This window comes from Vanessa cardui, chromosome 15, assembly GCF_905220365.1.
Source record: "Vanessa cardui chromosome 15, ilVanCard2.1, whole genome shotgun sequence".
Taxonomy (NCBI): domain Eukaryota; kingdom Metazoa; phylum Arthropoda; class Insecta; order Lepidoptera; family Nymphalidae; genus Vanessa; species Vanessa cardui.
Window position 1 is genome coordinate 3,908,481 of NC_061137.1, and position 144,179 is coordinate 4,052,659.

A 144,179-nucleotide genomic window follows, 5' to 3' on the forward strand; every position below is an offset into this window, starting at 1 on the left:
TGGAATATTCACTAAGAAATCAGCGATACCGACTTTGTCTCTTTGTAGAACGTCTCTTCGGAACAGCGAAAAAATTATATAATAATAACAAACACAACTTGCATAGTTATCGATACTCTGTAGATCCCTCCTTAACAAAGCACTGCAAACCTCGGTTTCTGCCACTCCTCGAAAAGTATAATGTTTCTGTTTTCAACTCCATTTTGATGGTATGATCCCCTGTCATATTGTAAGAATAGACTCGGTCTTCCAAATAAAATGAGTTCGGTTTTTTATATGCATGTAACAAAGATTATCATTTATGATATTGAGCAATAAAATTGTTTAAAATAAACCACCAATATGCTTGTAATATATACGTGTTTTATTTTAATGACTTGTGCTCGAATCAAAACAAACTAAATAACTCTCGAATTTCAATGGAACTATTTCAAACATTTAGATGAATTAACCAGTATTAGGTAATTATTATCGAGACGTATAATCTACGTTCAATGTTAGGATTCACGGATCACATCACTAATTATTGATTTAATTGTTTACATGCGACGGTGCTACAGTACGCTACGATCAGGAGAGACAGCTACGAAATGCTACGATAAGCTACGGTATTTGGCCATGACAAGCAGACCGCAGTTCAGGATTCATACATAAATTGTTACCTTGATGAGTATCTGATACAGGTAACTGCAACCTATTTTTGGTCGCCATTTTATATCATAAAATAATGAAGAACGTACATATTATTATAATGATAGTTATGATTAATTGTTCACCAAAATTAAAAAGAATATACGAATCTAAACGATAACTTCATCATCGATGTGTTATATTAGGTTATAAAACCTATTATTTTTTTTGTATAAAACCTACATGATGTGTCTATTATGTAATGTCTTAAGATTTGAGTTGATAAATACACACAAACAATTAATCGTATATAAAAATAAACAAACTCACATAAGAGGTAATTTATCAATATTTTATCAAATAATTCTAGTGGGAAAACTTTCAAAGGTTTGGTTAGTCGGTTTCATTTAAATTTTCAAAAATAGGACATCTTCTAAATACTACAAAATAGAAAGTTAAGGCATAAGTAAGAGTTATTGATTTTACGGCGTATGTTATCAACAATTTCAAAGATTTGATATAGGGTGACCTATAAAGTTGTCCTATATACTATATAACCTTTTGTCGTATATAACATACGTTTACACATCTTGAAGTCAACCTATATTCTCTTTACCTTCCTTCTGATGAAGTGACAAATCTCTAAATTGACTGCGCTGTAGCAACACATGTGTGAAACATGCTTTACGTGAATAGTTTATCAAAACACTTTAGTTTGATGTTTGAGGGAGATTCTTAATACCACGAAATACACAGAAAGATTTTTCTTGAAAAAATGTTTAAGTAAACGTTTACTAAAAAGAATTAATATTAACGTGATATTAACACGTGATATTTTGAATATGAAGTTTCAAAATTCATTATTAATATATTTTGATAAAAATTTGCGTATTCTTTATTGCTCATACAACAACAACAACAACAGCCTGTAAATTCCCACTGCTGGGCTAAAGGCCTCCTCTCCCTTTGAGGAGAAGGTTTGGAACATATTCCACCACACTGTTCCAATGCGGTTTACAACGGTTGGTGGAATACACATGTGGCAGAATTTCTATGAAATTTGTCACATGCAGGTTTCCTCACGATGTTTTCCTCCACCGCTGAGCACGAGATGAATTATAAAGACAAATTAAGCACATGAATCAGTGGTGCTTGTCTGGGTTTGAACCCGCAATCATCGGTTAAGATGCACGCGTTCTAACCACTGGGCCATCTCGACTCTATTCCTCATAGAAAAAGTAATATTTTTCGAATATTATTGAGATCACCAATGAACAAGATTATCGTGACAAATATTTAGCTGAATAATGGATTAAGATTTTCTGTAAATTGACTGCAATGTGACGACGAGTACGAGCAGTATTGGATCGTTATAGTTGTTTAAATTGATTCTTATTCTAGCCATGCAAAAGCCAGTACTGATGGTTCGTGATTACTAGAGAAAAAATATATAAATACTTATTGCTTTTATAAAGATGTAATGTTATTTGAGAACAAGATTATCTACTGAGTTTCTTGCCAGTTTCATTAATATAAACAACTCTATTTGAATTTCGAATATTTTCTAAATCTGTCTTACAAGATTCATTGAGAATATATCATTCAAAAATATTATTAAACAATACTCAGGCACATAAAGTCCTTCTCGTCTTATTGACTACATATTTCTACTGGCTGGTTCACTTTTTGCCTATAGAACAGGAATCGCGGTTTGACGGAGAATTTTTGCTAACATCCTTGTCTCTTTCAACTTTGTCGTTGAACAGTATGTATTTAAAATTTTGATTTGATTTATAAAATATAAAGTGGGGCAGACATTTAGGCTATCTATAAATGCCTCTTAAAATACTAGAATAAAGCAAAAAATATCAAGAGACAATATTATTATTATTTATGTACGCTGCTGGCATTTACGCAACCATTCCGTGGTCATGATTTGTACATTTTAATTATTGTTATATAAATAAAGACTTTATATTATTATTGGTAATTGTTTAATATTTCTAACAGTACTAATGTCTATGGGTAGGTAACCCCTTACCTTCGGGTGACTCGTAACCTACCGGCCCGTCCATTTTTCTACATAAAATAAATAAATTATACAAATTTATATTCTTATACAAAGAACTCAACGATTGCTGGAATCGTTTAGGGCTATTTGAAATATAAACAAAAAAGGTCATATTAAATAGAAATTGATCAAAATATATTCTGAATATAACAAAAGGAACATGAACAGATAAGAATAAATTTATACTTCTCAATAAAAAATGCCGCCGGCTAACACAATTAATGTTCATTTTAAAACCGAGTAAATAAATAAAAATAACGACAAGCCATTTCGCTAGAAGCGAAAGCAAAGACGGGTCTATTTATAACATAACCTACATTCGAAGCCAAGAGGAAGGGAATTTGATAACATCCGAGCGAATCAAACGTTTAAAAACGACCCCTGTCACTTTGTTAAAAACAAGCAAATCGATTTTTAAAAGCTTTTAAACGATTTTCTTTAACAGCTATGAATTAATGGAAAAAGATGCAACAACAACATAAGCCTGTAATTTTCTTATTGCTGGGCTAAGGTCTCCCCTTGAGGTGTAGGTTTTGGAGCATATTTCATCACGCTGTCCCAGTGCGGGTTGGGGAATTCGAATTTGGCAGAATTTCTTTGAAATTAGACATATGCAGATTTCTTCACGATGTTTTCCTAAACATCATCATTATAAACATAAATTAAGCACATATATATAGTGGTGCTTACCTGGGTTTGAACCCAAAATCATTGGTTAAGATGCACGCTTTCTAACCACAGGGAAATCTCCGCTCTTAACAGCTTTTAATATTAAGGCCAAGAGCGCCAATCGATACAAGAATTATTTTCAACAGAAGATTTTAACAGAAGCCAATGAGCGGTCGTGCGTTTGATTTGTTCTGCCAAGCAGTGGCATCTCTTGGCTACCTACTAAATATTTGCGTTAACAGAAATATTAACGACGATAAAATATAAATACCAAATTCAAAAACGTGACAAGACTTAATTCGGGTTATTTTAATGGTAAAAGGAATTTTATAATATTATTTTGATTGGAATAACATACCGTTAAAGATGTAATTAATGGTCATTTTAGAAGCCCGGATTATAATCATTACAATTAATTACGATAAAAAATGTGATTAATGTAACATAAAACACTTTTCATGGAAAATTTAAATTTATTTTATAGAATAACTAATATTAGCTTTTAAAATAGCGAAAAATGTTTTATATAAAAAAATCAAAAAATAATGTTTTTTTGAATAATTTTTGAAAATTATTTTCTATTAACATAAGTTCATAGAGTTAGAAATGTATTAATTAACACATAAAGTAGGTATTCTTGTTTGGTTCCCATTTCCATTTCGGCTTAATTTCTATTTAGAACTTATTTGGAGTACGATGTACGAAGTTCTGCTCGGTAATTGATAATATTGAAATATCTGAGAAACACTTTGTGCAATCAATAAAGGACACAACTTATATTATTTTGTCAAGAATCAACTGTCTCTTTTGTAATAGATTTCCATCATAAAATTATTCATTTTATTAAGCACTTGTTGACTGTGGCTTCGCATGCCTTTTAAGGGTCATGTGTCAGGCAAAAAAAGTAGCCTACGTTCTTCTCAAGAGTTCAAGTTAGCCTTTAACAAATTTCATCAAATTTGGTTGACTAGCTTGGAAGTGAAAGAGTGACAGACAGACAAAGTTATTTTCACATATATAATATTAGTATAGATAGTATAGACAGTATAGATATCAACAAAAGTACAATGACCCCGTAGATAGATTCAGACATTGAAGTATTTACCAAACAATAGCTACCTGGATATGTTATAGTATCGGACGGCAATTTAATCGGCCCTTGGAAGATCGCGTAGCATCAATGACTACTTTCCGAGACTCAGGATTAAAGCACGGGTAGAATTTTATGGCTAAACTTATAACGAAGTGTTGGCTGAAACGGAAAATTTGATATCGGTTCGAATCAACAGCCTCGTAAAAAAACCACTAGACCAATGACCAATGAGTATTACACTAATATTATAAACAGGAAAATGTTTGATATGTAAGTAGTGAAATGTGTTTTTATTGGTAGAAAACTATTACATTTACAGTATTGTGCGTGGTATAGGTTATAAATTATACGCATATCTTTTATATTTTTTTATTTATAAATGACACCTGAAACTGGCTCGGGTAGTTAGGATGAGATGAAATAAAATAAATATATTTTAAATAAAATGTATCTGTAATATCAAGTTTACCAATTCAAATGTCATATCAGATTTCGTTAAGCCCTTGTGATAAAACTACAATATACAAGGGCAAGTTGAAGTAGGAAAGTCTTAAGTACTTTAGTGACTACGAGTGCTGGAGTTAAATTACGAATATGCCTTCAACGGCTTGCGTCTTGTACTTGGAAACGATGATAGCCCTAAGGGGTTTCCCCGAAAATTCGCTATACCGAAACTGTTTTTATTTTTGTTACTAAGATTATATACACAATAAAAATGTACATATATATAGGATAATACGTATGATATGTTTATTAAATGAAATTTTCGTGGGAGATATTATTTCAGAAGTTAGTGAGAATAATTTCGGTAGTAGTATGGCTTTGTGCAAATTTCTGCAAGAGTCGTTATTATATCTTTGTATTGCTGTATCTGGTTTTGTAAGGTCAATGAATTTTTATAATTACAGGCTTACGAAACATCTTAGATTGTCACCTCATTCTCACCTCACCTCACTGTCTGGTGTGTAAATAAAGAAAAAAAAAACAATCATTTATTTATGTCTTTTTAAGTGCTGTATTCGAAAATGTGATATGTAGCGTACGTCTCAATTAAGCATTCCTTAATCTGGGATATTATGGCTATTGCAGCAACATGTATATGTTGATCTACAAATATAACGTCCATCTCAAATCGTTTTTAAAGTTATATATGTTATAGATGGTGTGACAAATTAACTTCTTTATCCCGAAATAACACATATTAATGTTTCAATAATAAGATGAATTCAAACCACAAGGATATCCTTTTCATGTAATTAATAGGACCGTGTTCTATAAAATGTACTGACCCACGGAAACGGCACTTAGAATAGTTGCTAAGATTTAATACAAGAAAAGCAAAGTTATTATTGTTAATGTTACGAAATGTCTCTAAAATTCTTTGCATTACATTGCTGTTATAGACACATATGTATAATTAAACAGTTCAATCATAAAAGTTGTTTTCTCTATTAAACTTTAACCACTTTAATTCGTGCTTTGGTACATTTGAGCATAACTCGGCGTAATTTATGATTATAATACTTTATATTTCCAATAAACTTCTATCTGAATGTATGTATCGACATCCAATATGACTTAGGTAGAACATCTATGCTTTTCATAAGGGTATGCTTGTATAAAATTATTTTCGTCGTTGTAGTAACATTTATTTTATATAAAATTGATATAACGAGCAAGATCACTCATATATTATGTTAATACACGAAAACTTTACTGCAAAAACGTATCGACTAAATAATATCAAATTTAAAATATCTCAAAAGAACTGAGCATATTGAAATTTAAAATTTGGAAACAGAATAGAGTTCAAGGTACAAAAAAAATTACACCGTTCTTATTGAAATAAGAAGATTTCACATTGACGTAACTTGTAAGGCTGTTTACGTACTAAAACAAAATTAACATTCATCCCTTTAAATATAACATCGCTTGTATTAAAACTGTATGGTATGTCACTTGAATATGAAAAAGTAGCTCTGAAAAATTTATACTTGCAAATGTGAGCAAGTATTTTTAAGCACATTTAATAATTAAATACACCCGTCTCACACCTCAGCTCCGGAATACTTTAATCGTAATACGTTTTTTATGCTGCTCGCAAACACGAATGAAAATAAACTCAACATAATGTTGTTATGTTCAAAAAATCCTTTTTTTAATTTAAAACGTAACCTTTATTGAAATAGAGTTACAAGAAGAGATCGTAATGAAGATTATTTTGTAATTGGAATTCAAATAAAAAAAAAAAACAATTTTTTTTTCAGAATGCTTGAATAATGTGAAATTAAATAAGTCTTGTCACGCAAGGCACGTGTCTATTTTGATTGCTAACATATTTTAGTTTTTATAAAACTTCTAATATTGTGATCTTATTTATAAATGAACCCAATAATTTCAATAAGCTGAGTACATATAAGCTTACGACGTATAAATATTGTCGATATAAACTGTGTATTTAATTTATTTATATTGAAACATACGTTATAAATGAAAATAGACTTTTTAAACTCATTTTCCGATATAAAAAAATCTATAAGCTAACACAGAGGGGATTTTTTTTATATGTTGGAAACATATTAAATTATGATGATGGAACCGGCATTGTAATTGTGCAATATAACAATTATCTTCCTGCAATGTTTCTTAATAATTCTCAAATAGCAAGCTTAATATGCACTAGAGAGAGAGAGAGAGCAAGCTATTCAACGCAAAAATGATTTTTTTAACCAGATATACTAAATTGGACGTACTTAAACAAACAAAATCTACATCAGTATTAGTTTTTATATAGGCGTAATCTATACTTATATTATAAGTGGGAAATTCTATCGATTAAGATGTCACGGCTACACCAAAAAATTAAGTTTGATAATTTTGCTTTAAAAAGACTGGACTTTTTATAATTAAACCCTACATGCGTCATAAGTTGAGTATATAAATAAATACGGGACAACATCACATACATTACTCTGATACCAATGTAAGTAGCTAAAGTACTTGTGTTATGGAAAATCAGAAGTAACGATGGTACCACAAACACCCAGACCCAAGACAACATAGAAAACTAATTATATTCTACATAGACTCGGCCGAGAATCCGGGACCTCGGAATGGCGTATCGATGAAAACCGGTGTGCTCACCACTCTGGTTGAGTGAGGTCATCGAATTATTCTCTTCATAAGGAATATGATTAAAATAATGATCCAAATCTAAAAATTATTTCACTGATAGTAAGCTACATTAAAAGTTCTGAGTGCTATAATGTTTGAAAATATATTTGCAAAGCCGAAGTGAGACATGAGTTAATCATATTACTAGAGATGTGAAAAAAATGCATATGTATTATTTGTGTTTATTCAAATACAATGTAAATGGATACATGGTTTATATTGAATAGATTTTTTTGTCACTTCCAGTAAGTAATATATATGTTTGCTGTTCGTGTTTATATATCACATTACACGGTGTTGAAAAATTAAATTAGAATAATGATAATTAAACAGTTGGTCCTGTTGGTTTCGACTTCCGAAATTACTGTTCTAGAGGAATTAATGCCGCTTAATGTTACGACCTATAAAAATATTTTTTGTACACATGCGTATTAATATAAAGATAATTAATGGGATTACTTTACAAAAAAGGTTTTATTCTATTAAAAAAAACAATAATCACTGTTGATATGAATAGTTACGTGAAGTGGTTTTAAATTATGTAACAGTATTAAGGTATTAAGCTATGATTAATAAATAGCATGGTTTTTCAAGTACACTTGTCAAATATAAGTAACTTTTTTTAACTTTCCGTTAAAAACAAATGATGTTTCCGTATAAATCTCCGTTTTGTTCCGTGTGTTCCAAGGGAAGACAGTACAACTCCTACATAAGAGTAGTAGTAAAGCTGGGAGTTTCTTGTTGTACAAAAAACTTTAAGTGCCCTGATCTGGAAATCTAGAAATTTGGAATTATTTTAAAATTCATAAACCAAAAATTCAATTAAAATTTTATAATATCCTATTTTAATTTTGCTTTACATTCTATGTTTTCTGTGTCTTTCTTTATTTTTGGTGTACACTAAAGTATAATTCATTTATTCAATCATATTAATATATACATTATGTATCAATGGTATTATTACCTTGCATCTCGGTAAAAATATAATACTATGAGAAGTAGTCGAGAAAAGCGACACGATATGAGTCCTATGGGCGTCTAGTAGACGGCAACCTTAAAAACGAAGAAACGTTTACCCTGAGATTAAGAGATTACGGTAACAAATTGCTGGGTTTGCTATTATTATGACACACAAAAAAATTACGCCAGACATGACACAAGGACTTTTTTTTAAGTTTTTTTTATTCCTTGTTACTAATCTCCACAGGCGTGTTATCCTTAGTTTGGTGAGTCTGTATGTTTTTATTTCTACCTAGCGTACAATCGAGAGTCGAGATGGCCCGAGAGTCGAGATGGCCCAGTGGTTAGAACGCGTGCATCTTAACCGATGATTGCGGGTTCAAACCCAGGCAGGCACCGATGATTCATGTAAAGCTGCATGTGACAAATTTCATAGAAATTCTGCTACATGTGTATTCCACCAACCCGCAATGGAACAGCGTGGTGGAATATGTTCCAAACCTTCTCCTCAAAGGGAGAGGAGGCCTTTAGCCCAGCAGTGGGAATTTACGGGCTGTTGTTGTTGTTGTTGTTGTACAATCAAAATTTTTGAAATACAATTCCTCTTTATATTAATTTTGATTAGACTATTAATGCCATAATATTCATTTTATTAAGTATTGGGGCTAATTTAGTTTTATAAAATGTAATGTAAAAAAACTTTTTATCGTCTTAGCCTGGGTTCGAACCTAGAACCTCAGGATTTAATCGGGATGTATCCCCTAGTATATCTAGCCACTAAGCCAGCGATGCAATCACACCAAAATTAATAGTAAATTAAGCTGGACAAAGGCCATCTGATAATGACAGACTTGGAGCTTATTCCTCGTCACTGCGGATAGATTGTTATTTAAGAGAGATGAATCCTACTCGCAAATAGCACGTGAAAGTAAAGCAATGATTCAATAACAAAATACACTTGATTCATAGAAGGTCTTAAGAGCAATTTTGAATCATACTTTTACATGAAAGCGGATGTAGATTGCGGGAGCAAGAAACTCGGTTGTCGCTTTGACAAATTTAATGACATATGCGAATATGTTAATAAAATACAATTACATTTATATATTCTACAACTACTAACAGTACTACGTACGTAGTTATACGTTAATGGTATAATTGAGTCCGTTGGATTAACATATTCAACGAGATATGGTGCAGCACCCGTTTACAATCTAAGCAGCTATAGACGAACAGTCAATACTCTATCTAAGATTATATATAAGCTTATAACGAGGAAATGTACCAATAATCGTAGTATTAGAGAGCCGAGATGACTCAGTGGTTACAACGCGTGCATCTTAACCGATGATTGCGGGTTCAAACCCAGGGAAACACCACTGAATATTCATGTGCTTAATTTGTGTTTATAATAATTTATCTCGTGCTTGGTGATGAAGGAAAACATACCTATGTGAGGAAACCTGCGTGTGTCTAATTTCATAGAAATTCTGCCACATGTGAATCCCACCATTGAAACAACGTGGTGGAGTATAATCCAATCCTTCTCCTCGAAGGGAGAGAAGGCCTTAGCCCAACAGTGGGAAATTTGCAGGCTGTTGTTGTATATTTAGTAATAGGTTCCGCCAATGGTTTCGTTCGCATGATACGTCCGTCGCAGGTTAGGTTAACACGTGCAATTTTCGCATTTATAGAATGTAACCTCATTTCTAGTTTATATATTTTTTAATTTAGATTTTCGAACACGAATTTTAAAAATAGAATTGTGTTAAATGTCAATTGTTTTGATGTAAATATTAGAAGAGTTATTTTTATTTTTTTATTCATATTTATACGCAACGCATTTTGAATAATTCAGTTTTTGCTCGCCGCTTAAACTCTCTTTCTCTTATTTAACCAGAGACGTAAGAACGTAAACATTTTTTGTAGTAAAAATATTACTTTTGGTTTTGTAAATAAATATGCTTTTATATGCCGTTGTTTTTTATTTGACTTATGCGTTAAAGATATGTATTAATAAGTAAATGTGAGTTTATTAATTAAAAATTGTAGTTGAATTTTGTTTTACTATTAATAATGTTTGATTAGTAAATAAAAATAAATATTAATCTATGAATTAGTCATTGTAAACCGGTCAAAAGCACTTCAGACTAACGCCTTTAGAATATACATTATGAAGTTCCAATTTAGAATTTTGGCAATCGAAATTTTAACAAGTCTTGACACTTTTAGATCCCTAGGGTTCGATAATGATTTTTTAGAAGTACGTGGGTATGATACTTGATAAATTATAGTGTGGGCTGATAAAATCAAAACTAAAAGTTGTTAATTACATAAGGTTTATTTATGTTATGATGACCTTCGTGGTTAAGAAGTATATACACCGGTTTTCATGGGTACGCCACTCTGAGGCGCGGGCTTAAATCGGGGCCGAGTCGATGTAGAAAAAAGTTCATTAATTTTCTATGTTGTCTTGGGTCTGGGTGTTTGTGGTACCGTAGTTAATTCTGATTTTCCATAACACAAGTGCTTTGGCTACTGACATTGGGATCAGAGTAATATATGTACAAATAAAAATAGTTACTGTACTAATCATAGCCGCGTAGGATGTAGACAATAATGCTTGTAACTTGGTTGAATCTCAATTACTATACTTTGGACTGAAAGTGAACTTGCTCATAGAGGCAAAAAATTAGTAGTTATACTTCTAATAATTGCAGTTTTGGTCCAATGTCTAAATGTTTTAACGACTAATGGAAGCATAGAATAATTTAAAATAAAAGATGAATATTTGCATATATACGCTTTAGCTTTTAGACTTTAAAAATATAAAATCAATGATACAGTACAGGTGTTCCATTTCTGCAATACGTTTTATTTTATGGAAATACGAGTATATAAATTTAAAAATAAATATTTGAATCCATAACTTTTTACTCCAGACAGAGAGTTTGACAGTTTCCTGTGAAAAAAAGCGGCGACATATTTATCCCGAACTCCATTTAAGATATTCGAATTGTTAATTTGAATTTATTTCTTGTTTAACATCAATCTTTATTCGATATTCGAAGCTTAATTAATGCAAATTTATCGCAAGCCGAGAATCTCCTTTATTAACGTACTGTTTAATTTGAAACGTCCGTGGGAAAGATAATATTTTTAGAGATTTATGGGACCTTTTCATTTGATTTCACATTCAAAAACGATAATACTTTTCTTTAAAAAAAAAGCATACAAACACTAACGTATGAAAACCATATAGCCTGGTTTTTTGACATCAAATTATAATCAGCAGTGCTATTAATGATATACCCAAAATGTTACAAATAGAGTACTTAAGCCGTAGTATTGTTCAAACAGCACCAGTCATTATGCTTTCGAAAAGGCTTTGACGCCTTTATAAAATGGCAATGGTCCCATAAATATGCTATACAGCTTAATAAATTCCAGCCAGTAATGTATTGCGAAATTTTCACTGCGCATGTTTAGAACTGAATGCATGCGGCGTTCCAAGTTTGAATCCAGTAGCTTACGGACCGTCGTGCTAGGTGGACGTGTGCACTCCGATTTATAATATCAAGTTTCAGTTATACGGTGTACTTGACTGTGCGTGTTTTTGAACTATCATGTGGTTTTGTTGATTTGGAATAATTTAGGTGAGTTTTTCTATGATAAATTATTAATTTGTATTTTTTTTTTATAAATATTTATTATTATTATAATTATGGAAATAATTTTAAAAGGCTTAAAGTTTAATTGTTATATATTAATTAGAGACTGAAACATATGTTAATTATTTTTTAACATTGCCTTATCAGGCAAATATAACATTTTTAAATTGTAATCTATCATAAAAAAAATACGCCATTTTTCTTAAACTAGATGTTATGTGCCAGTATTTCGCAAGCTATTATTATATAATATATTTTACCAAGTACATATTTAACATTTAAAATATTTAAATTGTCATGTGAAGTCAATATTATTTTAAATCAGTATTTCTATAGATTTAAATATTGATGATAACAATTAAATTTAATATACTATAATGATGACTAAATATTATCAGTACAGACGTTCATAACGGTCTCTTTAACATATATAAGCCAAATATACAGACACCCTTAAAAAGTACAGATCGATGTCAAGATACCCATAAAAATATTTTATAGGATTCTTGACATTCCTTGACCGTTCGTCTACGGAAATATATTGATTTCGTTTTTCCTTAATATCAAGAATCATTACTATAACGCAAAAAAACACAGTAGATTTATTACTTTATAAGAACTTTTAATATAGGTTTTTATTTTTTGAAGATAATAGCCTTTTAGTATAAAGATTTAAAAATCAGCGTTATTGGCAGAACACATTACGGTTGTTGCTCCATACATTCGTATAAAAAACTTAAATCGATATAAACACACACAATGACATTACAGTAATTCAAAAATAATAAGTTATTTATTATAAGTTATTATTTTTGAATTACTTTTAAAAATCGAATCGATCGAATTATTTTAGTAACAATATTCATGTAAAGATTTTATAAATTTACTTTAGCGCAGTCAGATTGTTAATTAAAAATGTACCTGACTCAAGTAAGCTGTACGAGCACTTTTATAATAATCGTTCCACAAAGTCTGCCAGTTTTACGCGATGGTTCAGAAATTAATTTCTATTTAATATTAGAGCTGATAAATTTGTTTTAAATTTTATGAAAAATTTTCAATAAAATTATGAATGGATTTAACAATATTTTAGCACTAGCTTCGTTCATTTTGAAGAGAAAAAAATGTGGTTCTAGGATTATCTTCACGTTCTTTTAAATACACAATGAATATATTACTTACTTACTCAGTATAAAATTTTTACAATTACAATACAATTAATTAACATTATATTTTTGCATTTTTTTTAATTCTTTGATATTTATTTGTCTTAGCTTTAAAGTGACAAAATTTTAATAAGTGTGAATTTACCTAACATTTTCACATTTGAGAACTTTTTTGGGGAAATTATATTAACAGTAATGACAATCACGTGGAATTTTTTGCGAAGTTTAGAAGATGCTATCACACAAATGCATAGAAGTAAAATAAGACAGTTTTTATGCGATTTTAAGAAAATAGCAGTGGCTTTATTTAATCAAAACTCTCTTGGTCTATATCCACATATAATTCTAATTATAACACATTTTTGATCATAGTTTTCAAGTGGTCAATTTTTCAGATGAAAGAAAATGAAATATATCTATGATGTGAAATTTATTGCGTTCAATAAATATTATATTTTATTTGCTTCCACCCATAGCTTCGCAAGCGTGTATAGGAAACACGAAAGAGTAATTGATTATATATTAAGTCAATATCGGATTAAAAAGTAACCTATGCGTTATTCTTAGGCTATAATTTATTCTTGTGCCAATTGTCATTGATAAACGTTCAGCCGTTCTGACGTGATTCAGTAATAAATATCCATCAATTCAAACTTGCATTTATAATATTATTAAGATAAGGAATCTTGACCTTACTGACTTAAACGATTACCACATCACACTCAGTCAAATATAATGACATTATATTAACAACATAATAACAGTTTTATGTTTTGTCATATCGCGACATCATACATTTTTAATTAACTCTAAAGTGCGAATGTCATATTCAAACGGGGCGACATATAAATAGAAATAAAAATATAAATATTTCTAAAATCACCATTATACTCGTACAAACGACAGCCTGTAAATTTCCCACTGCTGGGCTAATTCCTTCTCTCTTTGAGGAGAAGGCTCGGAACATATTACACCACGCTGTTGTTGGTGGAATACACATGTGGCAGAATTTCTTTGAAATTAAAGACATGCAGGTTTCCTCACGATGTTTTCCTTCACCGACGAGCTCGAGATGAATTATAAACACAAAAATGAAGCACATGCATATTCAACATAATGATTTTATATTTACAATATAATAACAGTTTTATGTTTTGTTTGAAATTAAATTGAAAATGCGAATTTCACACTCAAACGGGGCCACATAATTAGAAATAAAGATAAAAAAATTAATATTACTAAGATCACAATTATATTCGTACAAACGCAATGTTTTTATGAAAGCGACAACTATCGTATTTGCAAGAGCATTCATAACTCTTATGCGCATTTTGTAAGCATTCGCCCACTGACAGTCATTCATAAAGATTATTATGTTTTTCATATGTTTAGTAGCTGGAAATGAAAAATTATTTTCTAAAAATCAGACCATACGAATACTTACGTAATACATATATGTTTATAAGAATAATGAGTGCTTCAGTATAACTGTAGCGTACAAAAATAAAGCGATTTGTTACTTTAACTTCTTAATCTTCTAAGCCAGTAATTTATATAAGGGTTTTATAAACATTTAAAGGCATCTTAAGCTGTCAATGTAAGTAGTAATATATTATTTGCGATAAGAAGCATAAATAAGCATTGTTTAATAGCTTATGATCGGTTTTCAAAGTGAAATTTATTACTAATATTGGAAAATTAATACTTGTAGACTTCCAGGCAGGATAATTTACATACATATAATTGTAATTAACTAACATGACTGTATTTTTAAATGTTGAAAAGTAGTAACTACTGAGTTTCTTGTCGGTTCTTCTACGTAGAATCTACTTTCCAAACTGGTGGTAGCTTTATTTAAAATAGTTGTTAAATGAAGATTCAAAGGTGCTTGTAAAAGCCTACTTGAATAAAGTATGATTGTTAATAAAAATGTCGACATTAATTGTCTCTCGATGTTGAAAAAAAATTGTCTTTGACGGCACGCTGCACAGATATAAAACATCGTAGTTAAAGGTCATTGAAAGAATTTATAATTAAAGAAAACGAATAAATAAATGCGAAGCTAAATAAATATTTTCCAGGTTGGTTGCTTGGAAGATCGCTACGTAGCGATAAGGTCGCCAAAATTGTACTCCTCTTTTGTTTAGGTGGTATCCATGTTGTATTTATTTAATTCTTTTACTTTATTGTACACCATACAATAAAGTAAATGTAATGATGGACTTTTTTCACTTTTAGAAAGAACAAGTCTATTTCTTAAATAAAATAAACATTTTATACTAACGTTGAGTAGAGAGAGACAGTGTGGCGACATAGAGCGATATGGACTGATCTTATCCCCAAAACACACCAAAATTTGTTTTACATCATATGTAGTTATTAAGGTTATCATATTTTTCTTTTGATTAAATACTTGTATAATGTCAAGAGTTGCTGCGATATTTAACGTTTTTTTATCAAATATACCTGACTCTATCTGGCAAAGTTTTATTACGGAATTATAAGTTATTATATACGGGAAGTTCTATGTTCAATACTGATACAGAATGATTATGATAATAATGATGAATATATCCATAGCAACAGATCTTATTGACAGCGGTGTTTAAAGTGATTTGTGATTCTGAACGATTGTGATCGTACATATTCGATAACTACGTCGATAACTATATTTAAGATCAATACGTGGGCTTTGTGCAAGCCCGTCTGGGTAGATACCACCCACTAATCAGTTATTCTACCGCTAAATAACAGTACTCAGTATTGTTGTGTTCCGGTTTGAGTCAGTGTAACTACAGGCACAAGGGACATAACATCTTAGTTCCCAAAGTTGGTGGCACATTGACGATGTTAGGAATTGTTAATATTTCTTACAGCTTCATTGTCTATTAGTGATGGTGAACACTTACCATCAGGTGGCCCATATGCTCGTCCGCCAACCTATACCGTAAAAAACGAAATTCTAAAGTACAACGATAATGGTCATAATTTAAAAATTTTATTGATGTACGATATTGATTCGATTGAAATATAAATACATTAGTAACACATTTGTTGACCTGCCCTGAAATAAATGATAGAATATGTATCGTACAAATAATCAACATTTGAATTCCAATTAAAAATTTGTTTTATGATGAGAATGAATTTTGCCTTTATTCACTTCGCGATAAATTTGTTTTAAATATTTTGTAGTCGTGGTTTTTTTTGTGGTTGGTCGAGTTATTTTTTAATATTATTAAAATTTTCGAATATATATATATTTTTAAATTTATTAAAATTAATTAATATTCCATACAAAGAAATAAAAATAATCATTAATTTGACTTCAATTATTTTATTAATAGTCACGTGTAATTTTTTGTGGCGTATAATCATTATTTCCTAGCGTACAATAAGCCTCTATATTCCGAGGATTGTTTTTTATTATTCTTGATTAAAAATTGAAAATAAAAATAAAATTATTGAGTAGAAAATCTCTGAATTTTTCTACTATGATATGCATTTATTATAGATATAAACTTCTTGAATCACTCTATTTATTACTACTCACGATAACCGCAATAAAAGCTGTTACGTTCTTTAAAAGATCTAAGCGTTCAGATGTCTGGAAGCGACATTGTTTTAACTCTACGTAGAGAACAGCTCGGAAATCCATTAGTTATATTTTTAACAAAGTATAAAAACTTCAATTTGAGCCATCTCAAAAAAAACTAAACTACAGACACATCTCTTATTTTGAGTTCTAGGTTTAAAATTTAACCGAAACATTACGGATTTGAGTCTGAGTTTTTCTGAGTTCATGATATCGAAGAAAAATACTCTATGTAAATACATGCTTCTGATGAAATTTTACACGCAGTTCCACCAATCTGTAGTGTAGCGTGACGCGTGACTGACACTCTTTAGGGTATCATGTACTTTTTGGAGTCGTTTATATTTACATAAAAACATCTTGATATTAATATCACGCCTTATTATTACTTTGTATACTTGCTTATGTAAGAAGTAGGTGGTAAGTTATGTCTACTAGGTAAATACTACTATATAATTACTAATACATGACTAGGTAGACGCTAAATGAGCCACATGCTTAGTAACCAAGATCAATAGGTATTAGCACTGTCAGAATTATTAACCATTCCTTACATCGCCAATGCGCCACCGATCTTTGCAATTAATATGTTTGTTTAAACTGTAACTACAGGCAAAACTAATATGTTCTGCCTGTAGTTAACTTACCTACTAATATTATTACATTATCAGTATATTTTTCATTCTATACGCATTTGCCAAGTCAAGAATTGTTCATATTTATTGAAGTTGATTGATGTAGTTGCATAGATCGTCAACTAGAGAAATGATTCCTATTATGAACTCAATTTTCTAAGTCAAGTGTTCCAACTTATAAAACTTACAGTTCAATTTCAATAAAGTTGACCCATAAATCGGAATAGATAGTCGTCTATTGGAAAAGATAAGACAGGCACTTACGGAAGAGAGTCGAGCATTTTTAAAGGCAGTAAATACAGGCTAGAATTCCAGCTGTCCTATAGACGTTTGTCAGAGATTACTCGAGCCAGTCCCGTTTTAAATAAGCGTAAAAGCGTCGTAATAGTCTAAATGTTACGAATTAAAGAGATAGAAATTACTCGGAGTTACCGAAATGTTTTTTGAAATTGTTTAAATAGGCTGAGGAAATTTATAAACACCGTATGCAGTCTATGGTTTGGAAAACGTGTACAGTCTTTGTAGCTAGCCGTTTTAAACCTACACATTATGAATATTGGATTATAAAATGATTAAATAAGAAAATGAGTTTTCTCTAGTGAGGGTACCATATTTCAATAAACACCAGTAGTATATCATTAAAAAAAATATGCATGGTAATGCGATATCAATATCGATACAATATCCTTATAAAATTAAAGATATATTTTTTTAATTATACGAGCATATAAAACAGAATTGTAGAAGTACCTATAATAATAAATGACTTGAGAACTGAGAAATTGACTTTTCACTTAATACCAACTACTTTTCGACAGTTTCATGTTAAATAAAAATTATTACTATTACTATTAGTACTACTATTTGTAATATTATTTTGTTAATATTATTTTATTACTATTAGTAAATGTAGTATATTACGATCAAAACTATTTAGTATTGTACACAACAAGCTATCTCTCAAATTATCAGAGGAACCCGATATCACACTGAGCTCTTCAACAAAAACAAACATTCCCTTTAAATTAAAATAACTACTTGGGTTATGTAATACACGGTATAAAATAAACTTTTAGATTACGACGAAGGTGAAAGGGCCACTTAAGCTTTGATCGAAAATCAGAATAGATATGGTCGTATTTGCTCAAACCAATCAACTTATAAATAGCTAATAATATTATTTTATAAATAAAATATTATTTCACTTTCATAACTTCTTTGAATTATATTAAATTGATAATATTCTATTAAGAGTATTGTTTATTCTAGATGAATAAAAAAATTGTAGTACTGCCAATTTAAAAGCGGGAAACAGTCTGTACTTTTCTGTTGTTTTGCAGTCTTTAATTAAACAATTCGAGAAGGACACTTATGCACTGTTAAGTTAAAAAAAGCTACAAAATTCCGAGTTAGTTGACTTCGATTTATTTTTAAAAAGGAATCTAGTCTCAAAGACGGGGAGTAAATCATATGGTATCACTTTTGTTAAGCAAATTCAACGTACTGTCTCTAACAGGAAACTCTAAGTTACCAAGTTACTATGAGGGCATAATGTTCGCTATCTGCCTCATGAGTAAATCATACAAATAATGTAGTCTGCTCCCTAACCACTATTTTTTTATAAACACAAACTCAAATTACTTTATTCAACGTAGAAGCATTACACTTTCTCATTGATGGTCAAATTAAACACTACCACCACTACCTATTGTTACCTTTGGTCAGGAAGCTACGTCATTATGGAATCAGGGACACTGCACTCGGTGTTTTGATTTCGTATCTAAGCAATCGGATTCAGAGGGTTGATGTAAATGGAAAGAGATCTCCCGGGGCTCAGGTTACTGTGGGGTCCCTCAAGGATCAATTCTTGGTCCATTTCTCTTCCTCGTTTATATAAATGACCTGCCACATCTCTTAGGTGATAAACTCGAGATAGTATTGTTTGCTGACGATACTTCTTTAATTTTTAAAATAAAAAGACGTCTTTTTATTTGACGATTTGAAAAATGCTCTCTCAGAAATAATACATTGGTTTAGTTTGAATAACTTAATATTAAATAGTAAAAAGACAGAATGTATTAAATTGACTACTCTCAATGTAAGATGTGTCAAAACGAATGTACTTTTAAACGGGGAAGTATTAGATGTATTAGAATCAACAGAGTTCCTTGGTGTGGCCACAGACTCTAAGCTCTAATGGGGCCCCCATATAAGTAAATTGGCGAATAGACTTAGCTTTGCAGCCTATGCGATAAAAAAGATTAGACTTTTGTCTGATGTGGATACGGCTCACCTTGTGTATTTTAGCTATTTCCACAGTATTATGTCGTATGGCATCCTACTCTGAGGTAATGCAACTGACATTGATACTATTTTTGTGCTGCAGAAGAGGGCTTCGTGCAATTTATAACCTGGGCCCAAAAGATTCGTGAAGATGTAAATTTAAAGAAATTAAAATAATGACTGTCGCTTCTCAATTTGTTTTTGACAATATTATGTATATACGCAAAAAATTAAATGATTTTCCCAACAATTGTGACGTACATTTCATTAATAATAGGAACAAGAATAAACTAGTTACGCCTAGTACCCGATTACACAGGGTTAGTAACTTTTTTTTTGGGCAATGTATACGTTTTTAAAACAGGATCCCAGAAAATATTCAACAATGTTCAATTATAAAATTCAAAAGTATCGTTAAAGAGCGTGTGTGCGTGTGCGAATGTGCTAAAGGATATTACAACACTAATGACTTCCTAGTTGACTGCACACCTTGGGAATGAGATGATCGCCTCCAGGCTGTTTCAAATAACAAAAATATGTTTATTATTATATATTGTAAATTGATAATATAAAAATAAAATATAAAATAGATCCCGCTGAGTTTCTTTCGCCGGTTCTTCTCAGGTCTGAGGTATTATATTCTGTAACGGTGGTAGGTTTTCGACTATCAATAAGATAGTGTAAACACTTCCATTTTGAATGAAGGTTTTTGACTTTGACTTTGACTTTGACTTTATACTACTACCAAATACAAATCAATTTGGAAATCAATTGACAAATCATTGTCATGTCCCCATGACTGTATAATTGTTTATTAAATTTTATTTAAAAAATAAAAAACCGGTTGCGTAATATGTATACCATAATTATTTTTAACTGGTTATTATATAACTGGTTATAATAATTTTATATATGATATGGTTCTATTTTATAGTTAAATTATTTATTAGGAACCTTATTTATATATTTAATAACTACTCTGAGGAGTATACTTAAAATATCTTCTTATAGTATTTTATATGGATGTCTTAATCTAAAATATCGTAGTATCTTATACGGGTACACTTTAGACACGATTATGTAGGAACCCCACTCATACTCTTGAGAGTCTTCTGTTAATCGTATCCGTGTCTTCAATATCATGATATAATATTCCATATCACTTATACATTATCTTACATATAAATATGTGTATAATATGTATATGTATGTTTATGTTCAAAAGTGAAACGACGTCAGCTGAGTTGTACAGGTGTATAATAAATAAAATAATAAAAGTAAAAAAACGTTTTAATTCCATGCAGAAATATACAGTTTTAAATTATTGTTTTTTTTTACAAGTTATATAAAAACAAATTATTTCAAATTAAATATAAAAACTAAGATGATTGAATAGGCATATGAAATTAAATTCGATTTCTAGGTAAAAAAAATATTTCCGAATTATGTGTTTGCACGGACCTCTCTCAGGTGAAGGCCTCCTCCTAGGCTTTCCATTGTCTATATTCTTTGCCGTTATTAGCCACTTTGTTCCTGCGATGTATGTCACATTAAATTATAATTCTGTCAGATTATAATCTATCTGACAAGATTGTACATTTTTGGAGCTCCAGGCTTCGTTCGGATATTTTAAAGAAATAACTATACTATATTAGTTGCTTTACAATATGTCTAGAATAACATAGATATTTTCGAAGGAAACAGTGACAATCATTGTATATACACGGGGAGGAAAGGTAAACTAATAAAACATAGTTTCCGACTTCGCAAAGTTAATACATCCTTCCTGGGGCACAGTATTCGTTTCTAAAATAAGATTCCACGGCTATTTTTAGCTTGACCTATTAAAAATTTCAGGTTAAAAAAACATTGACAAATAAGACCTATTACTCAATCAAAGATTATAAATTAAAAATAACAAAGTGTGGACTCACTATTTTTAGATATACTACGTAATCGAAATGGTGGAAAAGAGCGACCACTGAGCTCCTTAAGCACATGAAAATTCAGTGCTGCTTACCTGGCTTTGAACCCGCAGTCATCGGTTATGATGTACGTGTTCTGACCAATGGGCTATATCGGCTTTGGTATGTCTATTTGAGATTAATAGACTTTGACGCCGTTTGACCGATCACCATGAAAATTGGCACATTTACTCGTATGTATTTTTATGGAGTAGGTTTTTATGCCTTTGATGTAACTCGCCACTAGATAACGTCAACACATCAACTTATTTTCCGTTCAATCAATTGACATGATAATTGATACATACATATGCATATATACAGGCAGGACAAACATCTACTGTTCTACTTTTTCAATATACATGTAAATGATAAAAAGCTACACCTTCGTATAAGTCGTAATTTTACTGTTACATTATTTTATGGCAACATTCGAATTCGAATACAGATTCCAACTCAATATTCGATGTGTCTTCATACATGAAAATCTCTTCCGTTTATCACAATTATCACACTTCTCTCTCTCAATCTCTCTTGAGCGTTGTATCATAATTTACCAATTACACTACAATGCCGAACATAAATTCTCCAAAGGTTCGCCGAAAGTCCCAGTAATTTTTCATCTAGTTGAATTCTATAGCCTTCTTTGAACGCTGGGTTTGTTAATTCGACATTTTAGGATATTTCTACACCAAAAGTTAGTCGCCTCCAGCTGGGGTAACGCCGATTCTTCATCATAATAATAATATACGAATTCAATGATATAGCGAACAATGTTTTATACATATTAATGTATGCACATCGAGTCACGCTTCATTGAACACTAAAATAAACACAGATAATCATTTAAATAGAAACATGTCACTAATTAACTCCGTGTAAATTTCTCCTCTTACGAAACATCAACATCTAATCAAGATTAAATTGAATTTAATTTGCATAAGAAAAGGGCTTGTTTTATTATGACTTCCAATCTAACGTATAAACGTTGTTTGTGGATGTTTAAATTGACAATATTTTTATTCTTTCTGTGATGTTTGATTTGATATGTGTAAGAAGAAGACAGAAGATTATTTATCAAGTCACCCCATCAAGAGCATTTGCAAATAAAGGCTAGCTAGACGAATTGTTAGTTTTGATATTTGATTGCAATTTTGTCAGCGAATTCTGTTCACCAGTTCTTTTCAGTGCTGGTCATTTCCTTTTCCGAACGGACAGTATTTTTCACTTTTACTATCAATTACTTAGTGCAATGCTTCAATGTTTATAAGGTAATATGAGTTAGAACACATTGATTGGTGTAAAGAGTAATTCTTCTCGGTGAATTTGGCATTCTTAGCTAAAGGTAGCTAAGAATAAATTCAATATTATTAATTTTTCTTGCAAAAGTTCATACGAGGATTCTGTGTTGAAATAAAAAGGTTTTTGTTTTAATATTTTGAAAAACATTATTTGTATCTGGATTTTTAGTGGTCTTATCAAACCTTTCAAATTATAAAGAACTTTATATGTGATTGACAATGAATGGGTTAGTTATACTCTCACACTTGTGATGTTTTAAAAACTGCCTTATTGTTTAAGACTTTTAAAATCAATATCGCGTATCATATTCTGACCTTCCGTAATCGTATTTTCATTATTGTGTTCGTGAAGTGAGTTTCGAGTTTGTTCTTACAGAATAGCTCTACTAAACCGATTCGAATACGAAAATCGATTTTCTGTAAACTGATAAACTTTGCTTAATAATCACTAGCTTTTAATTACTTCGTAAACTTATTTAATTACTTCAAAAGGTCGGTGATTTCTGTTATTAAAATTGACGTTGGGGTTAATAATTAAATTTCGATTTTAATAGTTATGGTATGGTATGGTTATTATGGTATGGTATGGTTATACACTTAGATAATTAGTTTTTCTTTTAATTAATAATATTAAAACTTACATAATATCGGGATTCAATCTCATCGACACATATGACTTTTGATTTAATGGTAATTTGCATTTCTTAATAATAAATAAAACTGAGGCTTAAAAAAATAAGTAAAATGAGGTTAAACTGATTAAATTTATTTTATGATTTACCATACAATTTACAGGATAAAAATTTAAGTATATCTGCCGTCTAAAAGCTATCTCTTCTGGAAAATATGAAGTCTTCTAAGCGAAGGTTATCTCTACTCTGTTTATCTTTACATAGTATATAACAAAGTCACTTTTTCTGTCCCTATGTCCCTTTGTACGCTTTAATCTTTAAAACTACGCAACGGATTTTGATGCGGTTTCTTTTAGTAGATAGAGTGATTCGAGAGGAAGGTTTTTATATATAATACATAGACAATATAGTTAAGTAACACTGATAATTCGAAAGTTTCTCATGTAATGTCGTAATTTTTTTAATTTTTTTGCGCTTACATTGTAAACGCTGGCTGAACCCTACTAGATAGATCCAAATAATGTACTACAGAATTAAACACCTCAAAAATGTCTACAAAAAAGTCTGCGATGGTATATGTCTATCTCTTAAAGATAACTCACAATAAACATTTTTTTATCTTTTATTTTTACGAGAAAAAATGGCTTATTTTCGAAGCGATTTTAAGCAATATAGCATTAATCCTTATCCAATTAGGCCTTAAATAAATTGTGCATTCAATATAGATCAATATTGTCCTTTACAGCATGTAATTTAAATGAATATTTTCGAAGATATTACAGTTTTAAAACGCAGGGACATAGCGGACCTAAGTAGGTAAGAGATATACCATCTGATGTAAACTGGTCAACACTGCTATATAATAAGTCAAATTAAGAGACGTCCTGTAAAAGTAAGTATATGTAAAATAAATTTCGAACAGAAGATTTAGAACTAGTTCAACGCCGAGCACAACTTATTAAGCACATAGAAATTCAGTGTTGTTTGCCTTAGTTTGAGTACCTTATCATTGGATAAGATATGTGAGTCACCACCGAGCTTGGTTTTTCAAATTTTGTTTTTTTTTTTAATAAAAATTTAGCATTATTCAATTTAGTAAGTTTCACAAACAAACGTACAAATACTGTTTAATAATATAAAACGTAACCTTCGTAATAATCTTCTTATAAAAAGACCTAGCAAGCTTAGCATTTTTTTTGCTTATTCTATTTATAGTCTATTTATAGTATTAGCGATTTCTTACTGAATCATCAAATTCTATATGTCCATTGTAATTGATGAATGGATCGAGAACCTGAATCTTTATATTATTCTCTGTATTTATAGTTATTATTTATTATTGATTGAAATTTCAGTAGTGTTTGACTCGATGATGGATGAATGGTTCCCGCGGGTACCAGATTCGATAACAGATTAAAAATTACTCTCCGTTGAAACGAGGCGTGTAATTGATCTTCGAAACGATTTTAATAAAATCATGAACATTTTCGGTAATTATTTTTGTATTTTTAACATAAATTTACTCTTGAATTGAATTGAATAAATATTTGGGGGACGTATTATGAAAGCTATGTTTAGTTTTTGTACCAATTATAGTTCACTAAATATTACAATAGGTGGCGCTGCCACGCTGTTTTTTTTAAACATTGTATCTTATGTAGGAGCAAAATTACGGATTAATTGACGCATATTTACTTTAGTTTACAAACAAAAATGTTGTTTCTCAATAACGCACAATAAAACTGTCAGGGTTTTTCTTAAAGTTATTTCCTAACCCCAAAACTTACTAGTTTAACTTCTTTCCTGTTTTATTCGCCACTTGACATCTGCGATACTAACGAAACTTTGCTATTTTAATGTTCCCCGCGAGATACCAAGTTGAAGACGCTTTATAGCCTTAGTTCTTCGGTCCTATGCGGTACGTCGGTTACCAGATATGTGAACCCAATGTATTTTACATTATTAAACAATTTTATTGTGATAAGTTTTACTTTGAAAAAACGCTGTTGAAATGGTCTTGAAGTAAGTATGACCATGGCAACATTTTCACTTTAAAAACACTTCTAAACTGAGCAATTTGGAACTATTACAGGTCTTACATAAATAATTTAATAATATTTTGAAAATACGGACTAATTACATTTTTGATTTCTCGCTCTTACTTGACCCCTTGACAAGTAAAATAAAGTAACAGCCTGTAAATTTCCCACTGCTGAGATAAGGCCTCCTCTTCCATTAAGGAGAGGGTTTGGAACGTATTCCACCACGCTGTTCCAATGCGGGTTGGTGGAATGCACATGTGGCAGAATTTCGATGAAATTAGACACATGCAGGTTTCCTCACGATGTTTTCCTTCACCGCCGAGCACGAGATGAATTAAAAACACAATTAAGCACTTATATATAGTGGTGCTTGCCTTGGTTTGAACCCGCAATCATCGGTTAAGATGCACGCTTTCTAACCACTGGGCCATCTCAGCTTGACTGTTTAAAATAAACTATACATGTTCTCGATACAGTTTTGTTTGAATAAATAAATTGTATTAATTACAATGAACTGAACGGAAGATAGGCTTTCATATTTGAGACGGTAATATATTTAAAAAAGAAGTTTTTTAGTCACTTATTCCATGAAATAATTTGTTTAAATTAAACTGACTTATACCTATATTGTTATCAGCTTCGTTGAACTCCTTTGCGAACTTCGTAAAAAAGGCTGAAGGCCCAAAGGACCTTAAACTTAAAATCCCAAATGATTAGCAGTTCGAAGTTGAGAAATTTTAAGTACGTTAGCTTAGTGAAGCGTTTACACAAAGTCTTGTCAAATGATTTCACTTGGACTGGTGACAAGACTAAAATTAACATGGTGATAACTTTAGGTAATCCGCTCTGCATAGCTACTACCGACCATCAACAACAACAGCCCATTAATTTCTCACTGCTGGGGTTAGGCCTCCTCTCCCTTTGAGGAGAAGGTTAGGAGCATATTCCTCCACGATGTTCCAATGCGGGTAGGTGGAATACACATGTGGCAGAATTTCTATGCAATTAGACACATGCAGGTTTCCTTACGATATTTTCCTTCAATTATAAACACTAATTAAGCACATGAATATTTGGGGATGCTTGCCTGGGTTTAAACCCGCAATCATCAGTTAAGATGCACGCGTTCTAACCACTGGGTCATCTCGACACCATCATAAATGTTCTATCGCTTCTGTTACAGTTTGAAGGGTAAATGAGCAAGTGTTATAACAGCCACAAGGGTCATAATATTGTAGCCAAGGTGGGTTATGAATTGGCTATGAATAGTTAAAATGACTAAAGACTGTAATTTCTAACAGCGATTATACCTGTGGATGATGGTGATCTCTTACTATTTGTTGATACATATGATCGTTCACTAAAAAATGACTATAGTGACTAAAAATCAGTCAATAGTCAGAAGTTTATCATCATCATTATTAAGAAGAATTAATGAAAAGTAAATGATTTATCTTGGTGATGTGTAGATGAAGCATAACTTTGGGTTGGAAATGTATTTGTCGTTCTTTAACACAATATTATAGCTAACAATTTAAACATAAGCAATAGAATTTTCAAATTCATATATTTAAAAATGAAAATAGTAAGAATTTGACACAAATAATAAGAAACAAGTATAGTAGTCATGTATGCTAGATTATAGAATGATGTCTTGGAACTTTTAAGATATAGCTCCAATAATTCGCAATAGTACTCCGCCAAATCTTCTACAGAAAAGGCCTTTCAAGCCGTTAGACGTTTAAGGCGGTTTTAAAAAAACGTTCGTAAAAAGCAAATCGACCAATTAATCGTTAATTAAACATTCAATCCTTTACGGTAGTTTAGGTTTTTATCCAACTGAAAAAACTTTTACAGGCAATTATTTAACTAAATGCGACTTTTCGAAAAGCTGTTCAATGTAAAAATTAACGAATCGAACAATTTTATTGCTGATTAAATCAAAATTAGTTTCGAAAACAGTTCGTTAATTACAAATTGTTACCGTGTTCAACAAAATTTAGTTTCTGAAAAGTTGATTTACGTTAATTGATGTGTATGGTTGGGTGGTCAAATTAAAAAGGAGATTTAAAATATTTTGTATACTTTTATTCTACTTATATATATACCGAGCGTTGTTTTGTTAATCTTTGCTTGGATGAATATTAACTATGAAAGATTTCGTATTTTACCACTGTGTGAAAAAAAAAAAACTGATTTTAGCTTATTGTGTGACTGTCAACAAATAAAATTGTTTGTTTTAAAAACATAAATTAGATTTCGAAAAAAGTATTAAATCATATATCAATCATACAAATTAAAATAATTCCAAAATGTCTAGTGTGTCCTAAATGTCGCCCGAATTTGTAGGTTGTACTATTCGGTGTGGAATGGAAAACACTTTAATATGGTATACGGTAAAAATAAATTCAACCTAATATGCAGATTTCTTTATAATATTTTCCGCTAATTTAAATGCCGATTTTGATTGATTGAAATAAAGTGAATTCGCGATTACGAATACAATTCGCGAAGAGAGACTATTACCAACAAAAATAAATCCCTTGCCAAAGGGAGAGCGTGACAATGTCGTTGATTTTATTGATGTCTAGGTAGACTGTCAAAGCGAAGAACACTTCGAAAAATTAGTGGCTAACGGTCTGTCCAAGTAAACGCACACGAGTAAATTAGAATTACATTTGGCGAGGTACAAACGTAGCTGTCACGCACACCAAGTTAATAAAGTTACGTCGTTATAGTTATTTTGTAGTGTACTATAATTTAAGCATGATGTTTTTAATACAAACAAGCCGAAATCGCTTTGTAAATCTCTTCACTGGCCTTACAAATACGTTCGATTTTCAAATCTCTTTAGAAGGTCAAGTAAAAAATAAGATTTGTTTTAAGAAAAGCGTTAATATTCATACTTCCAAATAACAATAAAGATTTTTATAAGCGTAAAAAGGTAAATTTCATTTTTGCTTCAGTAATTAAGATTAAAGGGAGGTATTAATATTTATTAATTAATATAAAAAAATGTATTACTTTTTAGATGGATTATTAATATATTTTATTTTTTATAGACGAGTTCTTAATTAAGACTTATTGTTAATGTTGGTTCTCTATACATAATTTATATCGTAGACATTAAAACGTTTTTTTTTTAATATGTTTTACTCATAAAATTAATTAACATAAATCAATTGTAAGATTAAGTAACTTTTTTACAAATCGTAATGTATTAAAATGCGACCGACACTTTAGATTAGGGTTAAATATTCGTGTAGTTAACGCTCATTTAAATATCGGACGCATCGTTTTCCTACACTTATGGGTAGGAAACGATGGTTCTTGTATAAGAAATATGTAAACGATTGTAAAATTTTACACCGTTTTTTTCGTCTGTTCCTCTAATATCTGGGAGTGTTCTTACTTATTGGAATATTTACTCCCATAATTACAAATGTATTTCATAATGATATTTGATATAAGTACTTCAAAAGATTAAAAACGTACATGTGTGTAACATTGTAACGCATATGTAAATTAGTAATGCATAGACGCATGTGTAAATTTCTATTCGGTATAATTAACAGTGATTTTAATTATTCTAAAAAATACATTAATCATAATCTAATTATATATTAGAGACAACTACACAAGACAAACAGATTTAAAATTAATTTAAATGAATTATCCAATGAAAATTGTAAGATAAGATTACGTATGAAATCTATAAAGAGCAACTCAGTTGAATGTGGTGAATTAACGAGCTTCATTTTGTAGTTTTTGAGTTCACTCTCAACATTTTTCCATAACATGTAAAAAGAGGAGTATAATTTCAAAAAATCCAATCAAATATTATCATAGTTGATTAAAAGAATAAAGGTTTGGGGATCAGAAATAAATCTTATCTCGTGGCAGGCTTTGCATTAAATTCGCTGTATCCCCTAACATTAATCTCCTACGCAATTGTGTTTAATTCCCGTTTCTTCCTTCCAAGTGTAATAAATCAAGTTAGTATACATCCCCGACGCCCGTCTTTGTTTCACCGCGATACAATTGTGGTCGTGCCGCGATGCTATTGTTTTTGTTTGTGGACATAGTGGGCTTAACTTTGACCTTTATTAGCCTTGTAATATTATGTTTTAAGTTACATTGTGAATACGTGTTATTAATTATTAGGCTCCCTTAGTTTCGGACTCGTGTATGTATTTGAATATTTGTGTTTTACGTACAATGGCTGTTTGCTTTACTAATGGTTTTATTATTGTATATATTTTGTTAGCTAAATAAAGATACAGCAGAAGTATTCTATGATAACAAATTCGAAACTCACCGAGCAATCTCACTCTGAGCACGGTAAACGTCAGAATGATATATCGTTAACTATTATAATTAATTATAAAATCTAAAGGAGACGCATCAAAATAGCGCATCACCGTAAGTTTATTTTCAACATCCCGAGCCAGATACGAAGTGGGTGCTTACATAATGACACTGCAGTTACGATTCATTTAAATGAGTTTATACATTTATATTGACTATAAATGAATAAATCATTACATAGTATAAAAAAGTCGCTTATCGCTTATATCGCTATGCTTAGATCTTAAAATTACGCAATACATTTTGATGCGGTTTTTTTAAGAGATCGATTCGAAAAAAAAATTGTATATATATATGGACAATATAGTTAAGAACTACTGATAATTTGAAATATACTAATTCTGTAGTTTATAGGGTATCAGTATTTTCCCCGTGCGAAGCCGGGTGGGTCGCTAGTATACTATAAATAGGAGTTTAAAATATTGCATAAATTATTATCTTAAATTTTTATTGAAGTAAAAAAGTTAAAGAGTTTTTTTAACGCGATTTTATATTGGACCTGCTTGGAAAATGCATGTAGTGTTTAGTAGCCTTAGCAAGTGCGGGTAGCTTATCAGTTCGTCATTTAAGCGTTCGACTAAAAATTACATAAAAAACCTACCCGATAATAATACCAATGTTTTGTACGCAAGCAGAGAAAGGAAGAGACTTTTTAATTTTTTCTCTTTATATCATCCGCAATTTGATTTTCATAAAAAAACACAACAGAGTTCAGTTTAAATAACCACATCTGTTACATGATGAAGTTTGCGTTCCTTTACTTTTAATTAAGTTCCTGGGTAATGTGATATAATAGAAGTCGTAAACAAACAGCTGCCATCTGTATCATTTCTATGTAAATACGAGACTAATAAAGAGGCACTTGAATTTAAACAGGGAGCAGATTGAGTAGCTTCGTCCCTTTTTCTCTTTACTTTATATTCCTAAAAAACTTTAGTCCTGAAGGAGATGGCATGAGTATTTTCGAAGCACTTATTATTTTGCAAATGAGTAAAGATTTTTTTTAAGTGGTATAATTTCGCTATAAAACAGACTGATTTTCCTTTTAGTTCAAGAAGTTCTGGTTGGTTTCCCGCAACGGCTAACTCTTAATGATACAATAAAAAGGGCTCCTGTCACCTTCAGAGAATAGGAATTTCGAATTAACGGGGGAATGCTGTTAACATTCTTGCCATCATTCCATAAGGTCATGATTTGTACGTATTTAAGTCCTTAATGCGTACAACTTTAAATATTCATTGATGTAATTATATTAATACAATTTTCACTCAGACTTATAAAATATTAAAGACATCAATTTATATATTTGTAATATTGTTCAATTATTCTACTCCTAATTGTATCAGCAGGGCTTAATCGTTTTCATGTACAATGGAACAAAAAAATAAAGATATTATAATGAGGGACATTTAGAAATCCATTAGTATAGCTTTTCATATTATAGATTATAGTACTTATTGATGAGTTCGAAGTTAACTTTTCTACTTAACATGATTATAAAAGCCAATATGGCTGCGGATGGAGCATGTTGATCGTTATCGAATGGCTTTTGTGTTTGTGATTCACCTAGAGCTCCTTGTCAAAGGAACACATTCTGAGAACATCTTCATAAATTGGAACTAAGTGACATTGTATTTGAATGATGATGCTGCATTCCTAGTTGATTTCACCTACGGACTTAATGGCTATTCAAAAGAACTTGAAAGCACTATATTCTGATGTATCTTTTATTAAAAATCGATCTTTGATAATTATAATATTGTTGATTAAATAATGATAATGTCAGTTAAATTATTTTTAACTTTATTGATTCTTATCTTTAAAGTTTAAACTAACGAAATAATCATAAATAAGCATTATAGGAACAAAAAAATATGATATTGTCACTTGTCATTGTTTTCATATAAGTTTTTGATAAAACATACATATGCATAACCTTACAATATTTTCTAGAAAATTATAGATCACGTGAAATTTTTATCTTAAGTAACTTTAACTCCATTAAAAGTATAATTGTTTTTTATATTTATATGTCGGGAAACATACAACATTGTACAATATATTTTTATAAACCAAATAGTTTCCAATTTTACCAAATAATCAATGTACATAAAATATGGAGTTTTAAAATTAATATAACGTAAAATGTATGAAAATCAAGCTAAAACAATAAGAATATTAATGACAATTACGAGTAGAGTGAAATGGAAAATTGGTTAATACATTTAGATTAAATTTGGAAGACTTAGCTTATCACAAGCCTTGTATACAAGTATATCAACTACTAGACACCCATTCTGGCTTCTCACTGGTGCAATTTATTAAAACGGATTGTCATTATATAAATACAAATACCCTACAGCACCCAAGAATATAAAGCAATAATGTAGCTTACTGCTAGCGATTTTTTTAAATGATATTTTGGAGATTAACGAACACAGAAAAATAAATCAATACATCTTTATAATATTAGTATAGATGAGCGGACATTTCATTACCTTGATTTAACATATTGCCCTTTACACGCGGTCTATAAAGATAAGATTCTATTTCAGAACATCACATCAGTATAATAAATACCTCAAAACGCTTTTACATTTACAATTTTAGTTAGGTATATCGTAGGTATCTCCATAATATCTCTAGCTCTCGTGAGTCACGATGCATACACCGTGCCATCAGTTACTACCCCTCGTATCTACATAGCCCGTCAGCTGGTTTTCAATTTAGTTCCGCGAACTGTGAAAATAGATTTAAATTCTAACTAGATTTTTACACGGCTTCTTAAATGTATTTGATAGTGGCTTTAGTTGTTAGATTTTCAAAATAAAATCACCTAAAAATGACAGAGATTGCACTATGAATTTAGTTGCGGGTTTTTGACATGGAATTTATTTTGGCACACCGTGAGCCTAGATAGGGCAATTTGTATATTGCCATGAAAAATAGTATGATGCTCTTCTATGTTTGTCATAAACAAATACATCATAATATAAACTATCAATCTATTTTAGTATTTTACCTGAAGCGGAATTTCACTATTCCCAAATTTTGCTATTGAAGATTCAATAGTATGTGCTCCAAAGACCGTAAAAGGCAGTCCTAAGCCCTTAAAGAATTTTAAACATTCGTTAATGCCTAAGTGAGCATCCATAGCATCAGACAACGCACATGTGGAATCCAGCGCGCGGGAATCAAATATTCGAAATGTTTGGGCCTGATTGTGGGCGTACACACGACCAATTACATTATGCTGGCGGAGCCGCGTGCGCCGTCACACAGGATGTGCACTAAGGGACTAATAGAATAATAAATCATTCAAAGCGATCAAATATATTTCAATATATGTATAGTTTAACTACAAAAAATCACGCAAACCCATACATACAGCACGGCATGTATCGCAGTGGTCACAAGTCACTCAGAATCATCGGTTAAGGTGATGATTGTGATGATTCTGAGTTCAAACCTGGGATAAGAGCCAGTTAATTCATGTGTTTAAATTGTAGTTATAATTCATCTCGTGCTAAACATGGTGGATGAGAATTTATCTCGTATATCCACTAACAGGCATCGTAGCGGCGTAGCAAACCTTCACCTCAAAAAGTAGGTTTTGTCCTTTGATACTCAAAATGCTATAGAAATTCGGTTCTAGAATTAAAAAATAAATAAAAATGAAACGTTCGTGTTAGATTATTACATAAAGTATAATAAAAGCATTTAAAAAGAACATAAAGAAAAATATTATTTCAGATAAGTTGTTCGAAAAGAAATATGACTGACAGGCACTCATCTGCCAGCTTCCTTTATATATTGAACTAGTACTAACCCTCATGTCTTTGCCGGAAAAAGAAATGGGAAATATATTAGTACATATTGAGAACAGCAGCTATCTTCTATTAAATGAATATAAATAAGTATATCATCATATTTATTTACCTCGTATGTTTCAAAGGAATGATATAATTAACAGGAAACTTATGAAGTGAAATTATATTAGTGTACATCAAAATTTGTCTGAATTACTGTGTTTTCTTGGTGATAGGTGGCTTTGTGCAAGCCCGTCAGGGTAGGTTGGTACCTACGGACACCAAACAACAGTACTCAGTATTGTTGTGTTCCGGTTTGAAGGGCGAGTGAGCCAGTGTAAGTACAGGCACAAGGGACATAACAAGTTAGTTCCCAAGGTTGGTGGCGCATTGACGATGTATGGATTAGTTAGTATTTTGTTATAGCGTCATTGTCTATGGATGATGGTAACCACTTACCGTCAGGTGGCCTATGGGCGGACTATGCCTTAAAAAAAAAAAACGTTTTGCGTGAATATTTATAAGACATAACTTTTTACAAGTATTGATAAAATACGAGATATTTTATAAGCATTTCCATACTCCAATACAACTTTCTTAATAAACGCAAATGTTTCGGCTGCCTCATATATCTCAGCTATGCATATAAAGGAGTCTGAAATAACTTTTCATTATCTAGGAGACACGATGAAGACATATTGTCCTTAAAATTCATGTATTTGTGCGATTTTCGTTCTATCACCTATATACAGAAGAATGAAATTTCTTTGAAGATATTATACATTTGTGATTTAGGTCAAGACGAAACATGATACTTCAAGGTGTGACAAAGATTATACGCTTCATTTATTAGCGTTATTTTACACTTACTATATTCAATTTGGTAATGGAAAAAACGTATAGAATAAAATAATACTACCGATATATAAATTACTTCATGTCATAGTTGTTACTGGTTGAAAGAAGTTTGCATAATTGAAGTTATATCAATGTACAATAAAGATTTATTCAATGCATAGGAGATTATATGATGGACAGCTGAGAGCCTATATGCACTTTTACATTCCTACGGATGACAATATGTCGCGTCTGAAGAATGAATCCTTGCCCTTCAATTTGTACTTCTATGAAGTAAGTACTACAGTACAGTACAGTACAGTACAGTAGCGGCCTGTAAATTTCCCACTGCTGGGCTGAGGCCTCCTCTCCCACTAAGGAGAAGGTTTTGGAACATATTCCACCACGCTGTTCCAATGGGGGTTGGTGTAATGCACATGTGGCAGAATTTCGATGAAATTAGAAACATGCATCGGTTAAGATGCAAGCGTTCTAACCACTGGGTCATCATACATCACATGGAATATTTAATAAGTATAACGTGATTAAATCCTCTTTTATATAAATGTTAATGTGAGTTATAATACTCATCATATCATTTTACTCATAACATGATGTATTATTATTAGTAAGGCCGTATGACTTAGAATCTTTGTCTATTATATTGTGTAAATAAAATATAAAAACTATTCAATAAATAGAGAGCTTCAACGTGAAATAGAAGCATTGTTTAAATAATGAACACAGCGACCGCGCTCTACACTGACATACTGCTCGATCAATGCTATAGTAAATACACGTCTAAAATACATGCTTGAATTTAAACGTATTCGACTTGCTTTATAACTTAGGCAAAATAAACACAAGCTGGCACTATTCTAGACTTATATATTAAAACATTATTTGTGAAAATCTTTCAAATCTTAGTCTAAATTAATTTTTCTGGATAAAATGAGTGACAATTCCATTTTTTTAATTTGTTATTTACGACATCACATTATGAACTTCTTAAATGATCATTGCTAATTTATCACAGTGTCCATGTATCAGATACAAAAACATTCCTCTCAAATCACCCTATCTATTAAAAAAACGCGTAGTGTTAAAGATTTAAGCATACAAAGGGATATAGGGAAAGAGAAAGCGACTTTGTTTTAGACTATGTAGTGATTACGAACATGATTTCGATAATAGCAATTTTTTTTAATAATTCGTAGACAATTCTGCCGTAAGCGAAACGAATGTTTGAATATAGTAACCGAACATTAGTGCGCATCTCCATTAGATTTTAGGGGAAACGAATGTATCCACTACAATCTAAATCACTATGTTCTATGGAATACGTTTACTTTACCCTGCGGAGTTTATCTGTAAGTATTTTGTTTCATTACCTAGAATTATTTATTTGTATTGTGGTAATTTCAATTGCTTTAATTAACAAAATTAATAAAATTAACTTGAGACTTTTGCTTCGTGATTTTCTAACTGTTAGTCGTGTTTATAGATCTGATCGCTCATGAAGGCGCGTCCATTTTAAATTTTCGGTGTCCATTAATAAATATTAAAATTCAATTATTATTTGCTGTCTTTATTCTTACATTAGTAATCTTACGCACACTACTACATTTTAAGTAATACCAATACACGTCACTCACACCAATGCACGCTAATAATTAAATGTGGAGGGGTCATCGTGAGTGAATACATCTATAATTGATATATTATACGACTTTAATATTTAGTGCATATTAGCAGTTCGTTTTAGTTGCGTTATATTTTTTGTATTAATTTATACGACATAACATTTACATTTAATGAACTGTAAGTACAAGGGACAAAATCCTAGTTCCCAAGGTTAGTGGCGCCTTAAAAATGTAACGGATTGTCTTGTACCCTACCCACGTCCATGGTTGGAAGTGATTACTTTTTTTAAACATGTAAGCTAGCACTTGACTGTTATCACACCTGATGGAAAGTGAGGACATAGCCTGAGGCGCGCTTCCCTAAAAGATGCCTATTCACTCTAGTCTTGAAGATACCCATATTCTAGGTTGTGGGAAATGCGAAGGTGGAGTACTCTCCGTAATCGAGACCTTACCGTATCAGAAACGCGGTAGCAAATTATTTCGTACGTGTTCTAAATACGGCAATAATTAACCACAATTGTCATAATATATTTAATCTGACTACGATAACCAACTGATTTAAAAAAATATATTGTCGGGTTACATAATGCCCAAGCATAATAATCAGCGGATCTGAGGTATAATTTATTATTATCGTACAGTAAAATAACAGATAAGCTGGTAACCCAGACGGGCCGATCAGAGTCCCAATGCTAGTGAAATTTAAATGATATATAAAATATACATTGTTCAAATAAATAATTGCCCCTGCGTTCGCATTGAACACTGACGTATACAGCTCGATTGGCGCACCAGTAAATTCAGACCAAAAATACATTTAGAATTGCTTGTAAAAGGGTGTATATAGGTCACTGGCTTGATTCAAAGGTCTTTAAGTACAAACATACTAACTCTCGCACTCTTGACTCTCAGTTAATAATATATAATATAGTATATCGGTGCCTTAATACCAAAAACAGCGTATTTTCTCTAATTCGTGGCCTTTATTATTCAAATAAGTGCCTTACAAATTATTGTAATTATAGAGTAAGGAAGTGTTAATAATTCGTCGTGTGTTTTTAAACGTACGCTAATGGGAGGCTTGTTTTCATATACAGTTTTTATTGTTCCAGATTACAGAAAAGTATAATAATATTTTTATGTCGTTTATGATTGTAATTGCAGTAGTTACCGTATAAAACTCCTCCGTTTTTATTTAATTGTATGTGTAACAATTTTTTTTTTAATTCTAAATAGGCACAATTAAAGGATATAAAAAAAGACTTTTTTAATTAGATTTATACTTATTTTTTGAGATGAGATGGCCCAGTGGTTACAACGCGTGCATCTTAACCGCTGATTTCTGGTTCAAACCCAGGCAAGCACCACTATATATGTACATATGTGCTTAATTTTTGTTTATAATTCATCTCGTGCTCGGCGGTGAAGGAAAACATCGTCAAGAAACCTGCATGTGTCTAATTTTATTTAAATTCTACCACATATGCAATCCACCGATCCGTATGGGAACAGCGTGGTGGAATATGTTCCAAACCTTCTCCTTAATGGCAGAGGAGGCCTTAGCGCAGTTACTGTTACTGTGACTGTTACTTTACTTTTTTTAGTATACTTATTTTTCCTGCTAGTCTTATTATTATTTGCAATATGTCTTTAATACAGATATTTTTGTAAACAATTGCTCGACAAAAATCTTGACGTAAGTGCCAATAAGTAATCAAAGAATAATAAATTGAATTTTTCATACAAGACTTTCTTGGATTATACCATTTGTCGTATAATATTTATAAGAATCAATCAAAAACCATATCATTGTTAAGTGTGATGTATTATAAATACGTAGTGTCAAAACAATTGACTAATGATTTATTTACAGTTCATATACATTGCCGTGTAAATAATGATCGTGTGACAAATAGAGGCGTAATAATGTAACATATAGGTTGAAGCTGAAGTGAATAATGACCTGTTTGACCGCGAACCACAGTGACGTATTCGGGACGTTTATATTGTTTTTTTTTTTTGTTATTTTAACACAAATGGAACGATTTCAAATTTAATATTATGATAATATGTGAGGTTGTATATTAAAATTGGGACTGATTTAAATTTATTTTCTGCCCTTATTAACGTTTAACATTTCGGCACATTTTTCAATGTATGGATAGTTTTGGAGTCGATATCATCGTTTATTCTTAACACATTCACACCCATCCGAACATTCTGAGATAAAAAAAAATATATTTTATCGAATTTGAATTTCCGAAAATCGAACTCATTACAAGAACTTCCAAACAATAAATTCGAACAATAAGGTGCTAAATTATACGACTGAACAATTTCAGAAACATTCTGTTTGATTATAGCGAAAGATATAGTACAATATGTATGTATATTATATTGGTACGTGCTTGTAATATATTATTATAATACTATATGACTGAGGATATATCTGATTTTATCATCGTATATTGTGTTAGTGTACGTGTCTAAATATTATTTATTTATCTAAATTGTTTCTTTCTTAGTAACTTGAACAACATAGTAGTTATACTTTAAGCTTAAGTTGTTTATGTCGTTAAATTGTTCCTAAAGACATTACTATGAAAGTAGTTTTGAATAATTATGTTTATGCCTTTATTTACTTGATAGGTAAGTAATGTTTGTTTTTGTTATGAAATTTAATTGGAATTTGTTATCAATAATTCAAAATTGTAATGAAACAAACAAGTATGCATACTAGCATTTTTAGAAGTGTATATAATCCATCTTTTATGTATAAATATTTTAACTAATATTATAAATGCCAAGGTAACTCTGTGTGTGTTGCGCTCACAGACAAACCGTATACCGTATTTGTATTTGATGTCAAAGAAATATTTTATACCTAACACCCTTAAGCAAACCCCATTTGTAAATAATAAATACTTAATTCTCTTTAAACATTTCGTATCCATTTTATTTCTGGTTACTATGACAAAGTGTTAAAAAAAATACAAACAGAAGAGCTATGCCCTCGACTTCATTTATCTATGACATTGTATTGACGGTAATTAATGAGATTTTACTGAGTGTAAGGCTCTGCGAGCAAGTCTAAGTTACCACCTACATAACAGTTATTGTTGTGTTAAGTATGAATACGTTCTAGTGTAAATTTAGGTTTGTATGTGTGTGTAATTTTTGGCAAATATCTAACAATGCTACGATATAAGTTGATGAGTGTTGCTCATATTGCTTATCTATAGAGTTTCGTTCATAAATATAGATCGTTCGAAAGATATTTCTCGAATTTTCTAGAACTACAATTCTCTCTCCTACATTGTCCCCAAACACTAAACAAACGTGTGTGGTTTGGTACACACACATACGACGCTTAATGAAGTAACAAACACGATGTAGCTGAAATGAGTAATGACGATCGAAACACACAAACAAAACATCTGTTATGCCACTGGTAAATACAACTAGGTCGGTAATTATAAGACACGCACAGTAAATACAAAAAAAGGAAATATTAATTATAGCTTACAATTAATTCTGTCAGTTGCCAGCGAATATTTTAAATGTTAGAAAATCATTGTACTATAATTTTTTTTTCACGTTGTTTTATTACTAGCTTTTATGATCTTACTCCGAGATGGCCCAGTGGTTAGAACAAGTGCATTTTAAGTGATGGTTGCGGATTCATTTGTTTTTATAATTCATCCCGTCCTCGGCGTCGAAGGAAAACATCGTGAGGTAACCTGCATGTGTCTAATTTCATAGAAATTCCGCCACATGTGTTTTTCACCAACCACCATGTCGAATATGTTCCAAGCCTTCGCCTCGAAGGGAGATTAAGCTTTAACCCAGCAGTGGCATATTTGCTGGCTCTTGTTGTAGTTGTTGTTGTATTGAACTTACAATATGTCTACGTTTGTTTTTTTATCCTATAGAGTTTAAAATACTTACTCGATGTTAAAGTGTCTTGACAATGTGTTTTTAAGGCGAGCATCTCAATTCTATACCTTGGGCCCAAATTCTACTAAGTAATTGAAAGTTTATCGAAATCGAATCGAAATGTAATCTTTGGCATTTAGTCGAGTACCTATTCTAGTAACAGAACGACCTAGTTGCGGTTTGGTCAAAGTTGGACTAGAATATAATCGGGATTATAGTGTAACTGATTTAGATTAGTAGAATTGATCCATAGTTACGATTAAACTATGGTTAATTTTTGTAAGAAAACGTTGAAATAGATAGGAATAGAATCAGAGAAGATTAATTATTGGTTTATAGTTTAGTGCAGTTGGACTTCAGGATTGACAGACTGTTTATAATTATTTGTTTTTAAAATGTTTTTATACCTATGACTAATTTATTCAATGAATGCATTCGCATACCTACGGATAAGAACAATAATTAATTAAGCAATACTCGTGAAAGTAGTTAATCTGTTTTTTTTATTGATTATATTTCTTTTTCATTAAATTACATTTTTTACAGTTCCTATTTCGAGCTATCACTCGCTAAAAACAATATCTGTTTTTTCTTACTACCATCATCCATCACTACCGAGTTGTAACATATGTTATTATACAGTTATGTTAAGTAAGATTGATATTACATATATTAACTACATATAATATGATCACGTACATCATAAGTATTAAGAAATATAACTCGTAACTTGCACCAGCAAAATATATAGTACTGGTTTTATTTCTATGATTAATTGCTATGTTTAAATAATATCTACTAAAAACTCAATGCGAGGTGAAGGAAAACATTGCATTGAAATCAATTTGTATCGAAATATATTGAAATATATAATATGTATATCTATGTATTGATTCAATTCCCTTCAATAAGAAAAGTTCTTGAGAATACTCAAAAGTTATAACATATTTACGGATTGTTACTTATTGATATTTACATATTATTCGAACAAGTTGCGTACCTGGGTTGATTACTAATTTTATATAACATATGCATGCACGTATGCAAAAAGGTCATTAAAACCATTTGACAAATGAATTTTGAAATGCAATTGAACTATGAAATTAAGACGATTGACATAATTTCAAGGATTTATATTCTGTATGAAATGTCACTTTTGAATTGTTAAAATAATAATATCAGAGCATAAATGTTTACGTGGTGCTTGAACATTGTATAAGCCCTCCTGGGAAGATATTACCCACTCTCCATTCTATACGTCTATATATACGTATGTATTTTATTTGTGAAACAGAAATATTTATCATTGTTGTGTTTTCTCGTGTGTTAGTTTTAATGTGTGAGTGACACACACAGCAGTAAAAAATAATAATAATCTATAATAATATTATAAGTTTGAAAGTAACACTGTGTGTCTGTCTGTTTGTCGCTCTTTCACGAGCAGGCCGCAGAACCGAACTTGGTAGGAAGTTAGTTTGGTAGAAGTTGAGTTCCAAGCAAGGACATAGGCTACTTTTTTGCCGGACACATGACTATAAAACATCCTAAAACTCGAACGAAGCCACGAGCGACCACTAGTAAATAATAATTATATATACATTTAGTAAAATTCATAGATATTCCGTTTAGGAAAATGTGAATTTGCAAATTAAACACTGAATATAAAACTCGAGTTTCTGCATACTTGCGTTACTATTTCTCGCCTAGTGTAGACGAAACTTCAGTCTATTTCCGCACGTTTCGCTGATCTAACATCTACACTGCAGAGGTTAAACACAAAAGGTTACAGAAAACGCGAACTTTGCGCGCTGTTCATCTAATCTTGGCACCCCGTTTTATTCGTTTAAAATGTGCCAACCAAGTGGAATTAACTTTTGTTCTGAACTATTCCAAGATCTGACAATATTTATGACATTTCATTTACTGTTGTTCTGTGGCAGAACAAAATTGGATGGAATTAAAGAAATATATTTAATTTTTTACAAAATATTGTTTTAATTGATTTCATAAAAGTTTACATGATTGACATGTTTGATTATTTTATCTTTACCGATCATTTGAATGAACTGACGTAGTGATCGAATCAATATTTCGGTATTAAAATTAGGTACTTTAAGTAAGACCTGAGATGGCCTAGTGGTTAGAACACGTGATCATCTTAACCGATGATTGCGGGCTCAAACCCAGACAAGCGCCACTGAATATTCATGTGCTTAAATCATCTCGATCTCGAAAAACTTCATAGAAATTCTGCCACATGTGTATTCCACCAACCCGCACTGGAACAGCGTGGTGGAATATGTTCCGAATCTTCTCATCAAAAGGAGGGGAGGCCTTAGCCCAGCAGTGGGAAAATTACAGGTTGCTGTCGTTGTTGTTGTAATCTAAGTTCTTAAAATAACAGCTTAAAAATCGATATATGGTGAAAATTAAATCTGTTGACTGCATTCGTTTTCCGACGTTTCGTAAAAAAATAAACCGAAATGGAAGAATGCAACGATTTTTTACAAAACTGTACATTCAATTAAACGAAAGTTTAATTCATAAATCAAACCGTGTTCTATTTACGTGACGTTCACAGAAATTATCTTAGTTCGGTGTCGAATTTTAAGCCTGAAGTTTAGTCTTCACTAAACTTCACGACTAATTACGTAAATGTTACCTGCCTTAGAGTAATTATAAATTCTGCGGTGTATTCTAATAGGCAACTAAGTATTCCGCTATATTCTTGATAAGATTAGGGTACATTGCACTTCAAGATTTTCCTTGGTTATGATATAAATAAATTCTGAAGATATATTATTAAAAACTTAATAAAGTTTCAAAGTCACGTGTCAGTCTTATTTTGAATGATTATTTATTGCTTTTGACAGCTCGAGAACGTAATCGCTCAAGTGCAAAGTTTTAGTTAATCTTTTAAATCTAGAATCAGTTTATTTTACCCGAAATAGATACTAAGAAATACTTTTTTAATACATATTTAAATATATATTTCAAGGCCAAATTGGATTTTGATGTTTCTGATATAAAACGGCAGTGTTATTATATACGGGCTTATTTCAAATGTCCTTTTTTATACTGTGAAAGTGAAATCGACTCTATGGTATTTTGTTACTAATAATACCTTTAGATATTATAACTTTTATAGGCAATGTCGTTTACCTCTTTCTGACATTTCATAATAGTTTTTTGCGGTGAGCTTAGAGGTTCGTACAGAATAGCTCTACTGAATGGTAAATTGATTCAGTTTTGTCATATATTTTGATTGGCAGATTCCATTTGAAACTTAAGACAAAAAAAAACAATGCGTCAAGTTTTTCTATTTTTAACTAAAAAGATTAAATTACCTAACGATTGAACGAGGAAATGTAACTCGGTAGATGCTAAGTTAAGAGATCGGTCGATAACCGACTTCCAGTTAACTAGACTTAGAAAGCCATAATTGTTATTCAGTTAACTTGGAAGTTCTGACGTGAAGCTACAGAGTAGTTTTAATTTAAATAACTTTCTATATTGGGAGTGCTACTTATAGGAAAAAAATATCCTAACTGATAAAATTATTAATTGAAAATTATGTTTATTAAAATACTTATTGAGAGCAAAACTAATGTAACAATCTGGGTTAAACTTGCATAAGCATAACCTGCGATTAATTACGACACTCTGGTGACAAACATAACTTTCATGATCTAATATTCTTCGCGATTATTACGATAATATTACTGTTTAATAAAAATGGATTCCACAAAGTTTTATATAATGAAATTAAAGTCATATTTTGTTTAATACAATTTTCGTGTAGAACTCTACGTTTCCGAGAAAATTTGATGCTTCAAAATGTATGTTCGCCAAACTCCATTAGTTTAGATATTATAATGGGAAAAATTTCGGAATCTATTGGCAGGAGGTGAGGTGGGTGCAAGGGGAGTCTCCACTCAGACACCACTCCCGTTAAAAGGTAATACTCGGGGTATTACCTCGAGATAACATAAGAAAGATGTACACCCCAATCTTATCAAATATGAATTACAAGGCATTACAAGCCACGTCTACTTCCCGAAAATTCAACTCGACTATTTTTTGACGATTAACGCCGTCATAAATTTTGATTCTAACTAAGTATTTACCAGATTTTATAGTGTAGACAAATATCTTGTCTATAGACAATTTCAAAACACAGAAAAAAATTATCAGGTAAAACGTATAATTAATGAGAAGTTGCAGTTTAGAAAGGAAATGTTACTTAATAATTAAACTTAATTAAACCTCCGTTACTGACGTCCCTCACACTCTCAGTTCGATGGTTCACCGATTCTACATGACCGAAGAAAATGAGGCATCCGGTTAATGGCTTTACGTGCTTTTTGAGACACGAAGGTATAAAACTGCCAAGTTTCTAACTCTACGCTGTTACAAAAAAATCTTGATATAAATTTTACATTATCCCGACTCGAGATTTGAGCCAGGCATCTCGTGATTTAAATCTGTGAAAACCAATTGACAACCAATGAGTTTTGAAATGTCTTAAATTTGGATAATTTGAACATACAATATAACAAAAATGTTTTAATGATGTTAGGATTCAGAACAGACGCCTTGAAGGCGTCAATGTAAATAGACACGCTGGGGTTACTCGTGTCGCTATACATTGCTAATGTGTATATATAAAGAGGTTAATATATTTGCCAATGTCCATCGGCTTTTACATAGCTGGCCATTTTTTCTTGCTCAATTTTTGAGAAAAAAAGAATTATAATTTGATTTCAAAAATAGAATAATTAAAACACGATTTCTGCAATTTATTATAAAAAGAGAATGAAAATCATTACGTTCAAGGAATACTAATTCACTTTTCTCATAAGAATGTGTGAGGCAAAAAATATACGAAATAAACCATTTCTTCTTTTCCACTAGTTACGTAACGTATTACGCAAGTGGCTTGAAACGTACTGCTATAAGGTAATGCAAAACGAGATATAAAATAAGGCCATTGCCTTAAATTCGTTCTGATACAGAAGCGCATTGACGGCTAATCACGTATAGTTTTCTTTCATCAAGAAGCGCCTAAATTATCGACTTAGGATTAGTATGAGTGATGTTCGTGTTTACAAGATGTACAGTGTGCGTGAAATGACAGAAAAAAAATGTGGAGTAGCACGCCTTTATAAGTTGTATATATATATCGATATAAAGTTTTACAGCATGTTGCTTTCAACCACTAACCAAGCGATATCGATTCTGCAGAATAGGACAGCTCCCGCAGTTTACAACCTAGGAACTAAAGAAGAGCTAAGAAATAAATATGAACAAATAAACACAACAACTGTGTGTTTCTCAATAAATGTGCTCTTATGTATTTTGGCCTGGGAAAACATTTACGAAATCGTCATTCATTTATATAAAAAACCACAAACATATCACTGCTGTCACTAACCGCTTGTCAATATTATCGAAACATTTCACAGATATAGAAACATTTAAGTAAAACGCTTAAATGTAAATAGATGTTAATTCCAATTAAATCTGTTTATACTATACACATATTGATTACGTAATTCGTGGTTCTATTTTTAAATTAATTCGTTTGTGTTGTTGATAGCCTATCATTATTTATTATTGTTCTAGGTAAATATGGACTATCTTAAATGTAGTCTTAGTCTGTTTAAATCTTATCCATAAATGACGATCATAATTGATACCATATTTTTAAATAATGATACATTGAAATTAGTAGACGAAGAATGGTCACAATGTTGGGAAGTTCAGGAATAGCACGATAAATTCAATTAACCAAGACTCATCTATTTTTTCGTTGCTTTCAAAGCAAAATTACTATTGGTTCTCGAATCAACAATTTATAAGGGTGAATTTAAACCGAGTCCTCTGTAAAGTCCATCTAGTCAATGGTTATTGACTTCGTTGGGTTAATTGATGACGTCCTCACCGATAACGACTATTACCCTACCTTGCTTTATACCTATTACATCACATTTAGATAAAAGTTGGACTTTTGTTTCGAACAATACTAAATTAATCGAACGGAGCATCATTTTGTCATACAGATTATTTTTATATGTAATCGACTTTCATTTTTAAAGATTATTAATATGTTTGCTAGAGAAAGTTTACGTACTTAATTGTTTTCTGACATTTATGATGGATGATTATATGGTAAAGCTGTGAGGAAATGAAGTATATAATATTAAACAAATAAGAATTAACATAATTGCTAAAGCAGATGCTCTCTATTCAAACATCAATTTGTTCAGGTGTACTTACATTTTAAGGTAAACTTAATTTCAAACAAAGGCAAGCGTATACTTTCCCTTTCGAGATTTTTTTTGGATCTTTCTATACCACGCTGCTCTAATGCGGGGTTGGCATACGTAGAAAATTCCCATCCAATATGTGCAGGTTTCCTCACGATGTTTGCTTCACCACTAACTATGAGATAAATTATTATGAATACAAATTCATCATTTTATATCAGTTATTTTTGTCCCATGTTTGATCTCAAATTCTGCGGTTAAGGTTCACATTTGGCAAGCTCTGGCCCAAACATATCTCATATTGGTTGGATTTTATGATTACTGGTCTGGTTCTATTCGTCAGGTAGCCGTAGTAACGTTAATATGCAATAACCATCCTCGATTACGTCATCAACTGCTAGCTGCCACTCTCGCTCGTTATTTAAATCTAGGAGGTAATCGTGAGTCAATTTTGCAGAATCGTCACCGCTAGCACTATTATTGAGGTCCGGTAAAATTGCATACATACTGAAAGTAACACGTCGAATCAACCTGGCAACTCCTATATCATTGGATCTTGTATGGATTTACTGATGATTGTTTATATTGAGATAGCGGCCGGAATCGATGGCCCGTCGTTTCAAGATACCCAAATATAGCAATCAGATATTTTTAACCTGGTATAATGATCGGACTTGTTTTTAAACATAACATACTTTTTAACTTTTAAGTAAAGCTTTTTTATCGTTTGAATTTTATCCACAAATAGCTACAGATTAATGGGAGACTTTAATCGTAAACCAACGAGAAATAAATTGAATATCAGCAAAACCGCAATCTGAACTAGAAAAACAGTTTTTGCTTGGTAGTAAAGAAAAATATTTAAATTGTGATCGTTTATGTTTTGACGTCCAGTAATAAGAATTTGATTTAAATAAATCTAAGTTTCATAGTTATAAATATAACATATTCAACTGCTGAATCTATTTTTGCGTTACACGTTTTGAGTTGAATAAAGTATTTTAGTAATTCGTGTAACATGCATTATACATGATATACTTCTATTGCTTTATTATAAATATTTAACATTGTAATGAAATTAAATTGCAACTGTATTGTATTTGCTTAAACAGAAGGCTTAATCTTCTACATATCACTCGAAGAATATACCCACCATGCAAAATAATTTCATGCGATAAATAATCTCACGATGTTTTCGTTCTTTTAAGTCGTCTTTGCCCTTTCACCGAAAAAAAAAAAATAGATGTATCAATATAAAACGTAAACTCCAGCCCGTTTTTCCAAAATACTTTCAAATCAAGGAGCCTACTGTATAGTATCCGATGGGAGTAAACTTGGCGAATCTGATACCGAGGAAACAGTCGCAATATTATCGATTTAGTCGGGCACTGGCAACTTCTAAACTTCGAGGTACACTGGCATTTTTTTCAGAAACTCAATATCACTCGTTCCAAATTTGAACACAGTATCTCGGAATCTACAGTCTTATAGGGCTCGGCCACCAGATAGAGATGAAAAAGTTTTAGTAACTTATATAATATTGGCATATTATATAAGTTACTAAAACTTTTACAGTTTATTTATTTAAAGCCAAATTGATTTCTACAAATTTGCTACCAGAAATAAATTCCCTAGAAGGCTCCTGAAGTATAAACTTCATAAAGATAATGAATATGGTTACCAAGTTAAGCCATCAAAAGCTAAAATATTCCTTGAAATATTTATGTTACGCTGAATAAATAATGAAGATTGGTGCACAAGATAAAGGACCATAAATTGATACCCACCTTTACTTTATAACATGCCAGAATGACTAATACAATTACTGCTGTACCGTGTCCGTACCTAGAACACCTTAGGTATTAAAATATACGACCGAAGTAATAGTTTCAGGATGCAAACTACTTGGTAGTTTGTCATAGTATATATAAATTCATATTGTATAACGAACTGCGAAGTGCTATAATGGAATAATTAAAATTTAAACATGTATTGTTTTTTTTTTTTTAATTAAGAATGTTTGTTATTTTATATACTGGCAGTATTATATATATTTTACGATTGATACATTACGAAGAACGAAGTAAATTTTTGGCCAGCCATATTGTAAAGTATTATATTATCATTTAGTATCTTAATGCAAATAGTAATATACACTAATACATCGCGAAGTATATATTAGTCCGTTAATGCTGTGCCAATTTTTAGATCTGCGATAATTACAATAGAACTAAATAATACATACAATATAACTAATATATCTCTTCAAACCAGAAACCACTAAACTAAGTATTGAACCTCTGTCTGTCATCAATATTCGTTATAAAAATAAGATGTGAGTTGAAGAAATGTCTTTGATATTTTGTATAAGAAAGGAATAAATTAAATGCGTACTGTTATTTTTATAAGATCTATTTATGAACAGGATTTACTTTTTCTTAAGCAATAAATATACGAAAGCTATGAAAATAGACCAAACACAAAATACGTTATGAATATTGCTTTAAGTAAGAAATAATGGAATCTAAAACAAATTGCAAAAAAAATTGTTAATACATGTAAATAAATGGCTTACATACTTCTGCTTTCGAGGATGAAGTAGGTTGCTTTTTTAAATACGCTCCTACAATATAGTTGGATACACATGCGCAATAATTTGGACTTTAAATTAAATTTCTAAGGTGCTTGGCTTTTCTGGTTTAAGCCTGGAATCATTGAAAAATGTTCACGTACTCTAGCCGCTCTTCTCGCCTCGGCAAAACCCTATATTATTTTATTATTTAATTTACAACACGGGCTCACAGTTGTCCGTGTCTTTTGTTACATTTTACTTTAATAAATTTTTTGCGTTATTTTATATTTTTACTGAACATCAGCAGATCTTCGGTGGACTTCAAGGTGGTCGTCTTTTAGGAATACGTGGCCTACACTGTCATTTATTTTCGTTTTAAAATAATATATAAATAAACCGTAATAAATAATGTACGATAATATATACTATATAAAAGTACTTTATGTAGTAGTTTTTTCTATTATTTATCATTTATCCTATTTACAGCAATCCATCGGGCCCTGATCCATGCTCGATCAGAGAGAGTACAGCCTCGGTAAAGCACCATATTAATATCTAATGCTGTTCTGTAATATCATAATAATATCGAGGTAACTTGCTTTGACGCACGCTTTGAGATTATCGTGCCAAGGTGCACTGCCAATCAGCCTAAGTGTCCAATTTCCTGCCATATTCAAACTCTTGCAATCATTATACTCGATTATAACCATGGAGTTGTGAATAAAGAAACCTATAAACCAAATATAATTTTGTTAATAAAAAGGAAAACTTCATTTCGTCATAGACTATATCCTCTATGCGTTCTGCAAAGTAAGTAATTTGAGTTTTGCAATTATAATGATTAGTGTACACGCAAAATAATAAATAAAAGTATAATTATGTATTTTGGTAACCACTCACTCTCATAATATATTCAAGCGCCAAGTAGCAATGCTTAGTATTATTGCGATTAGGCTTGAATAATGAGTGAGCCAATGTAACTACAGGCATAAGGGACATAACATCTCATTTCCCCTATTAACGCATTGGTTCTGTAAGATATGATTAATAGATCAAATAGCGCCAATGTTAAAAAGAAAAATTCAAGAATTAAGATCAATATCTTACGAAGAATAAATGAGCGATGGTCATAATAATATACCGAGAAAAAATTCTTTATACGGATTCATTAATTAGGTCCAATTAGAATATAATCTTATTAATTTCATTCATAAGAGTGTATAATACGATTATAAAAATATTATGTTACTTAATGTTACATCGAAATTGAAGCATTAAAATAAGGTTGAGCTTGTCTTACTTACCTTTGACGTAACGACGCTTGTGCCTAAATCAGTTTCCTCTAAAAGCAAGCATGCTTCGTGCCCACGAGATAACTTATCGAAAACTTGGATATAATGGAAGTAAACTAGATCGATCGATACTGTTTCATATATACGTATATTTTATATGTTGTAGAGTTCAATGACCTTCTAGGTTACTTTTACTAAAAATACGTTTTGAGAACTTATAAAAAGACTTCGTATAAATCTCACACTTTTCAACAGAAAGTTTAAGTGACGCAATTAGTACTAATTGGAAGTTAAGATTTAGACTCAGTAATAGTGTTACGAATTCAAAAGAATTTTTAAGGTTACTAAAAATTTTAGGCCATCATTTCGTGACAAACTTAAATGATTTTTATTTAAATACTTAATAAAGCAACAAAACCGTTTCATTGTGTATGAAAAACTTATATAATAAATGAATCTACTCTTTAATTTAAATAATTTGGACGAGAACGTTTAAAGAACAATAAGGCTGTGAGAAATATTAACTAACGTAATTCTGAAATTTATTGAGTTTAAGTTATAGTAATTATTTAAACAAGCCTAACATAAGTGTGTCTATTTCTTCCCTCTTATAATCTGAAGAGCCGAGATGGCCCAGTAGTTAGAACGCGTGCATCTTTACCGATGATTTCGGGTTCAAACCCAGGCAAAAGCACCTCTGTATATATTATGTGCTTAATTTGTGTCTATAATTGATCTCGAGTTGAAGGAAAACATCGTGAGGAAACCTGCATGTGACTGACTTTATGGAAATTCTGCCACATGTGCATTACACAAACCCGCATTTTATGTTCCAAGCCCTCTCTTTAATAGGAGAGGGGGCCATTAGTCCAACGGTGGGAAATTTACAGACTGTTACTTTACTTTTACTATACTCTGATATTAGGATTAACCATGACACGACCAAAACTAGTCACTTGTTCAACTAGGCAGTTAAATGATGATGTTGATGATGGTGATGATGATGTGATGTCGTCCTAACCGATTTTGATTAGCACAAGTGTGTGCGCAAACACAGATACTCTAGTAATTCGAAAAGACCGTAAAAATTTCTGGTGCACCAATAGTTGTACGTGCTTCCCTAGACACGGGAGTACAAACTTTCTGCCAAGCCTGATATATTTTATCGATCGAACCTGTATTTTGAACCCAGGAACTTGAGACCACCTTTGTCTAGCGACTACACCAGAGAGGCATTCAAATATGATTATTGAACCAAACTATATCTCTGCCCGTATTTTGCTAATATGTTGGCCCTAAGTCTTTTTACCCTATTATTATTCTAAATCTTTTTTAATTAATTTAAGATTAATTTAGGTTTTCTTCTAAGCATTTCAATAAATTGTGAACAGTCTTTTACCTAATTATTACTATTCTATATATTTTATAATTAATTTGCGATTTATTTTATTTAAATAGCTTTTTTGTCCGCTATCGCGTGTCCACTGTGTTTTTATCGACATTCATTTAAAAAATGTTTTTCACTTTGATATCTTTACGAACATACAAACAACGGTTATCTGCCAGGAAGCGTGCGTACAAATTAATTTTTGACTAGCCTTATCGTCCAAACGTCCATTCGCCGAATGAATTATTTACTCGTTTTTCAAGCTAATTGCTCTTCGAAATAAAAACATACCTGTATTATCAACTCGTTAAAATAAACTACAAAACGGAAATATCGTTAACAAACTCGAAACTTTAACTTTTGTTTGCTTTTTAGTTGAATGGAAAGAAATTATTTCGTTTCATTCGTTTTGAAATTAAAAGTTTTGGTTTGTATATCGTGAAAGTTTCCGGTATTAATCCATTATTCATTGATTTTATTAGCCATTCGAAGTTATTTTTAATGGTTCGATTTTTAAAATCTCTAATTTTGAATAAAAATTCTGAACTACCCAGTCTTTGTAGTAATATGTTCAGTCGTCCAACCAAGGCTCGTCACCTTAAGATCGTGTGCTCTGTATGAGCAATAATCTGTTTTACCGATCAAGAATGACATATTGCGTCGCAATGATTTGTTGTTTAGTTTCAAAAGATACTAAGAGTTTAAAACTTGATAAAGGAATTGATTTGAAAACTGACGAAGGTTTTCTTACTCTAACTGTACATAGATATTTCCTTCTAAGGATTATATTATACTGTTTGTAAGATCCCAGTGTTCCGGTTGTTATTAAGATTTTCTCGCTTTCTAGCTGTTTTTCAGGGTTCTCTCCCTTCTTGTTTAACCTGTCGTTCGATTACTAACACTCTGGACACTTATAATAAATTTAAATATAAATAAATATAAATATGAGACAATATCACATACATTACTCTAATCCCAATGTAAGTAGCTAAAGCACTTGTGTTATGGATAAATAAAAATTTTAACAAAAAGAAAAACCGACTTCAAACAAAACACTATTTTAAAACAAATGAATATGCACGAAAAAGTAATAAAAATAATTGCGTATTCAACATATTTTTTAGAGTCTTCCTAAGTTAAATGAAATGAAAAATATTAGACTACTTAAAAGTCGATTTACGATTATATAATGTAGTTATAGTTATTGGTATATTTGGAGCCGGTGTGTGTAGTTATTGGTATATTTTAAGTGAAGCTGATGTTGACTAACTATTTTTTTTTAATATGGATAGATTAAGCGTTCCGTTTATATGAGTCAGAAACTACTTCGAGGACAATTTCAAAGGAAACTTGCGAATAAAGCAAAAATAGACTTTCGAAAATGCGGATTTAATACGTCACGCGGCGTAAACTACAAGGATCCCTCGAAAGAGCTGTAATCGAACTCAGCAAAAAAACTTTGAAAAAGACCAACTATATTTCGTACATCATATGACATCACATCACATACACAAAATTTGATTAAAGATAGTAAGAAATTCTGCCCCATATCGCACCCTAACTGCGAGCCGTATAGGAGTTCCATCACTACATAGTATAAAACAAAGTCGCTTTCTCTGTCCCTATATCTTTAAATCTACGCAACGGATTTTGATGCGGTTTTTTTAAAAGATAGTGTGATTCAAGGGTAAGGTTTGTGTATATAATACATGAACAATATACTAAAGAAACACTGATAATTTTAGAAGTTTGCGATATGATGTCGTAAATAAAGAAATTCTGTAGTTATCCTGTGCTCAGAACCTTACCAAACTTTCACCAAATTAACCTTGAAGTATATATTTTATAATAAAAAAAGAATTATCAAAATTGGTTAACGTGATTTTCAGTTATTCACCTATTTGTCGCGCATATACAAAATGCAAATTTAAGACTTATGTCGTTTTCATATGGATACCATCATCGGAAAAAAATAAAAAAAAAATGGGACCCCACGGGAAGCACTACCTTTCAAACAAAAAAAAAAATATCAAAATCGGTCCACCCAGTGAAAAGTTATGAGGTAACAAACATAAAAAAAAAAATACAGACGAATTGATAACCTCCTCCTTTTGGAAGTCGGTGGAAAATCAGAAGTAACTACGTTACCACAAGCACCGAGACCCAAGATAGAAAACTAATGATAATCTACATCAACTCAGCCGGGAATCGAAATCAGGACCTCGGAGTGGCGTACCCATGAAAACCGGTGTACACACCACTCGACCACGGAGGTCGTCAAATCTACTCGATAGTAAGCCTTTATGAAAGCCCGCCTAGATAGATACTCTCACTGATCATAAATTCTATCGTCAAATAATAATGCTTGCTTATTACGGTTTGAAGGGTGAGTGAGCCGGTGTTACTAAGTTGTTTTTAGGAATTGGTAATATTTCCAATACCGATAAAACGCGTAGTGCCCACTTACCATCTGGTGGCTCATTAGAGGATAAAGAGTAACTCTTATGTACACATTTATTCTCTAAAATTAATTCTGCTCATTTAAATATTATTTGTAAATGGTCGTCCTTGAAATCGGCGAATTTAGGGCAAAGGAATTAATTATGTTTATCAAAATATTATAATGGTTCGTTCCCCTATGGTTATGAGAACATTTTGTTATTTTTATTTATCATTTTAATAAACATTATATTTGATGTTCTAGTGTATTAAGAACGATGTGAAAAAAACCTATTGGATTGATCCGTAATCGGAATTCATTTTCATTTATCCTTACTACGGTTTTTCTCTTTTTTTTTCTATTAGATAAGAATCATATTTTATTGTATAACTTTATTACTCTTTAGCTTCTTTCTCACTTAAATGGATATGCATGTGGTGTTTGTCTACACAAAGTTACAAATTTTTAATATTTACGTAGCTTTATTATAATTGTAACGTATCAACCCATTTGATTTGTAACTTGACGAACCTTAAAGAAATAAATAAATAAATAAATACTTATAGACTTAAAACTATATATATATATATATATATATATATAACTATACAGTGTTTTTTTAATAACAACACTAATTCAGAGAATATTTGCTTATTGAATTAAACTTATTTTTCAACTAGAACTACATCGTATAGATTGTATAGATTATTCAATTATCAAGAAATACGTTAAAAACACCACAAATAGTTGTCTAATACTGTACCCAAGGGCGATAAATTGGAATTCGATAGCTTTGGCGATCAAAACGCCAAACTGAATTTTAATAAAACATTATAAATTAGCAGAATTATAATAATTTATTTTCTAATAAAGATATTTGTAGTAGACAATATTTTATACGTATTGGAAACTATGATATGTACTATTATAATTATCGTAAATAAATCTACATCTAGATTCCGACCTTATATTTTACCGCCTAGCAGCAATACTCAGTAAAGTTGCGTCACAATGAAAGGTAAGTGAGCCATTATAATCATAGACAGTATAAGAATTTTATTTCCAAGGTCCCAAACGCATTTTAAATAGAAAGCACGATCAATCCATCTTACATTAAACAGGCATTAGTGACCACTGGCAATTAAGTGATCGATTTGCCAGATCAGTTACTTATGACGTAAAAGAAAAATCTGTATAAAACATATATAGCACTCCTTGGGAATGAAACGATCGCCTCCTGGCAATTGTTTCATTTAATTTAATTTCATATTAAATTGTTTATAAAATATATGAGACAAAAAATACCCGATGAGTTTCTTTCGCCGGTTCTTCTCAGGTTAGGTTAGCATTTACATTTCCGAACCGGTGGTACTCTTTCAATTGACCAATAAGAAAGTGTAATACTTCTATATTTAATAAAGTTTTTTGAGTTTGAGTTTATAAGAAAATTAAGGGGTCAGGTGCAAACATAAGTTTGTCACGGCAGGACAACGTAAATTCATAGTGTTTGAATATAAGTCCAATAATAGTTATAAAAATGCGGTCTCAAATAATTGTGAGCAGAATTATTTTATTACGGATCTTGAATATTATCTACTGATATCATCTTGAAGATAATAATCTAGTTTCGTTATTGACTCAAATTTACTTGTTTCAAACTCCCCGAGTATGGTCTCGTGAGATCGGTCTCGTTCAATGAAAACTTTATAAATGTTATCAAGATATAATAGTGTTTTAAAATTCTAGAAGTACTTTTTACTTTTAATATAAAGTACATTTCGTTAGACAGCTATCTCACACTGACAGTGTTCTATTAGTATGCTTTATTCATTTATGTTGTCAATAGATAATTTAATAAAAAAAATAAAAACTTTGCGAATTGGAAACCTACCATTTTTTCTACATATAAAAACAAGCACTAGGCATACACGAAGGAGTAATATCGTTGACGTTTAGGGGGTACGTCATGACTGTATAAGAGAGCAAAATGTCATGTATCTGATTCCATCTTACTCCCATTGGGTAAGTGGCCAATAGATGTTTTACCGCAAAACATTGTAAGCGAAAACTACCATTAGAAAACTACCATATTTTCTACATATAAAAACAAGCACTAGGCATGCACCAGGGAGTAATATCGTTGACGTTTAGGGGGTACGTGATGACTGTTTAAGAGAGCAAAATGTCGTGCATCTAAATCCATCTTACCCCCAATGGGTAAGTGGCCAATAGATGTTTTACCTCAAAACATTGTAAGCGAAAACTACCATTAGAAAACTACCATTTTTTCTTCATATAAAAACAAGCACTAGGCATGCACCAGGGAGTAATATCGTTGACGTTTAGGGGGTACGTCATGACTGTATAAGAGAGCAAAATGTCTTGTATCTAAATCCATCTTACCCCCAATGGGAAAATGGCCAATAGATGTTTTACCTCAAAACAATGTAAGCGAAAATCTAAAATTAAACTTTTATTTGATTCGACTTAGATGAATTATTAATATTATTTTACATATAAATGAACACATTTTAATTGTAGCATCAAAAGAGTATGTAATTACAGCTCGATTAGTTGGAACTAATTTGGAATGCATTTGCACGATTTGACCCACATATACTTACGAAGTTAAATAAAATCTTATGAAAATATCTTTTCTGGCTATTTGCAATCTCGGAGCTTGGGAGTACCTTTGGGATATTTTAAGCAAAGTAGGGATGCTCACGATTGGATTACAATATATAATAAATCTACAGCAACGTTATGAATTTCGATGTTAATATCATGGATTGTTTTTTAAGATAAAATAGTAAAAGCTTTCTTTCTTAACTTGCAAGGTAAAATCTTTCCTTGCAAATTATGATCAAAACGGGTCGCTCTTTTTAACGTAACCAATGAACAAGTTTAAATATTATTTTATTGATCAAAATAATGTAAACATCGGTTTCATATGTTCTTTATTTTAATGTTTACATTAAAACAAAGAAGAAAATTTTTATATTAAAATAAAGAACATATGAAACCGAGGCGTAAGTATTGGTTGATTCATTTATGCAGAATTCATTCATTTGATTGTTTAATTAACATCCCTATATAATTTAACCAGTGAAAAGGCTAACCATATTTATTCCGAAGGCGATTTACATTTAATTTCCTTCTTGAATGAAGATTCAGAGTTTATAGTATACTTAATGTTTGGATAAATTTTATTTTCAAAAAAAAATTAAATATACATACTACTTCCAACTTTTATACATACACATATACAATGTGTATATATTGTTTTATAATATGTAGTGATGATTATCAATTCAATGTTCTATTGTAAAGTTTTCATACAAAACGTTGGAGAAATTTGATTGTACGTTGTACTTTTTGTTTTTATTATTAAACAAAACATTCTATTTTATAATGTATTCGACATCCTTAGTGCAAATCAAGCTTATAGCTAATTACACCATAAATTATGAACTCCCGTGGTCTCATTACTTTCTCGACCATAATACATACTAATTTATGTTACAGTAATATTTAGCATAAATTTTGATACGTCATTCTCTTAAGATGGTAGGTATATAACTGTAAGTTAAATAGTAAAAAACAATTCATATATGTTTTTGCTGAAATACTATTAAGGCTTACCAGAAAATTGGCCACCTGATGGTAAGTTACCACTGCCATATACACTGATACCGTAAGAAATCTTAATTACTTCCTATCCTTGGAAATCTTAGGAACAAAATGATTGTGTACCTGTGGTTACACCAGAAGCGTAGCGTGCCTTAGCGGGGCCCCGTATACAAATTTGTTTGGGGGCCCTTAGGAAGGGTAAAGATTTCTCACAAAAAAAAAACATAAAATTAATAGAAATATTTATTCATCATATTTATCTGTCTGTAAATTTTTCCAAAATTTTTACAAACAATTGCAATTAAATACATACACACTCTCCTTGCTTTTTTTTGGCAAATAAAAATTTGATGAAACTTTGACGAGATGTCCGAAGGTAAAAGTCAGCAGCATTAATTCGAACAATTCCTCGGAACATTCCCAGTGAAAAAAGAATCAAGCAGGTCTGAAAAGGCTTGATAGTCTATAATTCGAGCCGCTCTGCGTTGAATACGGTCAAATGGAAGGAGCTGGTAATGGGGAGCATCCGCCCAGAGGTGAGAACAGTAATCCATGTGGGGTCGACTTTGCGTCTTGTACAGGCGATGGGCCGACGTGAAATCCTGTCTTGACTTGCTAAGGACACCGAGATTTTTTGAAGCCAATTTGGCTTTGCCTTCCAGTTGACCGCGGACTGACCGAAACAGGCTTGAATTATCCACGTCAAGTATTCCGATACTAGCTGTGGCGGCTATGGGAAACTTCTGAAATCGTGGAGATACGACAAATGGTAATTTTTTTAGCAGTAAACGCGCAAACTTTCGTCTTTTTGGGGTTGAATGGAAGTTTAGCCGAAGGTCCGTAGCTACTAAGTGAACCGGTGAAGGCATGGAGCTACTTCCCCGCCATCAGATATGTTAATAGAGTAATAAAGCAATAATATATGGACTAAGATTAGCCGGCCCCAGTCCGAGAATTTGTATAATGAAGACTCGATTTCACACACAAGTTTGTTCCGGTTTTCTCCAGCAGGTGGCCGGTGTCTCATACACCGGCCACCTACGGTGTCTACGGCACTGTCATCTTCATAGCAATGAATGTTACAGTAGTCATTGATATGTAGAAGAATCCGAGTGGGTGATAGACCGCAACCTTGTGGAACATCAGCATTAACGAATTTTAAATCAGAGCATTCACCATGTATAACGAATTTAATGCTCCGATCGGCCAAAAAGCTTAATATCCCGGAAACCCGTTGAAATTATGCGCTAATGCCCCCTCCTTGCTCTCAACTGCTTCTGGCCATCTATAAGTAAGGTAATCTAGAAGATCATCGGCTGAACGCCCCCGACGAAAATGAGAACAAGAAGGTGATGGCTATAGGCCTATAATTAATCGGACGGGTCTGGGCAGTTGCCCTTTTTTAGGGATCGGATGCACCAAAGCAGTCTTCCAGGAGTTACTCAAGAAAACATAGAGGGTTATTGGTAATTCGACGTATTTTCGTTAGGAGGTGATAGGGGTGACTATTTGCAATGTTTTTAACCCCCATGATATGCATCATCCAAAAGTGAACCGTTTTTGAGTTATCACGTTTTTTAGTTTTTTTTTCAAAGTTTGTCAAAAATGCAACTTCAAATATTTATTTTAAAAAAGTATCATTTAAATCAACTTTTGTCTTCTGATTTATAAAAGAAATTAAACACTGGAAAATTTTCAGTATTTAAACAATAATTATCGGTCCAAATTTAAAAATGCGGGCTGGAAACCCCCAACCCCCAAAAACCTCTGGCGACGGCCATGGGTGTACTGTCGTCTGCATAGCAGTGAATGTTCCCATTTATTTATAGCTGATGATGACTTTAGTTTTTCTAAAGTTTCTGCTTCTATGGACAATGAGTCCAATGAGAACTTTGCTTCAGCAGCAGAGCTCTCATTAGATATCGCTCGTCACCCGTCGCTCGCGCACAGTGTGTAGAGGCCATTACGCGGGAATAAGAGAAATTGTTTTTTTTTTTACTTTTGTCATTTATGAAATAAAAAAAGAAGTTGGGAAGATTTAATAATTTTTGCTTACGCTAGTTGGGGGCCCCGTGGCCCGGGGGCCCCGTATAATTGATACGGCAGATACGGCGGTAGCTACGCCCCTGGGTTACACTGGCTCACTTATCCTTATAAGCTGAAAACAGCAATTTAAAGAATTGCTACAAGTTGGGGTGCATATTATATTATAGCATATTTGCTTAAAATAAAATTCACGATGAAAATATACCTTAGTTCGATAGGGAATTTAATATAATATCTATGCCTGAATCCTAATACGTTTCTCATACACATACCTGTGCGAAGTCAGGACGGATATCCAGTCTCACCTATTTGAACAGAGTAGTACCTATATCAATTTCAGCTTCAAAGTTAAGGCTGTTATATCGCAGTTGCTAAAACTACTGGCGAAATTCGCAGTTTCATAAATACCGCTGAACATTTTTCCGCGTCAAAATTTAGTTTTAACAATGCAAATCCCCACTGAACTTTTAATCCGCTTGTGAACTTCTAGTAGCAACTCCAGTTTGAAATCCTTTAAGCCGACAATGAAATATATTAGTTTGTCACGGCATAACCTAGTACAAATTACCTACGAAGCCTAATTAGGTTAATATGCCTTGATGAAAGATAGTGATGATTAATTAACATGATGTATAACATGTGTTATAGGACGATTTATTTTTAGGTGAGACGGGATGTTCGTAAATTAAATTAAATAAAATTGCTAATTTCTTTTGAGGTAAGTAAGTACTGTTTACTTAATTACCTCAAAAGAAAATAACATTCGATACTGTTATTTATATTTTATCACGTTATATTTAATGCTATATATGTATAAACTTAATAATAAATTCGCTATATATTCTGATTTTATCAATAGAATGGATGTACAGTAGAGTAAGGCTCATTTTTTACAGGCTTAGTTTACACTAACAATCGAAAACCAACGCTGTCCGTCAATACTGTAAAGATAATATTTTTTTCAGATTCGATTTATTTTAGTTAATAACTTTGTCAACCGCGGCTACGCTCGTGTTTTAAAGGATGGGTTGTTATGTGTTAGGCAAACAAGTAGTTCTTCCATGGAGTGCAAATTTGCTTCATACCAAATTTCATCAAATTCGGTTCAGCGGTAGTGAAAGAGCGACAGATAAATAGACAAACAGACCGAGTTACTTTCATAATTATAATATTAGCATAAATAAAATTTTAATGGTTAAATATTTTTTGGATGATAGCGTGCGATAATTATACACAAAATTATCATTGTTTGTATTCGAGTTTATAATTTAAATAGTAACGTTTCTCAAATCTCCTATAATGTTAAGGGAAAAGTATACCTACAGTAGCTCCCACTTTTCTTGACTGCGTGTTAGCGGATTTACATTTGTCAGCCTTTCCTTCGATGTGTGCAGATTTCCTCACGACATTTTCACCGCAGCGCTCGAGATGAAATGTAAATATAAATCTAGCCATTTTTAAATATTTGTTTGGTTTTAGTTAGTAATAGGAAGTTCTATATATATAATCACTTTGGTACTTTGAAAACTAGGTGTTAATTTAAATATCACATTTAAACTTTTTCGACGACCTGAATATTTGCATTGCGTGATACGATATATTAATAACACATCGTAAATTAACTATGAGTTATGTTCTTACTAATTAATTATAAGTTTTATTTTATTAAAAGTATGTAATTTAATTGTCATGGTTTGTTAAATAAAAATTACTAAATGGAGTGTATTAAAACCTCTTTAAATATAATAGTCATAATTCAATAAGTTATTATAAAAAAAAACGGAATATTTTTACTTAATCAGGCCAGTTATAATTTTCCATTAATCAAAATAAAAAATATATATATTACTAAGAATAAATTTTTCATTTAAATTATATAAGCATCTGTTATATTATAAAAACATTCTAGTTACAGCATAATATTTACCTTTATTGAACTTCAGAAAAATATTAAAACTTTACTAAGAACGAACGTTATACAAATGGATTTCTTCGAATATTAAATAAATGTATTTTTTTTTGTTTCAGATATCCTTATAACATAATGGAACAAATGAGCAAGTACCTCATAATCATCACGTCTTTAATGACTGTCAAGCTGACCGTCACCGAGAGCAAAAACGAGACGAAGCCCAAAATTGATAGACGTCACTACCAAATGCCAATCTTCATCAACGTCTGCGACATTGTCGATAGACGTTCGAAAGTACATTGCTACTGCGACAGTAATAAGCCTAAAATGGCAACTCGAGCGGATTGCTGGATATTCGGCGGTGGATTAACCGAGGACGATTCCATATGGCCGAGTTTTTCATCACAATCCGAAATAGAACATCTCATGTTCAACGTTCGAACCGACGACGCGTTAACATTTATTCCAGCCAAAGCCATCGTTCGACTCGACAGACTTAAGCATTTATCAATCCAATTTGGGACAATCAAAACTATACATCCTTATGCTTTTACTAATTCTTCTACTTTACGTCAAATCGTATTGAAATCGAATAAAATAACAAATCTAGAGAAACATTCCTTCTCACAAATGATGATGTTATCAAACCTTAGCTTAGACGATAATCAAGTATCTGAACTAAAAACGGATGTATTCTTTAATTTACCCAACCTTCATGTTTTACATCTGTCTAATAATAATTTAAGCTTACTGCACGAAGGTTGTTTCAAGCACCTTAATAATCTCATCGAACTAAAATTAGATAATAATTATATATCAGTAGTAATTAGGGAAATGTTAGAAGGCTTGGAGAATCTTTCTAGATTGAACTTAAGAAATAATAAGATAAATATGATTGGAAACCTGGCATTTAGTGAATTGTGGGGTTTGAAAGAATTGATGCTAGATAACAATGCTATAGAATATATATCAGAGAGAGCATTTGGGGGACTAACGCAATTGAGAAAGTTGACGTTGTCGGGGAATAAACTGACAAGTTTTTACGAGGACATACTTGAAGATATAAGAAGTCTCGTCGTGTTGGATCTAAGAGACAATCTTTTGACGACAATATCGTACGAAACAATACGACCTGTTGTAGAAAATGACAAATCCCTTTCATCTGTGGTTTATTTAGACGGTAAGTACCCAACGATATTTCGCATGATTAAAACTTGTCTGACGTCATTCTTTTGTATTTCACTTGCGACCTACTTAGAAGGCCATCGTTATGCCAAGAACTGCGATTAATGTCACAATACAATTCTTGTCAACTTCATAAAATACTTTCTACTTCATAAAAGTGGGTTGCATGTATTGGTTAAATATATGACCCAGCTTGCTTAATAAATTTACACAAAACAATTATAAATCTAACGTTATCAAAAAGTTGGTTATTTATAGGAAAAATTTCAAGTCAAAAAACTGCATCTGAAACTAATAACTTATACTTTATTTTTAACGTTACTTTTGACATAACTCACCCCGTTAGTTGATTCATGTATTTATTTTAAGATCGATTACAATTCTATTTTATGTCATATAAAGTAATAGCTTATATTAAATAAATTCAAATCTAAAAGCAAATATCAAATTGATTATGATATATTTACTTTCAACTGTATTAAAATAATCCTTATCAAGTAAGCCATTTCTATTACCCTCATTCTAAATAGGATTAAAACTTTGGACGGTCGAGTTTGTTATAAATTTAGTTCTGTCGTTTCTTGTTACTTTTTCTCCTCGTAAACAGAAGTTCGCTGTAACCAGGGCTCAGTTATGAAATTCAAATTGCTTTGTCTTTTTACAATGCGGAAAGTGTGAAAGCTTGAAAAGTTGGAATGAATAGGTGTTAAGGCCACTTTTTGCCATATTTTTCAATTTCACTGCTCAAAAAACAATTTTCCCTTTTCCACTGCCAAGAACTGTAATCGTTGAGGAGGTATTGTTAATTTTTATTGTTTTTAATTAATGACGTTTAACTTGATTTATCCTTCTTCGCGTTACTTCTCAATTGCTAGGATTCTTATGTAGCTAAGTGTTAACAAACTCATATACGTATAAGTGTGTGTTTTAAAAATTTGTCAATGTATTAATAATTCTTATACATTTGCGGTTTATTGGTTTTTTCATTGGCGCAAAATGATAAAATACCCCTGAATTGTTCTTTACGGCATGTAACCTCAATAGCACATTCGATGTGAGGAATGTATCAATAAGACAAGATAATACAAGAACGTCTTGCGATGGGAATTGCTTTATGTTCTTTTTTATTTTACTTTTAAGAATACTAGCAACGCCTGTTTTCTAGGAATCACTTTTATTTCTATTTTCCCCTTCACTTAAGCGTAACGTTTGCGTCGAGAGTGGATACGACATTGGTCTAAGGATCAGATTCGAACCTACAATGTTCTTAGCAGCCATATATTTTTAACAGCCCGTGCCCAAAGGAAATACGTCCTCTCTGTTTTACTTCTAATCGTATAAACCCAATTCGATACATACAAATAAACAAATGCGTACCTTTATAAAACAGGATCGATTTTATTATGGCAGTGCGTGCTTAATCCCTTATATTATTCATAAATGGATTTTCGGTACCTGTAAAGGCGGCTATTGAAAATAAGAATCGTATTTTGTTAGGTAATCTGAAGGAAATGGTTTGGGTCTTACCACCTTTATCTCCGGTACTGGCTTACTGTCGTAAATTAGGTTTTAATATATAATAAACATATAATGGAATCCAAGAATATCTCATGACTGTATATTGAATGTTACATATCTTATTTTGCGAACCGATTTTGTGATTTGTGCACATTTTTAGCTTAATTATATTTTGATATATATTATGTAATTACTCTGAGGTTTTATCGTTTAATTTATTAAAGCCCTTGTGTATATATGTAACTAGTTTTCATTTCAAAAATTAACAAAATTTATTAAACAAGTGTTATGCAATATTATTTTAGCGGGTCAACGAAGGTAATAGATTTTTTTTGTCTTCATCCCTGTTTAAATTATTCGTTCCTTTTTTGCTCGGTATTAATCGGTGATTGATTTGAATACTATATGGTAAAATGTAATAGTACAGTACATTAGCAACATGTGAATTTCCCACTGCTGGGCTAAGGCCTCTTGAGGAGAGGGTTTGGAACATATTCCACCACGCGGGTTGGTAGATACACATGTAGCAGAATTTCGTTGAAATTAGTCACATGCAGGCTTCCTCACGATGTTTTTTTTCTCTGCCGAGAAACGAAATGAAAACACAAAATGATTATAAACATAAATTAAGCCCTTCAAATTCACTGGGCCATCGTGGTTTGTTCAAAATGTAATAATGTAATTGTAAAAGTTCTATTGGGTTTAGCATCACAACATCTCACATAAGTTTGCGTCAAGTGACAAGTGCCGTAACCGCATGAAGCAAATGGCTCGCACACTCGTCATCGCGTTTCACTTGTCCATATATCGCTATCATTAATTATATTTTTTTGGCTGAGGTGTTGAATACTTTTTTAGGTTTCTCTTAATCCGTGAAGTGTTTTTGTTCCAATCGTAGTTATTAGATTTACATTATGATAACCTATATATCAATCAGTCTCAGATACACAGCAGTTCATCGGTTATTATATTTTATTTATATATTACATATCTATGTATCGTCCGCTAACCTTAGCGGATGGACGAATAGGCCGATCGTTCTTAAGAGCCACTCCCCTTTGGCACCGTAAGAAATTTTAATGATTATACACATTACTTATGCAACCACCGTGGGTCCAAGGATATTATACTCGCTGTATTTACGCTGATTCACTACACAAACTGAAAAACAACACTTTCTAAGTATTGTTGCTTGAGGGGCAGAATATATAATGAATGGCTGGTATCTTCCATCGTTATTTATAAGGACTGATTGATTGTGTCGTCACCACTATCTACTGCGTTAATAAGGAAGGATGTTAAGGGTATTTATGTATTGTCGTTTACTATGTTATGTGTATATACAAACCCTTGACACTATTTTTATTTAGAGATATGAGTTAAATGCGAAGTATTTATAACAATAATTGGGACAAAAGTAATTCTAATCAGGTGAGACGAATAAAATCCAAGCAATTTATACGTTTGTTTAAAATCAAACAACACAATTTTCAATCCTTGAGCTATAGAAATAGCTAATATTTAATTTGTCTCTTTGTGTAACTTCGATTGCAAAATACAACAAATTCAACGTTAAAAGTAACGTAAAGTCTTCGACATTTTTAAACTTCTCTAACTCGATAAACAAAATTTTGTTTCCAAGCGTTTTACAAATTTATTCAACAGATAACTCTATTAATCAATGGTCTGGGACAATACCAGATCTATTACGAAAATTTAATTTATAAACTTGAGTTAAACTTTGGTAGATAATCCCATTAAGAAACCACTCGTTTTGTTTAAAGTAAGAACAAAATATATGGAACGGATGAAAAAAACTTAGCTGGAGTTTAATATTTGGTCAATGAAGTTGAAAAAAAATATTTCAAAGATAAAACTGTTCTAAGTGAAAATTAATATCTAAAATATTCCATTTTTTAAAATTGGAATTATATATTAAATCAAATTTAATACTGCTATCTAATTCGAAAGCAATAAATGATCGTACTCGAATAAAGTAATTTTTTTAACACTACGATAAATTGTTATTATATTATATTATTCTTATATTTTCACGGTTGAAAAAACGACGTGGTTTGCTAGTTTATATAATAAATCACCACCGATATGATTTTCGTATAAATTATTTTAAAAACTGATAAAACGTTATATTATCTGAATACATTTAAAACGTCCCTTGGGTAACATATATAAATGGTAATTTAAATAGCAAAATTTTCGATTTACGAAATGTATTTACAATTTATTGTAGCAAAAATTCGCAAGCAAACTTCCGCTATCAAAACTGTCTTGTGTAAATATTTGTTCAACATAAGATGGTAATAGCCTCATAGCTCCAATATGCAATATTTCAACGTCAATTCGATTCAACATGAAATGTTCTTACAACGAATATGGATGCCGCACGTGCTATCCAAGGATGGAAGCCATTTTTCTCCACTAAGTCCGAGGTACCACTATCTGTTCGCAGGTTTCCATGTTGCTAACTTTGGTAGATAATTCTGGAACGTTCGCTGAATTTAAATTGACTCTTTCACATGAATAGCTGTTATATATTTACTTCATAGTTTAACTATTATCTTTTATTTTACAGCTTAAAATTTTAACATTTTACAAACGTGTTTCAGAATGAAAATCTTTGGTATAATCGATTTTTTTTTAACCCAATGTTAACTTTTGCTTAGTACTTTAATTAATTTGGTATAAAACAGACGACTAGAGTTGTAACTAATCTCCAAGTTCCTCAATTAGTCTAAGCTATTGTTAGTACTAAGATTTTTTATTTTGATTTCATGTATTAAGTAAATTATTTTTTGACTCACCTAAAACCCATAAAAAGTTTAGAATTATGGTCGTGGGATAATTGCAAGTGAATGGTACCCCAACGGATCTAATGGCGTTAAAAAAGTTATTTAGTCCGATTATACATTCAAGGTCTGAGCATTTTTATTTAAAGGCATTTTTAAGTAAATGATTTAGAGGTTCAACGCTCTTAATTATTCCCCGGGGCCATAAGATACTTTTCTCTTTGTTAGATAATAGCATTTCTTAGTTAGTATTCTAAAAAATAATGGGTCCTTTAGGCATAATGAATCCAATAATATATGGAAAGGGGAAAAGTGCATTTTCAGCGAAGTGATAAAAATGTGCATAAAATTTTAATTAGGTCCATTAGAATTAATGAACCCGAAGATCCCTCGTTAGATTAGAAAAAACTATTAAAATTTGAATTTCAAAGAAGCAATCTCAATGCTTGTGATGCATATTAAGTATCCAAGGATTTCGAGGTTAATGACACAGAAGGCTTGACTTCGCTAATTACAGAGGTCGAGATGGTTCTAATTTGCAATTGTTCTGCGCATTAAATCTAATACGTTCCTTTGTTTCAGGTAACCCACTCAACTGTAACTGTCGCCTATCCTGGATATATGTTCTGCGTAATGAAACTCAAGACAATACAATGAAACATGCCCTCGAAAAAATATCCTGTGTTCCCGATCCGGCAAACGATAGACGACTCAGTGAAGCGAAAGATGAAGAAGTAGATAATGGTAATGTCCTAGCCGACGATAACTACGAGTATTACGATAAAAGTGACGATTATAACATCGATAAGGAAAAACCGAAAGCAAATAAAGCCATTAAACTGACAGATATCCCCTTGGAGACGTTACCTTGTCCAAAGGAATTAATGCAGTCGATTGAGGAAACTTATGGCCATCCCGTACAGAATGAGATTAGATTAAAAGCATTTTCGAATGTCGGAAGAGATCTGCCTAACTTCCTTTTCATTGCAACGTTGCTGATATTATTTTAAAATGTAATATTCGAAAGACAAAAACAATGTTTGTGATATTAGAGTAACGTTTCGCGTATCTGTATTGTCAATAATTATGTTATTTAATCTTGTAAAAAATGTAGAAATTTAAGTGTTAAAATAGGCTAAGAATTTTTGTTCTTCATAGGCTATGTAAGGAAATTAACGATTTCAAAATTTATTGTACATAAAATTCATATCTCGATATAATAAATTAAAAAAAACTATTTGCGATTGTAACTTACAATAAGGTAAACTGTTAGTAGTATGATTGATGATGACGTATGTTGTGTTATTTATTTTGAAACTGAGTGTATTATTAATAACAACAAAAATATTAGCGAGTTTGTATATATTGTAGGTGGCACACAATAATGACAATAGTCAGGACTGTGCAGGTGTGAACCGTACGATAATGGAAACGTTCGTAAATGTAGAAAATTAACGGCCTCGAATCATACTATTAACAAGACATCTTTATTATCTGTTGTTCTCAACATATTGTTAAATATTAACGTGTCTATAAATACGCACTTATTTAAAGTAATTTTCTTAACATTCCGATTCTTAGATGTATCACTCGTTGCAGTTTGATATTAAAAATACAATATAGTCGTTGATATGTTACTAAATCATATGCCAAAAATACATACAATATAATATAAATGTAATTAAACGTTTAAAATTAAATTTTATGCGCTTGCTTAAATGTGTAAAGAATATTTATTAATTTCATGTTAGTTTTTTAGAAGATAATTTTAGAATGGCCATTTTTAATCACTATCGGTTTTCTGAGAAATTCTGCGAATTTTTGTCCGAACGCTTCCTCGTGTTAAGTATTTTAAATGTTTCCAACATAAGAGTATGTCTTTAAAATATATTCACCGACTGAAAGATTAACTTTTAAATTATTTATGCCGTTAACATTCTGAAGGAGGAAGGCAGTACTTCTTGTGGATCAAATTTTTACACACCATATAACTTGAGCAGAAACGAGCTTAATAATAAATGAAATGTGAAAACTTTTGTCACGATCCCGTGCTTAAGTGAAAATATGTTCGTTCGCTGCAAATATTTTAAAGGCTAACGAAATTGTATGCCCATATAAAAATCGTATAACCCCGTCCCTCAGTGGAATTTACGTGTCACATTTTTAGCTCGTATTTAATATATGCTCGACACTCATTCCATTATCACTGATTTTCTTTACCGATACATGTTTTTTAATGAGAATCGTGAAATGAAATAAAATATATTTCACAATTGTAAAGATATATTAGAATAAATGGTTGCGTGTAATGATATTAACTAAACTGTGTTTTGCTTTATGGATTTATTGGAATGTGTTCGAAGAAAATTTGAGTTCTTAAATTGAAAATTGCCCAAAACACATACAACTCACGAACAGTAACTAAGGAGTGTTTTAAATCTGACTACTTATTAATTAGTAAAACCTGCTTTAAATATAGTAATGAAATAAAAAAAATACTCTCAATAAACAATGAATCATTGGTATGGGCTTAAGTCCATGTATTTTATTTATTATAAAAGTACAGCATATAAATCTCATTACTGGGAGACCGCGGATCCTTTGGGAAAAAGTTTTGAGCTTATTCCACCACAATTCCCTAACGCGTTATAAATATAGCAAAAATTCATTTAACACATACTGGTACAATCCCTTGACCTCCAGCCTAGTCTTTACTAGCAAGAGAAAATTTACAAACAAATGAAAATTCAATGGAGATGGCTCAGATTTAAAGGAGTTCTAGTCATAGGGCAATCTTCGCTTTTATAATGTATGTCAATCTATGGACAAGAAAGTATCCCTTAACTTTGAGACATAACGTGCTAATAAATAAAAATCTTATTATAATATTACAAATAGCGATTTTTGCTTCTATATTTAAAAAATAATATTTTATTATGTTATTTCGTATGAAGTGTGGAATATAGATAAATAGATGTATATTATTTATGAACGCAACGAATTGTACAAAATATATTTATTCTTACCCATAGATCTCATGTAATTACAGATGTTGTGGATAGCTCAGAATCTGTTGTAATAAATATTTCTACACGTATAACGCGTATTTATTTCATCCCAATAATTCCTACGTAGTTTGTAATAAAAATTGTGGGAGATTTATATTATTTTTTATAAGCGAAGAAGAACGAAAGAGATATGTTTATTGTAATTTTATGAGAAGGGGCAAATGGTATGTGAGGAAATGAGAACAACATACTATTATATATTATATTGACCATAATGATAAAGTACTTAAAGATTATGAGATAGAAGATTAGGATGGAAGGAGTTTATATGAATAAGTAATTGAGATAGATTCAAGTATATATAAAGAAGAGAATAAAAGAAGACATAAAGAGTTAATTAGGAGAAGAGTTAGAGAATGATAATGATATGGTATAACTTGAAATGAGAGTCATAGTTGTGTGTTTAATAATAATAATAATGAGGTTTAATGATTGAGATATATGAACAATTGAACATGTATGAAATTAATTTATAAATTATACATAATCTTATTACTTCACATAATTAATTGAAACATCAGTGTTAAATTACAAGTCTATCTCTTCTGTTGAATTTACATTTAGTTCTTTAAAATTCAGTAATTATATTATCCGCGTAAGATTTAAATTAAACTGCAACTAGCAAAAGCTGAATCGAATTTATGAATAAAATCAAAATAAACTTTATTAAAGTAGATTTTGAACAAACGCTTTTGTATCGTCGTTTTATTCGATTAATTAAAAGTAAGAGTACTACCGGTTCGAAATGAAGATTTTGCAAACTCAGTAGTTACTCTTTTATACGAATTCAAACTATTCCCTACATTTCGCTAGCTCATCGAGATGTTCGTTTAAATGGCAACGAAATTGTTATCTAAGATAAAATACCGAAACTATATTAACATAATTATGTCGAATAGAATAATTAGATACTCATGTATAAAATAATTCCAAATTATTATTATTAATTGGATTACAATTTATTAGTTAATTTAATATACTAGATATTAAATAAACCATCTTAAATGTTTTTCGCGGATATTTTTGACGTATAATGTTAGGGGGGATAACGCTTTAGATATGATAACGTATATCCATATCAAAGGCGATGCATTAATATTTTTTTTTTATGGCATAGGTGGCAAACGAGCAGGAGGCTCACCTGATGAAAAGTGACCACCACCGCCCATGGACATCTGCAACACCAGGGGGCTTGCAGGTGCGTTGCCGGCCTTTCAAAAAGGAGTACGCTCTTTTCTTGAAGGTTCCCATGTCGTATCGGTTCGGAAAAACCGCCGGCGAAAGCTGGTTCCACAAAGTGGTTGTGCGAGGCAGAAAATGTCTGAGAAAGGGCTTGATCGTCGATAACTCGAGCCGCTCTACGTTGGATGCGGTCAAATGGAAGGAGCTCGTACTGGGGAGCACCCGCCCAGAGGTGAGAGCAGTACTCCATGTAAGGCCGAATTTGCGCCTTGTAAAGTTTTAGGCGATGGGCCGACGTGAAATACTGTCTCGCCTTGCTGAGCACGCCCAGCTTTTTTGAAGCCAATTTGGCTTTGCCTTCCAATTGACCGCGGAACTGAACGAGGCTCGATATCAACGCCAAGTATTCCGATACTACCTGTAGCGGCTATCGGAATGTTCTCAAATCGTGGAGATACGACAAATGGTGTCTTTTTAGCGGTTAACGCGCAAACTTGCGTCTTTTTGGGGTTGAAATGGACCAGATTTAGCCGGCCCCAATTCGAGACTTCGTTTAATGAAGACTCGATTTCAGACACAAGTTTGTTTCGGTTCTCTTCGACGTTTTCTCGAGAAATATTAGCTCGGCCGGTGTATAAGGTGTCAACGGTACTGTCGTTTGCATAGCAATGAATGTTCCCGATTTGCAACAAATCATTGATATGCAGAAGAAACAGAGTGGGTGATAGAACGCAGCCTTGTGGAACACCAGCATTGACGAATTTTAAGTCAGAGCATGCACCGTCGACAACGACCTTGATGCTCCGATCTGCCAAAAAGCTGGTAATCCAATTCATAATTTCCCGGGAAGCCCATAGGAAGGAAGCTTCGAAAGAAGCGCTTTGTGCCATACGCGATCTAAGGCCTTCGCTATGTCCAAGCTGGCTGCTAATGCCTCCCCCTTGCTCTCAACTGCTTCAGCCCACCTATGAATAAGGTAAACTAGAAGATCACCGGCTGAGCGACCCCGACGGAAACCGTACTGGCGGTCACTAATCAGCTGATTCTCCTCTAGGTACCGCAGGACCTGGCAGTTAATAAGGGACTCCATTATCTTGGAGAGCAAGGAGGTGATGGCTATAGGCCTATAATTGGACGGGTCTGAGCGGTTGCCTTTTTTAGGGATCGGATGCACCAAAGCTGTCTTCCAGGAATTCGGGACGACGCCTAATGTGTAGGATTGCCGGAAAAGACGCGTTAAGACCGGTGCCAACTCGGGAGCACATGTCCGTAGCACGATTGGAGGGATACCATCGGGTCCGCTCGACTTATGAATGTCCAAGGAAAGAAGTGCTTTACGAACTGCACTTTGCCGGAATTTAACCTCCGGCATCGTGGTATCACACCGCGGAATTGTTGGTGGAGATTTTCCTTGGTCATCCAGAGTCGAGTTCGACGCGAAGAGAGAGCCTAAAAGATCAGCTTTCTCTTTCGCGGTATGGGCCAATGACTCACCGTCGCTGTGCAGAGATGGAAAAGAGGGCTGACAGAAATTCCCTAAGACAGCCTTAGCGAGAGACCAGAACGCTCGTGTTCCTGAAGGGAGACGCACCAGTCTCTCGCCAATTCTGCCAATGTACTCCGTCTTCGCCCTAGCAATCACGTTTTTGAGGGACCTAGAGGCTGAGTTATATTCCTTTTTGAATGCGCTGGTATTTACATCACGAGACGCAGATGCATTAGCCCAGGTTTGATAGCGTTCCCACTTTCGGCTTGATGCCGTTTTGCAGAAGCGACCAAACCAAGGCTGGGACTTGCCACCGATGGGTACTGCAGAGTAAGGAATGAATAGTTCCATACCCTGAAGCACTACATCGGCAACAGAGTCAGCAGCAGCGTTCGGATCATCCGGCGAGAAACAAATCTGCCCCCATGGGTACGATGCAAAAAAAGACCGCATCCCATCCCAATCTGCTGACTTGTAGTGCCATACTCGGCGGCTCCCAACAAAGCGAGGCCGTGAGTACCGCACAACCGGCACTGTACTCCGGACGAGACAGTGGTCAGACGAGCCCAGAGGGCGATCGACGATAATCTGATAGCCATCCGGATGCGAAGTCAGCAGAAGGTCCAACAGGGAAGGTGTATGATCCTCCACATCCGGTATTCGCGTTGGCGAGTTGACCAGTTGTGTCAGATCATATGCTAGAGCGAAGTCCAGAACAGATCTACCCGCATGATCGGTGGTGCGTGAGCCGAGCCATTCTACGTGGTGAGCATTAAAGTCACCCAGAATAATGATCTCTGCGGATGGAATCTGCTGCAGCACGGAATCTGTAGCCATTTGAACGTGCTCAACCAGTCGGTCGGTTTCGGCATTACCGCTATGGGACCTATAAAGGCACGCATAGATTCGCGGATGGTCATCGCAGTCTACACGCAGCCAGATAATCGATAGGTCCTGTCCTTCAAGGCTGCCGAGGCGTCGAGAACAGATATCATCTCTGACGTAAACGCATACCCCAGCTCGTGGTATAAAAGAATGTTCCAATTTGTACCCAGGGTACGAGAGAAAAGTCGTATCGGCAGGAGAAGATATCTGGGTCTCGGTTAGAAAGAGCAAGGCCGGCTTCGCCGTTTCCAGATGGTAGTGAACGGCGTTGAGGTTGGAGTTGAGTCCCCTTATGTTGCAGAAGTCCACAGCGAGGGTGGTAGGGGTTGCCTTATGATGCCTGCTCCGCTTGCCCCGAACAGTGGCGAGCGCAAAATTGCCCCCCCCCCTCAGAATTCGGAGGGCAGCCTGGGCATCCCTGCTCAGGTGGTGTATGTCCTGAGCATGGATGCCCAGAGAGGGATTCTCCACCGCTGTCGCTGATGATACCCTCCTGGGGTAATTTCACCAAATTCTGCACAACCATCAAGTTTTGGGGGGGAGGGGGATTGGGCCTCCGGAACTCTCACTTACCGGACGAAACGCGGTAGCATAGCCACCACTTTACGCCGATTTTAAGTGAGAGAGTGGTACTTCCCCGGGCGTGCCGGCCCATTCGGCTGTAACCCGAAGGTATACAGCGTGGCACTACCACTTGTAAACAATTACCTACCACAAAAACAAATATTAACATTGTATAGTCAAAAACAGTACATTAAATAATTTTGTAGCACCAAGTCTTAGATAAGTAATATTACACAAGTAAATAAACTTGATAAATGAGATCGGAATCAGTGGTTGTATACTAATAAACTAGATGAAATAAATGTCAAGCCAATGTCGACATTAAAAGTATTTGAATAAATTACTATTTAAAGAAGGAAAGGCAGGGAAATGTTACAATGAAACAAAGCAGTCAGTCAAGAACGCGTAAGTTAGCAAAGGTTTAAAGTGAATCCCTAAAGAGAGCTCTGCAGAACAACGAGCGGAACACTGTATGGGAGGGATGCCTTATATCGACACGATCCCGCAGCCTCTCCAATCCGTGCTTAAAACGGCCATCACTGTATTTACACTACATGAAAGATAATGGTATAACACTAAACATAATTACTCAAAGTAGGCAATCAACAGTTTTAGTCTAATTTTAAAAATTGTTATCTAGTCTGAGCATCGCCTTATAACAAATTGTTTATTCTTACTTATTACTAGAACTTATTCGATAAAGTTTGAATGTTTTAAGTAATTATCCACTTATAATTATAATTGTACCTGAGCGAACAGTTATTGATTGTTTTGAAATCCATTGTCTTGCAGTGTAATTTGTCCTAATTGCTAACGATATCGGAGCTGTATTGGATATATACATGTTGTCTTCCTGACCAATTTCGGTTAAAGTGAGCAATTTGGAAGACTAGCCTTCTGCAATGTAATATATTATTATATAGAAACTCGTCGAGTACAGGATACGGATATCCTATCGAAACACGCCATGACGTTGGTTATTTATTACTTATGTAAAGAATTATAAACAACAAGTTCCATGATTCTTCACTAAATGTACCTCCTAAAAAAATGAGCGATGGTACTAGTACCAGTACCATCGTTCATCTTTTTTTTTTATTTATACATTAAAAACCTAAATACCACCTTCAATTTGATTTTTTTTATTTTTTTTTTAATTTACAAAATTGATTAAATTTTATTCAAACTTTTATCCTAAGTTACACACAATAGGCGACGAAAAATTCATTCATGCCTATATACCGATTTCTATATTTGTAGCTTTAGTAATATTCATATAAAATAGCTTGCGAAATCCTCTCTTAGTTCTAACCTACGCTCCATGAGAAATTCCTGAACAAAATTTCATCTCGTCATTCAGTCGTTTTAAAATTATAACTTAAGAGATAATATAGGCGGTTTCAATATACAACATTTTCAGTCTTACTGTACTTTTAAAATTCCTTATTTTTATTTTAGCTTATCAGGTAAATTACAAAATGTTCTATAACTTTAAGCGGTCAACGTAATTGGGTTTTTCTCACAAGATATTCTCAGTAAGCTCCAGTCGCGTTTGGAAATTGACAGTGTTTACATGCCCGTGCCACGAAAGTACAGTCAGAGTAAGAAAACCTTCGTCAGTTTACAAATTCATTCCTTTATCACGTCTTAAACTCTTACTACCTTTTGAATCTAAAAATCAAATCATCGTGTCGCAATATGTCATTCTCGATCGGTAAACCAGATTACCGCTCATACTGAGCATACGAAAATAGATCTTAAGGTGACGAACCTTTTCTTACCTCGACTGTACATAAAGCTGTTAGTTTTGCACTTGAATTCTTCCCGGTCGTCTACTTCGTGGCTGTTTCATTTGCTGTCCTATCTGATTATGAAAGTGAAGAAATAGAGAGCGTACTTATATTTGCAAACAGTTATGCAAATATGTCCTGCAAATTTGGCTGATCTCGCTAGAAATCACATCACGGCAATAGATACATATCTATGACATTATTTTTCTCATAAAAAAACGTTATAGTTCACTTAAAATCCGATTACGTAATGTTTTACGAATTTTTTATGTTACACATTGTAAACCGATACGAGAAGTTTGCAAAACTAAGCCTTTTTTGTTTCAATAAACAACTTTAACTTTTCATTTCAATGGGCGATTGATTATATTGCAATATACTTTAAGTATTAGCTCATTGTTTCAACTGAAACACATTTATAGAAAACATACATACATAAATGTTTTGCTTTAGAATATCTGAGTAATTGCATAGAGCTACGGCACTGGGTCGGTACTAGGTTGGTATTTCAAAAGATATTTCTAACGTAATACATTTATATTACATTTTATCTTATGATACTTTTACAGCCAGTTGCTTCAATGGTTAGAACGCGTGCATGTTAACTGTGTTAGCGGGTTCAGATCCACTCAAGCACCACTGAATTTTCACATGCATAATGTGTGTTTCAAGGAAAACATCTTGAGGAAACCTGCATGAATCTAATTACAATAAAATCTGACACATACCCCCAAACCGTACCAACCTTCTCCTCAATTGGAGAATCTTAACCCAACAGTGGGAAATTTACAGACTGTTACTTTATTTAACATATATAATATTACAAAGCCAACAAAATATGTTAAATGGCTTATTCAAGCTTTACACTGTTGTCCCGAAATTCACCTATGAAGCCTTAATCGTCGGCTTAACCTCGGGTTATAAACGAAAAGTGAAACGGATTTTCGTATCAATTTAGCATTACGTTAAGCCAGATTACACTTACATGTTTCGGATTATCGTGTTAAAAAATTAGACGGTAATTATTTACAGCGACTTACGGCTTATATCGTAAACATTTAAGTAGCAGACAGTTTTGTAATTGAATTATTGCTTTGAGTTAAAATTAGACAACGGCTTGTGTGTGTTTATTGTCGTCGGACTTTATAATGAATACACACTTAAAGTAGTAAGAAAATAAAATGTTTAGTTCTTAAAACACCAATATTAGTTAATTTTATATGACTTTTAAAAATGTGACTGTGATTGTATAATCCCTTTGAGGATAAGGTGGGTTGGTGGAATTCAAATGTGGCAGAATTTCTATGAAATTAGACACAGACAGGTTTCCTCACGATAGTTTCCTTCACCGTCGAGTACGAGATGAATTAAACACAAATTAAGCACTTGAATATTCAGTGGTGCTTGTCTGGGTTTGAGCCCGCAATCATCGGTTAAGATGCACCCGTTCTAACAACTGGGCCATCTCGGCTCTCATATAGTACTTATTTGATATTTAAAAACTCAAAACAGGACTTTTTTTATATAAAATAAAAATCTAAAAAAGTAAAATATAATATTGTAATAAATTTAGGCGTTATTTATTTAATGATGAGCTCAATTGCTTTAAAGGGTAAAGTTAATTTGACATATTTAAAGTTTCCGCTGTTTCGAAGCCAAAAAACAATTTTCAATTTAATGCGAGTAATAAAGTATGGTAATCGCTTACGAATTCTTTGAAACTTCTCGAGTAATCGAAACAGTTCATGTCTACGGCTAAAGTTCATTAAAGAAAATCAATTTCTATCTCGATTGAACTTCCTAATAGAAAAATCATTCTATTAAGAGATTCAGCAGACTAACAAATAAGTTACCTGGTAGAAAGTTGCTGACTTTGCTCTCTGTGATTAGCGTTGTAGGAATGACCAAGCTGCTGAATGTCAGGGGATGAGATTGATCCTTGAAATTAAAGTAAATTTAATCAGAGAATCATTGATCACCAATTTATGTTATCAACCTAAAATGATTCATTTTATTTTATTAATGAAACATATACGCATTATGATAATTAAAGTAAATACTGCCATCGATTCAGAAAATCCAGTCGGGGCCGATTGATTTTTAGTCTTATTACGTAATTGTATACAAAATCAAATTCAATAAAAATGTTTTTTATTCAACTAGGCTCTTAAAAGCACCTATGATAGTCATATTACAATGTTGAATTAAATGTAAAGCTATCAGCGGTTCGCAGAGTAGATTCCGCCGGGAAGAACAGGCAAGAAATTCAGATGTTACTTTATTCCACCATTTTCATCAAAAAGCATATAAGTAAAGTAAAATTTACACCATAATAGATATATTACTAGCAAGAAAGCTTCGTACCTAGAAACGACGAATAAATTATGTTTTGTATGTGTTATTATCCTGATAAATTATTACATCTCGCGAAATAAATAAAGGATCAAAAAATAATATTTATGAATCAAAGACCTATACATACATAGTCACGTTGCAGGGCGATACAAATATTTTTATGATTACATAATATATCCACCCACCAGTCAAAGAAGACACATACACATACATATTTAACGTCTATGGACAAGTACAGTTGGGATAAAATAAAATATTTTATTCTAAATAGAAAAAATATTTTATTTTACTCTTTTTTAGTGTTAGTTTCTCGAAATAGAAATTACTAGAGGAGCATAAATCCATATATTAATGTTGAAAGAACTATTTCCTAACTCCTAGTAGTTGAGGACTTACACCTTCCACCATCAGCTCAGAAGTGTAACATTATGATTGCCAGAAGCAAATGCCAATATAACTTCAGAAAATATGTAAAACACGGTACATGTGCCTATAAAATTTGAGGGTTCCCCTCGATTTCTCCAGGATCACATCATCAGACGTTGATATCCTCATCATGGTACCATTCCAGGAGTATCTTCTTTCTAACTAAAAAAAAAAACCTTCAAAATCGGTTCATAAATGGCGAAGTAATCGGTGAACAAACATACAAAAAAAAATACAGGTCGAATTGAGAACACTCCTTTTTTGAAGTCGCTTAAAAAGGTTCGTCACCTTAAGGTCTATTTTCGTGATAAAGGAATGAATATGAAAACTCACGAAGGTTTTCTTACTCTGACTGTACATGTAATTCGTGTCTATATAGGCAATATCAACAACAACAACAACAACAGCCTGTAAATCCCCACAGCTGGGCTAAAGGCCTCCTCTCCCTTTGAGAAGAAGGTTTGTAACATATTCCACCATGTTGTTCCAATACACATGTGGCAGAATTTCTATGAAATTTGTCATATGCAGGTTTCCTCAAGATGTTTTCCTTCACCACTGAACATGAGAAGAATTATAAAGACAATTATGCACATGATTCAGCGGTGCTTGCCTGGGTTTGAACACGCAATAATCGGTTAAGATGCACGCGTTCTAACCACTGGGCTCTTTGGGCATCTCAACGCCTGCAATATAAAAAAATATATATATTTAACTAAAAGTACTTGATAATCTGGTTCATTATCATCGTCTCCTCACATATTAGTATAGAATTACAATTAATCTGTGTATAATTTAACATAATTGCATATTAAATGCTGTGCATTAATTATATTACTTTGCGTATAACGTAACGTGCTTACAGGAATAAAGAATTACTTAGCGCCTTTGTGTAATCCGCTTGTTAGGTACGAATCACTCATAATTACTACAGCCAATCAGCGTTACTTAGCATTTTTATGTTCCGGTTTGAAGGGTAAGTGACCCAGTGTAACTACAGGCACAAATGACATAACATCAAAGAAATCATTATTGGTTAATATTTCTTGCAGCTTTCATATTTATACGCAGTCGTTTTCACGTATCACCATGAGACAAATTTACCCGATCGCCTACCTGTCTCATAAAATAAAAAGAGTATTGAATTTTCAATAGTGCTTGCCCGGGTTTGAACCCACAATCTTCAGCTAAGATTAACGCGGCACTGGATGAATTCGGTTTAAAATAAAAGCAAAACATTTATTTATTCAAACACAGTTGAACAAATATGGAGACTTATTGGTGATAACAGGAATCATTAATATTTCTGGTAATATCTGACGATTTCAAAAATATTTCACGGCATACATCGGGTGACCCATTTCCTCGTTTTCTCTCCGCAATGAAAAAAAAACTTAATGACATACAGCGTTATATCCAATCTCATAAAAGACTTGATAACTTTAATACACGTACGAATAACGAACCCAACACAATGTTATGTAATGTGTGTAGAGAAATAAGATATCGTATTCACATATCTTGTACGGAACGCGTATCCGTTGAAAAGAAAGTTTTAATATTCCGTTGCTTGGCAATGGATCTTTTCGGCGCCTTTGATAAATTGTTGCGAAACAAACTATTGATATACGAATAAATAACCATGTCGTAATTATTATTTACTTAACATATATAAATATTATGATTTTTCTTTGAATGATATAAAAATTGTTTATCGTTTCAGTTTTATTAACATAAATATCAACGGTTTTATTTGATTGAGATACAGTTTTTTTTACATCATAAATTTATTATATTTTTCATTCAGATTGAACTATATTATTTATAATAATAAAAAAATATAGGACAATATTACATACATTACTCTGATCCTGTATAGTAAGTAGCTAAAGCACAAAAAATTAGAAGTAGCGACGCTACCACAAACAGTCAGACCCAAGACAATATAGAAAACTAATGATTTTTTCTACATTGACTCGGCGGGGAATCGAATACGCCCCGGAGCGGCGTAACTTGACCACGGAGGTCGTCATATTAAATTTATTGAACGTAAAATATTGTATTTATCTACGTGATATTTTTTCTCATCATAATAAATGACAGTAATATTTACCTTTTAATTGTTACCTTTTAACATTGCTCTGTAAACTTTGAAGTTTGGATTACTACCATTTTAGGCAACCATGTAGGTAACATGGTTGCCTAAAATGGTTCTCGTTTGTAATAACATACTTTAATAAGACGATCATACATATTACTTGAAATGTTTATTTAATACTTACAATATAGTAATATCCACAAAGTTTTAACATCGCAGATGCCGATGTCCTAAATTCAAGCCCTAGTCTGACCTACAAAAAGTTATTGGGGTTTTCTCTCCAAATATTCTTAGTAAAGTAACCTTAACTCTTTGGATGGTGCATCTATGCTTACACCAACACATGTACACTCTAATATGGCCTGCGTTTGATAATGTCCTTTGAGATTGACCACCACGGCTAAATCGGTCAGGCGGACTTTATCATAAGCTACAGATAGCGTCTTGGGCTTAAATCCCAAGTTGGATTGCCGTTCCGTTGTATGAGAATGAAGATAATTGTTGATATAAAGGCAGCTGCACTTTTGTCTTACTAAAGATTTGTGCACTTTAACATCATCTGCGCTTGGCTAGTCTCCCTTCATAACAGCTGTCAATTAACTGTGTTTAAGCAGTAAAGGGATAATAAGGCTAAACTAGTTTAGTCCATATTTATCTAAGTAAAGAAAGAAAAAAAGACTTTATTTTAGGAATATAAAAGTAACATTTTTTTAATTTTGGTCAATTCGAGTCCCGAATGGCCGGACCGATTTTGACGGGATTTTCATTGACAGATAGCTCATGTAATAAAATGTTACAAGTATGACTTAGGCAACAACAATAATAAATAACGCGTTACGTAACGAAGTGGTTTACCCTCTCATAAGTAGTTACCACTTCAAAAAACTCCATATTGAATCTTCATAAGACTTAACTTTCTTCGTCGATAAATATATTGCTACCTGTGGGTCGAATATATGATGATATCCAGATGGGGTTGCACATAGCGATAGAATTTCTTCTAGCTTCTAGAATATTCCGTAATTTATTTACAATTTTTTTTTTCACAAATATCGCACGCTGAGAATTTATTATTTCTTAAAACCCGCCTACTACGCTTTTACCTAAAATGAAGATAATTTCTCACAATCCTTTATAACTTATAATAACTTATTATTTAAGTTATTAATTTTAACGCCTCCGCAACCTGCATCCAAAGCTACCAACAATAATGTCAAATTTCAAGCCCACATATTATGTAGGGTTGAAAATATCGGTAGTCTTTCGAACATCTCAAGACCTCCCCGATTTCAAGCCCACAGGGACGAATGATCCGAAATCCAATTATAAGTAATTGTACATGTAGTACAAGGAGTATCCAGACCAAGTCTGTAGAAGTAATAGTTAGAAATTGTAATATATTCCATCCCAAAGAGCTGAGATGGCCCAGTGGTTAGAACGCGTGCATCTTAACCGATGATTGCGGGTTCAAACCCAGGCAAGCACCACTGTATTTATGTGATTAATTTGTATATATAATTCATCTCGTGCTCGGCGGTGAAGGAAAACATCGTGAGGAAACCTGCATATATCTAATTTCATCGAAATTCTGATACATGTACATTCCACCAACCCCGCATTGGAACAGCGTGGTGGAATATGTTCCAAACCCTCTCCTTAATGGACGAGGAGGCCTTATCTCAGCAGTGGGAAATTTACAGGCTGTTACTTTACTATTTTTTTTCATCCCAATTCCATAAAGTGACCAAAATATAAAGCGAAGTTTATAATAATTAAAATGACGTACTCCGGAAGAAGTACGTGATCGTCCTCGACAACTGTCTTTATGTAATTTATTCTATTGTCGCGTTAAAGAATGAAATCAACATAATAAAAACATTTATGATATACACACGTAATAGGTGATAATATAGAGCAATAGAATAAACTGGATCGAAAATCTACGATCATAGAAAATCTAGCTTTCGACCGCGACATTTCTCATGTTTTAGGGGTTCAAGCATGCTTCGTACCAAATTTCATCAAAATCGATTGATTGATGATAACAATTGAAACACCGACAGACAGAATTACTTTTAAATTTATAATAGTAGTAACACTGTGAGCGTTCTCTCAGGTGCCAGTTCAATTTGGTAGTATGAAATGAAATGGATAATTTCAAGAAGTCCTCGTAATAATAGGATCTTCTCGTCAAATGAGAGTTGAGTCTTTGTTCCTTCAGACTTTCGTTGGTAATCATCTGATGCAAAATAGCCTTTCTGCTGCGCGTTTGACTTTATTTTTTCATAATGATTATGTAATTTTATATTTATTGGTACATGTTGAACAAAAACCAATATTAGCAGAATGTACGTAATTGAACGACTTCTCAATTTTGTATGAATTTAAAGTGACCTAGCAATATAGATTCCACGGAAAATAGCTTCCTAAAAACCCAATAGTTATTACTCTCTACCAATTATAATGTTTAAAGCGTTACGTATTGTACACATTCAGAGTAAGAATACCTTCGTCAGTTTTCAAATTAATTCCTTTATCAAGTCTTAATCTCTAAGTACCTTTTGTATCTAAACATTAAATCATTACGACGAAATATATCATTCTCGATCGGTAAAGCAGAATATCGCTCATACTGAGCACACGAAAATAGGTAATAATAATCTTAAGGTGACGAACCCTTTCTTACCCGGACTGTACAAAAATATATTTCATTATCAATCATGCAAATGTTTATTAAACTAAAAAATCTATATATTGCTATATATGTGTTCACTTCTGTTGAATCTGCATTTTGAACCGCCATCGGTCAACCTTCACTTGATATAGTTGTTAATAATTAATGTTATATTAAACTGAATGATTAACATTTAAAGTTGCATTAATGCAACCGTAACCTTATCGCTAAAACAGCGATCTCTTCTAGGCAATCTTTTGGCAGAGGGGTTGTCAAATATATGTATATAATGTAATACAAAGATTCATAAAATAAAATAGTCTATTTTAATTTTGAATTTATATATGTATATTTTAGTTTTCACACACTAACGATTAACGTGGCATTTACGTTTTGATATTATATAAGGCTTGGAACGAAAAAGCTATAAATAAATTTCATATATTGCATCTTCGAGATAAATTGTTCATTACGTAAACGTAGTCAGGGAGGAAATTGTTTGAGAGCTGTCCAAGCGGGCGCTGCCAAAACTATGTTTATCAAATTTACAAAACCTATATATAACATATGAATTGTACTTTAACAAATAATAACCACTAAAATTAAACCATTCCTAGTCTTGGATTGAATACTCAACCGTTGCTTAAAATTCACCGTTTCTAGTCAGTGGATCACTTAGGTTCATATAAATAAATAGAAATATATACTAAGAATAAAGTATACTCGTATAATCGAGTTGAGCACTGTATGTTCGTATTGTTGTCACATTGGATCATGACGATGTATTGCATCTGATATTATACGTAGAGGATGTTATTTATAGAACATAATACAGAGCAAAAGACCTATGAATTACGATAAACAAATTATTCGAATTTTAATTTTTTTTTTTTTTCTTTTATTTAGATACTTTAGCTATATTTCCTTTACAGAGTGTATACTAATTTTTTAATCGATTTTGCGTGTCTATAGTCACTAGCATTTTATATTTTATATATCCAATTAAAATAGATAAAATTTATATTTAGAATTAAAATCTTAAATTGAATTTCAATCACAATTTTTTTTTATTCATTAAAAATTTTTTAGAAAATCGATTTTATATTTCAATAATCGATTACACGAATTTTTTTTGTCATATTAAAAAATAGTATTAAGTTATATGTGTTACTTAAAATATTTATCACTTCAATGTTACACAAGATAAAACTGATATAAAAATTAAACATTTATAGATAATACTACAAAATGATAGAGTACGCAAAGGGAAGTTAACACAATATTAATAATTCAATAGTCATCCACCCAGATTTCACAGTATCAAATCTCTTATTCTCTCTTGCCTAAATGACCTTTGTCACCTGTGTACCGTTCCTTTGGTTTGTACTCATTTGACATTCCTTCCCTGGCTATTTCATTACGCATTCCCGGTTCTTCTCTCCCATATCTGGGATGAGTTGGAATACCAAAAGGCACAGTAATTAAACACGTCCGGTAATATTCATTGTAATTTCCGTGTCGACTTTTCACGTTGTTTCATATTCGTTGAACTTTTTATTTTTGTTCTTTTTTTAATTTTTGTGGTACAAATTTTTCGTTTCTACTTGCGGTTTATTTTTATTTTTTATGTGTCATTTGTTTTTTTCCTTGTTTAAAATAATTTCGATATTGTGGATACTTGTTATTGTCATTGAAAACGAGATCTCTAAATAATTAATAACTCTTTATATTAATTTAAATTTAACAATGCATAGTTCATATGAACAGAATGCATATCATTATTCATTCATAGTCGAAGATCAAATAAATAGGCTATCTGTCGGTCCCTGGTGCCTGTAATTACAATTACTCGCTCATCCTTTAAACCGGAAAACAGCAATACAAAGTATTGTGGTTGGCGGTAGAATAAATTATCAATAGGTATTACCTGCGAGCGTGCACAAAGCCTGTCACTAGTCATTATCACATATTACCCTGTTATTTTATTTAAAATGATATATCTGTATCCATACCTATTTAATAATGAGGTTATTTATTTTTTGAGAACTTCCTATGGATGTGAAATTATTTATAATATAAAGATAAATGTAACACGTGTGTATCCGTCAAACCGCATTAGAGCAGCGTTGTGACATAAACTCTAACCTTTAAATCTTCGTTTAAGATGCATTCGTTCTAACCACTGAGCCATCTCAGTTCTGCCATCTCAGCTGTTTTAGCTATTATACTTCATCTAAATTTGTGACTTTGTGTTTTAAATACACGGTGAATATTACACATAGCGGGTCTTTTCATCACTTAGTACTGCAAGGTTTACTATTCGTTAGTATAATTGATTTAAATAATATTTAAGGCTCAGAACCCCAGGTATGAACTGATCAAACTAATAAAAGGTTATTAATATTTTTGTTAGGGTTTTTATAGAAGTTTAAGTTACTCGCGTGTACCTAAAGACGAAGTTGTGGTCCGCACAAAGCTTGAACTGAATTTTAAGTTTAAAAGATGTACAACAAAGAAGCTTTATCTTATCTATTAAATGAATATAATTATAACGCGAAGGTGATGTAAATTACTTGTGAGATGACGTAAAGAGGAGTATGGAAAATATATACTGCGCCGACCCCAAGTAAAATTGGAATAAGGGCAGATGAAAGTTCGATGTAAAAGACTTTTAGAAGACGAAATGAGTACATTTTTAAAAGGTTGCAGCTGCAAAAGGGCACACAATTGTCGTTCAATGGGAAAGGCATTTTAATAGACACGCACTCAGTCAATTGCATTTCCCTAGTGTCATTACTTCATTCATTTTCGTTCAGCAGTGGACGGCAAAAGGCTCAAAAATATTATAGTATAATTGGAATTATTCTTGTAATTAATGTAATCCTAACTATTATTATATTGGGGCACGGTAAAGTGGGTATCGTTAGTGCGCTGGGCTAAGGGTTAGCTAGTGTAACGAACTATTATCCTTCCCCTATCGAAAGTAAGGGCCCGGATTTTGAGGTAACAATTCTTAATATAGTCCATATATCTCCTGAGCGTACACAGAGAGCACTTAACACTAAAAGCCAAATGTTGAAAATTAGCACCAATAAAAGATGTCTAATTTGATGAAGACGTATCATTCAAACTATTAATATTCTTGTTTGGATAACTCTGTAATCAACTCCCTTCTAAATTATTGCTTTCAAATATAAAGGGAAAGAAATTGGTTTATTATTGATTCACAACAATAATACACAATTTAATAACAAACAAGCACTTTCATATAAACATGTTACACGAGAAATAAAAAGTGCTTTTCTGTTGTTGCAGGTTGATATTGGTTTCTCATAAATGCTTGATTACGGCGTCCTTCAATCTATTACTCAAGTGACGTAAAGGAAAATAATGAGTACACAAAGTCCGATATAAAACTAACGATATAAACGAATTAAAACATATTTTAATAAAAATTTCACCTAGAAATTTGTCCACATTACTCTACCTCCGTGGTCAATACACCGGTTTTCTTGGGTATCCCACTTCGAGGTCTCGGATTCGATGCCTTTCCGGCTACTTACATTGGGATCATTGTAATATGATCTTATCCAATTTTTTACTTGTTTAATCTTATATAGTTCGAGATGGCCCAGTGGTTAGAACGCGTGCATCTTAACCGAAGATTGCGGGTTCAATCCCAGGCAAGCACCGCTGATGTATGCATGTGCTTATTTTGTCTTTAAAATTCATCTTATGCTCAGCGGTGAAGGAAAACACCGTGAGGAAACCTGCATGTGACAAATTTCATAGAAATTCTGCCACATATGTATTCCACCAACCCGCATTGGAACAGCGTGCTGGAATATGTTCCAAACCTTCTTTCTCCTCAAAGGGAGAGGAGGCCTTTAGCCCAGCAGTGGGAATTTACAGGCTGTTGTTGTTGTTGTTAGTCTTATATGCATAAGGATCATATTTAGATACCTACCTGATCCGATTGATCCGAAAAAAAGGGTCAACTTTCCCCGTTAATCAAGGGTGTAACATTAAAGCACAAATGGTTGTGAAAAAAATAATTGAGCAATTTTCCCATTTGCCTGTCCACCAGTATATAGTTTTAATATATCTATTATATACAATAAAGTGTATTTTTATTAAATAATACTACGATGAGTTTTAATGGCACAATTGTGAAGTAAGGACGCCCAGCGATTTGGAACTTTTGATAACTAATGCTCCATACCACTGTCTGTCAGAGGTGACCACAAATCATTTGAGGCGTCAAATGTAGCGTACATTTCCGTGCCTTTCAAAAACAATAGTAACATTCTATATTATTATTTTGAAGGTCATTGGACGTTCACTGGTACTTAGTAACACTTTGTCTTGAATATTAGGAAAAGGGGAAATTAATGATGCGTAAAAGGTTCATCTGAGTAAATGGTGTGGCAGAAGATCTCCCGGTTCGTCTGCGTATTTTATTAACACTTCGAAAATGTCAGAATGTTTTTGTTTTATAACTTCCAATATTTCATTATAATTTGAAGCCACAAAATATACAAGTATATATTATCCAATTTTACATCAGACCAAAGGAACTTTGAATTAAATCATTATATAACAAAATATTAAATAAGAAAGACAGTTATGTTTTTGATTGCAGAATATTATAATAATGACAATGCTGTAACTATACACTTTATTTTCGGGAAACACAGCATAGTACAAACATTAGATCCCAAAATAAGTCTCACAAAAGCCAACAAAGTTTCCAGTGTTGCATTAAAATATGGAATAAACCTAATAACAACAGGTAATTAGTAATAGAGAATAATGTATAAAAAAATGTTTTTTAAAAGTCATTTAAGGTGTACCCGAAGAAATAGCAAACAAATACTAAAATTATAGTTTTTTTATACTCTACTTGACTCCATGATACCGAGAATGCCTGATTTTCTAACTCATCGGAATACCCACTAAAAATCAACGGTACCCACTTTGTCTGTTCGGAGGGTGGGGGTGGTTAGCATATAATCCCCTGCCCATGTCTCCGTGACGCCATGATGGTTAGCCTACCTTTTCGAGTAGGCTCCTCCAAGCTTAAGGTTTCCTCGGGATACTACCTTACTACCAAAAGACAAAATGACATTGTGATTGTAATTTTTTAAAACATTCTGTAAAGCGCAATTGAAAATTTACGTATCCATATACATATATGTGGTCAGTATTTTCAGAACAATAGCAATATTTAAATCTTCAGAAAAGCCAAGTCCAAACTTTCACATACACCTAACTGGAGTCGAGTTCACCAAGTTTGAACAAAGTTTGGCTCAGCTCTGGAGCATTTGAAACGGTTTCGGGAGTAGCTAAATATCTATCTCAGTATAGTATTGAGTCTAGGTTTATTATTTAATGCCGTAAGGGTCAGTGAAATCCCTTATCGAATTTGATATTTCATAATACAATAAAAGGTTTTGCTGATGCTCTTGGAATAGACTATACGAACTCGTAATATTCTTAAAAATATTGTTATCAAAGTAGTGACGTGACCATAGATATATGATATACGATAGGTGATCTTGTAAAATAATTCAAATAAATATAATAACAGTTGTAACAATAATACTTTACTTTAAATGTATAACTTACACTTTTTTTTGTTATACAGCTGTGTCAACTGGTGACATTATTTTTCCTCCAAAGGAACGTAATAGCATTCTATATAATTATTCTAATTTGTACAGTTGCTATTTTTAATCCTGACTGCTGAGGAAGTATTTCAATTTCTATTAAGTAGTAGCCTAATTCATCACATTGCTTCGTTCAGGGTTGTCTTACATGATGTCAATTATAATCGCTTCAACATTTTCTTATGTCATGCAAGTGGGTTACATGATGATAAGTCCAGGCGCCGTTAACTTTCGGAACTAAGATGTTGTTTCCCTTATGGCTCACTCACCATTCAAACTGAATCACAACAATACGTAGTATATGCTGTTTTGTGATAGAATATTTGAAAAGTGGGTGGCCCAGACGGCCTCGCACAAAGTCCTAATACAAAGTCAGAATTTCCTTCACTTAGCTCTCCTACGTTTACTTAAATAATGAAAAGCATATCACCTTCCAAAATAATCCAATCTAGTTTAATCTAGATATGAGAAAGTTATACGACATTTTATTTTATCAATATAAGGTACATAAATATGTAATTGATTTTTTTTGTATAAATTAGAATTACATTACGCATAGACCTTAAACATACCTTAAACAATTATAATTATTATTGATTAGAATATTGAGACAATATAAATAATTAAAAAGATAGTGAATAGTTTGAAAGTGGAAGCTTAATAATTATTTTTAATTAATTAAAATATAAATAAATATTTATAGTAACTATATGTTATGTTCCTTTGTGCATGCAATTACACTGGCTAACTTAACCTTCGAACCGAAACGCACCAATGTGGAATGTCGCTTCGTAATTGTACCTATCTTGTGAAATTTACGTAATGTCAAAAATAACACAAATAAAATATATTTTGTATCTATACTAATATTATAAATGCGAAAGTAACTCTGTCTTTTACCTCTACAGACTAAACTGATGATGATGAAAATTGGTATGGAGATAGCTTGAATCCCGGAAAAAGACTTATGCTACTTTTAGTCCACTATTCGAAGGTATGAAATGGGGATTGGTGTTGATTTATATGTAAAGGATCCTTGACATTGGCAATATAATGAATGTTAACTAATTACACCGTTATTACGCAACCTGTAAGGGACCTAACATTTTATATCACTGGTGTATTTTATCACACTCATAGTTCAATCCAAAACACCTCAGAAACAAATACTTTTACATGGTGTTAGGGCTTTGTGCAAGCCCACCTGGATAGGTACCACCCACTCATCAGATATTCTACCGTTAAACAACAGAACGCAGTATTGTTGCATTCCAGTTTGAAGAGTGAGTGAGCCAGTGTAACTACAGGCACAAGGGACATTGCATCTTAGTTCCCAAGGTTGGTGGCGCATTGACGATAAAAGGAATAGTTAATATTTTTTACAGCGTCATTGTCTATGGGTGATGGTGACCACTTACCATCAGGTAGCCCATATACTCTTCCGCCAACCTATTCCATAAAAAAAAAACTTTAGAATATGCTGGAATAGCTGATGATTGAGAAGTGCCCATTTGGATCAGTCTTCACATTTATTTACTACAATTTGCTTTATATAATACGAAAATTATAGATCGAATTCATTATCAATTTAAGCGAGTTAAATCGAAATAAAATAAAACGTAAATGAGTCCAGGTGAAATTCCCGAGAACAGTTGGTCGGTGTTGATACGTAGACATAGAATAAGAACATAAAAAATGATGAGGCGGTATAGGTTACCGCCTGCAAAGCAATGATAACGTGTTTTATTCCAATAAGATGAACTCATATGAAAATGAGCTTATTTTTTAATATATAATTATAAGCATATTTCAAACCTTTTATCATTAATATTCAATGTTTAAGTTTTAACAACTTGTGAGATTTAGGTTATGTTAAGTGTTGTTTCGTTAAAATAGCTCTATTAATACAATAAGGACTCTACAAGAAACTCAGTAGGTACTCTTTTCCATCTCTTCGAAACTTCGAATTTAGAAGAGATTAGACACATGCAGGTTTCCTCACGATGTTTTCTTTCACCGCCGAGTACGAGATGAATTATAAACACAAATTAAGCACATATATGTATATAGTTGTGCTTGCCTGGATTTGAACTCGCAATCATCGGTTAAGATGTACGCGCTCTAACCACTGGGCCATCTCTACTCTGCCACCTTTTCCTTAATCCTTTTAAAATATTTGTTGATAAATATAATATGTTTAGCGAGGATGCTGTTTTTATCGTAAACTTTATAACGTGTTAGTAGTGTTAGATAAACTTTCATGTGTATGCGATCTGTTCTCTGTAATCGGTCTTCTATTCTTGCAGTGTTAAGTGTCTTAACTATATAATGAAAGTATTGTATTTCATAGAATTAGCTCTTGAAAGAGCTATGCTTCTGATATTCATATATTGGCTTAAATAACTTGAACAAGTTCAACACACAAACTGCAATCGGTGTCCAAAGGCTTATTAGATTCTAGACCATTACAATGTATTTGAAGTTCATGATATTTATCAAAAATAATGCTTAACTATAAAACCAAAAAGAATAAAGTCTTTTTGGTTTCGTTACTTACTTAACTTAATACGTTTATGAAGCAATTTACTTCTTGGAATTATTTTTAGGGTCTCGTTTTAAAATCACGTTCGGTATCGATACATTTTAAGCAAATTGATTTTTTTTACGTCACCTAAATATAGACAAAGTGATTTTCGACAAAATGTATTTTTGATGTGATGATTAAAATGATACCGAAGATATATGGGATCTTAAGGTACAAACTCGTTAAGGAGTTTTTATACACAGAGATGACGAATACTATTTTATTTTTATTCTTGTATAAATCGACATCACTTTACTGTTAAACTGTAACCAACCAGCGTAAGAAAATGTTGATTAATGTTTTATCCATCCGTTGCCGGCGCAGACAGTTCGCTAAAAAGAAAGGTTAACGACATCTTATAAAACGTTTTACAGATCTGCTTAGCTTAGTAATAAAGAAGGCCATGAAAAAAGTGATTAATTTACGCATCGGTATTTACTTTTTTCTTTAGTATTCAAAAAAAAACTTTACTAGATAAAATTAACATAGTTATGGATAGCGTCTACCAAAAATCACCAGAAAGAAACAGAGTCTCGTTCATTTACTCTTCAAGCTCGAAATAAGCTGTTAGATAGTAGAATATTATATAATGAGTGAATCAGGTCTACCTAGACAGGCTCTAGCAATGCCCTACTTATAATATAGTTTAGTCATGATGATAACACAAGTCAACACTGTTTTTGAGTCTGAGTTCTGTGGTACTGATTTTGTTTAATTATGTCTAACCAAACAAGGAAAAAATAATTTTATCTAATAAAGTTTGCTTTTGTGGCAACTAGAACGAATTTAAAAATTTTTAGATATTCGAAATTTTTTAATTCAGTTAAATTAAGAATTAAGAAAAAGAACTTTAATTTATTTATTAACTAGCTATACCCGCCCGCTTCGCTGGGCATTAGTCGCAGAAAAATAAATTTTTAATTTTGTACTTAATTACTGATCATCAACAGTGTACAAATAATTAAGTAGCAAATAAAGAGATAAAAACATGCGAGATCTAATCAAATTCTTAAAAAAAAAATATTCGTCATCTATTTCATCTTCTTCAATGGTGTTCTCGATAGGCTGCAGATTGGTCATAACACCCATCAACTCATACGATGTTCTATAGGTACGATGAAATTTTTAATTAAATTTCTATAGTCTGTAAAAGTTTGCATCATACCAACACGTCGTCACGTCTTTTATCCGGTTCTATCAAATATCGATGTTATTACATTTACAACCTTGTCAATACTTGCGAACGTACGTCAAAGCATCCTGAGCGTATTCGTGCATATATCTTGGACTTCCACTGTACGAAGATCTTTGTCCCAATATCAGCAGCTACTTTATCTTTCAATATTGTATCTCGTAAATAAATGTACTCTCGCTCAGAGTTTTGATTGTTTGTATCAAATGTAGTTTAATCGTTCGTTCTTGACCATAGCGTACATGTCAACAATGAATTGTTAAAACAGTTGACGACACTTCAGAATATGGTTAGATTGATTATCTTTAATCTTTCTACGATACGCAAAAAAATCCATGCAATATACTATAACTATATAATATATAATAATAGAAGATAACTCTTCGATGTCACAGAGCCTGTCGTGAGAATATTTTCATACGGTCCGAGATGATATCCATCTTCTGTTTGCATACACATAATTGGTTTATCGTAATAATTGTCATACGATTGATGTGTTTCAGCGACACCTTGATTGTTTTTGTGTCGCTTAGTGATAACAATACCTCGTTTTGTAATTTCTGTATGAAAAACTACAGCTGTGACTTCAGGAGCTACGGCAGCATTAAAACGAATTTCATGTTCTGCATTCAATGGCGTTCTATCTGCATTGATAATGACTTTGAATCATTTGTCACAATCACCTTCTAAAGCAGTTTTAAAATCTTTAACTTAACATTTATTTTCATAAAGCATAATCCTAAATTTAGCGATGATTTCTCGATTAGTTGTGGTACTGATCATGCATCGAAGATCAATCTTTTTCTACGTTGTCCATGGAATAAATGTCCAGAAACTGGAGATTTTATTTAGATACTGGAAAAAATGAACCAATCATATGATACACTTTAAATTTAGACGCGAAATTATTGTATTGCACAATATTTGTTGCTCCAAATAATGTCATTTCAAAGCAAGAATTGTAATTTGTAGAAGAATTTCTGGTGGTTCAACCAGTTGTGGTAAATACATTTTGCCAGTGGAGTAGCACTAAGCAGTTTATTTTAAACATCATAACGTGACAATATGGGCATACTATATTTATTGAACCAATGATCACATCGGGATTTATTGAGATTGGTTCTAGTTTTTGACTTAGTCTATTTTAATCGTTGATCATCCAGCCGTTAGGCTCGCTCGTCAGGTTTCTCAGTATCTCTTAATGAAGATGCTTTTTCGAAGATCTGAACTTGATCATTACGTTGACTAACTGTTTTGGCAACTCCCAAAGTAGAAATTCGGATTCTATTTAATTCTAAACGTATTTCTTGTTGGTGTGTTGTTTCCGTAGCTCTTTTGGATGACGCTGCGCATATATTGTTGATGTTCCGATCTTTTGTTTCTTCAACGGCATGGTATTTTCTATTTATATAAATTATTTGATTCAATGATGATTAATGGTTTGCATTTTTTGTTTCATATTTTATACTTATCGGTTGATTGGCATAGAAATGCAACGTGATACTCGTAAGGGCCATCTGTTGGTTATTTTTAATGATACGGATGAAATAATCACTTTCTCCGTGAAAAAATACACGCGAAATAATATCGGTTGAACGGTGCAGATATATTAATTATATCTCAGCGCTTCCTGGTGGCGAGTTACATCAATGGGTATAGCATAATGTCTTTATTCATTTAATCTTAATGCTCGATCAAATAGATTCTGAGTTTATCGATGACACACATACAAACACATCCACTTTTGTATATAGGTATCCTATCATTTGCGCAAGCACATGTTTTTCCTGTATACCAATTTTTATAAAGATCGGTGCATCTGTTCTCGAGTAATAGCAGAACATACAGACAGACAAAAATGTCAAAAATGGTAAAAATATGTCAGTCAATCAAAAAAGAATACTTATGACGAATTACGACAAAAATAAGTGTACAGACAGACCTAGTGATTTAAATTGTAGTATAGATTTAGTATTCACGTGCGATAGCTTTATTATTAGCGTATTTAATGTATAACTTTGGTTTTTCTGTACCGATTTCTATGCTTCTTTTTTATGGAATAGTTAATACTGTTAACTTTTTTAATTTGGGATGATTGCGAGTGTTATAAACGCAGGAATAGACAAATATAATCAGAAAGCTTCGAACTACTAAGCTATTGGGAGTGACACGTGTTATTGTGAGTCAACCATAAAAGATAGATAAAGGCTGCCATGGGATATTTTTTACTTAATTTTAAGGAGAACATTTCCGTGATACACATTTTCTATGTAGCTTTAACCATTATGGTTGTACACGCGACGGAAGCTTAAAATGTGGAGTAACTTCTCCATTTCCCTTCACTGCTCTGCTCCTATTGACTGTAGCGTGATGAAAAGTACACTATAACCTGCTCAGGAGTATGAAAAATAATTATACCAAGTTTCGTTAAAATCCGTCGAGTAGTTTTTGTTTCTATAACGGTTATATGGACAGACAGACAGACAGACAAAAATTTTACTGATTACATTTTTGCCCTCAGTGTCGACCCCTTTTCAACCTCTGATAGTTGTTTTGGAAAAATATTTCATGTACAGAATTGACCTCCCTACAGATTTATTATAAGTATAGATAATATTTATTTACAAGGAAAAATAAAGGTAAATCTCTAAAAACATAAAAAAAAAACAGAAACTATTTTAAAAATAAAAAAAAAATGGTTTTTTTTTTTCAATGTAAGTAGGAACTTTCTCATATTAAGCTCCATACGTAGTCACCAATCCTTCTTGAGCAAATTTCACTGTTTAAGCCGGGAAACTAATATTTCTGCTTTAAGTTTAGGTACAGTTCAGAAGATTCAGAAGATGATTTATCATTAAACTCTTCTGAATTAATAAGATGTGGCTCAACAGACACTGATTCAGGTAAGAATTCGCGGCATCCGCTACTACTAGACATTTGTGATAGCGGCAGCTGTCCCTTCGGTTTTAAACGAGAAGGCACAGGAATATGTTCTCTGTGGGGTACTGGAGCGGTTGTTGATGGTAGTTCTGGGTACTGAATTTTCTTGGCATTTTTGTCAGCCCGACGCTTGCGTTGATCAACTACACAAAACTAGCAATCATTTATGTGATTAGTGGGCTCTCTCCATATTCTTGGTTCTGCGAACTTCATACATTTTTTATCTCCTCAATACCAAGCTGGAAAAAATAACACACACACATATATAAATATATATGTTAACACACGTTGTTCATTTCATATTGTATTTTTTTGCAATTAGTATACTTGAAAGTTATTATTAACTCTCTTACCTTCTAATGTGTTTTTGCAGTTACCACACGGGAATTTAGGTGCCCATATTTTATCTGGACTTCGAATAGGTAGATAAAAATAAGCTTTATAAGCTTCACAAAGTCTTATATTTGACGAAAAACTATTTTTTTTAATCCTTACTTTAATGAATTCGCCACAAATATAACAAAAATAATTTATGTTATTTTCACACTTTTTGGAAGCCATTTTGGACTTCGCGCAACACGAATGACGTCATTTCTCGTTAATGCTCATGCGCATACTGCTGAGACTACCCGCCGCTCCCCGTTTCATACGCGTAAACCCCTTCTAACCCCGTTACTGGTGTGTTAAATTCGTTGTTCCTTAAGAATTCTGTCAAAATCTTAAAATATTTATTTTTCATTGTAAAATGTACAAAAGCAAACTTTATTTGTTATGAATTGTGCCTGTGATTACTTTTACTTGTAGACAATCAGAAAATATCAATTTAATAACAAACCCAAAAAAAAATTGTTTTTTGTTGATTTGTGTAATTAAATACAGAACAGATATGGCGCAGTGATTAGAACGAGTGTATCATGACCGAAGATTGTGAGCTCAAATCAAGGCAAGCACAACTGAATTTTCATGTGCTTTATGTGTATTGAAGGAAGACCTCGTGAGGAAACCTGCATCTATTTAATTTCAACGAAATTCGGCCACATGTGTGCCATACCTACCCGCATTGCAGCAGCAGGGTGGAAAATGCTCCAAACTTTCTCCCCGAAGGGAGAAGAGGTATTATCTGACTAACCTTAAATAAATATATCACAAACATAATACAAATTCAATAAAATTAGTTTCCTTATTACGACAACTATAACAAAAATGGATTAAAAGTTCTTTTCAGTCATTGGAGTTGTTGGTTTTCGATTTAACTTATACAATCAGCGTGACGACAATATGTGATCGTGATTGGCTCCTGAATGAGAATGCGAAACTTTGGCTTTCATTTAAGTACATATTATTGTTGTCATTGTCAATTTTATTTTTAACACTGGTCACATAAATTAATTGTTATTATTTTTTTATTTATCACAAACTTTTACTTTCGCTAAAACAATCGGCGGATATGATGTTTATAGGCTGACGCGTCTACGCTACCTAACCTGCTTGCTGCCTTCATTGAGTAATTTTGTTAAAAGGGACGGAAGTGTGTAACAGAATGATTTCACCAATGAGAGCACGCGTTGATATAATTGACTGAGGGTCAACTATCGCAAGGTTATACCAACCCTGTTCAAAAGGATATAATGTTAATGTTTCTATATTCGTTAATATAGAATGAGTTGTGATATTTTATACGCCCCACGCGACTGCACTATAAGTATCGTTTTTTATTGATTACTTTGTTGATAAAAAGCCCATTTCATAACATGATGACTTAAACTCCCAGGTAGCCGCTATTAAGGCCTTGTTTGGACTTTGAGGATTGCTTTCATCTTCTTTCTCAATTTCTATGCGTGTATTTGTATGTGTTCCAATGACGTGTGATAAAAATCTACTTCTATAGATATTCAGATGTCCGCCACTGCAAAGCTAAGCTCAAGAGTTCGTAGAGAGTAGCCACCCACGTATGATCTCTTCGATCCGTGCCCGAGAACCATTGTCGTAGGCGTGTCAACCCACAGACACGTTACGTCATGTTAGCATCTGCAAGCGATCCCATAATGCCCCCGATAAGATAGTGTGGGTCACGCTAATTTTAGTAGGATTCTCGGCGTGCTAGATCGCATCAAAAAACAAAAACACGTGTTAGTGAATATAATAATTAATTTTTGAAAATGATTAAAACTAATTTTAGAGTATAAAGTCACATACTACAATAATATTAACATTATTAATAATTCGCCAAGCCATCACAAAAAATTTATCTTAAAAAACTTAGTAAAAAACGTTTTAAAAGATTCATAATTCTATTTATTAATCAAAGTTAATAAACAATCAAAAATGTTTATTAACGATATATTTAAGAATTTAATTAAAACCTACGTATAACTTATATATAATTACCATGTGATATAAGAATATATGTACGTAGAACGTAAATATTCATGACTGTAATGTCTTAAAAAACTAAGTCTGTGCCTGTTTTGCTAGATCAAAGGCCTTTTGTTAAGGAAATGGATTTAGAATTTAATCCACACCGCTCCGAAGCGGGTTATGCATGTTTTAGAGTATCTTCAGAGAGATGCAGGTACGTGAACTCGGTGTTTACATTAGCTGCAGAGCACGAGATGGATTGTAAACACAAAAATAATTGAAAACCTTTGAATCGCTTACCCGAATATACCCGCGGCATTTGGTTAACGGTGTATTATATCGTTTTCCTCCAATCAGCATTTGAGGTCATGGAATAAGAATCTTTTCTAGAAGTCCTCTGCTTTTTCATTATTATTAATTTCATATCAAATATTATAAAGACATTAAATAAATTAGTTGCTTTAAATCTTTTAAAAGATTCAATATTCGTTAGTTACGAAGAAAGTATATTAATTCCATAACAATAAAGAAAATATTCGGTTGTTATGCTCTTCTTATTAATAAATATTAACAAAAAAAAAAGACTTCAAACACAACACTATTTTAAAACAAATAAATATGCACTATAAAGTAATAAAATAATTGCGTATTAAACATATTTTTTAAGTAAAATGAAATGAAAAATATTAGACTACTTTAAAGTCGATTTACGATTATATAATGTAGTTATAATTATTGCTATATTTGGAATCAGTGTCAGCCAAGAAAACCCTACAGTATATTTATCAAAAAACAATACGAGAATATGTTAACAAATATGTTTTTACAAATTACCTTTAAATGTAAATGCGGCGTTTCCCTCGATATTTCCAGGATCCCAACATCAGACCCTGATATTGACCCTTAAAAAATATATACAGTCGAATTGAGAGCACTCGTTTTTTGAAGTCGGTTAAAATACAGACAGACAATTTTGACAAACATACTACGTACTTCTCTTGTTACTTTATCTTACTCGAAATCTTGAACATATTATATTGAAATTATCTTATGAAACATTCAATTATTTAATAAATAAGGAATAGGTATTAATTCAACAATATAACAGCCACTCATTGGACAAATCCGATTAATAGTTAGACATCTCAGCGTGATTGAATGTTCTGACCCCAGCGCCTTATAAGGTCGGGTTCAAAAGGCTGTAATTTATGTTCCCTTAGACTATCGATCAACTACTACTATACAGGAATACACATTGTACTTACGAAAATTATATACAAGTTTACTATATAAACATTCTGCAATACAACGATTGATTTCCATGTTGGGATCGTGGCCATACATATATCTACTACAATACAAATCTAGAATCCCTGATACTAAATCCTCGTTAGGACAAGCAAAAGTTTTATTAATTTTTTTTGTCAATGAGTTGAGTCGTTATTTTTGAGAATGCTTTTCAATTGGGTATTTTACGATGAATAAAATTCAGAAATACTTACAAATTAAAAAGTATAATTTTATAATTATAATTAATTATTGCATATTATGATGACGTCAACAAAGACCTCGATGATAGTTGCTTGGGAATAGATACATATTGATTGTCAAGTTTATATGCAATCAATTTGCAAATTGGTGAATTAAGTGATGAAATTCTGAATCCTAATGAACTGTACATGTAATAAAATAACTTTTTTTTTTCAAAAAAATATTTTCTTACCATGTCTGTTTGTTCCGCCTAATCTCTGGTACGACTGGATCGATTTTGATGTTACTATACTGACACCTGGTGTAATAAGGAGTATCTTTGGCTACAAGTATAACTTTTTTATTGAATTCAAACGCACATGATTTTGCGAGCACATCTAGTACAAAATAGATTAATTTAATTCGGAGGAGCATTATTATTAAAAAAACAATTTTGTGACCCTTATATTTTATTATTTATATTATATGTAGTATTCTATATCTGTCTGTACTAATAAATGAAGAGAGATGAGATTTTTTTTGTAATGCCTATCTGAAGTTTCGGAGAAGCTTTTAAAGTGAAATGTTATTACATAAGTAGCTACGCTTCGCACTTTTATTTGCTTTTATTAAGACTTTTGACATGAAAAGCGTAAATTTCATATTCTCTCATCTACTAAATATTATTATGTGTCTATTATAGAATTTTACAGAAATGTATTTAATAAAAAAAATGATTGTCCGATAAAACTGAAGTTGTATTGCGAGATTTTCGTCAAAAACAATCTACAGCACAACAACAACAGTTTAGATCAATTTGAATATGATTATGATATATGATTTTAAAATGACATTGTTTACAGAGTAATATTAATTCAGAGTCCTCTTCATTCATCAAAAACTAACTTGATACTACATGTTCAGTCTCATGAAACCTCATGGTCACTTAAAAGTTAATCAACACAGATTCTTGGGATATTATTATAATTAATTTTGTAGTTTCAATATTGTTATTATAAATAAATAAATAAATATGAGACATCATCATCTCTGATCCCAATGTAAGTAGCTAAAGCACTTGTGTTATGGAAAATCAGAAGTAACGAAGGTACCACAAACACCCAGACCCAAGACAACATAGAAAACGAATGATAATCTATATCGACTCGGCCGGGAATCGAACCTGGGACCTCGGAGTGGCATACAACGGCTCTGCTTTTAGGTAATCAAAAACTGATAGAATATATTAAAAGAGCTGATAGAGTTTTAGCATATTTTGCGAAAAAGGATGTTCAGAGAGATTTTTTGCCCGCTACGGTGAAGATTCAATCAGTGAATGACTATACTCAAATTATACTCGTATAATTTGAGTATAGCATATTCATTGTTCATGATTTCTTCAGTTATGCCTGAATCATTTAGACTTAAGCAAGTTGAAGTAAATATTCTGGTATCAAGTACTTTGAGAGTGACACTAGCTGCTAGTGACTAGTATCAAGTATGATATGATTTCAATTAAGAAGCTTTATTAAATATATTAAATCAGAATTTTCAAACAAAGTCAAAGCTATTGTTTTGAGTGGTTTAACCGATCCTTTTCTTAGAATTACATTAGATAAGAAGCACGCTATTAATAACTTGGCGCATGCATATAATCTTATGGTCTTCGTAAGGTTGATATTATTCACGGATTTGAAGTTCACAATGAGGTATTGTTAGAGGGTCTTTTAAAATATTCGTTACTATCAGTAATGGATATTTTGAATGGTTTTGATTGCTCAACGACAATGCTTGAGTAGACATTATCAAAATGAGTCAAAAAGGTGAGGTGACATCAATCAAACCTAAATTTTACATAAAGGTTGAGTTGGGTGATCATTTAAAATAATTTTTAATAAAAAAGTAATAGATATAATTAAAAAAACCGAAGACCAAGGCAGAAAAAGAACAAGGCAAAATAAAGAAGTTTTCGATAAGGCAACAATAACTGAAGCTGTGAAACTATGAAAGTTGGTATATAGGTCGCTCATCATTTCTTAAACCGAATCTAGAATTTAATTTAATCTCTTTTTTAGTTTGCTCTTTTATAGATTTTACATCTTGAAACATTTATTTTAAATTGTTTAATTACATTGAGAAAATTTTAATATATTATTGATTATTTTATTTTTTGATTATTTGATTCATACCACAGAAGTAATTATAAATGAAGTTATGTAATAGATTTCCTTTTTTTCTGTTCAAAATTACCTGTTCTTTTACATGCATGCTTCATTATAGTAAACGTAAAACGGTTAGTACTAAAACTGTACTTGATTGTTTCGTGACCTGCACCAAAAATGTATGCAAAATTTTAGCTCAATCAGTTGAGTGGAATTGGTTTATAATTCAGTTACAAGGTTTACCCAAACCGCATATTACCAATACACAAGCAGAGCAAAAATATCATACAAGTGAATAGAACATACTTAGAAAGGTTTAATTATTTGTTATATTTCGTATATATATCATAAAAAGTCGCACTGCCAAAGTGGTCACCACTGCCAAAAAAAATTGACACTGTAAGAAATATTAATCCTTGCTCGTATTCACCAATACTCCGCCTAATTTGGGAACAAAATGTTATGTAATTTATGGCTGTAGTTACACCGTACTTACTACTTTTGAACCTAAACCAAACAATGCAACGTATTACTGTGGAATAGTATGAGGGTAGAAGATATAATGATCACCTCCTTTTTCGCTGTAAAAACACATAACGCATTTCCCCCCAAATGATTTTTATATGGTGCTCGCCAGCGCTGAAGGCACCGAAATAGCCACTTTTTAGTGAGAAAACCAGCGGTATCCAATCCGTCTTTTCGGGTGACGTCACAGAATTGCTTGCGCATACTACCGTGGCGTCCTGACGGTAAGCCTACCTCTGTGAGCCTCAAATTCCTAGGGGGTTCTCAAGATACAGAGACCCTAGCCCCGGCGACACTTATGACAATAAATAGTTTTATGACAAAGAATCCACCAAATACAACTTTGAAGTAAAAAAAAGCAAAAGCTTGGATATCATAATATTGTATCACTGTTATGAAATAAAACTCTTTGGTAACGGTTTTCAGAAACCTATTTTAAAATCCACCCAGTTCTCATTATAAAGTTCATTTAGTGGTTCGGCAACGTTAAGTAATATGCGAGCTAGTTTCGCCCACGCCTTTCCACATAATTTCTTATTTAATTAACTTGCTACAAGCAACTTTAAACGTAAACTGAATACTGAAATAGTGGATACTATAATATTTCATAGTATTATTTTATGGATAGAACATATTTAACAAAACAATATTTTTGTAACTTAAATTTTTATTCGAATTAAGAATTTATTTCCTTATCACAATTAATAAATTAAAAAAATAATATAGATATGACATATTTAAAATACAAGGACATGGTGGTTTATATTGTCTAATGACAATTTTATTTTTCATTTTATTTTTAACACTGGTCACATAAATTAATTGTTATTATTTTTTTATTTATCACAAACTTTTACTTTCGCTAAAACAATCGGCGGATATGATGTTTATAGGCTGACGCGTCTACGCTACCTAACCTGCTTGCTGCCTTCATTGAGTAATTTTGTTAAAAGGGACGGAAGTGTGTAACAGAATGATTTCACCAATGAGAGCACGCGTTGATATAATTGACTGAGGGTCAACTATCGCAAGGTTATACCAACCCTGTTCAAAAGGATATAATGTTAATGTTTCTATATTCGTTAATATAGAATGAGTTGTGATATTTTATACGCCCCACGCGACTGCACTATAAGTATCGTTTTTTATTGATTACTTTGTTGATAAAAAGCCCATTTCATAACATGATGACTTAAACTCCCAGGTAGCCGCTATTAAGGCCTTGTTTGGACTTTGAGGATTGCTTTCATCTTCTTTCTCAATTTCTATGCGTGTATTTGTATGTGTTCCAATGACGTGTGATAAAAATCTACTTCTATAGATATTCAGATGTCCGCCACTGCAAAGCTAAGCTCAAGAGTTCGTAGAGAGTAGCCACCCACGTATGATCTCTTCGATCCGTGCCCGAGAACCATTGTCGTAGGCGTGTCAACCCACAGACACGTTACGTCATGTTAGCATCTGCAAGCGATCCCATAATGCCCCCGATAAGATAGTGTGGGTCACGCTAATTTTAGTAGGATTCTCGGCGTGCTAGATCGCATCAAAAAACAAAAACACGTGTTAGTGAATATAATAATTAATTTTTGAAAATGATTAAAACTAATTTTAGAGTATAAAGTCACATACTACAATAATATTAACATTATTAATAATTCGCCAAGCCATCACAAAAAATTTATCTTAAAAAACTTAGTAAAAAACGTTTTAAAAGATTCATAATTCTATTTATTAATCAAAGTTAATAAACAATCAAAAATGTTTATTAACGATATATTTAAGAATTTAATTAAAACCTACGTATAACTTATATATAATTACCATGTGATATAAGAATATATGTACGTAGAACGTAAATATTCATGACTGTAATGTCTTAAAAAACTAAGTCTGTGCCTGTTTTGCTAGATCAAAGGCCTTTTGTTAAGGAAATGGATTTAGAATTTAATCCACACCGCTCCGAAGCGGGTTATGCATGTTTTAGAGTATCTTCAGAGAGATGCAGGTACGTGAACTCGGTGTTTACATTAGCTGCAGAGCACGAGATGGATTGTAAACACAAAAATAATTGAAAACCTTTGAATCGCTTACCCGAATATACCCGCGGCATTTGGTTAACGGTGTATTATATCGTTTTCCTCCAATCAGCATTTGAGGTCATGGAATAAGAATCTTTTCTAGAAGTCCTCTGCTTTTTCATTATTATTAATTTCATATCAAATATTATAAAGACATTAAATAAATTAGTTGCTTTAAATCTTTTAAAAGATTCAATATTCGTTAGTTACGAAGAAAGTATATTAATTCCATAACAATAAAGAAAATATTCGGTTGTTATGCTCTTCTTATTAATAAATATTAACAAAAAAAAAAGACTTCAAACACAACACTATTTTAAAACAAATAAATATGCACTATAAAGTAATAAAATAATTGCGTATTCAACATATTTTTTAAGTAAAATGAAATGAAAAATATTAGACTACTTTAAAGTCGATTTACGATTATATAATGTAGTTATAATTATTGCTATATTTGGAATCAGTGTCAGCCAAGAAAACCCTACAGTATATTTATCAAAAAAACAATACGAGAATATGTTAACAAATATGTTTTTACAAATTACCTTTAAATGTAAATGCGGCGTTTCCCTCGATATTTCCAGGATCCCAACATCAGACCCTGATATTGACCCTTAAAAAATATATACAGTCGAATTGAGAGCACTCGTTTTTTGAAGTCGGTTAAAAATACAGACAGACAATTTTGACAAACATACTACGTACTTCTCTTGTTACTTTATCTTACTCGAAATCTTGAACATATTATATTGAAATTATCTTATGAAACATTCAATTATTTAATAAATAAGGAATAGGTATTAATTCAACAATATAACAGCCACTCATTGGACAAATCCGATTAATAGTTAGATATCTCAGCGTGATTGAATGTTCTGACCCCAGCGCCTTATAAGGTCGGGTTCAAAAGGCTGTAATTTATGTTCCCTTAGACTATCGATCAACTGCTACTATACAGGAATACACATTGTACTTACGAAAATTATATACAAGTTTACTATATAAACATTCTGCAATACAACGATTGATTTCCATGTTGGGATCGTGGCCATACATATATCTACTACAATACAAATCTAGTATCCCTGATACTAAATCCTCGTTAGGACAAGCAAAAGTTTTATTAATTTTTTTTGTCAATGAGTTGAGTCGTTATTTTTGAGAATGCTTTTCAAATGGGTATTTTACGATGAATAAAATTCAGAAATACTTACAAATTAAAAAGTATAATTTTATAATTATAATTAATTATTGCATATTATGATGACGTCAACAAAGACCTCGATGATAGTTGCTTGGGAATAGATACATATTGATTGTCAAGTTTATATGCAATCAATTTGCAAATTGGTGAATTAAGTGATGAAATTCTGAATCCTAATGAACTGTACATGTAATAAAATTGGAGTGTCTGTTTGTAATATTAAAATAACCCGTTTTTCTTAAATGTATATGTAATGTAATACACGGTACGTATACTAAAATAACTTTTTTTTTTTTCAAAAAAATATTTTCTGACCATGTCTGTTTGTTCCGCCTAATCTCTGGTACGACTGGATCGATTTTGATGTTACTATACTGACACCTGGTGTAATAAGGAGTATCTTTGGCTACAAGTATAACCTTTTTATTGAATTCAAACGCACATGAATTTGCGAGCACATCTAGTACAAAATAGATTAATTTAATTCGGAGGAGCATTATTATTAAAAAACAATTTTGTGACCCTTATATTATATTATTTATATTATATGTAGTATTCTATATCTGTCTGTACTAATAAATGAAGAGAGATGAGATTTTTTTTGTAATGCCTATCTGAAGTTTCGGAGAAGCTTTTAAAGTGAAATGTTATTACATAAGTAGCTACGCTTCGCACTTTTATTTGCTTTTATTAAGACTTTTGACATGAAAAGCGTAAATTTCATATTCTCATCTACTAAATATTATTATGTGTCTATTATAGAATTTTACAGAAATGTATTTAATAAAAAAAATGATTGTCCGATAAAACTGAAGTTGTATTGCGAGATTTTCGTCAAAAACAATCTACAGCACAACAACAACAGTTTAGGTCAATTTGAATATGATTATGATATATGATTTTAAAATGACATTGTTTACAGAGTAATATTAATTCAGAGTCCTCTTCATTCATCAAAAACTAACTTGATACTACATGTTCATTCATGAGGTCACTTAAAAGTTAATCAACACAGATTCTTGGGATATTATTATAATTAATTTTGTAGTTTCAATATTGTTATTATAAATAAATAAATAAATATGAGACAACATCACATACATTACTCTGATCCCAATGTAAGTAGCTAAAGCACTTGTGTTATGGAAAATCAGAAGTAACGAAGGTACCACAAACACCCAGACCCAAGACAACATAGAAAACGAATGATAATCTCTATCGACTCGGCCGGGAATCGAACCTGGGACCTCGGAGTGGCATACTACGGCTCTGCTTTTAGGTAATCAAAAACTGATAGAATATATTAAAAGATCTGATAGAGTTTTAGCATATTTTGCGAAAAAAGATGTTCAGAGAGATTTTTTGCCCGCTACGGTGAAGATTCAATCAGTGAATGACTATACTCAAATTATACTCGTATAATTTGAGTATAGCATATTCATTGTTTATGATTTCTTCAGTTATGTCTGAAGCATTTAGACTTAAGCAAGTTGAAGTAAATATTCTGATATCAAGTACTTTGAGAGTGACACTAGCTGCTAGTGACTAGTATCAAGTATGATATGATTTCAATTAAGAAGCTTTATTAAATATATTAAATCAGAATTTTCAAACAAAGTCAAAGCTATTGTTTTGAGTGGTTTAACCGATCCTTTTCTTAGAATTACATTAGATAAGAAGCACGCTATTAATAACTTGGCGCATGCATATAATCTTATGGTCTTCGTAAGGTTGATATTATTCACGGATTTGAAGTTCACAATGAGGTATTGTTAGAGGGTCTTTTAAAATATCCGTTACTATCAGTAATGGATATTTTGCATGGTTTTGATTGCTCAACGGCAATGTTTGAGTAGACATTATCAAAATGAGTCAAAAAGGTGAGGTGACATCAATCAAACCTAAATTTTACATAAAGGTTGAGTTGGGTGATCATTTAAAATAATTTTTAATAAAAAAGTAATAGATATAATTAAAAAAACCGAAGACCAAGGCAGAAAAAGAACAAGGCAAAATAAAGAAGTTTTCGATAAGGCAACAATAACTGAAGCTGTGAAACTATGAAAGTTGGTATATAGGACGCTCATCATTTCTTAAACCGAATCTAGAATTTAATTTAACCTCTTTTTTAGTCTGCTCTTTTATAGATTTTACATCTTGAAACATTTATTTAAAATTGTTTAATTACATTGAGAAAATTTTAATATATTATTGATTATTTTATTTTTTGATTATTTGATTCATATCACAGTAGTAATTATAAATGAAGTTATGTAATAGATTTCCTTTTTTTCTGTTCAAAATTACCTGTTCTTTTACATGCATGCTTCATTTTAGTAAACGTAAAACGGTTAGTACTAAAACTGTACTTGATTGTTTCGTGACCTGCACCAAAAATGTATGCAAAATTTTAGCTCAATCAGTTGAGTGGAATTGGTTTATAATTCAGTTACAAGGTTTACCCAAACCGCATATTACCAATACACAAGCAGAGCAAAAATATCATACAAGTGAATAGAACATACTTAGAAAGGTTTAATTATTTGTTATATTTAGTATATATATATCATAAAAAGCCGGACTTCCAAAGTGGACACCAATGACAAAAAAAATTGACACTGTAAGAAATATTAATCCTTGCTCGTATTCACCAATACTCCACCTAATTTGGGAACGAAATTTTATGTCATTTCTTGCTGTAGTTACACCGTACTTACTACTTTTGAACTTAAACCAAACAATGCAACGTATTACTGTGGAATAGTATGAGGGTAGAAGATATAATGATCACCTCCTTTTTCGCTGTAAAAACACATAACGCGTTTCCCCCAAATGATTTTTATATGGTGCTCGCCAGCGCTGAAGGCACCGAAATAGCCACTTTTTAGTGATGAAACCAGCGGTATCCAATCCGTCTTTTCGGGTGACGTCACAGATTTGCTTGCGCATACTACCGTGGCGTCCTTACGGTAAGCCTACCTCTGTGTGCCTCCAATTCCTAGGGGGTTCTCAAGATACAGAGACCCTAGCCCCGGCGACACTTATGCCGGGAGGAAAAGGCGTCCATATTGTATAATCAGAGATTATTTGTTTATCATGTTATGTAATAAATAGTTTTATGACAAAGAATCCACCAAATACAACTTTGAAGTAAAAAAAAGCAAAAGCTTGGATATCATAATATTGTATCACTGTTATGAAATAAAACTCTTTGGTAACGGTTTTCAGAAACCTATTTTAAAATCCACCCAGTTCTCATTATAAAGTTCATTTAGTGGTTCGGCAACGTTAAGTAATATGCGAGCTAGTTTCGCCCACGCCTTTCCACATAATTTCTTATTTAATTAACTTGCTACAAGCAACTTTAAACGTAAACTGAATACTGAAATAGTGGATACTATAATATTTCATAGTATTATTTTATGGATTGAACATATTTAACAAAACAATATTTTTGTAACTTAATTTTTATTCGAATTAAGAATTTATTTCCTTATCACAATTAATAAATTAAAAAAATAATATAGATATGACATATTTAAAATACAAGGACATGGTGGTTTGTATTGTCTAATGACAAAGAAGCCGTGATCGTTGTATAATATAAAGACATTCTCAGTGGCGGATTTACAAATCCGCTAGTAGGCTATTCAGTTTTTGTCGCCCCTACTTTTTTTTGCAACATTTATGATTTGTGTTCTGTCGTCCTCTTTACATCGATTTTTTCTCGTTATTAGTATGATTATAAACTAGGTGATATTTCTGTCAGTTACCAGATTATTTTTCCAGTCAGCTATGTAGTGACGAGTATACGGATTACGGACGTAATGCGTATACATACAGTTTAAAGTTTTTTTTTTCTGTAAGATAATAACAAATTTGGGCTAAATCCACCGCCCTAGGCTCCAGCCTACTTAGCCTATTGGTAAATCCGCCACAGGATATTCAATAGGATTTTAATCAGCAATGCATCTCTGCGAAGCTAAAGCGTATATCTAATACTATATAAGACTTAATTGACAATTGAATACAAAATTGACAAAATATTGAAGTGTCTTTTTGTAATATTACAATAGTCCTTTTTTGCTCAATGCTGCTCAATGTGTTTATACAAGGTACATATACCAAAATAACATTTTTTAAATTTTTGTCTGTCTGTCCGCCTGTCCGTTTGTTCTGGCTAATCTCTGGAACATTTGGACCGATTTGACGGGACTTTCACTGGCAGATAACTGATGTAATAAGGAGTAACTTAAGCTACAATAATATATTTTTTTTTTGTTAAATTCAAACGCGCACACGATCGCGGGTACAGCTTTCAATATATTTTAGTGATAGGGTGTTGTATCAGCCCGTCTGAATATACAAAGACTCGTCACTTATACTTCCTTTAAATAACAACACTTGGTATTGTTCTGTCCTGGTTTTAAGTTTAAGTGAGCCAGTATAACTACAGGCATAAGAACTGACTTCTTAGATCTTAAATATGCTCTTACGTTCACTGTACAGCGCCAATATGTTTAGGCGGTGTGGAACACATCTACCCATTTAATAAATAATCTAAATTTTATTTCCCCTCGAATTAACACATTTTAAGTCATAAATATTTCTTTTCACAAACGGAACACTAAGAACATGCACATTATGATAAAAACAAAATCAATCAATCAAACAATCAAGTAAAAAGACAAAATTAAATATAACATGGTAACAAATTACTTTGCAAAAATAATGTGACGATGATTTGGTATAGAGGCATTAAAACGGTTACAAATTCAAACCAGACCATTATTACATACATAGCCATATCCAGAATATGATAATATATATTTTTTTTATTGTATAGGTTGGCGGACGTGCATATGAGCCACCTGATGGTAAGTGGTAACCATCATCCATAGACAAGGACGCTGTAAGAATGTACATATTAACTATTCCTTACATCGTCAATGTGCCACCAACCTTGGGAACTAAGATGTTATGTATCTTGTGCCTGTAGTTACACTAACTCACTCACCCTTCAAACCGGAACACAACAACACTGAGTACTGTTATTTGGCGGTAGAATAACTGATGAGTGGGTGGTACCTACCCAGGCGGGCTTGCACAAAGCCCTACCACCAAGAAGGTCTCGTCTTGTCTCGACGAGATGATTTGAAAAGTTACGGAGATTCATTTACGGAACACAACTCTTTAGTAATAAACAAATAAACTTTCAATACTTAATTACTTTAATAAAAAGATGTATATCAATTTAGACATTCAAACAGCGATCAACAAATTTTCTTTATTGAAATACATACTTAAATCTCCGAAAGCAGTAGTTATCTTTTTTTTTTAAATTAAATACAAAGCCGTGTGACTAGATCAGAATAAGACTTCCCGTACCACGTATTTATATTAAAGGTATCATTAAAAGCTGCAATGCTTCAAAAATAATTATAGTCAAAGTTAGCTTCGCTCATTTTCAAAAGGTCTGAAGTGTACTTCATCATGTACCGACGCCAGCGACATTGAGCGGAAAGACTAAAGCGTCCTATTCTTGTCACCCTTAACCAGGTTTCCCTTTACAGGTAACCAGAATATGGAAACACAAGCTCACGGCTCGTATCGCGTGTAATTAACCGCAACCCGCGTACCCGGTAATTAATTCGCAACACCACCCGCCACTGCGCTTGTCACATAAATTCCTCAAGTTCATATTATGCCTACCGAAGAAAAGGGTGACCATGAAATCTAGAAATATACTTAAAGACAACATGATTAAGAAAAGTTATATTATAATCTCAGTAATCATTTTAAACATATCTTAAGTAAAAAAATATTTAATTTTTTCAAGTGTACCATATTATGTATATGTGTAACATACATATTATGCTATTAAACTAATGCTTCCCTTAACGCAATTATTTTTGTTTATCTAATAATGTTTTACGTAAATTATAAAGTCTCTCATCTCTCAATAGTCACCAACAAAATCAAATACTATTAAAGTTACCGTAGTTAACTAATTAAAATATTTTTACAGCAATTAATTTTCAATACACCCAATGGAGTAGCGGTATTATTATATACTTTTGAATAACTCCAAAGTTATACTTCATTTTTCGAACCAGATTCAACACAAAATGTTCTTTAGTGAGTTCTTCTCGAAAAACTTCTGGTTCCAGATGGAAATCGTGTCGACTTTCAGTCGAGCTGCGCCTAATTGGGGAATAACAGTTTGAGTTTCACTTGAAACTATTTTTAATTGTTCATTCAATCTTCTTTCCGAAGTTCAACGCTTTTCCCTTTATCTTCTCGTTAAGGATTCAGTTACTTTCGAGAGATATGCTAATCGACACTGCACTCTAGTCTTCGCGTTTGTTTTGCACGAACCTTTTTAGTCAATTTGATATAAAAAAATATGAAATGAAAATCTGATTGAAAAATTAAAAATGTGGCGGTGTAGGAACTCTTGGCAAAAGTGTTTCATTAAAATGATTGTTATTGAAAGAATTTTAATTAAAGAAAATCAATACATAAAATAGTTTGTTTTTTTTTCATTAAAGTTATAATACATATGATGGCATGACAAAGCGGCACGTTTTCCATTACAGCGTACGAGTCGGTCTCACCGTCATGGCGCACTAATAGACGTTTGACTTCGAAAACCCTCAAACCCCGAACTATTCGTTTAAAGAAATTATGACATGTCTATATAGAAAAGAAATCTGTCTCTTCAAAAATAATTATACAATTTTTTTTATTATTTTTTTACTATTTTTTTTAACATAAATATCCCCTATTAAATAACTGATTACAGTTATTTATGTTCACGAACAAGACATTCGTAGCTAATGTCGAAATATCGAGCTCCACCAAATAAAAATAAAAAACATGGTGGTAAAATAACCATTTAAACCTTAAAAAAAAGTTAGCTACATCTTTACTCAATACTTGAGAGCAAAAGGCAATGCCTAATCACATACGAGCGGCTACCTTTTGTCGTATATACAAATAAAAAAAAATATATGTTTAAATAAAATATTTCCCACGATAAACATTACGGACATGATTTCCTTTGTAGGACGCGCAACTTTAAACGTAAGCCTTTCTTGACAATGTTAGTCATGAAGACAAATACAAAATGTAAACGGTTTTGTTTTTTCTGGTGTTCTTTGTGAAATGTGTCTTTTGTTGAACGCTGAGAAGCGTTGTAACAAAACTTCACGGTATTTTAAAATAAATAGTAAAAGAAAACTGTTCTATAATAGTAAAAGAGAAAAGGCAATGAAAACAGTGCGAAAAAACCACTCTGCTGTTGTTAAAAATACCAACATTTTAAAGTTGCAACGCTTCGAAAAATTTATAAAGTTAAAAAAAAGATTGCTTAAAAAATTTGACTTGAGTTTTTCCTGTAATTATAACATTGGTTTTGTATAATTTGAATATGAATATTGTTATGAAATGAGATATAAAAAAGTGGTTTCGATTCGTTTCATTTAATTATAAGTAAATTAAAAGTTTATGTATATATATTTTCATTAAAACAATATAATGTTTCATTTATAAAATTATAAATGGCCTTTTTTGAAATATTAGCATAAATAATTTAAATCCATAATATTAATTGGTTTGCTATGGTTTTATAATTATAACGAAAGATACTTGAGTTATTTTGTTGGTTGTGTATTATTATTGTTCATTTACAATAACACTTCACTAGCCCGAAAATGAACACTCATGTTATATACGATTATGATATCTAATTATTATTAATTTTTTCAGAATACGAGGAGAATTCAGGATTGACAGCCACAAACGAGGTTTATTGGCTATTGTTAATTTGTAATGGATAACCTTCAATGAAGCTGGCACGGTTAACCAACCTCAGCTTATTTTCACGTATTTACATTTTCAAAACCTAAATATAAAATCTGCGATTTCAATCTATAATTATATTGTAATCATCTTATATTATATTGTCACAATATACACTCTATAATTTATCACAACAATAGAATCCTACGTCTACAATGAAAATAATATTGGGAATAGGCTAACAAAAAATCCTAGTTATAATATTAGTATGAGATAATATCATATTATCATCACGAAATGTCTATCAAATATAAATGGATTGGTCAACCTACACGATATTACGCAGTCCAAATTGCGTACGCACACTCGAAAACTCTTTTGTCTGTGATATGGCTCTTGTATCTAATATTCATAAGGTATAATATCCTTTAATTTGCAATAAGAATAACAGTAAATTGTAATTTGTCATGCTACATTTGACATTTCCAGACATTAATGGCAGACGTGTCAACGGTTATGGGAAATTAGGTCGCTCTGTTTTGAGGAATTGAATTTATTCATTAAAAATATACAAAAAACAATCAAAATTTGAATTCTGTTCCGTTTGAAAATCTCATAAACTTCTGAAGAGAGATATAAATTACGGAGCAGATTGTTTACAAATTATTCGATCACAGGAATCGGAACCAAAAGCCTTTCTGATTCTGATTACCAATGGTTATCTTATATATTATATTAGAGCATGTATGATAAAGTGTACGATAAAATCTTTAATTTTATGGAAATACAGAGTTTTAATTACAAGTAATATTATTTTCATTGTCCTTTTATCCAAAAATAATAGTCTATATTATTGATTAAATATAATTTTGCTAATTATAAGACATCAACCAAATATTTTTTTCACGATTAATTCAACAAATGTTACTTTATTTTTTTAGTGCCTTCCCATGACTTCAAGGATTACGAATGTATATAGGATCTGTAGCTCATTCAAACGAGAATTGATTCAGATAAACATTTTTCGACTCATTGAATGTTTCGCCTAGCAAAAAAAATAAAGCCAATCGGTTGTCGAAAACGGAATAAACATTCGAGTAAAGATGGAATCGAAAAACTCAAGAAACGAAAATGATTTTATGATGAGTATTTCACCTTAAAAGTTTTGATGGATTTCTCGACAGCGGCGTGCCGTGTGTGTTTTTGATTTGAAAGAACACGTAGCCTATCAGGCCTTCAATAATTTAATAAGCGAAATAAATCGATTCCACGACTCGAAATACTTTGGTTCGGAAATAGCAATTATTTTCTCCATTTTCATAATATTTTGTATCGTATACAAAATAAATTCTATTCAGAGATTATTTTATTAATAATAATGTTGTAGCAATCCTAGAAAAGAGTTTGCAGTTTGTATTAACGTAATAAATTGTTTCGCGTATATATTTTTAAACGTCGTAAATTACATTGAATAAGACAGAATTTTTAGTAAGTTAAATATTGACTATACTAGCTAACCGTACTTGGCTTAAAATTAGAAATAACTCGAATTGATAAGATATTTAATACTAAAATATATTTACGTGAATAATAAATTTCGAACGATCTGACAGCGAACTGGTTAAATTACTGGAAATAGAAATTTCTAATTGAATCAACAAAATATTCTACTGAGAAATATATATTCGGAATTCAAAGTTGGGGTTCATTAACGTTTAGCTTTAATTGTTTGCATCACAATTGTAATCGCATCTAATTTTGTAACTTTTTGAAATATTGGTTTATATTCTTGGATTTAACTTTTTTATTTTTATTAATAGTTCGTATAAATGTTTCGTTAAGCAAGGCTCTAACTAGACTAAGGATACGACTAGGCTAGATCCCGTGTTAAGTTCAGGCGAATTAAAAGTAGAGGCTCATAAATTGGAACTTTGCAATCTCGTGCCCTTGCAAATTACGTTACGCGGGTATGCCTATGCCTGATGCCCTTGTATTGGCTTTGCCTCCCAGTTGGATTACGAGAGCGAAAGAATAGATAGTAACCTTGTACTTACGAAAGCACTTGGGTGCTTTAATAGGTTCTGGGTAGTAGACGAGTTTCCCTTGGAAATACCCGCATTCACTTGCTTTTTAGGGATCAGTTGTAAAATGTTTAGCATAAAAGTATCCCTTGGGATTCAATCTTGCTAGATATTAAATATTATTCTATCAAATTCGGTTTAGTAGCCATGGAAGAGAGACTGATAGACAGATATAGAGATACTTTAATAGGCATACTTAAAAATATACAAACTCATTTATTCTGATAACGTCACCTTAAATGTTAAGCAGTAATGAATTATTTATACCAACAAATATGGCATACTATGTAAAACATACTAGTTAGACAGGATTCAATAAACTATGAAGATTTCCTGAATGACAAAATGAACATTACTGTCGTATAGTGTTTAATGAGGAGTGTAAGGTTTTTATATGTAACTTAGCACTCAAATTCAACTGAGGAAATCCTACAATTCTTACTAAAACTATTCAGGACATACATGTACTAAATATTAACACAATACATTATCCTCACATAGACATAAATGAAGATTATACTCGCAATACCGCCCCCGTCACTGCATAGCAAATACACCTACTGTTCGCCCGACGCCTTCTTCCTTTTTTAATTGTATTTTACATCAAACACGGTTTAATGTGTCCGGAAAAAGCGGTTTTGCAAATTGCATATTGTAAAACGTTTTTAATATTTAGAACTTCTTTTCAAGAATTAATAGCATTTTATTATATTATTTATGTCATGAAAATCCAATGGAATTATGGGTTAGCTAGTAGGTTTGGATCTTATTTCAAAGCAGGGATACAAATTTATGGACATGATACGATTTGGGAACCTTCAAGAAAAGAGCGTATGCCTTCTTTTAAGCTATCGTTTGTCCCATATAATATAAAAAACACTATTTTTTATTCACCGCCATAGGACACAAAATAAGCAACGGAAACACAAATTATAAAATTAAAATTATGTGCTACCCTGGGTTTGAACCGACAATGATCGGTTCATATTCCCGTGTTCTTATAACTGAACCCCACTCGAATCTAATAAAATGATTACGGTTGCAAAAATCCTCTTGCTCAACTCCTTCATTAAGATTCAGAATTTCTTTTAACTATTTAACTATTTTAAACCTGTGTCCTTATATTTACATATACACAATGTGGTAAGAAAGATATTTAATTAAAAAAATTAATAAGACTCAAAAATACACCACAGATAAAAAGGGAATTATTCCTAATGAAACATAAAGAGGTTTCCCAAATTTCCTAAAGTCATCCTACTTCATCTATATCTGAAACCGCTGTCTTTGACGTTATAAAGGGCCGAGGGGCTCCATCAGATAATCTCGGCAGTCAAAAGAAGTGTAATTTTCAAGGCTACGCCATTGTCGCGGCTCGTGAGCCGGGCCCGTCACGCTCTCACGAGCATCGAAAGTCGAAAATCCGTGAAATATTCAGATTGTTATGAATCTATCTGGTTCTTTGATACGTATTTATAAATGCAGACATGTGGAAATATGATCGGATGGTTCTTTGTTCGAAAATGCGATCAAGTGTGCCCCGAACTGGAAATTAGATTTTCTTAACAAAGAGTATGAATGTCCTTTATAAATTTATTTTCGTCACCAAATGAGATGAAATGATTTTATTATCTTATGTTCGATTTAAATTAATTTGTTACATTGAAAATGAAGGAAATTAAAATTTAACTTAATTATGGTACGCCCAATTGAAAATCGGATGATATTACATTATAGGAAAAAAATGTAAAAGAATTATGTCGTTTTAAATTAATTATGAAATGTAAATTAAATTATTTCGAGGCCAATGTAATTCTATGAAACTATAAGCAGATCAAAACTCAACAGATTAAAATGTTATTTAATTTAAATATTTATAAAAAATTATAGATTACTTACAGTATTACCATGGACAAAATACAAACCATTCGAGTTGATAAAGTTCTAACATTGAGTAAAATCTCATATATAATAGTCAGTAGGTATATATACTTAATTATTTTGTATATTTTAGTAAGGTTACCAATTTTTCCGCAACCAAGACTTTTGTACCCTTAGTTCGCTTGTGTTGTATCATTTGATTGTAGTGCTATTTGTAAACTCATCTAGATAGGGACCCACTTATGACATATCCTACTTACAAGTAATAATGCTTAATATAGTCATGTTCTTATGTTATTTGAATGTCGAGCGAGCTAACGAAACGATGAATACAAAAACTAAAAAATTTAGTTCTTAAGGTTGGTGGTGCAGTGACGTGACTTGACTACCTATCAAATTATAAACAAAAAAGATTAAAATGTAAATCTATACTAATATAATAAATGCGATAGTAAATTTGTCTGTCTATCTGTCGCTCTTTCACGACCAAACTGGTGAACCGAAATTGATAAAATTTGGTACGAAGCAAACTTGAACTCCGAGAAATGACATCGGCTACTTTTTTGTCTAAAATATGACAACCAACATCTCAAAACGCGGGCTTCTACTAGTGTTTAATAAAACAATAAACACTTCTGATAAGATTGCTTTTTTATATATGAATGTAGTTGTCGTGCTAAAGTCTGTAGATAAATTTTACTGTCCAATATTTTTAATACAAATGAAATACAAGTTACCTCTAAGAAAATTGTAAATTATAATTTAAGTTTAATCAATTCAGTTTAATTTTATCATAATTTTTTAAATGACACAAAGAAATTATAAAATTTTAACAAAAAGAAAAACCGACTTCAAACAAAACACTATTTTAAAACAAATGAATATGCACGAATAAGTAATAAAAATAATTGCGTATTCAACATATTTTTTAGAGTCTTCCTAAGTAAAATGAAATGAAAAATATTAGACTACTTAAAAGTCGATTAACGATTATATCATGTAGTTATAGTTATTGGTATATTTGGAGCCGGTGTCAGCCACGGTGCCCTTGCCACAACAATCAAAAGAAAGAAGCGATACGAGCCCCTTGATTGATCCAGTATATTATTGTGTACAAGGTAATTTGTAAAAAACATATTTGTTAAAGTATTCTCGTATTTTTTTTTATAGATATACTGTAGGGTTTTATTGGCTGACACCGACTCCAAATATAACAATAATTATAATTACATGATATAATCGTTAATCGACTTTTAAGTAGTCTAATATTTTTTATTTCATTCAACTTAGGAAGACTCTAAAAATATGTTGAATACGCAATTATTTTTATTACTTTTTCGTGCATATTCATTTGTTTTAAAATAGTGTTTTGTTTGAAGTCGGTTTTTCTTTTTGTTAAAATTTTTATTTATTTTTTGATTTTAAGTGAAGCTGATGTTGACTAACTAATTTTTTTTTAATATGGATAGATTAAGCGTTCCGTTTATATGAGTCAGAAACTACTTCGAGGACAATTTCAAAGGAAACTTGCGAATAAAGCAAAAATAGACTTTCGAAAATGCGGATTTAATACGTCACGCGGCGTAAACTACAAGGATCCCTCGAAAGAGCTGTAATCGAACTCAGCAAAAAAACTTTGAAAAAGACCAACTACATTTCGTACATCATATGACATCACATCACATACACAAAATTTGATTAAAGATAGTAAGAAATTCTGCCCCATATCGCACCCTAACTGCGAGCCGTATAGGAGTTCCATCACTACATAGTATAAAACAAAGTCGCTTTCTCTGTCCCTATATCTTTAAATCTACGCAACGGATTTTGATGCGGTTTTTTTTAAAAGATAGCGTGATTCAAGGGGAAGGTTTGTGTATATAATACATGAACAATATAGTAAAGAAACACTGATAATTTTAGAAGTTTGCAATGTGATGTCGTAAATAAACAAATTCTGTAGTATATTTAGTATCAGTATTGCACCCGTGCGAAGCCGGGGTGGGTAGCTAGTTGATTATAATATTCGACTATGATAATTACATAAACATAACCACATTACGGAAGGTGACTCAAATATCCAAATAACCTATAAATAAAAGATTCGACTGAGTATCGCTAATGTGCTCCTCAGAATTGTTCCGTTCCCTTCCGTTCCGTTACTCTGTCATGGATCCTGTGCTCAGAACCTTACCAAACTTTCACCAAATTACCGTTGAAGTATATATTTTATAATAAAAAAAGAATTATCAAAATTGGTTAACGTGATTTTTAGTTATTCACCTATTTGTCGCGCATATACATAATGCAAATTTAAGACTTATGTCGTTTTCATATGGATACCATCATCGGAAAAAAATAAAAAAAAAATGGGACCCCACGGGAAGCACTACCTTTCAAACAAAAAAAAATTTATCAAAATCGGTCCACCCAGTGAAAAGTTATGAGGTAACAAACATAAAAAAAAAAAAAAAAAAAAAAAAATACAGACGAATTGATAACCTCCTCCTTTTGGAAGTCGGTTGAAAATACGTCCAAATTTAATAATCCAAAACGAAATTAGCGCAAGTTTTGTCTCAATAAAATCGTATTAATGAAATACGGCTGTTATAATTGTATTTCTAAGACTGGAAATATTTTACAAGTACAGAATTTGCAAGCAAGAATTTGTATTATGTTGCTAATAGTCTCCCATTGTCTCAATTTGTACGAAGATTAATTTCCTGAGCCTGGAGAATCTGCTATGTGAACCTCACTGAACAGGAAACTCTAGATGTGACCATTTTAGGCTTCATTCCACTTCATATATCGAAATCTCTGTTCCCGTATTTTAAAAAAGTACAAATGTTTTATTGAATAAATAAAACATAAATTTAACAAAAAGAAAAACCGACTTTAACAACATTTTAAAACAAATTAATATGCACAGATAAAAATAATTGCGTAGTCAAAATATATTTTAGAGTCCTCCTAAGTAAAATTAAATGAAAAACATTACTACTTAAAATTCGATTTACGATACGATAACAAACATTAACAAAAATTCATACGAATTGATAACCTCCTCCTTTTTAAAGTCGGTTGAAAAGTGACTATCATGCGACAGATGTAAAACACAGGTTATGGGTATTAAGACAATTTATAATCACCATAATGGCGTTAAAGAGGGTTATGTTTGGCGCCGTCATAAGAGTCGTTCTTATCACCGAACCGTGCCAATATTTTTTCATACCAAATAGTCAAATAAAAGTCGCATACTTTAATTTTAATGGCAAAGATACAGCAATTTTTGTTGGAGATGATGATGAAAGATTTTATATCAATTTTAAGTTATGCTAAAGATTTTCAAGTTAGATTAAATAAAAGTAGCTATAACGGATTTGAATCGCGTATATTAATTCCCGACTACCGTCTACACGAACGCTATAAAGTGCTCGAAACGTCGGGATGTTAAAAATAATTAATATACGCGATTCAAATCCGTTATAGCTAGTTTTATTTCAATGTGTAATCGCGAAAATTTAAGACAACATTAGATTAAATAAGTCGTATTTGTAGACGCTATATCTACGGTTTGGGCCTATCAATCTTTTACGTCAGTTGCACGTCCCAACGCTTTTCAAACGATTATGCTTACTTAAGTGCATGTTGAGCCCGGACCTGCCTCATCAAAAACACCACCTAACTCGAAAGTCTAGCACTCTTAATGACAACCTAATTTACACTTCATAATATTAGCTTAATGTACTAAAGGCAAATCGAGATGGTCCAGTGGATGTACGTAAACTTTTATGAACAGTAGCAGGTTCAAGTACGGGCTATCAATAATGATAAAAATATAAATAGTACTAGCAGTTACCCGTGGCTTTGCTCGCATGGAAGTTGTATATATTTACAAATTAACTTAACATATCAAGTTAATTTGTAACTTCTCTTTTTTACCTAAAAATAATGGACTTCCATATATATTTTAGGGTAGATTTTTTTAAATTCTTTCCTTAGTGGATTTCTACTCAATAAAACGACCCTACTCACAAAATTTCATTACTTTCACTTTAATAGTTATGAATGGCGATGATGAATCAGTCGGTATCAATCGGTTATATGAATCAATCAAAAACATGTCCTGCTATCTATATCTATATCTATGTATATCTATATCTATACTACTATATAAATCTATAGAGTCTGTCTGTACAATCAATTTTTTTGTCGAATTTCATCATAGGTATTCATATTATGACTGACTGATATCAGTTTTACAATTTTTGAAATTTTTGTCTGTCTGTATGTCCCGCTTTAACTCGAGAACGGCTGAACCGATCTTTACAAAAATTGGTATACGGTAAGAACACGTGAATGCGCAAATGATAGGCTATTTATATATTTAAAAAAGGATGTGTTGGTATGTCTGCTACCTATAGACTCAGAAACTATTTGACTGATCATTATGAAAATTATTATGCATATGTGCTTTTTGAAATAGGAAGTGATTATGCTATCTCCATTGATGTAACTCGCCACCAGGTGGCGCTGCGATGAAAAAACTTCTACACCGTTCAACCGATTGTCATGAAAATGAGTACGTACAAGTATTTTTATTTGTTCAACCGATAGAAAATAATGAAATAAAAAAAGAAAATGTATTCAAAAAGCAAAATAGCTAACTTATTTTCCCACATATGTCAATAAACAAAAATAATCATAACAATCATAATTTTCATTTTAAAATAAGATAATTATAAATAACATGTACGGGAAAAAGTGATTAGCTATTTTGATCATGAGAAAGTGAACAATAATCATAATTGGTAAGTATACTCACTTCAATAACAGCGTGGTGGAGTCAAGTCCAATCCTTCTCTATAAAGAGATATACTTCGGCAGGATTTCCTAGTCGAGAATTTCCATTTCTTTTAATTTATGTAATGAAATAAATGTTAAATAAAAATATGTTGATTGTATGGAATACATCAAATTCGCTTTAAACATCTAATCAAATAATATTGGAATTATTTTCCAATATTAATATATAAACAAATAAAAATAATTTAAACTTATTTAATCATTTATATATCAGCATGTTTAATGTACTGTATAAGAATCATAGCTAGATATTATTAAAAACAAAATACGATCCCCAATTCGTTTATCTCCGCATGCAGCCCAAAATAAACGTTTTCATTATATTGAAAGGGCTTACGAGGGGCACATCAACGGGAATTGAAAATGACATTCCTTGCGATGTCAACATAAAAGAAAAACAGGAAATTATATTGACATATCGCAGTACACAGACAATAAAATATTTATTCATATTACAGAGATATTAAATCTTTAGATCCCCCATAAATCTTTGAGTTTTTTTTTATTATACCAGAAGTAAGTAACAATTGTGTACTGTACTTAATTACAAACGTCGTTATTGCGGCGCCTCTGTGAGATTTAATATGCTATGGTCCTCGTATCTGTAATTATGCTGGCTTACTCGCCTTTCAGACTGCAACATATTAACGTGGAATATTCACGTTTGGCGGTAGAATAATGGATGAGTGGATCACGACAGTCTATCCTGACGGACTTATAAAGCTCTGCTAGTATCATTCCACTATTTTTGAAATTATTAAATCCTGCTAATCATCCTGTAACATTGATTCTTAAATATTGAATCAAAAATGTTCTTAAATCAATTCTTTGTGTCTTTGTTCTTGAATACTGGGCTGTCATTTTTTAAATAATATACCAACACATTTTTTTACATTGTACTATGAGAAATATTAATTATCCCTTCGAAACCTAAGTTTTTGGACTAAATGTAAGCAATTATTGCTTGGCGGTAGAATATGTAACAATTCGCGTAGAATATGTAATATTATATTCGCTGAATATTGACTACTTACAGTAACAGGCTTTTTTAATTCTTGCATCGTTTAATTGTTGTGATTTTTGTGGTCAAAGCGAACAAAATATCTTTCAGATAACATAATGTTATATATAATTTTCTGTTCTTTTTTGACGAACTAATAAAACTTTATATTACAAAAAGTAAAGCTGTTAGCAACCCGGTAGTATTATTTTCATAATCAGGGCCATAAAAACACCTAATAACAGAAATAAAAATAAAGGAAACAAAACTTGTGTTGACCAGTGTAATTCAGCTAGTCTTATACCACAAAACAAACTTTGTTTATAATTTATTTATATGGCTAAATTTAAAGTGAGGTTCTTTAATATAGTTCTTTAACCTGAAGCTTCAAGTCTAGTCGTGTAGAAAAACTAATGAAGGATATACAGAACGACTTTAGTAGTGAGAACACTTATAAGAATCTTTGTTTTCTACTTCTTACTCCAATCACATGGTTTTGTTACTAATTGTAAATCACTAATAAGAAAACCAGATATGGGGTGAATTTGCTGTTATTGATTACAATGCATTCGGTGCCTAATTTTCAAAGTAAAGTAACAGCCTGTAAATTTCCCACTGCTGGGATAAGGCCTCCTCTTCCATTAAGGAAAAGGTTTGGAATATATTCCATCACGCTGTTCCAATGCGGGTTGGTGGAATGAACATGTGGCGGACTTTCGATGAAATTAGACACATGCAGGTTTACTCACGATGTTTTCCTTAACCGCCGAACACGAGATGAATTATAAACACAAATTAAGCACATATATACAGTGGTGCTTGCCTGGGTTTGAACCCGCAATCATCGGTTAAGATGCACGCGTTCTAACCACTGGGCCATCTCAGCTCTTAATTTAAAAATAATGAATTTTTAAAACTATTTTTTTTTATTTATCATTACGTTCCAAATCAGTTTATTGATAATAATTCTGCTTTTGAATGTCAAATGCAAGATCAAACGAAAAGAAAATAAAAGATGTGATAAAAATTTAAATTTTGTAACTTCGCTCGCAAATTGGCGCTCTCATCTCGACGAACTTAAAGATACTTTCAAAAAGAATTGTCACTCCGGAGCTATCAATCACCTCTTACTCTTTACCCGAGTAAAGCAAAGACAAGGAAGATAATTTATTTATAGGTTGAAATTTTATACGTCTTGACGTAAATTTTACTCCGTTATTGTATATAACATATCATTTGAAATTTGTAGATAACATAGATTATATATATTAAAAATGCATATAAATACACTAAATTAAAAAATGCAAATGAAAGTTAAGATACACATAATATATATAATATGTTATAATTATTCTAATCAGCATATCATTAAACCTTTTCAGATTTGTTTTTTTTTAAAGAATACTGGTGTGTCTGTACTTAGTGGCTAACTTTTGGGTACTACTGTTTTTTTTTTTTTTAATTTTAAGTGAAGCTGATGTAGACTAACCAATTTTTCTTTATATGGATAGATTAAGCGCTCCGTTTATATGAGACAGAAACTACTTCGAGGACAATTTCAAAATAAAATTGCGAATATAGCAAAAATAGTCTTTTGAAAATGCGACTTTAATACGTCATGCGGCACAAACTACAAATACTCGTATCTTACGTATACTTAAAAACAATTGTAGTGCAACCGAATATAGCCTATAGTCTCACGGTCTGTGTTAAGGAGCATCGTTAGTTTTCAGAAGAATCTAAAATGGATAAAGTACAAACACAGATTCATAGTAAGCTAGATGCCGCGTGTTCATTGGATAGTGCGAAAACGTCACCGATGACATCATCTCATCCATACAGTTATCGATGGTAGGTAATACTTCTTTGACTCGGTTTATTATTCAAAAGAGTTATCTTACATATCTTATATCAACCCGATAAGACATATATACACCTATAAATACCTATTAAAGTTGTAGCGTGGCAAGTTTGTACATAACACATACTTCGGGCACACTTGGTAGTAGTGTTTGACGCTATTGCGCTATCGAGCTTATTCTAAATCTATGTTTATAAATATGAATTTGAATGTTAGCATAAATGGTCAGTATTGAATTAAACTGATCACCCCTCAGCGCCATTAGCCAATCAGCCGAGGTTTGTTAATTTTATGTTACTCTAGTTTTTGTCCGCGATTACGCTCACATTTAAGGGGACGGTCGCTAAGTATTGAACATAAAAGGTAACGATTTACGTCAAATTTTGTTTGAATATGAAAGAGCAACAGACGAACAGACAGAACGAGTTTCTTTCGCATTTGCAATATTAGTGTAGATTTAAAATAAACAATTATTGTTGGATTTGATTTAGGCCGGTGTGCTAATCTGTGTTTTATGCTACCGAGATGGCTTATTGGCTTAGCGTTGAGCACCGATAGCGGAATTCACGGCTATAATACAAAGGCTTGTAAATGTGTGTCATATGTACAATTTTATTATTAATATTAAAAAAAAATCAAAATCGAAATAAACTTTATTCAAGTGGCCTTTTACAAGCACTTTTGAATCGTCAATTAACAATTAAGTGAAGCTACCACCGGTTCGGAAAGTAGATTCTACCGAGAAGAACCGGCAAGAAACTCAGTAGTTACTCTTTTTCAACATTTAAAAAATACAAAGTAATGTTAGTTAATACAATTATTTAAATGAATACATATTAATTTAAGAGACAGACAGATCCAGGCAAATCTCAAATTCAAATTGAAATTTTGTGTTTCAGTGGCGATGAAAATACTTTAGGGGTTAACATCAATCCTGTAACTTTTTACATTACTAGGCGGCCTTTCAATCACTGCACTATTATTTGTAATAAGGACCTTATCCCGCAGCGAGACAGATCAATTAAAATAAAAAATAAAAATACTTTGAAAAATCCCAGATTAAAAATCTGGTAAAAACGAAATAAATATAATGTACAAAGATGGCCTATCCATGTATCCACTGGATGGGTTCATGTATCTAGATCGAAATCGCTGGGAACGCTGAAATTTGTGATTACAATTCGTCTCGTGACCGGAAACACCGTGAGGAAAGCTGCGTGTTCCGGCTAAAATTCCGTATATATGTATGTATTCGTACGTATATATATTCTCTGACTAGGAATGGAGCGGTAACGTGGAATAAGTAAAACCTTCTCCATAAATGAAGGGTACATAGAGCATTTTGACATGTACAGGCTGTTAATAAATTTATTCGTGGAATAGAATTCTTCTCCAGTTTCGGTTTTTTAGGGTTCCGTACCCAAGAGGTAAAACGGAATTACTCAGACTCTGCACTCTATCCGTTTTTCTGTCCGTCTATCACCAGGATATATCTTATGAACTGTGATAGTTAAACCTGAAATTTTTACACAGGCTGTATTTATATTGCCGCTATAACAAGAAATACAAAAAAAAGAATAAAATAAATATTTAATTGGGAGATGATTTTTTACCCTTTTTTATAGACATTTAATATTACAGAACCCTTTAATCTCGCTCAAAACTCGCACTTGGCCGATTCTTTTTAAAATTTTATTTGTATCAAAATAAAATTTAATTAATTAAGTCTATGTGCTATGACTCATTTTTATTAATATGAAATCTAATAACGAATCTATAAATCTATATTTTGTTTACAGAATAAATTGTACTGATTGGTGGTTTCCATTACATAATTACATTTAATGAATGTCTGATTTCAATTACAACAGAACATTACGATACGAACACATTGATAATAAGTTAGCAATATGTTTTTGTTTCGTGTTATAATGTGTATGTGACATGAAAATACATATCACATTATAACATTGATTGAAATTACAACAAACAAATAAATTAAAGTCTTTATACAAACTACATAAGCAATACAAAAAAACATACCTATATTTTGTAATCGAATGTCATTTTCTTTGATTGTTCCTAGTCAAACTCAAACTCAAACTCAAATAATTTTATTCAATATAGAAGCATTACCGGTTCGGAAAAGAAAATACCCTGACCTGAGAAGAACCGGCGAAAGAAACTCAGCGGGCTTTTTTTATTTTTTTGTTTGTCTCATACATTATATAAATAAACAATTTAATATGAGATGAAATAGCCACGAGGCGATCGTTTCATTCAGTTTAAAACAACTCAGATTTATCCGCCAATGAAACTTTAAAACATAATTGAGTGTTTCTCTAAATAAATATTCGACATCCGAACTTGGCAGGGTTACATTGTCTTGCCTCTGAAATCACGTAAAGCTGTTGGTCCTCCGCGTGACCTCTTTCCGGTCGTGTCGAATTGCCATCCCATCGACCTGTGCAAACATACACTCGTGCAATATAATGTTGCATTCGCAGTTGGTTAGTCTTTAATTTTTAAATTGAGCAGAGATGGCCCAGTGGTTAGAACGCGTGCATCTTAACTGATGATTGCGGGTTCAAACCCAGGCAAGCACCGCTGATTCATGTGCTTAATTTGTCTTTATAATTCATCTCGTGCTCAGCGGTGAAGGAAAACATCGTGAGGAAACCTGCATGTGACAAATTTCATAGAAATTCTGCCACATGTGTATTCCACCAACCCGCATTGGAACAGCGTGGTGGAATATGTTCCAAAAACCTTCTCCTTAAAGGGAGAGGAGGCCTTTAGCCCAGCAGTGGGAATTTACAGGCTGTTACTTTACTTTTTTTTTTTAGTCTTTAATATAAAAAGACGAACGTGACAGACCAACTATAATAATATAAAAAATAAAATTGGAGTATATGTTTGTAACATTGAAATAACACATTTTAACTTAATGCATATGTATTATAAACTTTTTTACGGTCTGTTCCGGATAATTTCTGGAACGACTGGACCGATTTTGATAGGACCTTTACTAGCAGGTAGCTGATGTTAAAAGGAGTAAATTTGGATAATTTTATATAAATATTAAAGACAAGCTACAATTTCTTAATACTGTCTAGTACCGCTCATGCCACCACGTCACGTCGGGAGCCTCCACCAAAGGCTGAATACCACAAAAACTGCCTAATTCATAATTAATAAGTTGTATCTGAAAATTAAACAACAACATTTTTGTTTAAGCGAGTACGAAGTCGCGGGCACAGCTATATATGAATACAATTGAAGTATGTGTTTGTAATTTTAAAAGAACTAGGTACATTGAATTAGTAAATATGTTTATTTGTAACTCACAAGGGACATAACATCTTAGTTCCCAAGGTTGGTGGCACATTGACAATGTAAGGAATAGTTAATATTTCTTACAGCGTTATTGTCCATGAGTGATGGTGACCACTTTCCATCAGGTGGCCCATATGCTCGTCCGCCAACGTATACCATATAAAAACACTACTTTTATTTTTGTGTTTTTCTTTCGGTAATCGTCAGAATGTTGCTCAATTATTTTCTCAGATGCTAAATATTACGACGAGGATGAGCGATTTTTAAGATAATACAATATATTACTTTGTGCCATTGATTAATTGATGTGGTAGCTTCACTAAATTGTTAAATGACGATTCAAAAGTACTTGTAAAAGCCTACTTGAATAAAGTTTATTTTGATTTTTGATCATGAAACTAATCAAACCGCTTATGAATGTTGTCATATGTAACACCATTAATATTTATTCCACAACTGACTACAGTTACCTATTACGTAACAACATAAGTTACCTTACCTAATGGTAAACTGTAACTGTGTTTAAAATCTTAGACGGTCTGGCGTTTTGCCAAATATATTTTAGTGTCCGAGCGCTACAGCGGCTGAAGAAATTGACCTTTAAACCGTTTTCTGATAACGAAAATACTAAGAATTTATGAGGTCAAATCGACTTTAATTATTTTACATTTTGTAATAGAAACAAATACATAATTACTGAAAGTTGATTATGAAATTCAATAATTACTGTGTAGCAATCTAAAATTCAGAATCTCAGAACTGAACAGCGTAAAACGTTGACTTATAAAATGATTAATGCAGTCAAAATTTGTGCCAGAAATTACTTACATAAGATTTACCATTCAATTAATCACATTGCTTAATTTATTGTAATGAAAATATTTTAAAGTAAAATGACAGTTTAAATCTATAAAGATTTGGCATTCACTGTATTTTGGAATGATTTCTTTATTGATTTGTTTTTTATAATAGTTAACTTTAAGAAATGTGTTATTTTGATTGGTGGAAAAAGTAAAAGTGCTAATGAGTTTAAGTATCACTAGATACCTCTCGTTGGATTCTCCATTCCAAATGGGAGGTACACGTAAAAACATATAACATTTGAATATATTTTGTGTTTTTACATGACTATAAACTATAAATAAATATGATAAAAGAAACTTTGACTAAGTAGAAACTTAATGATTCCCAAAGACTAAGCCTGCAATCACAATCGCATGTGTTCGCTTCTTTTGTGAATTGTACTCTGTATTGGTGATTCTATTTATGACTAAATTGTGTCTGTATTTTTTTTCCCCATCTTTCCCATACAATACCGTATAATGGTAAAGGATTCCCGATGTTCGGAAAAAAAACAATCGTACGTGTGAACACGGATTTATTTCATTTTAATCGACCAGATTTTCAGAATACTTTTTAAAAATTCCATTAGTTGGAAACCTAAATTAAACCGAAACTCTTTCAATATTAATTACATCGATTCTATTTTCTATACATTAAATATTATTTCAAAGGAACGATATATAAACACAAAAGCTTTTTCATAATTAAATTTACTTGTTCGAACATTTAAAATCTAAAACTTTTCAATTCGTGAACACATTTAATTTGTAAAATGACATTATTATTCAATTAAGGTAATTTGAAAATTTTATATTAATTGAATTGACATTTACTTATTTATGTAATTGTTAAAATTGGAATTTCAAAGAAATGACACTATTTAGAATTAAAATGTTTTATATTTCTCCAATTGTTTCTAGTTACTTAATTATTCAATGACTAACCACAATCTATTTTTATTATATGAGGGACATTAAAAGAGCTGGGATGCCCTAGTGGTTAGAACACGTGCATCTTAACCGATGATTGCGGGTTATACTTAATTTACGTTTATAATTCATATCGAGCATCGTGAGGAAACCTGCATGTATCTAATTTTATAGAAATTCTACCACCTGTGTTTTCCATCAACCCGCATTGGAACGACGTAGTGAAATATGTTCCACATCTCAAAGGGAGAGAAGGCCTCAGCCCATCAGTGGGAAATTTACAGGCTGTTGTTGTTGTTGAGAAACATGAATCGTGCATATTCTAAATTTAATTATAGTTTTCGTTCAAGCAGAATTGTTAAAATCAATATTGGTGACAATAAATTTGGTTCAGGAATTTGCGTTGAAACTAACAAATTACGCTTAAAATATTTTACCACGAATCAGATTTTTGTCCAATATAGGCCTTGGTATTAATTTATTATTTGATTTGAATTTATTTTCAGTAAACTCTAAATTATTATAATGCAATTGACAGCTATAATATTATAAAATACGCACGGTATAATCTAAAGTAACGATTTTATATAGAATGACGCAAATAATTACTTGTAATTGGGTAGGTTTTGAAAAATCGACATATCAAATCTTATTATCTAAGGTGGACACAGTCGACGATAAAACTAAATCTGCACAAACTGAAGAAACTTCATTAAACAACAAGCTTGTAGAACCACGTCATAGTAAACAAATTTATGAAATGAACCAAAATTTTAATCGAAATTAATTTAAAAACAAACAATACCAATCGTAACCAGAACAAATATTAAACTAACCAAGCAACGCTAACAAATTAATGAGGACCACCTTGTCTGGACAGACTCCAATTTGGCACGGAGAGAGAATTAGCAATGGATACGGATTTTTTATCAGACTATATCTAGGGATTAAAGTCAGCCTCCGTTAGGTTTTTCTAAACTAGGCATTAAGCGAAGCGTCCGATAAACAATGGTATCTTTCACCCAATTTATAAGATCAAAGCGAAGGTTTCTGGGTAATTGCCAAATATACTTACACGCTGAAATTAAAACTACCTTTTTTTAACATTTTCATATCTAACAATTAACCTGCAGCTAGATTTTGTAGGTACTACTCTCTCCCTAAATAATCATTGTTAACACAACTAATACCAGTAACTAAGCTAAAGTACATAGTATCAGTTCTGCTATCGACAGAATAACTGTATACAAATTCGTATTAATTAACGCATTTATTTTAGTTATAGCATCTTCTTTTACTTTTGCGTTCGTAACCTTTTTTTTAAATATCACCTAGTAATACAAATACTTGCATACTGCACTGCCAAATACTGATTATAAGTAACACCATTTATATATTTTGTAATTTTCGGATTACTATTACTGCATTTTAGTTTGAAGAATGAGTGAGAGAAAAATATAGGAAGGAGGAACCTAACTTCCTTATATTATAATGAAAAATATGATTTTTAAAGTGACTATATTTATGAGTTTCACTGGTCATTCATCGTTTGCCAGCCAAATTAAAAAATGTCCATTACAAAAAATAAATCTTTATAATTATAAGATCATCAATTTACTTTATAATTAAGTTTGAAGCCAGCCTTCGTTCATAATTTTGAAGATAGCGAAAACGTACGAGCCAAATTTATATTTAGAATTTAATTTCCTCATATAAGTGTAGGTTTCTCATTTATCCAATTTTGTTGTTAAGTGACACCGAAGCGATGTAAGGCTTCATAATTCTTATCATTTCATATAGCAGCCATTTCACCTTTATAATCCATAAGATTAATAAATTCAATTCTTCCTTTATAGAATTCCTTTCTGAAATCAATGTCTCTTTAGCGATTATATCTCAAAGTGGAAAATACAAGTTCAATGCTAATAGCAAGTTTACTACTTTAAGGATAAGCAAGTAAACATATATTGCATGCACGCCCTATAGCTAACACGGACAACATAGAAAACATAGAAATTCACATTCTTAATTTGTTCTTACTTTTTTGTTACAATGTGAATCCTAACCAAAGATTGGGGTCCAACCTCAACCAAAGGTTTCAAGCGTTTTTGAGAAATTCATTTGTTTTTAAAATTCATCTCTCTTTTTTGTGTAATAAATACATAGATGGTGAACTGGTAAAAAGGGAAATAGAAATTAAAATATCCATGCTAAGTCAATCAGCTATCGATTGACTTAGCATGGATATTTACCGTATATAACTAAAATGTAATGTCTCTTATGTCTGTAATTACACTAGTTCATTCACATTTTAACTTTTTGATTATTCTACTGGAAAACAATTACAAAATTGAGTATTTCTATTTGGTGGTAGAATATAATCGTAATTTTTAATGACAGTTGTATAGCTGTGTTAACTTACGAACATTATCAACCAAATCAGATCTTTAATTTCTTATTATGCAGTTTTTTCTTACAATAATGCTTTATTTGGTACACGCTCAGTTTTGGAGTTATCTGAAATAATAACCCTCTAACGAATAATAATGAGTCTCGCTCATCACTTTGGGAGAGTTCTCATTGCACGCGATGCAGTTCACGGCCTAATCTACTGAATTCTTATGTCAGAACAATCCTATTCCTCTACTGTGACAGAGGATAGCGATCAGAGGAATCTAAGTGGATAAGAAAATATCTATATATGAATACTCCTTACTTTAAGAGCAGACACATTTAGGACGTTTTTTATGTCTGGTAAAAAAGAGTTATCTGTATAACAAATACATTTTACTTGAAATTCTGTGTTACAATGACTTTTATAGCAATGAAATAATCCGCACACCAGCAGAGTAAGCAAGGTTCAATATCTCGACAAATCTTTAGCTTTACACGGTACGTCCACTCGGATCCTCTGGCGGACGGCCAGGAACCAACCCAAAACGAACGATGTAAACCTTACGGAATTACATAAAAATTTTAGCAAACATCAGTACCGATGTGATAAAGTTTAATAAACTGAAATATTTTTGAACGATTTTAGCGTCAAATACTTTGAAATGTTGACGTAGCATTAATTTACCTAAACATTATTAGTATACTTACATAAAACTTGGTGGTAGGGCTTTGTGCAAGCCAGCCTGGGTAGGTACCACCCACTCATCAGATATTCAACCGCCAAACAACAGTACGCAGTATTGTTGAGTTCCGGTTTGAAGGGTGAGTGAGCCAGTATAACTACAGGCACAAGGGACGTTTCATCTTAGTTCCCAAGGTTGGTGGCACATTGACGATGTAAGGAATAGTTAATACTCCTTACAGCGTCATTGTCTATGGGTGATGGTGACCACTTTCCATCAGGTGGCCCATATGCTCGTCCGCCAACCTATACTATAAAAAAAGTATATTATTGTAATAATACGTGAGCTAGAGAGCTCAGTGATACCAGTGCCACATTTGTTTCAACCCACATTAGATAAACACTACTCGATATAGACTTCTGTGTGAAACATTTAAAGTTTATACTACGAATACTACTGTGTTTGGTGATGATTTTTGTAACGGAAATAATAAATAATTTTGTGTAACCATATATATTTTCATTATGCATAACAAGTTCGAAGGTACTTATTTATTTATTTTTTCTCGTAGAAAATAGTGTCACGTTATCATCATAATAATGATAATATAATTTTTTACCCAAATACAATTCATGCAACGTGTTATATAATGGTCAACAAAAGAATACAAATTATGAAATACATATTTAATAATAATGATTTATAACAATAAAAAAGGTGCTAGTGTTTAAACACCTAAACAGTGTATTTAACATGCACGAGTTGTAGTCAACATTTAAAATTTGTGTCAATGTTACAATATTTTATTTGATTTTGTTAAAAATAATAAATCGTATTATATTCATTTATAACACTGTAGTACAATCGCTTGCAATATTGGCAAAACCGCTGGTGCTTTTTACCCTTTTACATTTTCAGTAGATTCCTCGACAGTATCGAAGATTTCGAACTGATTTCGTAATAAATTGATTATCATTGATTAAATAATGAGGGTCCCATTTAAATTAAAAATAGATTCCATAGCAAAGATTGGATAAGTTTTACTAATTTAGAAGGTTTATTACGACGACGTTGCTGCAATGCAGATACTCGGATGCAAATTTGACAGAATTTCATCTGACACGTCGTGTTGGTTTCCTTACGACGTGTAATGTTAAGGAGATGAAAACTCAGTGGTGCCCAGAGGACTCATCTCTAAAAATATAGAAATCAGTTAATCTATTATGATTAACAGATCTTCGTTTTTTCGGTCTTCAAACCCTTGAGCTGAGATAACATTAAAGCTAGAAGTATTTAGCACGGTAAATTTTAATCCCAGATTCTTACGAGTATGTATATCCAAAACCAAATTAATGACAAATCTTCATCATCAATTTTCATCCACAACAAAAGTTAAGGTAAGGAGAACCAAATTCGTCAATTATTGCCCCTACTGTGACCAAACATCTAGATCAAGATCAATTAAAAAAATGCTATAAGAACTGACAACGTCTAGCTGAGATTGCACTAGCAATTGTAACATACGAGTATGACGGCCGAAAATTTAATTTAATACTTTCATAGGGATCCGTAGTCACGGTTTGCCAAAGATCGATGGGAATGGGGGAGACGTAATATTCTTTATGCCATAGGTAGGCGAACTGGCAAATGAGCTTCCTGAGTAAGCGCTCACCCTCACCCACATTGTCTATGAAATTATAACCATTCCGTACATCACATCAATACTCCACCAACCGTAGGTACATTGATGTTATATCCCCTGTGAATGTTATATTAGCTCACAAACCTGCTCAGTATCTAATGAGTGGGTGGTACCTACTCAGACTCACTTGCACATAGCCCCATAACAAGTGAGTTTACGGTACCCAACTATCAGACCACGTTAAAAATACTGCAATCCGCTTAAAAGCCGTAATCTTGTCATTCATTAAGCTGCATCGTTAAAATGAAACCGAGTGGGAATGCCAGATAATCTTTGGCCAATAACCATAATCAAACGGGTCATCTGGAGTGTCCAACGACATCGCGTTTGGTATCAACGGAGATGACAAGATGAATTTGACCTCTTCCAGAACAAAAATTATGGAATTCTGGATGGCCTTTGCATAATGGCTTACTAAATAAATCTGCACATTCTTGTATCAGGTATAAAACCAAGAATATTCATAAAACAAAACCTAAATTATGTTATATGGTTTGCTTTCAATAGTGCAATATAATTATTATGTAAATTATAAGTATGCTTTGTAGGTCTAGTGGCTATCTCATAAAACATATACACATACTCCAATTTCTTGGGCTTAGACTACAGATTGAGGCTGTAAAATATTTAGTGGGCTCTTCTTTGTCTATGAATTCGGACAGGACATCATCACCACAAGGGCAATCATAATATTATTGTATATTATTATACAGTTCATCAGTTATCAAGTTTTATTATGAAAAAATAATATAATAAAGGGGATCGTTTCTTTTGAAGATTGTTAAGCCTTTTGTGTATAAATATTTTCCTATAAATCTCATCGTAAATGTATATTAGACTGCAAGCGTTATTGTGTCTTTAGCGTCATTCTTTGGTTAAAACGCTTTTGTTGAGCGCTAAAAAACTTTTAACAAAGCTTTACTGTGTTTTCAATAAGCTCCGAAAGAAAACGGCATTTGTGTATAAAGAACTAAAATATAAAAAAGGTTTATATTCTTAACAATACAAAGATTAAAGTATTTTCTTTATAAGTTTATAGAAAAACATTTGCTAAATCTTATTCAGAGAGAATAAATTGTAATGGTATTCGTGAGTATAAAATTTATTACGAATAAAGCAGAGCACTATTATTATTTATCTATAATGTTGGACTGTCATTAGTATTTTGAGCACGTATATAAACTATTTATTTATTTTATTGTAATCTCTAAAAAAAAACATATAACGAATTTAGAAATAGAAGCATGCACTTCATATAATTAAAAAGCAAATATTTTAAAAAAGGAAACTAATAAACAATAGTCGGTTTTCAGCGAAATTTCCAATGTAATATAAAGATTTTTAGGAATTTCGATACCTATGACAGCTTTTGTTTTGATTTGATTTTATATTGGCGAAGATGTCTGTTCGAACGTTTTATGCGGCACATTTTTTATAGAGCCTCTAAAACTTATAACTTACTAAATCGTAACAATTTAATTTTAATTTTCTGCACATCTATACTTTTTGTATAGATGATTCCCGTTAATATAAGATTGGCTGACTGACGAGATACATCAATACATGTATTGGTAGCAATACAAAATTAAGAGCTGGCGATAACGGCAGTTTAAGTTTGAAAGGTGAAACTGATTACAGGCAAATAATTATAATATAGATATGATGGTAAGTAGCGTATTGACAATAATTAAATACTGTAAGAAGTAACTCATCTGTAAACTACTTTACTGCAGGTCTACACGATGTATAAAAAAAAATTACAAAGCTTCTGTATTAGTTTTTCCTTTGATACCAGTTAATGATGTTAAAAAAAATTGAAACCTGAAAATGTGAATGAATCTTAATTTTTAAAAAATATATAAATTTTTGTTGTTCAAAATATATTAAAAAAATAAAATCTTATCTTATATTATCGAGCTTTAAAAATAGAATGAAGAAAGTGCAGAAGGTTCATAAATCCCACTAATTGCCTAGACACTTAAGTCCAAGGTATTAAAGCCACGATGAGCATATTAACCTCTGCATAAACCGATTATAGAATACAAAATGGCGCTCCGCCTAGTCTAAACCATTTGCCTGCTGTTTTGATCCTCTACGAGTATACTTGAAGCGTGTTATTTTAATAATTTCGCGAAATTTAATAATATATCTAACAGTTTTGAAGTGAACACACTTCGAACTAATAATGCTTAGTAAAATTAGACATGAAAGTGTGTAATCTAATTTTATTGTAAATATTAATTTACATTAAGACTTTAATCGTACAATTGCTACCAAAATGAAAATTAAAAATATTTACTTTACACAACATGACCGTTTGGAATGTTGGCAGGAATGATATGTCGTTGATTCGGCATTCCTGGTCAATAAGTTAACCCTTTTGTCTCCGGTGGAGGCGTTGAGGCAAGGTAACACTTTTAATTAAGTTTTTGCAAAGGTCGAAGCTTTTCTATTACAAATGGTAAAAATACATGACTTTTATAAGTGTTATTTCCGTGACTGTTCCGGCTTTTAACACTGTTTCCCTGATATAAGACGGGGCCAGTATGTCAGCGCATGTAACGTTCCACGCTAAGAACCCTTCTCGTTTCAAAGAAACCAATTTCAGTCCATCAGGTCGTGGAACAGAAATGTCGATGGTGGCTAGTCTTTTTATCTGTATAGAAAACTGTGGCGTAAGAAACCAGTCTGAAGTCCTTGGATGAGGAAGACTACTTAATCGGAAAGAGTCAACATCCTTTTCACGTCTAGCATCTGTGCTCAAATCACAGCACTGTTTCCAATCGGAGGCCTATTGTTATATAGATTACCAAGAAAAAGTATCCCAAAATTTTTAGAGGATAACATAAACAACTATTGACCTGACTCTTCAGCTCATAACGTCTAGTGCGAATTTTGCCATTGTCGAATTTTGTGCCAAACTATGTTGTGTATCAAGGATCAATGGCTGATACTTATTTGGTATATTTCTGAGGGAAATCGTCATGGAGACAATTAACCTTCCAGTTCTTATCTCTTAATATGTTTAATTTCGACTGAATTCTATTTTAATTTTTTTCCGATCAAAACGTTTTATTTGTGGTATACACTATCTGACAATTCGATAGCTTATCATTGTTATTTGTGTTAAATGAAAAAGATTTAAATATTCAACATTAATTACGGCAACATTGAGTACGGCATTTTTTTCTCCAAAGGTCATTGCCGTGGTTAGTAAAATTTACAGACATTTTCTAATTTCTCAAAGAGGTATCTTTAAAGTAACCAAGAACTTTAATCAAATTAAAGCAACCCGTTAATTACGCATTTAAATACAAGATATAATAAAACGTCTATCTTGATATTTCACATAATACTTTATCTTTAATATTCTTAAAATAAAAACTTTACTAAGAAAAAAGTAAAAATAATAATTCATTAGAGCATTCTAAGAATTGAACAAGATATATAATAATTATTGTGCTGACGCTACCCCAACTCATAACCTCAGTGAAATTCATCATGATATCATAGTAGTTATAGTAACATTAAAAGAAGTAATGTGATTTATTTTTAGATTTGGAACTTTCGTCTGATATGATAGTTTCAGAAGAACCTGTTTCAGGGATTTATTTATTAAAATATCTCTTAAATAACATGCTTGTAAATCGCCAACAAATGTACAAAAATCTGTAACAGCATGATATTAATGTTCAATAATCTAAATCGACATAATATCATTAATTTGCAATAAAGCTTGTCGCAACTCATTTATTAACATAAAAGTAATACAAATACTAAACATCAATACTTATATTAGGAGGAAACATTTTAATTACGATTTCATTGCTTTTGACAAACAAACAATAACTCTGAACCAAAAAGTATTCCCAGGCCCATAAATCGCTACAAGCGTTTATTACAATCGTATTCACCTCCTTATCTCGATATCAAATTCTGATTACCGGTTAAACTAACTTACCGTCACAAACTTCGCTAGTTACCTCATTGTTGGTGCGACGTCGTCGAACAACTTTGACTTTCGCTCACCCGTGTCTTCGAGCGAAACTATCCTTAGTTTATTGCACCATCGACTCCTTTAAGCACATTCACTTTAAATCAAACGAAAATAAACTTTATATATAAGGTATAAAACTTCAAATACATTGCAGTGGATGTATCTTACGACTTGTTGTTGATGATTGTTTTGAATACTTTCGATCTTTTTCTACTTATCCGTTATTTATAAGATCCGAAGTCTGTTGAAGTTGTAGTGGTAAGTGTATAAAATGCCATTGTATGCTACAATAAATTGCATATCATGTATAACAGTGAATAATAAAGTTAATACCAATGTAAATCATAATTAGCGTTTATGTCCTACCGATATCCACAGGTTTTTCTTAGTTTAGAAGGATAATTCCCTTAATCAAGTCTGCGTCACGTTTTAGCAGATTATGAATTCGATAAGTCTCTCTGTCTTACACATATTCCTTAGATACATATCGATTTTGATAAAAATACTGTTCTAAAAGTACTGTTCTTATTGAAATTACAATAAATAAAAATTATTTGGACATTAACAAAAATCTGAACTTGATAAAGTATGAAATGAACACAACATACTACCGATGACACACAAGTAATATGACATTTGAAATCGAACGAGTAACATTCGTTGAAATTACGAGAATGAAATGAATATATATCGAAAAGTAGGATGAATATACTTTTTAAAATAATATATCCGTAAATGTTTCCATACGTCTGCACTTATAAATAAAAAAAGATCAATGATCTCAACAATTTGAATATTTCACGGATTTTCGACTTTCGAAGCTTATAGGAGCGTGAGAGGATCGAATCCCGACAGCTTCAACGAAATAGCCCTACAATTACACTTCTTTTGAGATTATCTGATGGAGCTCTTTGCCCTTTATGTCAGAGCATAAGATTTAGATGAAGGGGAATAACTTTACGAAATACAAAATTTTTTTTCTACTTTCTTTCTGGCTTTCTGGGAGAATATTTTATATTGATTAACATAATTTTGTATTTTAAATGATGGAAAAAAAATACAATTGAAGCTTTTGCAGGTTCTCCTCCTTTAAATAGATATAATCTACAATAGCTGATACGCAATCCGCACTGAATATTTTAAAGAATTATGCAAATAAATTCGTAGGATGTTTTTATGAAGAAAATTATACTATTTTTCATTAAACTTAGTGGTTTAGTTTTGTGTAAACCCATCAGGGTAGTGACCGCTCACTTGTCAGATATTCTACCGCCAGACTGCAATTCTTTGTATTTTGTCAAAGTCAATGTAAGACAGTGACCATTTACCATCAGGCCACTTGGTCCGACTACTACGTTGGATTTTTGTACTATAATAATTATCGTCTTTTTTTACTTTTTCTAATTAAATATATTTCTTATAAAATATACGTACTTTTTTATTGATGAAATTCCAAAACGTAATTTGACACCAATCTAACGCCTAATATAAAATCAAAGAAGCGTTTTAAGGTGATCATTGAATTTGAATATAAGATCCAATGACGTATCGTGTTACCGATCCAACGTTTTGTAATAAATATACGTTCTTCAAGTTAGTAGTTAATAAAACATATTTAAAAAAACTCTACTTCTGTTTAAATAAAAGCATATAGATAGATAGGCTATCTTTCGTTTTAGAAAATATAACATTTCAAATTTAAAAAAAATCTTAAAGATAATCCATTTTTTTATATTGGCATTAAAAGTAATTCATAAAAATACACAAATACTCCTATATTAATTATTCTACTAGCCGTAATACTTCAGACTACTGTGCCCAGATTTAGAACGTAAAGAAAAATTAGAGAGAATTACATATAAAACATTCATCCCTTTTGCTTCAAATAATACTTAATCTCTAAATTACCACAGAGTACTTTGAACACTTACATATTAAAAATTCAAAGTAATTTCATTTAAACAGATAATTGTGCCCGCAATTTGCGTTTTACCGGCATTTTTTTTTTATTTATGATAGTTAGCTAGCCAGATGCCCCGAATCCTTACGGGTGCAATTTGAGTAAAGAAAATTATATAATATACATTATTAGGTAATTATGCCATACGTATACCATATACCTTCCATATATTACTATTGTTCCGGATACAAACAAATATTTTTTATAAAAATTTAATAAACCCCTAACGGTGTCTGTAGCGTATATAAACATTTGCATTGTAAAAAGCTGACCACCACTACCATCCAGCACTTCTTGTATCCTAGAAGCTATTTTCCGTATGTATTCGGATTGGCTCACTCACCAATCAAAAAACTCACCAAGAGTACTGTTTGACGGTAAAATATAATATATAATGAGCCAGATACTTATCCAGACTTATATATACATGTCACAAACAATTACATAAAACTTGTGTATTTTAGTTTAACAAAATTCATATTAATATAATTTGTCCATAAATAAACACCGAGCTCAGAGTAACTCGTTACAAACTTTTACTAAAAACTTGTATTACTCGACTACAAATTTCGAACTCATAAACTGCAAAAGCTTTATAGTTAGCGTTATAATAAAAACAACGATTTTAATACAAAACAATTGAAGTTCAAAGAACTGATTTCATAATATTCAAGACGTGATCGACTGTTAAGTTTATGAGCTCAAAAAATCAAAAATCAAAATCAAAGTATACTTTATTCAAGTGGGCTTTTACAAGAACTTTTGAATCGTCATTTAACAATTAAGTGAAGCTACCACCGGTTCGGAAAGTAGATTCTACCGAGTAGAACCGGCAAGAAACTCAGTAGTTACTCTTTTTCAACATTTAAAAAAATACAGTCATGTTATTTAATACAATTATTTAAATTAATATGTCCTACCTGGAAGTCAACAGGTATTAATTCCACGCTTTTTTATCATCTACAAAATCTTGTATCGAATAATACGCCTTTTTCACCAATGTATTTTTTATAAACGATTTGAATTTACGAGACGGTAAAGTTAAAAATGTCTGCGGAATTTTATTGTAGAAATGGATACCTTAGCCAAAAACCTTATCCAAATACAGGTTGACAGATATATCTTTACTGCTTAGGTACCATCTATTCATCACATAACCTATCTCTAAACAGCAATACTCACTGGAACACAAAAATACTAATTGTTGTGTTCCAGTTTGAAGGGGGAAAACCAGTGTAATTACAGTCACAAGGGAAAATTGGTAGCGCATGGAAAATATTACTATTGAGTTATCTACGATTCGACTTAAGCATTTGATTATGTAAAACACGAAACAATTTCATATAAGCTCCAATACTACGGTGTTAAAGGTAAAGCTCTTGATCTCATTGCTTCAGATCTAAGTGAAAGAGTACAACAAGTTTTCATTATTGAAATAAATTCTCCTGAATCTATGCTCAAATTGGTGTTCCACAAGGATACATTTTCGGCCCTTTTCTATTTCTAGTATATATAAATGACCTTCCATTCTATTGGAAGCTTTAATATCGTGTTGTTTACCGACTATTTTTGTTTCTGACATTACTGATTTTTAAGTTCGACTTAAGATACACGATTATACCAGATACACGATTTGTTTGCTGTAAATATTTTATTTTAATATGCTAAAAAAACAAAATACGTTGTTTTCACCCTATCTAAGGTTAGAATATCAAATTATGGTATATCGTTAAGCAGTAATTATCTAATTGTAGCCGATACTACTTAGTTATTAGAATTATCATTGGATTTAGAATCCAATGATAATTTTAACTTCAGTCTGTTAGATACAATCCTCATGTATTGTATCTAACAGAAAATGGAAACACGCTTCCCCACGTGATATAAGGTGGGGGGGGGGCTCCCCGGAGCCCTGGACGCCGAGTGTACCCAAGTACACCGGGTTTACCCACTAAAAAACCAGCGGTACCCTCTCCGTCTTTCGGCGGACGCCACGGGATCGCTTACGCATGCTACCGTGACGCCTTGACGGTCGGCCCGTCTATGCGGGCCTCCAACTCATAGGGGGAATTCCCGGGGTACTGGGACACCCCCTGGTCCCTACGGCGCATATTGAGGCGGAAACGAAAGGTTAACTAGCTAACTGATGTTAATACCGCTCGGCTTGTTATGAGTTATACTAATACTCGTTGGCTTTCTGGGAAAATATTTATATTGATTAACATAATTTTGTATTTTAAATTATGGACAAAAAGTTACAACTGAAGTTTTTGGAGATTCTCCTCGGTAGCACCTACCCTCAGATCCAGTATTAGCTTTATTTAAAATAGATATCTAAAATGACGATTTGAAAGTGTTGCCCTCTTGAAAAGTACATCTTAAAGTACATTACATAATGATATCTGATTTATAGATAATGAAGAATGCGTGTATATATAACATAAGTTAGACTTTCTACTGGAAACGTTACACTTTGACTATTAAATACAAAGGAGTTCCAATCAACTCGAACTTTTTTTAACTTTTTCTCTGCAACGCTCTTACAGGAGTTTCACCTTGAAATACATATATTTTTAAAGTTCACTCCTTT

At 32.0% G+C, this 144,179-nt stretch overlaps 1 protein-coding gene across 1 annotated transcript; it reads left to right on the plus strand.

The window, feature by feature from the left end:
* Positions 1–12,130: 12,130 nt before the first annotated feature.
* Positions 12,131–70,637, plus strand: LOC124535816 (connectin-like). Its single transcript, XM_047112178.1, has 3 exons — positions 12,131–12,253; positions 62,147–63,210; positions 68,123–70,637. The coding sequence occupies exons 2-3, from the start codon at positions 62,163–62,165 to the stop codon at positions 68,548–68,550; spliced, it is 1,476 nt and encodes a 491-aa protein (XP_046968134.1). The 5' UTR covers positions 12,131–12,253; positions 62,147–62,162; the 3' UTR covers positions 68,551–70,637.
* The last annotated feature ends 73,542 nt before the right edge of the window (positions 70,638–144,179 follow it).

Bases quoted from the DNA above. Each gene is read 5' to 3' on its own strand.
- LOC124535816 (XM_047112178.1), top strand. From the start codon at position 62,163: ATGGAACAAATGAGCAAGTACCTCATAATCATCACGTCTTTAATGACT. The intron at 63,211-68,122 runs GTAAGTACCCAA...CCTTTGTTTCAG, and splicing joins ATCTGTGGTTTATTTAGACG to GTAACCCACTCAACTGTAAC.